Source organism: Ostrinia furnacalis, unplaced genomic scaffold (genome assembly GCF_004193835.3).
Source record: "Ostrinia furnacalis isolate ACB-3 unplaced genomic scaffold, ASM419383v2 OfSCF7353, whole genome shotgun sequence".
Lineage (NCBI taxonomy): Eukaryota > Metazoa > Arthropoda > Insecta > Lepidoptera > Crambidae > Ostrinia > Ostrinia furnacalis.
The window spans coordinates 159588-300171 of record NW_021137592.1 but is presented as its reverse complement, the minus strand read 5'-3'; the positions used below and the strand labels follow the sequence as shown (position 1 = coordinate 300171).

General features: G+C 37.1%; 18 protein-coding genes and 1 long non-coding RNA gene across 28 annotated transcripts; 11 read left to right on the top strand and 8 right to left on the bottom strand.

The window, feature by feature from the left end:
* Positions 1-24370: 24370 nt before the first annotated feature.
* LOC114364158 (kelch-like protein 5) lies at positions 24371-32387 on the top strand. 4 transcript variants are annotated; one of them, XM_028320172.1, is made up of 12 exons: positions 24371-24747; positions 26279-26439; positions 26753-26955; positions 27386-27583; positions 27772-27954; positions 28079-28231; positions 28307-28467; positions 28722-28929; positions 29802-29991; positions 30641-30750; positions 30935-31018; positions 31538-32363. In XM_028320172.1, exons 1-11 carry the CDS (start codon positions 24518-24520, stop codon positions 30965-30967), a joined length of 1830 nt encoding a protein of 609 aa, XP_028175973.1. In that variant the 5' UTR covers positions 24371-24517; the 3' UTR covers positions 30968-31018; positions 31538-32363. The 4 variants fall into 4 exon arrangements, with proteins under 4 accessions (XP_028175973.1, XP_028175972.1, XP_028175971.1 ...); XM_028320171.1 differs by having other exon boundaries at positions 30935-31022; positions 31539-32363; XM_028320170.1 differs by lacking the exon at positions 30935-31018 and having other exon boundaries at positions 24372-24747; positions 30641-30836; positions 31539-32387.
* Positions 32388-35055: 2668 nt separating this feature from the next.
* Positions 35056-37536, top strand: CCT8 (chaperonin containing TCP1 subunit 8). Its single transcript, XM_028320162.1, has 6 exons — positions 35056-35215; positions 35468-36025; positions 36104-36478; positions 36561-36787; positions 36912-37107; positions 37297-37536. Exons 1-6 carry the CDS (start codon positions 35156-35158, stop codon positions 37516-37518), a joined length of 1638 nt encoding a protein of 545 aa, XP_028175963.1. The 5' UTR covers positions 35056-35155; the 3' UTR covers positions 37519-37536.
* A 676-nt stretch (positions 37537-38212) lies between these two features.
* Positions 38213-39176, top strand: LOC114364153 (c-Myc-binding protein). Its single transcript, XM_028320164.1, has 2 exons — positions 38213-38423; positions 38708-39176. The coding sequence occupies exons 1-2, from the start codon at positions 38409-38411 to the stop codon at positions 38954-38956; spliced, it is 264 nt and encodes an 87-aa protein (XP_028175965.1). The 5' UTR covers positions 38213-38408; the 3' UTR covers positions 38957-39176.
* Positions 39177-39512: 336 nt separating this feature from the next.
* On the bottom strand, positions 39513-40950 carry ATPsynO (ATP synthase subunit O, mitochondrial). Its single transcript, XM_028320157.1, has 4 exons — positions 40807-40950; positions 40475-40729; positions 40192-40383; positions 39513-39737 (listed from the first exon to the last, which is right to left on the bottom strand). The coding sequence occupies exons 1-4, from the start codon at positions 40831-40833 to the stop codon at positions 39582-39584; spliced, it is 630 nt and encodes a 209-aa protein (XP_028175958.1). The 5' UTR covers positions 40834-40950; the 3' UTR covers positions 39513-39581.
* A 183-nt stretch (positions 40951-41133) lies between these two features.
* LOC114364144 (8-oxo-dGDP phosphatase NUDT18) lies at positions 41134-42655 on the top strand. Its single transcript, XM_028320156.1, has one exon. The coding sequence runs from the start codon at positions 41325-41327 to the stop codon at positions 42324-42326; it is 1002 nt and encodes a 333-aa protein (XP_028175957.1). The 5' UTR covers positions 41134-41324; the 3' UTR covers positions 42327-42655.
* Positions 42656-44750: 2095 nt separating this feature from the next.
* Positions 44751-48274, bottom strand: LOC114364143 (spermine oxidase). Its single transcript, XM_028320155.1, has 3 exons — positions 46833-48274; positions 46629-46749; positions 44751-45866 (listed from the first exon to the last, which is right to left on the bottom strand). Exons 1-3 carry the CDS (start codon positions 48197-48199, stop codon positions 45678-45680), a joined length of 1677 nt encoding a protein of 558 aa, XP_028175956.1. The 5' UTR covers positions 48200-48274; the 3' UTR covers positions 44751-45677.
* Positions 48275-51307: 3033 nt separating this feature from the next.
* On the top strand, positions 51308-54651 carry REPTOR (repressed by TOR). The gene is made up of 6 exons (XM_028320161.1): positions 51308-52507; positions 52641-52827; positions 52915-53119; positions 53204-53454; positions 53545-53661; positions 54542-54651. The coding sequence occupies exons 1-6, from the start codon at positions 51773-51775 to the stop codon at positions 54634-54636; spliced, it is 1590 nt and encodes a 529-aa protein (XP_028175962.1). The 5' UTR covers positions 51308-51772; the 3' UTR covers positions 54637-54651.
* A 4494-nt stretch (positions 54652-59145) lies between these two features.
* LOC114364151 (uncharacterized) lies at positions 59146-61399 on the top strand. The gene is made up of 2 exons (XR_003656832.1): positions 59146-59883; positions 61282-61399. It is a non-coding gene; the product is annotated as an uncharacterized LOC114364151 (long non-coding RNA).
* Positions 61400-73164: 11765 nt separating this feature from the next.
* On the bottom strand, positions 73165-75168 carry PSMG1 (Proteasome assembly chaperone 1). Of its 6 annotated transcripts, none has more exons than XM_028320185.1 (5): positions 74518-74536; positions 74233-74258; positions 73934-74042; positions 73417-73838; positions 73165-73340 (listed from the first exon to the last, which is right to left on the bottom strand). In XM_028320185.1, the coding sequence occupies exons 3-5, from the start codon at positions 74014-74016 to the stop codon at positions 73171-73173; spliced, it is 675 nt and encodes a 224-aa protein (XP_028175986.1). In that variant the 5' UTR covers positions 74017-74042; positions 74233-74258; positions 74518-74536; the 3' UTR covers positions 73165-73170. The 6 variants fall into 6 exon arrangements, with proteins under 6 accessions (XP_028175986.1, XP_028175985.1, XP_028175987.1 ...); XM_028320184.1 differs by lacking the exon at positions 74518-74536 and adding an exon at positions 74469-74502; XM_028320186.1 differs by lacking the exon at positions 74518-74536 and adding an exon at positions 74348-74365.
* Positions 75169-77007: 1839 nt separating this feature from the next.
* Positions 77008-80611, top strand: LOC114364166 (uncharacterized). The gene is made up of 3 exons (XM_028320190.1): positions 77008-77428; positions 79279-79468; positions 79982-80611. Exons 1-3 carry the CDS (start codon positions 77183-77185, stop codon positions 80281-80283), a joined length of 738 nt encoding a protein of 245 aa, XP_028175991.1. The 5' UTR covers positions 77008-77182; the 3' UTR covers positions 80284-80611.
* A 2504-nt stretch (positions 80612-83115) lies between these two features.
* LOC114364157 (uncharacterized) lies at positions 83116-85016 on the top strand. The gene is made up of 3 exons (XM_028320168.1): positions 83116-83395; positions 83892-84159; positions 84519-85016. The coding sequence occupies exons 1-3, from the start codon at positions 83165-83167 to the stop codon at positions 84824-84826; spliced, it is 807 nt and encodes a 268-aa protein (XP_028175969.1). The 5' UTR covers positions 83116-83164; the 3' UTR covers positions 84827-85016.
* Positions 85017-88399: 3383 nt separating this feature from the next.
* Positions 88400-97273, top strand: LOC114364160 (uncharacterized). The gene is made up of 3 exons (XM_028320173.1): positions 88400-88972; positions 95344-95512; positions 96430-97273. Exons 1-3 carry the CDS (start codon positions 88463-88465, stop codon positions 96753-96755), a joined length of 1005 nt encoding a protein of 334 aa, XP_028175974.1. The 5' UTR covers positions 88400-88462; the 3' UTR covers positions 96756-97273.
* Positions 97274-99117: 1844 nt separating this feature from the next.
* Positions 99118-100635, bottom strand: LOC114364155 (ommochrome-binding protein-like). The gene has a single exon (XM_028320166.1). The coding sequence runs from the start codon at positions 100200-100202 to the stop codon at positions 99315-99317; it is 888 nt and encodes a 295-aa protein (XP_028175967.1). The 5' UTR covers positions 100203-100635; the 3' UTR covers positions 99118-99314.
* A 100-nt stretch (positions 100636-100735) lies between these two features.
* On the bottom strand, positions 100736-102277 carry LOC114364141 (ommochrome-binding protein-like). Its single transcript, XM_028320152.1, has 2 exons — positions 101844-102277; positions 100736-101582 (listed from the first exon to the last, which is right to left on the bottom strand). Exons 1-2 carry the CDS (start codon positions 102268-102270, stop codon positions 101062-101064), a joined length of 948 nt encoding a protein of 315 aa, XP_028175953.1. The 5' UTR covers positions 102271-102277; the 3' UTR covers positions 100736-101061.
* Positions 102278-104598: 2321 nt separating this feature from the next.
* LOC114364156 (ommochrome-binding protein-like) lies at positions 104599-105579 on the bottom strand. The gene has a single exon (XM_028320167.1). It carries the CDS (start codon positions 105562-105564, stop codon positions 104659-104661), a length of 906 nt encoding a protein of 301 aa, XP_028175968.1. The 5' UTR covers positions 105565-105579; the 3' UTR covers positions 104599-104658.
* Positions 105580-107253: 1674 nt separating this feature from the next.
* Positions 107254-119173, bottom strand: LOC114364146 (MFS-type transporter SLC18B1). Its single transcript, XM_028320158.1, has 12 exons — positions 118525-119173; positions 115927-116167; positions 115079-115152; positions 114501-114717; positions 112445-112535; positions 111954-112188; positions 111469-111567; positions 111291-111386; positions 109721-109892; positions 109189-109381; positions 107542-108056; positions 107254-107455 (listed from the first exon to the last, which is right to left on the bottom strand). Exons 1-12 carry the CDS (start codon positions 118803-118805, stop codon positions 107375-107377), a joined length of 2295 nt encoding a protein of 764 aa, XP_028175959.1. The 5' UTR covers positions 118806-119173; the 3' UTR covers positions 107254-107374.
* A 376-nt stretch (positions 119174-119549) lies between these two features.
* Positions 119550-129086, bottom strand: eIF2A (eukaryotic translation initiation factor 2A). 2 transcript variants are annotated; one of them, XR_003656831.1, is made up of 14 exons: positions 128942-129086; positions 128723-128864; positions 128457-128592; positions 128296-128375; positions 127928-128106; positions 127291-127445; positions 127115-127199; positions 126608-126781; positions 123570-123747; positions 122731-122860; positions 122110-122233; positions 121588-121671; positions 121141-121411; positions 119550-120575 (listed from the first exon to the last, which is right to left on the bottom strand). XR_003656831.1 is itself a non-coding variant. In XM_028320159.1 (13 exons), the coding sequence occupies exons 1-13, from the start codon at positions 128964-128966 to the stop codon at positions 120450-120452; spliced, it is 1713 nt and encodes a 570-aa protein (XP_028175960.1). In that variant the 5' UTR covers positions 128967-129086; the 3' UTR covers positions 119550-120449. The 2 variants fall into 2 exon arrangements, 1 of the variants encoding a protein (XP_028175960.1); XM_028320159.1 differs by lacking the exon at positions 121141-121411 and having other exon boundaries at positions 121493-121671.
* Positions 129087-129453: 367 nt separating this feature from the next.
* LOC114364162 (armadillo repeat-containing protein 7) lies at positions 129454-132623 on the top strand. The gene is made up of 3 exons (XM_028320176.1): positions 129454-129675; positions 129929-130099; positions 130301-132623. Exons 1-3 carry the CDS (start codon positions 129567-129569, stop codon positions 130552-130554), a joined length of 534 nt encoding a protein of 177 aa, XP_028175977.1. The 5' UTR covers positions 129454-129566; the 3' UTR covers positions 130555-132623.
* A 925-nt stretch (positions 132624-133548) lies between these two features.
* On the top strand, positions 133549-136791 carry Fcp3C (Follicle cell protein 3C). Its single transcript, XM_028320174.1, has 4 exons — positions 133549-133798; positions 134561-134774; positions 135109-135288; positions 136190-136791. The coding sequence occupies exons 2-4, from the start codon at positions 134622-134624 to the stop codon at positions 136361-136363; spliced, it is 507 nt and encodes a 168-aa protein (XP_028175975.1). The 5' UTR covers positions 133549-133798; positions 134561-134621; the 3' UTR covers positions 136364-136791.
* The last annotated feature ends 3793 nt before the right edge of the window (positions 136792-140584 follow it).

Sequence of the window (140584 nt, the reverse complement as noted above, 5' to 3'; positions counted from 1 at the left end):
TTATTTTTCCTAAGATGCCGAAGGTTACATTAATAACACGTCGCTTATTATTTATCTTATTAACTAAGATTCGGGGCTTATTTGTTATCTTATCAATAGGAATCCTAGTTGACAACAATAAGAATTCTAACGCCCGTTTACACAAACATTACTATGAGGTCTCACAGTGCGCGTGGACGCACATGGTGATACACGAACCAATCACAGAGCTCTATTATACGCTGTGCGTTCGATTTGTTGCTTCACTGTGAGTATCGTTTGTGAATACGGATTTAAGAAACAACTTCCTTACTAAAAACTTGAACAGACACTTCAATTGAGCTTTAAAAGTCGTTACTTTGACTGTGTAAAGTACTACGTACCCAATTCTTACAAGTAATTAGGTTTTATAATCAGAAATAATCTGATATCTTGACAAAAATCATCATGACTCAGAAGTAAAAGGAGAAATGCAGCGAATTATGAATGAGTAACGTTTTATCATCAATGACCTGCTTGTGACTCACCAACTTTCCTTTCGCCACTGTTTAATAATAATGATGATGATGATGATGCTAGTTATTTGAAGTTCCTGTATTGGCTTACAGGCTTAACAAATGCATCGCTTGCACTTTAATATGATTGACGGACAAATTGCACTCGATGATGGATGATGAAAGTTAGGTATATTGCACGTTTAAATCTAAATATAGCATAACTCAAAGGTGACTGACTAACTGACTGACATAGTGATTTATCAACGCACAGCCCAAACCACTGAACGGATCGGGCTGAAATTTGGCATGCAGGTAGATGTTATGACGTAGGTATCCGCTAAGAAAAGATTTTACGAAACTCCACCCCTAAGGGGGTAAAACGGGATCCACGCGTACGAAGTCGCGGGCGGTCGCTAGTTTAGGTATATTGCTCTTGAAATAAGTATGATTTTGCGCAGTTTGTGTCAGAGGTTAAACTGACTGTGTTGGAATCTTCAAATCTTTTACGATAATAATGAGATAGATAGGTACGATAACTTTATTAGATCATTGATGCTTTCTATACGAAAGATGTTGGTAAATTTTTATGATTTAAGATCTTTCAATTTATAAAAACTAAAGAATTGTTATTTTGTTTCAGGTATGTTCTCAATTATTTTGATTGTCTGCAATAAACTACTGCTTACACATCTGTTTGGTAAGTAGTTTAACTGTGGTTTAACTTTAAAGATTTGATGTTTGAGTCATGGACTTATTTTTAGTGAACTAAAAGTGCTGGAGGCCAATATAATATGTAAGAAAGAATAAGAATAAGAAAAACTTTATTTGACACAAAAAAGGAAAAAAAATAAAAAACAGAACAAAGGGACTTAAAACTATACACGCATATTTTTGTGCCAAAAAGGCGCCCGCTCAGCATTAATCGAGCCACGCGTGCATGCACGCGTGCCCCGACGCTGGTTTTCAGCGTATGTGTTATATTAAGTTTTTTAACTTCAAAGTTTAGATGGATGAACTAGGTAACAATCAGCGTCAAGTAGTTCGTGACATAACAAAGTAGCCAAAAACGCAACACGTCTTTGTTATAATTTGAAATAAGGTTGGGTTGTTAATTTTTTGATAACTTTGGGTGTCACGAACTACATATTTGAGAAAGTTCGGATTTCAGTTAAAATCTATAAACATTAACACGCCCAACAACACAACAACACGCCCAAGGATTATTTTTATAAGTTTTCATCCAACGATTTTTATGACGCAAAACCTTCCTGATTTTTAGCATGAGTGAGTAGTCATTATCAAGCTGTGTCTTGTTACCAAAGGTACCATGATTAATAATGGGTGCCAGAACTCTGCCTTTATTAATAGCCTTTTGGTGTATCATCAAAATGAAGCGTTGCCTGAAATTCTATCTCCACCATTTAAAATTCAAAATTAAATAAAAACTGTTAATGAGTTATTAATTATTCCGATGAAAACTCGTAAAAAATCGAAAGGCCTTTAATGGTGAGAGTTGAATATTCATTAAATTGCGAAAGTTTTGTTTTGATGTTAAGGGGACGCTGATTGGTTAATAATTTTTAATTAACGCTCTGATTAATTATTTTGATGAAGAATTTTATTTAAATTTTGTCAAATTATCGTACAAAATAGCTGTTTGCAAAATATATCTATTAATGAAAATATTCATGGTGTCAAATTACATTTAACGACTATTAAAAGTTTAAGCTCATAAATATTTCAAGAATCAATCATGTAAATTCATCTGCACGTCTGATTATACGTTTTATTGTAAAATCTAGTATAGCTTTATATTATGATTTTAGATTATTTTCTTTTTAGATATTCTTTTTCATTGATTCTATTCACTATCTTCGTCATTTACATTCGTAAAATATGTGTCCATAAATTATCGTAATTCCGTAAAAACATATCATTAAGACACCCCCTAAACTATATAATTTTAGTCGGATGATAGTTGGATCGGGCTGTTAATCATTGTGAACATGTATGGAAGTGCGCACACTACACTAATTTGGTATCGGCCGATTCTTCATACAAATTGGAAACTGAGCCAACTATCGGCCAACTTAAAGACTAAATTCTGCAGGGTGTCTAAATTATACTACTATACTCGCAAATTGACTTTGTCAAAATTTGTAATAACAATACAGCACTAAAAAGAATTTTAATGCCACAACAATAGGTTACAGGGTCATTCGTACACTAAACAATTACAAAAACTATTTCGCAAAGTAACCACGTTATGTCATGTTACACAAGTGGTTGCCACACGACAGTGGACCTTATTCGGGTGTGATAGCTACTGGTTGTGATATGACAGTTGACATACATACGGAACCTTCGGGTTTTGGGCGCTTATTGGGTTGCAATGTTTCAATGCAGTGTGTTTTGTTTTAACTCACAAATAAGAACTGTGATAGATAAAGAGATTTTTGCATTTGCGTTGCCTATGCGTTTGCTATTTATTGTTCACTATTGGCAGAATGATTATTTTAAATAAATCATTGTGTATTTTAAAATTATTCAAGAGCTCATGCGATTTACAATGTCAACCTGTACTTAGGGTCTAAACAGGTGACATAGTGCGTCTCATATCTGATTCACAAGTTTACTCTAGTATTTTTATGAACCAGTGCCTTATAAAAAGTTTAACGCTCGATTACCATTGAGTTTTTTTTTTCATTTCCATACTAAAAGTCAATTTAAACTAGTGATCACAGCGAGTTTAACTTTTTGTATTAAGGGGGAGTGTGTCGCCATTTCAGAAACACTGTTTTCTCCATCCAAAGCACAGACTACGAAGATTTTCCATCACCACACTCACCTAATGGATTTTCCGCAGCAATTGTTTTAAACGCCACCAATTTTGCCCATAACATCGCTCAAGTGCCAACATAATTTTGAATTCCTTCAGTTTTCATTAGGGGCATTCTCGCTAGAGTTGGCACTCTGCCAGCTCGCCACTTCATGAGTTGTCTCATTATTATGATGACGTTTATTTTAATGACGCAACTGCCCTAGCACGTAACCCGGCTAGTGATGTAAAGAACTTATAATATCGTCACCTTTCTTTTTTAGCTTTTTATGGAGGGAATATACTTTTCGCGTAGCATTAAAGAGCTATTTAGGTAATTTTGATAGCGAATCTTACTAAAATGAAATGTATGGACAAAATGTCAAGCACTTAATATAGTTTTCCTTAGTGCGATTTGGAATTATACCTCAAATCAAGAAGGGAGAAGTAAAAAGTTGGTATCTTTACGACAGTGTTTTCCTCTAAAAACCGGTGCGTTTATTTTTATACGGTTATTGACATTGGTGTTAAACATTGGTGAATCTTTAAAATATGGTATTTAAAAAACGTATTTTTACAAACTAATTAACGACAAAACGTGCTGCCTCTACTCATTTCAGGGGTAGACAGTCTAACATTTAAGTATTTAACAATCAACAATAGCTTCAATTTTGTAAGTAAGTATAATGCTTCGTTACGTCCTTAAACTTCTAAAACAGCTGATTTACTCGACTACATTCTAAACGATAACGAATGTTACTTTGTCTACAAGCCTATAATAGAGCTAGGCTACCATTTAAAGAGTGCTACAATCGGTAGCTCACTCGCATACCTATCGCCTCTACAAATAAAGCCGTCCGTCCATTGCGCCACTGGCGGACATTGCGACCGGTAAACACTGGCTTGCGCCGTGTATGCATTAGGCAACTATTGCAATGGTTTACTGAAACGATACTTCAAAATCGGAGACCTTATTTGTAATTAATAAGAGTTATAATGGCTTGTTATAAAGCCGGCATGGATCTGACCGTCGTGCAAAGTTTTCCATGCAGTAGATGTGATTTTATTGCAATAGCAGCAAGAGTTAGTCTTGAATAACTGTGTGCATAAGTAGGCGTAATAGATACACATTTTGACGGACCGGTTAGTTATCTAATAGCCGTAATGAAGGATTAGACAAACATGGTATTGGCGAGCTATTATTAGCTAATTGATTTGTTGCAACAGGGTGAAACGAGTATGGCTCCAACCTTCGCGTTTGTTTGTTCATTGTAAAGCACACAAGGCGTTAGACATATCAATGTTTTTATTAAGTTTCTCTTTATACTCTGTTGTAATAATAATAAAGTGTGATGGTAATAAAGGCTTTAAAAATCTGCACATTTAAAAATTACTTTTATCGTGACGGTATTTTGTTTCTAGTTTAGCAAAAACATTGTAGGCTTGATCAACTTAATTAAAGTAATAATGTTCCATGCTTTGGAAAGGCATCGGTCAGATAGGGTATAATGTCAAACACTAGGTGGTTCTTAAAGTCAGACACCAGTAAGCCTAGGATGCGCGCCGCGATAAGCGCTTATCACGCCATTTTATGGATTTTACGCGATAAGCCCATAGATTTATCGTCTAAAATGATTGATAAGATTTTATCACGGCGCGCATTCTAGCCCGGCAGGATTGTGATCTTAGTTACAGACTCGACTGAAGAAGGAGAAGGTTTTGGTAAAGATTTTGGGCGTTTAGACACTTCCTAGTATCCCTAGTAACAAAAACAACAAGTTCAGCCGGTCAAAGTCAACATAATGTTCATAACGCACACAATATACCTCGACCAAAATAGCTAGACCCAAAATCCTGAATGTCTGCATTCCAGCCGAAAACCGGCCTTTTGGTAGAATGCACCAAACCGTGTTAGTTGTAACCGTTTTTTGCCTGAGTCTGGCCAATTGACACTAATTACTAAAAGAAATGCTGGCCCAGTTTGAACGGGCTTTCTCTTAGGCTTAGGATACACAACTGAGCCTATGTGACTAGTGACATTAGTAGCTAATAAGCGTAAAAATAATAACGTAGAGATACTTCAGTAGGGTACTAAGAAACAGACCAAGATTGTTAATGTGGTGGTAACACTACCGCAAGCTCTGGTGTACCGCCATAATGCGTCTGCAAACCTACAATATATCTATCTATTTACCCTTCATACACATGGAAAACTTTGTTGCTATATTTGTATGATAGACAGAGGTTAAATATGTAGGACAGCCATCTCGCGATTGAGTGCCATAACATTGTTGTATTACCCTAAAAATATTCCTTATAGGATTTGATACTCCTCTCATTATGCATGTTACTGCTTTGGGGCAAAAAGTTTTCGAGTGGCGACCACGGGCCGGAAGACGAAGCGTTTGCAGGACCCCCACTAGGTGGACCGACGATTTGGTGAAGGTCGCGGGACCAACCTGGAGGTGGGCAGTGCAAGACCGTTATGGAAATCCTTGGGACAGGTCTTTGTCTGGCAGTGGACGTCATTTGGCTGAAACAAACAAATAAATGAACTACTAGGTCAGATAGCTATAGGTCCTTTAATTCCAAAATAATAGTGTGATCTTACGCTTACATCTAGTTCAGAAGCGATTCAGTGTGCGGTGCACCTTTTTACTTATTTTGTTAGAACATTGCCATTTAACTGACTACGATGTGCTACGTTAAAAGAATTCTAGAGTTCTTTTAGCGTTTCTACTAAGTACATATGTAAGTGAATTGAAAATAGTACTTTAAGCTTGTACGCTCAAAGCTAGATTTAATCTTATACCTATGACCTGTATTCGAAGCTATTACTCAAAATGATTGGTTTTTATTGAAATTCAACCAATCCAAGAAACCTTGACTTGAATGTGAATATGACTGTCATTTTACTTTATGGCAATGTATCGAAAATAATATTTAAATAGGTAGTAGTAGTCTTACTTGAAATACATTATACGTCTCTACGTAAGTCTCATAGAATCTTGAATGATTGGAGATGATATTTTTACGGAAACAAACCATAACATTAATCGATTCATCCGACCGATTTCGGCCATGGCGACCACTTCGGCCATACAAAGCATAACAACCATGTCGTCAATGATGACTGATACTTGATCATCTACGAAAAGGTCAACATTAAAAATATTCTGCCTGTTCTTGAAAGGCTTCGATGAAAAGCAACAAAACACCTACTAATTTACTTAATTATGAACTTAAGTGACTTCAGTTTTAGATAAATTCTCGGGTTACAAAGCTTTGACACCCGATCGCGCCGTCATTACTGAGAAAGTTATTAATTAGCGAAAAGACCAGTGCAATTACAATTCGTATAATTAGCCTTCTGACGTTGGTAGAGGCGACAGTGCTTCAGTATGATTATTCAATTTAAGCAACTTTAGTTTTGGATGGGTGACCGTTCCAAACATGTCGTTACTGAGTACCTTTTTACCCAACTGCGCCAGAAGGAGGATTATTGATCATGGATGGAGTAGCTAAATAACATCCATCATAGCAAAACGCATTGCGGCGCGATACGGTGAAGAAATCTTTGTGGTGTGGCGCTGCAAGCTACGCAAATTATTGTGCTTTGGCTCTCAGATGGTTGGTTAAAATACATTTTGGGATACTTCTATTCCAATTCTTTAGATAACCCTTGGTTTAGGAAATTATCTTATTATATCAATTTTCTATCGTAAACATAAATCTTGAAAAATATCATTAAAAAAATTGTTCAAATAGACGTATCGTAGAGTTAGGTATAGGTAGGTATCCTTAGAAATCAAAGAAATAAATATAGTTTAATCTATTTCCAATTAAACTTCTCTCAAAGCATCCAACACTTTTTACCGTCGTAAAGTCATCAACAAAAAGGTCAATCGATTCCAAAGTCCCGGATTCCAGGACGCATTCCCGACACAGAGCAAAAAGGGTAGAGGTTCGACTCCTCTCAGTTCGTCGACCCGACCTCTCTGAACTTTACAATGGCCCGTTATGCTTGACATTTTGTGAAGATTATTTTTGGGACCGGGAACATGTTATGGTGAGTGAGATTTACACGGAACGATTTGTCGAGAGTAACTAAAATGTTGTAGAATAAAATTTAGAACTTTGAAGGCTAGATTTTTTCCTATATCTAAAAGTTATTTTGAAAATAACAAGTATTGTAAATGTCGCTCGTAGCTTTTTGATCCTATAAAATGAAGTAGGTACTCGTAGTTAAGTGATTAATAATTTGAACGCTAAATTGCTGAATAATCATGAAGTTCTCGTTCAAATCGACGTCTGATTTAAAAACCTTATTTCCAACGTAATAATAAGGAGAAATATCGTACAATCTAAACGCACTCTATCATTTGCATGCATGTAAAGTGACGACCGAAGTCAATATCCTCCTAAATAAAACAGAATATCGTAACGGTTTAGGGATCCCAACTTGGTAACTCATTTGTAAAGGCTCTCTGGAACATTCTCTATGCTATTGGTGAAGGCTTACTTACTGTGGCATCCTCATAAGTAATGGTGGTTAGGTGGTTGGTGAGGAGGTGGATGAGGGCTGAGCGTAATGCTTTAACCACACCAACGCGTGCAGCCCCCTTAGACAAAGCGCACTTTTTGATCGAATTGAAAATCGAATCCGTCAAAACTCCATACAAAAAAGGGCCTTTTCGACCACTTTTCGACTGGTTTGCGATTATAATTTGCACTTTGTCTAGACCCACAGGTCGCCATCGCCGGCGCGATCACGGCGCGATCATAGGGAAATGACAGGTGCGTTAACTGTCAAGCTTTGACAAGAGTGACACGGTCATGTATCGAAGTCCCAGCCATTTCCCATTATTTGGGGTCGGCTCTCCTCGTTCTGCGACGCCAGGACAGTCTCCTATTGACGAAATATTTGTTTGGGCAAGCTCCAAATTCTTGCCCAATTTGGAGCATCAGGTACCTACTCAAGTCAATATTCTCGTCACTGAAAACCTAATCGTACATTGTAAACGTGCTTCTATCAACAAAGTATGGGTACAAGACGCTTTAGGTACGCCCACTTGTAACTTATTTGTACTCTTTGGGACATTCATGTGCATTGGTGCACAATAATGACCAAATGCTCTTTCGAGAATACGATACTGATACAATTTTTAACTAGTGAAAGTCGCGGGAGGTGCCTAGATGCAGGCGGCGCAGGACCGGTCGTTATGAAAAGCCTTTTGTCCAGCAGTGGACTTTATTTGGCTGAAACGAACGAACGAACAATTTTAATGTCTTCATCTGGGTAGAAGAATATCGCACGGTGTAAAAGTCTTCCTATCCTCTAAGTACAGTCACTTGGGATGGCTGCAGGTTCGCCCACTTGGCCGCTCATTTGTGAGGGCTTACTGGAGCATCCTCGTACCTCGACTACGTCACTGGTGCATGACGGATGACCGGCTGAGCGTGAGACGAGAGTGACACACTCATAGATCGGCTTTATGAGTAATCTTAATTTATAAGGAAGCTAAATTCATAAGGAATAATAATTCATAAAAAAAGAAAGCTGATAAAGATAGTTCTCAAACCACAAAAACCATGTTAAGCCATTCGTACTTGTAACAACTCATAAGATAGAAAATAAAATGATTTGTGAAATGACTTTCTTTGTAAACACAAATTATTGACAGTTCCCGCTTATGATTGGGTAGAAACGTAATTTTAGGCTCTAAAGAAGCTATTTACACTTGCTTTTAATTGTTTTTTAACTTCGAAGTTCCTGAAATAAAAAAAAAATATGCGGAAACTAGTATCCGACATCGATTGCAAGTTTTGAATGATGACTTCCATTTCTAAAGCGATATGCAAACGTAGTGATTTTGTTTGATCTCAGAGTTTGAATTGCTACAGCTTCTTAAAACTTGAAGTCTATTTGATAAGCTGAAGCAATTCTACATGTACTTGGGATTTGGATATTTTTAAAAGTTTTTTGTCTGCATGACTTATTAAACTAATGAAATCCTGTATAGATAAAAACACTGCTCTATAATTATTTATGTTTTTGTAAAATAATATTTGTTAACACTACTTAAGATGCCACAGTCTTCAGCTTGCTGTCCCAACGTCTATAATACTGTACTCTTCAATCTCATGTTTTGTTTTCATCGTGTTAAAAGTCATAACCAAACAAATCTTTTTCTTTGCAACTAAAAAAATGCGGAAAAATGACTTATTACGCAGGTTGCTACGTGTACGTTCTGCTTAAAATAATAAAAATTCCTTGCATTTCCGAGTTCCGAGGTGAGTGGCTCCACAACCGTGAAGATATCGAACAACTTCCATTACAATCTATTGTTTTAACTACATCAAACAAAAAATACTAACATCTTTATTTCTTACACAATAAGATCCACTTTCTAAGATAGCCATCCTTCATGATACATTGTAGGTAAGAATGCAGTTGAGAGAATTGTAACATTTTCGATAAAAAAATCAACTAGGTTTTTTCAATCTTAGAGCCAAAGCACACGGTGCGTTGCTTCGGGTGGTGCGACGCCCGGAGCGGTGTCGCTGCGTCGTCTTACATAGAAATATCTGTGGCGGGCACACTAGCAGTGCGCCGCGGGCTGCCCTCGATGTTCATTATCATCAACATCATCATCTCAGCTATAGGACGTCTCCTGCTGAACATAGGCGTCCCTTAATGCTTTCCATGTTGCCCGGTTGGTAGCGGCCTGCGTCCAGCGCCTTCCTGCTACCTTTATGATGTCGATGTTAAAGGGCGCTAAGTTTAACACAAAGTCAATACGGAGATAAAAAAGTTTCAAATAATTTGAAATAATGTCCAGCTGTCCTTGAGTGACTCACTCATCCAAAAAAAATTCGATGCGCCTTTTCGACTATCGGAGGGCAGAACGTATCGTGTGCTTTGGCTTTAAATCTAATCAATTATTTTCTGTAGGTACTTTATAAGCTCTTATTAGTAACTCGTAGTTGATTTCGCGTTGTTTACTCATAAAGTTGCAATCTGACTACAGTTTTACTGGCTTTTATATTTTATTTCAAATACAATAGGATTGACTTTTGGTTGCCAAGTGCAGTCGAATTTATTTATTCATTAGCGATTTTAATACAAAACGAAAACAGCTGTGTTAGATTCAAATCCGTGACCTTAGTTAATGGAATTCTTATTGTTCGAGTGAATGGGAGTTTAATACTTATGCGTTTTTGTTAATAGACCGGTTAATTGTTTTAATAATTGGATAATTATTACATAACGCGTATTATGTTTTTTGTGAATATTTTAAATCAGGTCTTTAATTAGTCTAGCGAACTTTAATTGTTTGCAAATTTATCATTAATTATTTATGACTACTAACTACTAATGAATATAATCAGATATTCGTTGTAAATACATTACAAATAAAGAGATTTGATTCTAATGGTGAAAGATTTTTTCAAATCGGTGCAGCAGTTTCGGAACCTATCAATAAAAACAAACTAACAAACAAATCTTTCCTCTTTTAAGTAGATAAACGAAGATTTTGCTACACACTATAGAATTTATGAGGTAAAATATCGCTAAATATGCGCTGCTGTCTATAATTAAACAGAATGTGATAAAAGATATTGGTTCTTGTGAACCAAATAACTAACTAAACGTTTCAAATTACACACAAAACCATTATCATGCCAAAATCGTTTATCTCCGCCAAATAGTTGATCAAATCGGGTTGACACATTGGTCAACAGTTGACCAACATCACCCATCGAAGTGCTGCCGCAACCGTCTCGTGTTTCTTTAATGCACTTTCGAAACTTCAGTCCGGAGGTGTACACAAAGGGTGTATAAGACTCCCCGCGGACTACAAAATTTTATGCCCGTTTTCATCATCAATCCCTAATTTTTAAGTGACCCCTATGAAAACAAAATTCTTAGGTGTTGCCATAGGGGTCACTAAAAATTAGGGATTGATGGTGAAAACGGTCATTAGTCGGCCTATAGGCCCGATTGTAATTTGTGTGAAGAATCGGCTGATACCAATGTGCGCACTTTCATACATATCCATACTGCAGCCTGAACCAACTATCTGCTATAGTCTGGACTATTAGTCGGCCGATAGTTGGGTCCGATTTTAATTTGTATGAAAAATCGACCGACAAAAGTCTGAAGTCTGCGACTAGGCTAAGTTGACTGCAAAAGTAAACCCACCAAACTACGAAAGTAACTAAAACCTGTTTACTAATTTGGGTCATAGATGGCGCTGTGCTTCGTTGGTTCGCGCTAACATTTTTTTTGCTTCTAGCATAGCTTTCTTTTTACAATGCCACCTCGCTATCGTTGTACAAAGGATAGGAAGCGGTGTTGGTGTATCGGTAACAATAGATGTTATAGGAAAAGCCTGTGAACTGCGTCGAGATTATTTCTCTTTTTGTGAAGATACTGCGGAGATTGAACATGAAATCGTTTCGTTTTGATAGAAAATGACTACTACGGAAGGTTAGTATAGGTTTTTGTCCTGGTTTGTTCAGTAATTATTTGATGCTTTTTGAAGACGATGTAGATTTGTTGTCTGATTAGCAATTTGGTTTTAACTAATGTACAAAATCCACTTTTTCATCTGATATTAAGTATGATCGAAGCTACACATCGTAGGTATGTACCTACGATAGAATATGTTGGAAACTTCTCTTTTTATAACCATTTGTAACCGTATTCAGTCAAATAAATGATTTATTATTATTTATTTATTACAAAATTTATTCGTTGTCAACAACCTTATAAATGTCATCAAGAGCAGTTTGTTAATTTAGTTGTTATTGGTTATTTTCCATTAAAAATGCCAAATAATATATTTGGAACATGTTTTATTTACGTTTCGCTTAGCTCTAGATTTAAATTCTATCCAAAATTAAGTCAGTGCAATATTTGAATAATGATGCCGTTGATTTTATACAAAACTTTGTAGACATGGCCCGCCGAATTGCCAAAATTAAGCCGCAGTAGGCCGGGCGCATAGCTCGTAGAACTGATGGCCGTTGGGGCAGAAAAGTTCTCGAGTGGCGACCACGGGCCGGAAGACGTAGTGTGGGCAGACCTCCCACTAGATGGACCAATGATCTGGTAAAGGTCGCGGGAACCGCCTGGATTCGGGCAGTGTAGGATCGTTGAAATCCTTGGGGAAGACCTTTGTTCAGCAGATATCATGTGGTGGAAACGAACAAACAGAACATTCTAATTAATCATTCAATTCGAGTTTCAAGATCATTTAATTAAAATACATAAAGACACGTTTGACCGGTCTATCTTCAAATTAGGTTACGCATCTCATCGTGACCAAAATTGCATAAGTGGATTTTAGTTTCTAGAATGTTTTAAATGTCAGGAATGAATCACTAGATTAATAGACTTGTATCTGTTAGATGCCAAAGATTTTAAAGAATATTTCGAAGAATATTTTGCAAAATGCGAACAGCTAAGGGTCTGGAATTCACTGTCTGCTGTATTTCCCGAGCAATAAAATCCGGGCCTCTTCAAGGAGAGAGTGAATAGTCACTTACAGGGCAGGTATGTACCATCCTAGACTGCATCTCACTTATCATCAGGTGTTTGCAGTCCTGCTTTGTGCCGTAAAAAAAGAGTACTATTTTCTTGTTATAATCAGTTTTTCACATTTAGTAAATATTTAATTATGTATGGAATGTACGATAAAGATACCCTTTCGTCCCGAATAGCGGTTTAAGTCCCTGAGGGAATTCGTGGATAGTTTTAATGGGTCTAATTAATTTTAAACTTTCATTCGTTCAATGTAGCGGGTAAATTTATTTACTTGGCTTCTGAAATCTCACACAAGGGAATTCTGTTAAACTGATGTCTACTTTACTTACCTACGTCATTATTTAAGTATTGTGTTGTGTCTGTAGTTAGAAATACGTTATTTCAATGTCTCGAATTTATATTTTGCTTGTGAGCTTAGAGCTGGTTGATATTAAATACCTATGGGATTCGATAAAGCTTACTTAATTATTATCATTATTTCAGCCACAGGACGTTCACTGTCTGAACATAGGCCTCCCTCAATAGCTTACTTACATACTGTCTATTTAGTCAAGCTTTCACCGAATGATGAATTTACACGGGATTTTATTTATTTTTTTGATCTGTAGTGAGACTACCTCATGAATTTTCAGATACATCTCTGGCATAATATTTGCTATGTTAAGAATTTTATCTGGCATAATTATTTTTGAATAGGCTATCAGGTACTGCCTATCTATAAATCATGAAACTAGCCCTTAATGTCCTTAATAATTAGAGTTATTATATTTTAAATACAATTAACTATGCGGAAATAAATCAGGATGTAAGCGTAGGTGTCGTTTCTGATGTCTGAAAGACTGGTTTCGATTTGAGGTCAAACTAGTCGCTAAACAAGCTCTCAGTGTCTGTTTTAGGACACGATAACTAGATCTTGTTTTATGCAAATGTCTTCCTTAGAAACAAACCACGTACCTACTTGTTTTCTTTTTATTCATAGCGAGAATAGCCAATGGTGTCAGAGTGTCGAACTGACAGTAGTTCTAACCCGCTAAAAATGCTGTAATTATGGTGAACGTACTCCTAACATAGATAAACATAGCTGGGAATTTAATGGGAAAAATAATCATCACTATAAAACACAAAGACCCCAACGACTCCCTTCAGGAATCAGTTGGCTAAACGCGACTTAAAATGATAACAAATGACTCCTACTTACCACCACTTTTTGTACACGACGACGACAACACTCAATTGGTCCAAAACCTGAAGTTATCTACCTACTAGTATAATAATATAAAAACTAACCTTTACCTACGGCCTCATTCACCTTGGAAGAACTGTGTCCATTGTAAAAAAGTCTAGATAAATTTATACTTAATTCATCGATTAAAACAAGCATTACCAACAACTGCAAGTACCTACTTAAAGTGAAATATGTAATTAGTACTAATGTTTCTAAGGACCAAAAAGGTAATTCTTGCAAACAAACACTTGGTCCTAAAATAGAAATGATGTGTGAAACTGGTTTATCTTTTTTGGAAACCAGATTTTGTCTCAAAAAGTCTCGTCCTCTGGACCACTTTGTTTGGCTATTTGAGGCCAAGATTTCGATACCTGAATACCTGAGGAAAAAGTCATTCGAGAAAAGGATGGTACGGCCGTGCCGCTTTTTTGCTCGACTTGGTGGAGATTAAAAGCAGCAGTTTGATTGCACGGAATAAAAAATAAATATATGAGTTTTGTTGAAAATTCAGGGTTACCAAGGGTAAGTTCCTTAGTGTCCCTGAGGAAAAAGTGTTTAATAACTAAAAAAAATTTCCTTATGGTGAGGGAGTCATCATTCAATTATTATCAAACTCATTTTACATCTTTGGGATCAGAAAAAAGTGCATTTTAATATCATAAGCGGTATTACTAACTGAAACAGGGGTATTTAAGCTTCATGATCTTTTTTGCTGTCTTTTTACACAAGCAGCTTATAAAATAATTTCTTGACTTACTAAACCAATCAAACTAAACTTAAGTTTCTGTACGTAAGCGCAAATATCAATCCCTCTTAGTTTCGTTAAGAAATCTTCGATATTTGTTAAGATGGACTGGTTCTCGACCGGTCCGCCGACCAGTTGACATTTGGCTTGCTTTGGCTTTTGCGTCACTGCTACAGATGTAGGTTTTATTTAATTTTAACAGCTTATTAAGTAATTTGGACTAGAACAGCGTCAGTTATACCTATGTAAAACGTAAATTGCACGCAATACAATGTAGCTTCATCGATTCGCTTTAGACACTTACGCGTTCTATCCTTTAATCAGTGTAACGCTACATTCATTTAAATACAATAACTTTACAATCGCACTGCAAAAGTCGGACTAATTTCACCACCATTTCAGCCACAGGACGTCCACTGCTGAACATAGGCCTTCCCCAAAGATTTCCACTCTAATTTCATGCATAATAAAAGGAAAATGATTATTTTTTAACACCTGAACCCTTATCGCAAAAAAAAAACTCAAAAGAAAAAATAAAAGTTAATAGTAGAAAATGAAACTTGAATGGCGAATCGTAATTTCTCATAATATCCATCATCAATATCTAAACCATAGCATGTCATTGGAAATCAGAAAACACTAAAATAAAGATAATTACATATTGATTACTTAACCACTAATGACTTACAGTTTACAAAAGTCACATTCGTGAGGTGCAGACACGTAACTTAACGAAATAATTACATATTATACGAGTATACTCGTACTATGCGTGATGCGGTATTATTAATTCGGTATTCACAAATTAGTTACATCGCGATTGCGTGAAAATCATTTTGTTAAATGGATTCCGCGTTTAATGAAATTGAAGATCATTCTTTCATCGACGAAATAATTCATCCAAAGCGCATAGGCAAAGAAGGTTACTCAAACGCTTTTTTAAAGTGCGAGGATAATCAAATCTGGAACTATAAAAAATTGCAGAATATGCTCGAGGAAGAAAATACTCTATAAATCAGTTTACAGATTCTATGATCCAATTCTGGAATGTAAATCACATGCTACAAAATAAAAAAGAGTTATTATAACTATACACTATGTTTGTGGTGTAGTAATATTATTCATCTGCATACTTCTAGACGAAATAAAGTACACACGATGGATTGGATAGGGTCTGAATGTGTGTATTTTACCTATTTCGTCTAGAGTTTTTTGTCAACAAGCTGTCGCCTGTAAACGGTCCTTGGTCTGACGATTAACTGTCAAAATGCCTTCGTTTGCCTCACCATTTAACAAGAACCTCTACAAATTCTGAAGCATCAGTCCCCCAAATAACGTGATACACGTGCTACAAAGAAAGTACTCAATCTGTATCAAGCATTGTCCAAAGCTGTCAATCAACCGACAATACCCGACAAGTGTTGCGCAAGTACGTACCACTTTTACTTTCGCGGCAAAAACGGCGCGGGCACAAGTTGGATAACTGTAATTGTGGCTGTGCTAGATTGGAGCCAACTGGTTGGGCCAATATGGTCCCGGAGCGGTGACAATCTTGTCTTGCATCTAGTTGGAAATACTGTAAATTTCTTGCTGTACTTATATTGAGTTAAATTCCGACGTGGGACACAATTTAGAAAAGTTTTCAGTTTGGTAAGGATTGATAACTGTAATAGCTTTGCTAGATTGGAGCCAACTGGTTACCTGTTTATTGCGAAAATCTTGGGTTCTATTCCAAGGTAGGATACATAATAAAAAGATAGTTATTGTGACAAAGATCCAACAATCAAAAATCTGACAAAGATCTAACAACCAAAATAATGTTTTAACCTTTCACTAAAAAATAATTACGAGTATGATGTACAGCATTCACGCACTAACCTTCACAAAATAGTAAAACGTTACTGTTTTTAGTAAAATTACCCTTTGTGTGATATCCAATTCACATTTTTTAAAGTTTATCCATAAAGCAGATGGCAGGTAGAGATGTTCAAAACCAGTCGTTTACCTGATTTTATAAAAGATAAAAAAAACATACCTACGTGTTGTGACAAAAATTAAGAGAGACCTTGGGATAACCTTAAACATTGGTGCTTCAAAAATGCAAGTTATTTTTGTCTTTCAAAATAAATTAGATGATAAGGAGATAATTTTAGTGGCGCCATCAAACAGGTGGCTTTTTATATTTTATTCTATGAGAAGATTTAAGGACAATCACTAGCCAATTGCCTATGCGTTGTCTACTTTAAACTAAAGTTTTTCATAAAAAAAACCCATTTTTTTTCTTAAAAGCTCTTTGTTGTAACATGCCTAAGGCCCGGTTTTTTGATTCGTAGTTAAAATAACCAATAGTCAAATTTGACAGATGTCAAATGACAAGTGGTTAAATATCAGAAAAAAATGTTTTTCGAACAATGGTTAGCTTGACTTTTAGTACATTTTTTAACTATCAGTTAACAGTTTGTTAATATTTAACCATTAGTAGCAAAATTTAACAATTTGTTATTTTAACCATAAATCAAAAAACTGGGCCTTAGAGTCACGTAAGGTTACGCAGTGCGTTACTAAGGTCGGCTGTCAAATTTTTTAAATAAAATATGCGATCTAGGTAGTCAGTACTCAGCAAGTAATCACTAAAGTTATTGGAAGTGTACTAATAAATAAGTAAAAGGTGAAGGAAAATTTTAATATGCAGACATTTGATTGATATATTTCCCATCAAGTTCGTAATAAATATATCAAGAGTCTAGTAATTATCTTCTGTAATAAAACTTCCTTCATCTAAAGTTCAGGGGCTCACTTTAATGCAAATCTATAAAAACCCGTTGCACTATAAATAAGATACAGATGGTGAATAAAAGTTTTTTATGTCTTTATGGTGTATGAAAAAGTTTATAATGATAACGTTTATATTTGAATATAAAGCAAAATATACTAATTATTGTTTCTTATTGTTTCAGGTATGTTGTTCTTGCTTCATTTACCTAAAGAGTGGTCATATTGGTAAGAAAATCATTCAAAAAAGAGGCAAAAAGATAGATCAGTAAGGTATTTAGGTACTTACGGTAGTTTCAGGAAATAATCATTTCTGAAAAAAATAATACCGGTTAAAAAAAACTATTTGGTTTTATGTAGAATTTGACTATATTTTATCATCAATTTCTAGGACTTACCGTTCACAGCCAATATTCGTAACTTTAAAGTGACGGTCCGCAGATTTATTTGGCGAACGTGGTTCCAACGGTAAGAAAACCAATTGAAACGCTCGCAAATAGGTGCAAGCACCTGAATTATGCATGAACTGCACCTCAGAGGGTATTTACAAACGTTCCGGGTGCAATCCTGCTTCGTTACATTTGTTTGTTGCAGTATTTTTTGGAGAAAAAGTGTGTGTGAAATAACAATGTATACACTTGCAGAGCTTTCGTGAATAAAGGATTATTTCGCAATAAAACGTTGAGGATTTGACTTTTCACTTGAAATTAACGGTTTTGTAACTCAAAGCTTTCGGTTGCCGGGCGATAACTCTGATGAGTCAAGATATTCGAGTGAATTTTTCAATGAGAACAAAAGAAATCATTAATAATTGGTTTGTTTGGCTTATTGAGTAAACACATCGACTTTTGGATCTATTTACAAGACAGCATTATTTTTAGTCCAAAGTCAAAAATATCTTTAAGTTTTTTAGTCCAAAGTCAAACTAACAAGTTTTGTTTTTTTTTCATACAAGCACTTTGTTTTCTTTAACATTTAATAAATATATTATTCTTACACGTATAATAAAACAGCGAAAACTTGCAAAAAATTCCCGTCCCGTAAAAATTAAAGCTCTACCAAGCTCGTAACAAACACACTTAGCCTAAAATTTCTCAAAGCGCGTTAAGCTCGTACGTGAAAGAGTAAAACAAAAGTAACTGTGCCCCAGTAATGTGATTGCACTGGCAACAGTTTAGGGAGAAAGGAACAGTTTAGAGGGAACAGTTTCGGCGCTAAGGGATGGGACGACACGTTTGTGTGCCAAATCGTAAAGTGTAATCGTGGTTGAGTTTCGCGTTAGGGGCGGCTCATTCGACACTTCTTAGATGTAAAGGCGCAACCTTACTGTTTTAAAAAGCAATTAATTAAATTTATACTGAGATAATTTAGGTTAATGCAGCAAGGTATAAATATTGCAAAAAATACTGCACTTTAAATAATCAATGCTTGTAAACAAATAAAAAAACTGTTCAGGAATGCAATAGATTTTCTTCCAAAAAAAAAACGATACAAATAGGTATGTGAATAGATCGAACAAATCGTATTTCAATTACAATGATTTCAATCGTGTAGTAGAGTGTTCAAGTAAACGCCTTCTGTCTGAGTTATTAATGTTTGCTAACAGAGCGAGCCACTTGTACCCATTAATCAATTTGTGCGTAAAATATTATCTGAATAATGAACAAGTTGTAATCTTCTGAGATTAAGATCGCAGCTATCGTCCAAGTGCGAAACAGCCAAAAAGCGGTGCATTTATATGTACAAAAACTCACCTCGAGAAGTAGGTACTACACGAAATGAATGTTAATTAATGAAAAAACTCATACAAGTAATTAATTTACATAACAATTTGCTGATTTCGTAACAGTTACGTCATTCGTATATTTTGGTGGCGAATTTAATGTCAGTAACGGATGTAACGTTCCTGTTAAAGTTTTCCTGGAGTTTCTGTTTCGTGTCACATTAGCGGGAAATAAGCTGTTTTTTCTGGGAATTAAATTAAGTTACTGTGATTGATGACACTTTTTCTTTTGATGTTACTTTTTAAGGTACTAGTCTCTTAAATAAAATATTTTTCTTGGACTAAAGCAGACTCTCCGAGCTATGTGCCCCGCCCACTGCCACTTGATTTTAGCGATTCTGCGGGCTATGTCAGTCACTCTGGTTCTCCTACGGATCTCCTCCGTGGGCAGGCCTCCCACTAGGTGGACCGACGATCTGGTGAAGGTCGCGGGAGGTGCCTGGATGCGAGCGGCACAGGACCGTTCTTTGTGGAAATCTTTGGGGGAGGCCTTTGTTTAGCAGTGGACGTCTTTCGGCTGAAACGAACGAACGAAAGCAGACTCTCAAACGGTATCTACGTCTTGTAATGTAGTAATGTGTCCTCTCTTTAAGTACATTTAAAACTATACTGTCTTTTTGTGATGATGATATCCATCTTTAATTATTCATTAAATTAAGTAATTACTCATGATAGAGTCGGCTATCAACATTATACGATGCGCATGTGAGCTTGCATAATGTGAGCCATAATTATATTTCTGATAATAGCATATAGTTATTAGATATTCAATTTATTCAAGCAATTATGGACCTAATATGGTAAATGGTAGTACCTAAAGAGCAAAACGTCATTTGATTAATATCCGGCTCATATTAAAACAGTTTTGATAGAGCTGTTCATGAACTAAAAGGGAATTATAAAGGGTATTAATTACACTCATTAGACCCATCTTTGTGTAGGTTATTCTTGATGGTAATGAGAAAAACTTCTATTATTGTAATTTTTAAAATTAAATATGAGTAACATAATAAAAAATCTTAAAACATTTTTTACAATAACATCTTGCGTCAAAGAGAAAGACCTGAAAAGTTTTCTGTGCTCGTTATCGCAGAAACGGTATCTCGGACATCAGTAATAACATTTTAATGACACCGTAACGAGCGGCGTATAATCAGGCGGCGTTAACGAGAGCACAAATATCGCGGAAAAGTGGAAAAGAAAATGGCGGAGATGGAAATGATCGTTCTCTTGCATACGGGCAAATTGATGGCGCGTTTGACAGATAATGTGTGGTGTAAGTTATGGCTTAGCGATGTTTATGGGTGTCGATGCTCGCTTAATTTTATGGTGGATTGGAGACAAGGTTATGTTTCATCTGTGCCTCTACCATGAGTTTACCTACCGAGCATCTCGCTATCGAGGGCGTAAAAAAATGTATGGCAAATTGTACAGCGCCTCTAGCGGTTAGTAGCTGAACCACAGCAAAACTAAAAACACTACCATGAGTTCATCTCAAATCGTTAGGTAAAAAACCTATCTAAATGAATACGATAGTGACAAAAGTTTTTATTAAGTTTCATACAAATAACTTACCATGAGTTGCAATTTTCAAAGATGTCATCGAAAAATACCTTAGCTGTCACAGTAACGTAACTCACTGGCTTATTGACGTGTGAAAAGCAAAATAAAATTGTGGTTTTAGGTCATTTTAGGTGTTTTCTTTATTAAATTATGTCGGAAAGAAGTTTATTACGATGGAACATGTTATCAGCATGTGGGCAGACCTCCCACTAGGTGGACCGACGATCTGGTGAAGGTCGCGGGAAGAACCTGGATGCGGGCACATTGTGGAGATCCTTGGGGGAGGGAGAGGATGCTGCGTTTCCCAGAGATATGCGAGGGAATTGTGTCGTGCGAAGATGTCTAGCTGTGCTGTGAAAATGTGTGCGGGTTTCCACCAAAGCTGTGCGAGGAAAATGTATCGTACGAGGATGTGTAGCAGAGATTTGAAAATGCTCATTAGTGTTGTACAGCCTGAGCCTTTTCTACCAGAGATGTGCTGACCGAGGCGAGGTAAATGAAGCGATTCTATTGGTTCTTTACAAACACATCCTTCGCTACGCATCCTCGCACATCTCTGGTGGAAACGCAGCCTTACGAGATCATGATAGAAAGCTAATCCGACAATGAATATGTATTTTCATAAGTTGAAATTTACTTTTGTTTTTAATCAGTCTGTGTATTATGTACCTATTAGGTTTTGTGAAATAAATAGTCAATAAAAATTAATCATTTTATTTTCAACTAGCTTTTGCCCGCGGCTTCGTCCGCGTGAAATTTAGTTTGTCACAGATCGTCATAATTATAGCCTATATGTTAATCTGGGTTATAAACAATAATACTGTAAAGTTTCATCAAAATCCGTTCAGTAGTTTTTGCGTGAAAGAGTAACAAACATCCAGACATCCAAACTTTCGCATTTTTAATATTAAGTAGGATATTAGTAGGATATGTATTTACTTAATTATTATTACTGACGAGATTGCTACCATGTATGTTTAGTGACCATGAAAGATTAAAACAATATAATGTATTTAATTAATTATAATATCTTAAGTTTTACAATAATAAGGTAGGTATATCCATCCAGTTACCCTAGGTCTTTATTATGGATTTAATTTACAAGTAGTTATTTACAAGCACTCTGCTCTAAATCCTTTGGCTTCAGGGAAGAACCTGGACCGCCACCAGTCCAGTGTTCCCTTGGCAGCTCTGTGTATGCGAGTTGCCTTCTTCTTGCTGTTTAAAGTCACTCCACACCTTAACAAATAAACATTACAAATAATAATGACGAAATAAGATAAAAGCAATCAAAATGAATAAAGTAGTAGGTATTTATACACACTTTTCTCAATTTCTCAGTAGTTTTCGTGTCGCCGGTGGCATCAGCATTTCACGTTCGCGTGTCCGTTAGTTCCACCCACCGTTGACTATTGTTGGCTCTTTCTTGGGGCCCTTCAGTGGGCATACTCAGATCGCCATATCTATAGAAAAACAACTTTATTGTATCTAGAAAATATAAATCTAGCACTCATATTACTGAATTTTAGCTAGGCACGTGGAAGTTATGCTGGAAAGGTTGTATTTCTCCAAAAAAACCAGCTCAAAATTATTCGTTTAATATCGAAATTCCTCCACCACATAGTATGTTTATTTTTACTTAACTTACCTTTCCATAAATTCTACAATCGGTTTAAACGGATAGGCGCAGGTTCTCATTTTCCTATCGTGGTTAAAATCCAATTTTTTGTGGAAAATTATTCATCAATAATCCTTCAACAAAACATGTTTTGTTATCTGTTGTCATGACAACAGCTGCGTCAAAGTCGCAATGACAAGAAATAAACAATACAAATTTAAAATCATCATGTTAATTCAGCTTTAAGCACTGTTCTAGGACACTTAAATTTTGCAGTGTTATTTTTGACATTTTTGTTTTTTCCTACTCTATCTTTTCTATATAGTTAGAAAGGAACGGCATTCGTTCTTTCATTCATCCATTCATAGAGTGTGAAGTTGGATACGTTAACATGTTCACCAACATGACATCACAAAACCATCGAATTATCGCTGGCGAGTAAAGTATATATGATAGAACACTATATTACATCAGTGCCTCTACCATGAGTTGCCATCGAAAACTTGTATTCGTATACTACAGTCGATAGAGTTTAAACGTGGATCGATGAAGTTTGCATTAAAATCATACCATGAGTTCAATTAACGTATACTTTCCTCGCCAGCGATAATTCGATGGTTTTGTGATGTCATGTTGGTAAACATGTAAACGTATCCAACTTCACACTCTATGAATGGATGAATGAAAGAACGAATGCCGGTCCTTTCTAACTATATAGAAAAGATAGAGTAGGAAATAACAAAAATGTCAAAAATAACACTGCAAAATTTGAGTGTCCTAGAACAGTGCTTAAAGCTGAATTAACATGATGATTTTAAATTTGTATTGTTTATTTCTTGTCATTGCGACTTTGACGCAGCTGTTGTCANATTAATGTAAACAAAACTTTAAATGAAATCACTACAAAACTAATAACTTCTCACGAAAATAACTGAACTTGATATTACACAGTGATTTAGTCAAAATATCTGACGTATTTTCGTTTGTACTTACATATTTGACACTTACAATATTATTACAAACTATGTCTTTCACGAAATGAAATTTAATGTCTATGTGCTTCGAATGTCGAGTGTTTTCACTGTTCATCACCATTTTAATCGCACTTTGATTGTCCACATATAACACTGCATCACTTTTGTCTTGAAAATCGATTGCAAGTCCCCTCACAAATAATAGCTCGCTCACAGTCATAGCGGCGGCGACATACTCNTCCGCTTTTTCCCGAATAATCTACAATTAAAACTTTCCCTAACTCTAACTAACGGGCGTCTGGGCCCATAACCTATCAGAACTTGTGTTTCTTTAATGAAAAGACCGATAGTTAGCGAGATAAGCATTTATTATTCGGGTTCTTACACAGACACATCTTATTCGTACATAGCCGGAAGAGGGAAGAACGTTCTACCGGAAACAGTTAACTTTTTAATATTTAATACACTTCCAAAGATAATATAATCCTAACAGTCTAAACGCAATGTCCGCAAAACTTATGGCAAAACTGAACGCAAAAATCAAGAACCCTGTCGTGGCTAAACGCAATCCGCGAGAGCCATAAAGAAAAAAAAAAAAGTATTGGAATTTATCGACTGAAGTCGCTGTTTGGAAGCAAGTTTGATCGTAGTATGGAAGTTTCCGTACCCTGCTTTTGACACTTTTGACAGATAACAGATTACTCACTAGTGATGTCACTGATGTACTTCATGAGTGATGTGTAAAATGCAAAGCGACATACACACAAAAGTGTGTCCTTACTCTTCTTCTTATAACATCTTTGGCAGATTTTTATTTTCTTTTTTTCTTTTTGACAGTTGACTTGACAGTTTTGTGTTGTGTTTCGCGTTTGTTTGTTGCTGTGCCGCACAAAGAGACTATTTTGAAAATATTTGTTTGCTGTCGCTTTGTTCTGCGTAGTTCAATTTGAACTGATTAAAAAGTGATTCTATATTAATAAAATTTTAAAAATGTCAGGTTGTGATTCTCAAAAAGCAGAAAGCTCTAAAGATAACATTTCTACCAATTCGATCGACGAGGGTTTGCCGAGAGAACTGAGCCAGTTGAGCCTTTCAAGTGCATCGAGTCAAGATGAGTTTTATTGTGATAAAGGCCATTCTGAAATAACACTTAAAAACTTGTTCCAATATTTTCAATCTCAAAAATTATGTGACGTCGCACTAATTGCTGGAGGATGCAGGTAGGGTAAACCGTATAGCTATTGCCCACTTAAAGATTTCAAACACATTGAGATGAAAAATTAAAGAAAGTATTTTAATTATCGACCATTTATGACTTTTTTCTTATAACTCAATAAACTGTTAAACAGAATATTAACAGTTTTTAGTTAAAACTTACGTAACTTAGAAAATATTGATATAAATTTAAAATCCTCCAAAAAGTACAGTCATTGCCCATTACTTACACTAATTGCCCACATCAAAGCACAGTAATTGCCCAGTATCTTAAAACAAAATAATCAATTTTAAAATGACAAAATAGGCTTTAAAAAAACAAAACAAAACATTAAACTTAAATTCTAGTAATACAGTCTTCAAAATTTCAAAATAAATTGCGTTTGGCTTTACTAACATACTATCAAATATTTCTTGAGCTGATGTTGATGAGGCAGAATCGGTAGAGACAGAATCATCTACTTCAAAACATAGATGACGCAAAAATTTGAATTTTATATGTAATTTTTTTTCTTCTTCGATATAATCAGTTCAAGTGGTTGCTCAGATTGTTCAATTAGCTGTTGGTTATTCTTCCCTAAAGTTGTATCTATTTCCTTACAATTAACATTTTCACTAGTAGATTAAACGTAGGATTTTCATTTTTTGTATTTGCGTTTGAATTTTTATCAATTTTTTCAAGCCAAACCATATTTTTCAGCAATTTATCTTGTAGATAAATTGTTGGATATATCTCGTACAGCTTCGATCGCTTTTTGCAAATTTTCTATGCTATATTGAACTTTTGGAGTCTTTGGCATACTGAAAATGAAACATTAAAAGCCATTTTAATATTTATGCCTGTAAATTGCAAAACAAGTCTAGCAATGAGCAACTTAAACAGTGCTACTGCATGGTGGCAACACTCTAATAATAATTGCCCTGGGCAATAACTATACATTAACATATGGCAATAACTGAAATGATGGTGGGCAATAACTAAAAATATACAGATTTACGTGCAGTGATTACCCACCGTTAAAATGACCGTTAGAAATCAAATTTTATCAGTTATTTTCATTGATAATGGAGAAAACACTTATAATTTCATCATGACTATACACCATTAGTTGAATATTAAATAACTTGCAAAAAAAATTTAACCTCTAAGCAAGTAATTCCTTAGTAAAATTGTTAAAGTCTTTACCTGTTTGAGTAACATTTTCACCCGTCTTGAGAAAATCCGCCATAACTGTTTTTTTTTTAGTGTTTCCTATTCTAGATTTTAAATCAACTGTACATTGATCTCGGAGCCATCTACTTAGTAAATTCAAATCTAACTGGAGTAATTCAAAGTCAGCACCTGACAATATTATTCTTAAAGTGGGCAATTACTACCAGTGGGCAATCACTCTCTGGTTTACCCTATATGTTTATATCATCTAAACAAAGCATTTCTTTATCATTTCCTGTTACTTTTAAGGTATAAAAATATTAAATAATTAGTCAAAAATGTTATTCTGGATTGGCGTCACATTCTCCTTTGTTTTTTTGCAGGATTCCAGCCCACAAAGTAATGTTAGCATCATGCAGTGAGTACTTTGCTGCTATGTTCACTGGATCATTACGAGAATCACAGTTAACAGAAATAACTCTGGAGCGGGTTGATTCACAGGCTCTCCAGGCTCTTGTGCGGTACTGCTATACTGGAACTATAGGTATGACTCATGCTATGTTTTTCATTGTACTTAACATGACTTTGATTCTCTAAGACAAACATGAAGTTTCAGAGATCTATAAATAAACAACAGTATAAATTCATTAAACCTCACATGTCAACTGATACTGAAACCAGATATTTATCAATTTATATTTAGATTTTTTTAAAGAATGAGCTGACTGATGCTTTCTAAAATTTTCTTTTCAATGGATTTAACTCTTTATCTTTCTGCTCTCTTTCTTTATTATCAGTATAGAAGAGAGTGAGTGAGATATAGAACTTGGCATAAATATGTTTATATTAATTTGCAGAACTAAGGGAAGAGACAGTAGAAGTACTTTTGTCTACAGCAAGCTTGCTGCAGCTAAATACAGTCACAGATGCTTGTTGTGCTTTCCTAAAGAAGCAGCTTGATCCATGTAACTGTTTAGGGATAGCTTTGTTCGCTGAGCAGCAGTCTTGTATGACTTTACACAAGAGTGCTTTGGAGTATACTTATCAGCATTTCATGCAGGTGAATAAACTATATTACCTACAGTAGAAACCTGATTATCTAGATCAATTAGAACCAGGGGTATTCCGGATAATCGATTTCAAAGTAAAATCAAACAGTAATTAACTTTTTACAATAGAAAGGGTTTTCAATACATCATTAGACCATTAGATGAATCCTCTTTTCACAATGATTGGGTGTAACGGTGGCACGCCGTACCGTTTTGATGGCTCTAGGACCCTAAATCGGTAATTAGAACCGGGAAGAATGAGTCCGGATAATCGAGATTCTACTGTATTATAATAAATAATTTATTTCATAATATTATAAAACGATTGTATAGATATTATGAAAAGATTACTTATTTGTTTTGTAAAATATATCATCAGTTTACTTTTGTTTAGTTTGTATTTTACCAACATTATGTTAAACAGCAAAGCTTTATTAATAGGTGGTGAAGCATCAAGAGTTCTTATCTCTGCAAATGGATCAGCTTGCAAGTTTGCTCAAGTCCGATGACCTCAACGTGATAACAGAGGAGAATGTTTTTGAAAGTCTGATGACATGGGTGCAACATGACAGTGCCAACAGAGAACAATATTTGCCAACTTTACTGAAGCTTATTAAGTTACCATTACTTTCTTCTGAGGTATTGTCTATTGTCACATAACACCTTTATTTTAGTGTAACAGTATTATGTATTGTTTGTTCGTTCATTTCAGCCAAATGATATCCACTTCTGGACAGAAGTCTTCCCTAGGATTGTCACAATTTACATATTGATTACAAGGATTATGTATTAATATTAATAATATTATGTGAATCTTCTAATTTCAGTACTTAATCGATAAAGTGGAACTAGCATGTGGTAATGTCCCAGAGTGCCAACCCTTGATAATGGAAGCTGTCAAGTGGCATCTTCTCCCCGAAAGACGCTCATTGCTTTTCTCGCACAGAACCAGGCCAAGGACATCAACAATTGGACGATTGTTAGCTATCGGAGGCATGGATGGTTATAAGGTACTTTTGGGAGATTTTTGCAACTTTGTGACATCAAGCCAGTTAGATAAAACTGTACTGTAACATTCTTCAATTGCACTACTGCTTACTTTGGTAATAATATGTATCATTATTTTTAAAACAGGGTGCAAGCAATATGGAAATGTATGACCCCAGAACCAACACATGGACTCCATTTATGAGGATGGGCGCAAGGAGGCTACAATTTGGCGTAGCAGTGCTGCAAAATAAACTTATTGTTGTTGGAGGCAGAGACGGTTTAAAGACTTTAAATACGGTAAATTATTACTTTATCAACTCAACTTCCAAATTATGTAACACACCAGACTATACATTGAAATTATATTTACAGGTGGAATGTTTTGATATGACGTCATTAAGTTGGAGTACACTGGCGCCGATGAATACACACCGACATGGATTAGGAGTTGCAGTTTTAGGAGATGGGCCTAATTCGCCTATTTACGCAGTCGGCGGGCACGATGGCTGGATATATTTAAATTCAGTGGAAAGGTAATTAAAATTATCAGGTTCAACTTTAGCATACAATTTTATTTAATTCTTCTATGTACAATTTTTCTTCTTTTTATAGAATAAGGATTTTTCCTGGGTAAAAAAGCAAGTTTTAATTGGCGCGATTACACTAGCGCTCGGAACGTGCTATGGACTTCAGCCGCGTCCCGTTGCTTCGTTCTCATTCTTTTTTTTCTAGGATTATGTGGTTTTCATAATGTCTAACAATATTCATAAAGGCTATATTACCGCAGATGGGACGCATGTTCTCGCACGTGGACCATAGTTTCGCCGATGACGGGTGCGCGGAGCACTTGCGGCGTGGCGGCACTTCGCGGACGACTGTACGCGGTGGGCGGCCGCGACGGCGGAGCTTGCCTGCGCTCCGTCGAGTGCTACGATCCCACCACCAACCACTGGACCAACTGCGCTGCTATGACGCGTCGCCGTGGGGGAGTCAGCGTGAGTAGTAACACCTAAAGTGTCCATTCAACATGTTTTTTTTTTTTTTTTTTTTATTTATGTTTTGTATATTTATTATGTTCTTTGAGTCATTTCACAGTCACAGCTAGGGCGGGAATTCGCTGCCTGCTGCTGTATTTCCTGAACACTATAATCCAGGCCTTTTCAAGGCGAGAGTGAATAGACACTTACAGGGCAGATATATACCATCCGGGACTGCATCTCACTTAACACCAAGTGCGATTGCGGTCAAATACCTGCCTTGTCTTGCATAAAAAAAAAAACATTTTTCAGGGGGCCCTGAAATGCATCATAGCTTGAACGAGCGAGTACTATCATCTTGAATGGCTAGCCCAACATCTAGGCCATTCTTTTCTTTTTGGGGTGCAAGTAAATAAATAACTAGCGGCCGCCCGCGACTTCGTACGCGTGGATCCCGTTTTACCCCCTTAGGGGTAGAGTTCTTAATCCTTCTTTAGCGGATGACTTACTTGACTTATGGTCCTATGTCCCCTAGATGGGACAGAGGGCGTCCACAACAGTCCTCCATCGCGTTCGGTCTTGAGCTATGTGTTTGATCTCGCTCCAAGTCTTGCCAATCTTCTTCGCCTCGTCTGCCACAGTGCGCCGCCAAGTTTGCTTGGGGCGACCACGTTTGCGTTTTCCTTGGGGGTTCCAATCCAGAGCCTGCTTGGGGATGTGATCGGGATCCCTTCGTCTTTAGCGGATGCCTACGTCATAAAATCTACCTGCATGCCAAAATCAGCGTCTAGTGGTTTGGGATGTGCGTTGATAGATCACTATGTCAGTCAGTCAGTCAGTCACCTTTGAGTTAATGTTTAGATTAAGAGAAATACGGGCGATTTCCATAGGTGTGCGCGGCGGGCAGCTACTTGTACGCGCTGGGCGGGCACGAGGCGCCGGCGAACACGGTGGGCGGGCGGCTGGCGTGCGTGGAGCGCTACGACCCCGCCGCCGACTCGTGGCTGCTGCTGGCGCGCCTGTCCTACGGCCGCGACGCCATCGGCTCCTGCCTGCTCGGCGACCGCATCGTCGCCGTCGGTGAGCACCCGCTTGTTTAATATGTACACATAAAAGGCGTCCACCCACAAGGTGGACCAAGAACCTCATAAAGCCCAGGGTTCGAAATTATCAAGATAATTACGCTTCATGATAATTATCGGATAATTATCAACAGCATAAGATACATTTGTCATATTGTTTCATAAGAAAATCTGATGTTACATTGTTTCAAGTCGAGTTATTCGTTGCGAATAACTCGACATCGCATAAAGCGTTGTGGAAAATAGAAAAAAAAATACGGTAGATAACGAGTGATCGTTGTGGAGGCAAATAGATGGGATTTATTCATCTGTTTAAATCTGGTGTTTCATCACCAGTAGACTCAAATGCGGAAAAACACGTTCAAAAACTTCGATTACATATCACTTTCACGAGCGAATTTTTTTGTCATTATCAACCGATAATTATCAAGCTGTTATTATCACGATAATTATCATTGATAATTATCCTTTCAAACCCCGATAAAGCCGCTGCCTCGAATTTTGCGTGCAGCGGCAGCAAGAAAAATCAAAATCAGCATAAAACAGCCCGCGCGTCTGCGAATTTTAATTCAATATCTTTCTACGGTCTACGCTTCATTACAGATTCTGACTCAAAATCTTTTAACTGTGACATTTTTTTTGCGTAGGTGGCTATGATGGAGTGCAGTACCTGTGCGTCGTCGAAGTGTACGACTCAGAGTCGAACTGCTGGCGCAAGCTCGCGCCTCTGAGCACGGGGCGCGCGGGCGCCGCCGTGGTGGCCGTGCCGCCGCCGCGCAACCTGTTCTGATACCGCGGCCACTCGCTGCTCACCTACGTCATCGCCTGAGGCGGCGACGCCGGGTGAGTGACGTCACAGGAGTCATTGGACTGTACGCTCAGAGTCGGACTGCTGGCGCAAGCTCGCGCCTCTGAGCACGGGGCGCGCGGGCGCCGCCGTGGTGGCCGTGCCGCCGCCGCGCAACCTGTTCTGATACCGCGGCCACTCGCTGCTCACCTACGTCATCGCCTGAGGCGGCGCGACGCCGGGTGAGTGACGTCACAGGAGTCATTGGACTGTACGCTCAGTCGGACTGCTGGCGCAAGCTCGCGCCTCTGAGCACGGGCCGCGCGGGCGCCGGGTGAGTGACGTCACAGTGAGTCAGCAAACCCTATCCGTAGGTACCTCAAAAGGAAAAATTGTGTGTAGGTTCCCCTTTTACATTGAACCCAATGTAAAAGGGGAAGCTACACACAATGTCGAATGTGTATTTTTTTTAAAGTGTTGTACAGTTTTGGATTAGTGTAACTCATCATTATCTACTTACTAGCTTTCCGCCCGCGGCTTCGCCCGCGTGGAATTTTGTCTGTCACAGAAAAACTTTATCGCGCGCGTCCCTGTTTCAAAAACCGGGATAAAAACTATCCTATGTTCTTTCCCGGGACTCAAACTATCTCTATGCCAAATTTCATCAAAATCGGTTGCGAGGTTTAAGCGGGAAAGCGTAAAAGACAGACAGACAGAGTTACTTTCGCATTTATAATATTAGTTGGGATTTGTTTCAGTTCAGACGAGCGGTACAAATTCGGTTGGATGCAGCATTCAACTACATTCTCGGTAATTGATCTCAATGTATTTGAAAATGTCCTAAAATACCTGTGGTAGAAATAATACTATAGATTTTTAGTTCGTAAATTTGTATTGTAGAGACTGTTAGTTATTTTGTGTATTTACATATTGACACTCCTAGCTATTATGATAACATTGAAGGTGTGAATTCAAAAAGCAAATTTTTGCCCCAAATCAATGAAATAAGTAATTATTTGATCTAAAATATATTTTTATAAGATAATGGCTATTGGACTTTAAAAAACTATAATTAATTAATACCATCCATATTTATTATCGTTTTTACATTATACAAACTATTATGTTTTTGTGTAAATTATTACATAGTAACCATTGATATTTTAGCTTAATATCTTTTACTTTAAGTTTTGTACTTGTAGTTGACGACACAAAGTATTACTTTCTTTTATCAATGTAACCAGTATTAACTTACATCCGATTCCACTATTACATTCGTATAAACTTTTTCGAATACTTAGATTTATGTTTTATACTTAACTTTCCTATCAGCAATCATTCTTGAATGAACTATGTATTTTCAGAACTAAAACGTGTTTTAATATTCTAGTAACACGTTGTTTTAATATTTTTACTTCAATACAGTTCAATATTAAGTTAGCGACATAAGATTCTCAATCTGTACTGTCATTTTATTGTCTCACCTACACGTAATAAATGTTATATTACCCGTTCGCGCTAAGTTTGCCGGTCCGTGGAATGCGCGTCCCCTCCCCCAACCGCGATTAAACGCAATTAGTTAGTGATTAAACGCAAATAAGTGTTTTATTTTACGCAAATACACAATTTTTATCAATATTAACAAATAAAAAATATGTTCAATATAGTTTGCTATAGTTATAGACGCTTTCCTTCGAGTGACGTCATATCGCCAGCGGCAAACTTATCGCGAACGGATAGTATCTATTATTACGTGTACTGTGATTCTATCTAATGAATAGACATAAACCTACAAAGCTATATTGTATTTTCAATGTTTTACAAAGTCTTCAAATCACTGAATCTCACATAATTAAGGCAAGTGAGTCTTTTTCATTCAAATTCGTGCACAGGCTTTTAAACGTATTTTAGATCACCCGCTTGTGATACTTTTGTATGTGTTGTGTAGGTATATATTTATTTAGGCCCGATTCGAACAAACTTTTATCCGAGAATAACTCCTATACCAGGAGTAACTAACTAGCACATTGACAGTTTCAGTATGGGAAATATGTCAAAACTGACTATTTATTCTGAGATTAATATTTACTCTTGTTTGGTCGAATCCACCCTTAAAGATCAATCCGGTAAGCAGAAGGTTTAGGGTACTTTCTAAATCGGATTTTAGACTAATGGTAAAACTGACTTGGCGATTGCAGCGCCCTATTGCAAGGGTGTTGATGTAAAAAAAAATGCTGACATGAACTGTACAGCACAGCCGAGGTTTGAACTCGACGACATGCATCAGTGGTCTACGGACATGGTTTACTTACTGATCATGATGCTGATGGATCTCAAATATGTATTTTTAATTAAAATTCTAATCTTACTACTATTAAATGTATGTATATAGGTATATTTTTATAATACTTCAGGATTATTCATCAAACGCTGTTCAGTGGCAGGGCCATTCTAAACTAATTCTGAAATAATTTCTACGCTCTGTACTGAAATATTACTATATTACTGTGTCTATCGAATACATACTTAGACTAAGTGAAAGGCCCTGACAACACTAGCGCAAATGATAATATTCGTGATATTGTGTATGTGTATATCAATAGTAAATAGTAGTGACGTTTGTTAGTGATGTAGATGTAGTAAATATTGTATTTGTATTTTCACAGACTTTTTGGTTTAAACGGAATTATTTCATTCAATCAACATGTCTCACGAAACTCTGTTTGCGAATACTTTTATAAAAACAAAAAACACGTTCTTTATTGATTGCTTTATTGTACTTTTAGTTTGTTCAACAGCAACTTTCTCGCAATCTTCTTGTAGGTAGTTAGTTCACATTTGAATATAATATGCGAATTTTCATAGCTCCCAACAAATCGACCCTGAAAATCGTTGAAAATGTGTAGTCGTTTTTCAAAACTAGTATTACTACCACCACTAAATCCGATTGCGTAAAGGCGCGCGCGCACTTTTGTCACCGTAACAATATGTCTCTCTTTAAAAAGATGTACTGTCACGGTGACAAAAATGTGCAAAAAGTCACCCGTGCGCGCATAGCTTTAGAAGTTGGAAGTTAGGCAGCTTTTGTGCATACGAACTATTACGAACTGTCAATTAATTACATGACCTCTGATCTTTTTTGTATGAATTTAAAATATGTAGGTACCTATGTTAATAATTAAAGTCCTGTGCTGTGATGATGATTGCAATGTAACATCCACAGGACATTTGATTTTATGTCCATAAAAAGGAAATTGTAATCTTACAGATTTAGGTAATTTTAAAACGTGTAAAATCTATTTTTTAATAAATAAATATACACATTATAAGCAATGTCTTCGTTGTTTGCATTTCTCCATTCACATTAGGTTTGTTGGGCAGTCAGAGACCTGCAATAATACAGCGTTACGTTAGCCCCTATCTGAGGAAAGAAACCACTTCTGTCTGTGATCTAGTGGTAAGCCCTCCCCTGTTTCCTGTCCCGTAATCCCGTCTCATCTGTGATCCCGTCTCAATCCCAGAAATGTTTTATACTCGATTTGGTCAATGGTAGGACTAATAAACAAAGTATAAATTAACTACACTGAACCGTCCCACCCCCACCCGTGACATTGACAGGGGCGCCACAGTCAATACCGGATCGCTGGTTCCATTGTATCGTTGGAATGTTATCGATTTATTGATAATGAACGATGGTGGCGCCCTCGCCGCCCTGTCAATGTGATAGGTAAAACCACAGATATGGATTAAAACGGTTTCCTGATGGGACCCTTCATGACCCCTCCATAACCCAGTATTTATAGTAGCGCCCTCTTATAGCTGGGACGGTTCAGTGTTGGACAAATGTAATAAAAGCAAATTGATTCGTTTTCCTAGCTATGGGTAAATGGTAGAGAATCCCTACCATAGCTTTTACCTAATCCAACCCTGTCGTGGCACTCGTGGCTAAACGCAATCCGCGAGAGCAAAAGAAGAAAAAAGCATGTTTCGACTTCTGAAGGTAAGATGGCCAATACCTTGTGTGTGAGTTTATGATTCTGGGAGAAGCTAACTTTCCACCCTTCATCATAGCTCTTCATGGCCTGATAGCTTTCCTGTTAGCCTGATAGACACATCTCTGTTCAGAGAAAGGCATTTTTTTCTATTAGTTTTTTTTTTGTAAATTAGTGTCTATCTTTAAATCGTTGTCAACCAAAAAAAAGTAGATCCCTTTGCCACAAGTTTGTAAAAAAAACAAATGTCACTCAGTTCTTTTATAAGTAATCTGTGGTTCTTTTTCAGTCATCTTTGAAATCACGAGGCTATAATTCTTGAATTTCAGATTGAAGAAATTTGCCTGTATCGTTGAAAATATATTTCGTATTATCCTCTAACAATGGCTTTACACATCCCCAAAGCACCAGGAGTGCCCCAGATGTTGAAAGAGGGAGCACGGGTAAGTTCTTACTGTATAACCAAAGATGATTAAATCCGGTGGTTTGTCATGTGCCGTGTGGTTAACAGTATGATTCTATTTTTGCGAAAAACTCTAAAATTTAACAATAATGCTGTTCGGTAACTATTAAATTAGTATTAAAATAACAAAAAAAATAGGTTTTATCTCATAAATATTTCAAAAGTCTAAAACATCAAGATATTTTTTGTTGAAATTTTGTCTGATGCTTTATCTAAAATTTATTTATTTCAGATGTTCTCTGGTTTGGAGGAAGCAGTATATCGTAATATAACTGCTTGTAAACAGTTTGCCCAAAGTGTTCGATCTGCTTACGGTCCAAATGGGATGAACAAAATGATTATCAACCACATTGACAAACAGTTTGTTACTAGCGATGCTGGTACAATTATTAGAGAACTCGATGTGGAGCACCCAGCAGCCAAATTGATGGTTCTCGGCAGTCAAATGCAAGATGCAGAAGTGGGTGACGGTACCAACTTTGTGATTGTGTTGTCTGGTGCTCTATTGGAAGCCGCTGAAGAATTGCTCCGACTGGGCGTAACAACCAGTGAGATAGCTGAGGGCTATGAGAGGGCACTTGATAAGTGTCTAGAAATCCTTCCCGAGCTGGTCTGTCAAAAAATAACTGACTTCAAAGATATTCCAGGAATCACACAGGCCATTCAGTCTTCTATTATGTCTAAACAGTATGGTTATGAAGATTTCATTGCTGGACTCGTGGTTAAAGCCTGTGTGGGTTTGTTGCCTGAGAAAACTACTTTCAATGTGGACAATGTTAGGATTTGTAAGGTATGCATTACTCAATTATTGAATCAAAGTGTGTTTTTGTTATGTTTAAACATTTCTCAAGCATCTTCATACTTTCAGGTCCTTGGAGCTGGTCTCCTCCAATCAGAAGTATTATCTGGAATGGTATTCAAACGTGAAGTAGAAGGGGATGTCGGTTCTGCCACTCAAGCCAAAGTAGCTGTGTACTCTTGCCCTGTAGATATCACACAAACTGAAACCAAAGGCACCGTTCTGATCAAAACAGCTGATGAACTTCTGAACTTCAGTCGTGGTGAGGAGTCACTCCTCGAAAAGCAAATAAAGGACATTGCTGATGCAGGTGTGAAGGTAGTCGTTGCTGGAGCTAAGTTTGGTGATATGGCTCTACATTACCTGAACAAACATGGACTAATGGCAGTACGTCTCAATTCTAAATTTGACCTCAGACGTCTGGCAAAAACTGTCAATGCTACTGTAAGTAATTCTAATGTTAGTAGTATACAAATGTATTTTAATAGATTGGAGTATTGCATTCAAACCAATGAATGAATTTAAGGTGCTGCCCAGACTAACTACTCCTACTGCAGAGGAACTCGGCTACTGTGATGTTGTGAAGGTGGAGGAAGTAGGAGACACCAGAGTGGTTGTGTTCCGTATGGAGAGCACGGAGTCGCGCATCACCACCGTCGTCATCAGGGGGTCCACTGACAACTTCATGGATGACGTTGAGAGAGCTATTGATGATGGTGTCAACACTTTCAAGGGCATCACCCGTGATGGGCAGTAAGTACAACATAAACTGAGCAAGAATGTTGTTTATTATCATTACAATAATTCCATAAGTTTCATGATATGATAAATATGTAAACATATAAAATGTATACTGAGTTTATAAATCCTTTTCCAGATTCGTCCCTGGTGCTGGAGCAACAGAAATTGAATTGGCTCAAAGGCTTCTTCAGTATGCCGACACCCTTCCTGGACTTGAACAATATGCTGTAAGGAAGTTTGCAGTCGCCTTAGAGAGCATTCCACGAGCCCTGGCAGACAACTCTGGTGCCAATGCTACAGAGGTTGTCAATAACATCTACAAAGCACACAAGGTATGTATAGTAATCAACTGGGTAGTTGACCAAAATATTCCAAGATAACTTACTATAAATAGTCAAACGATTCCCTTTGCTATGCCTATACATGTATCTATGGGAATATCGGTATGCTAACTTTTGTGATAACTTGACCAAGATTTTTCTTAAATTGCATTATATTTTATATGATTTTTCTTTTTTCAGGAGGGTAACAAAAATGCAGGATATGACATTGACTCTGAAAACAATGGTGTCACAGATGCCAAAGAAAAAGGTATTCTTGATGCTTACATTCTTAAACAGTGGGGATTGAAATATGCAGTAGGAGCAGCCACAACAATCCTAAAGGTTGACCAAATTATCATGGCCAAGCGAGCAGGAGGTCCTAAACCGAAGCAACCAGCAGGAAGTGATGATGAATCTTAAGTCAGCTTACATACTAATTAGTTTTAAAGAAGTAAAAAGTATTTTCATTTATTCATTTGTAATTTGGTAACATTGAGTTAATAAGTTATTTTTATGTACTCAATAATATTATTTTCAGGCTTATTCGATGTGCCTTTGCTATTTTTAACTTTCGATTGTCACAAACTTGTGGCTGTACACAAATAAAAAACTAATTCACTACATTTTGTTTGTTTATTCCCATCCAAATTTGAATTAACTCAGCTCCAGCTTTGGCTCCTCTCAGATACCACTCGCCGTTTACAAAATATTTTCATGGCACCTTCATCTTTGTGGCGCGAACTGCACTGAACAGTGTTATTTGGTTATTAATTCTAGGAAGGGTTCAAGTTCATTAATGAAGTTTTAAATGCTTACTACATTTTTTGTGTCTACCACATAGAAGAAGATACTCTTTGTCCTTGCCCTTACCAGCGGGCTGTGGTGGCACGGCTTACAACTCTTACAAGTGGCACTTTTTGATCGAGTTTATTGAGTCTAGGGCTGGCTGGTCTGGTAGAACTTAGAACTATCCTCAATGACCTCAATCCTAAAATCTATCTGTAGACCACCTCTATCCATATCTGTGAGACCACCCATGGCCACCCATAGTTCCGATTCCGATTATTTTTAAAATCGGAAGTGTCGGTTTTTATTTGGCCAAATAATTAGGAACCACAACCTTTTTTATGTACAGAAAAAAAAATTAAATGTCAAATGTCATTTTCCGTCGCGATTTTACGGAGCGAAGAAAACAAATTGTTCTTTTTATTTTGTTGAAAATTGGAATTGATCGATAAAATATACATAAAAATAACTAATTGTTATCAAATAAGCAATTAAGCGATCTCATACAACTTCAACTAAATAAAATGTCGTCGTACAAAGTGAGTAACTACGATTTTTCCAAACAAAACATTTTTCATGGCCGGTATTCTTGGCTATTCCAGAAATATGTGAACCAAATCAGTGATTACAACCAGTTTCCTTGTTGGTTTGGTAGTGTAAAATTGGATTACATGTTAATAAAAAAAATCTGAATTTAGGTTTGGGTCTAAAAAGTGTTCAGAAGGAATACCATACCTATGTATCTATCAAAACTAGGTACTAGGTCAGTATATAATAATTTTATTTACCTGATACCATACGAAATCATCCCTTTTATTTTTAGCCTATAGATTCCAAGAGAGAAGAGTTCAGACGCTATTTAGAAAGAGCTGGGGTCATGGATGCTCTTACAAAAGTTCTTGTAAGTTTATATGAAGAACCAGATAAACCAGAAGATGCATTAGAGTATGTCCGCAAACACTTGGGCACAGATGGTGGTGACGATGAGCTGGAAGCAGCTAGGGCCCGCATTGCAGAACTGGAAGCTGAAAATGCTTTGCTAAAAGGGGAAGCAGCCCCAACGGAAGGATAATAGTAGAATATTGTTTATTGTTACAAGATACAGTTCAATTATAATGATCTCAATATTAGCTGTATATTGATCTCAAAAGTATTCATGTTGAATCTGAAGATAATTTAACAAAGTGTTATTATCTGAAAGTATTATTTTTTGTTATGGATAAGTTTTTTTTAAGTTGTGCAAGGAGCACCATTAAATTTTATGTTTGAATGATTACATTACTTGTTTTATTGATACACCTACTACTGTCTTTAATTTCATACTTGTAGTCCTTTACAGTTGAACATTCATTATTCATGAAATATCAAACTATCATAATATAAATAAAACTTTTAGTTACATAAAGTTAGGCAATTTGGATTTATTGGATCAAATGATACTGCATCAATTATGATGATAAGTTGCTTACAGGTACCATTTTTATAAAGTGGTAGACATTAGACATTGTGAATAAACATAATACATAAACTTTATTCTAATAATTTATTGTTTTGTAATAAATTGTAATGCACTCTTTAGAGAGCTATGGTAGGGAAACAAATTTTAGTTTTGTAGAATGAAATACATATTTTAGAGGTTTAAACATAGTATATTATCCTTGTCTAATCATGCCACAGCTACAACATATCTTGTTTATTTAAACAGCAGCACTGATGAGTTCAGTGTATTTTTTGACTTTGCTGGCAACACTCATATCTACATACTTGTCGCCGATAGAGACAACCATGCCTCCAATCAAGCTAGGATCAACCTTTGCTGTGAGTTGTAAGGTTTCATTGGCCTTCAGGAATTTCTGAAACAAAATATTTATGTTTGTATTACTAGGAAAGTGGTCAACAAACAATATTTGAGGGTAAGGTATCCTCCCATGTATGCCGACTGGCAGTCATATTACTACACCTATTACAGTACAATAGTGCTCAGTTGAAAACAAAGAAAGCTGAGCATAAGTATTTGTATATCATGACTTAACTTTTTCACATTATGTAGTTAAATAGTCAATTACTAAATACTGGTAAGAGCAGGATTTGAATATTTATAAATTGCAATGCATTGTTGTAGTTTCATGATATTTTTATTTAAAATATTGATTGCCAAGTAAATACAATCAGTTTATTTATTCTTGTTAGAAACAGATTTATACATTCCATTTAGAATTACTCTACTACCTTCTAACTTCTAAAAATATCATTAACATCCAACTATTATTGTAATATTGGCACTAAGTATTAATTTATAGTACTTACCTTTAGTGCAGCTTCTAGGTTCTGTTTCTGGGCCTGGTCCAGAGGTTTGGCAGTGATTACTTCACAAGTAACCTCGCCACGGTGAGCAGCCATCATAATTTTGAAAGCATTGATAACTGTGTCCAGTTTGCCAAGACGGCCATTTTCCGCCATAAGTCCTAGCAAGTTACCAGTGGTGGCAGATAAATTGGTCTGGAAATAAATCATTAACATTTATTTTGTTTGAATCATAACCTCACTTTAGCAGTGATGGTATACAGACATAAACCACTATCCAACTAACCTTGGTAGAAAGATGTTTCAGAGCATCGACTTTGAGGGACCTCTTGAGGGTAGGATTAATCAGAAATTCCTTAAGTTTGGCGTCGGTTTTAATAGACTTCTGGAAGCTTACAAGTTCCTTTTCGACAGCGTCAAGGGACTTGCTTTTGGATGCTGCAGAATAAAGAGCCGATGCATAGCGGCCTTCCATGCCGAATACTTGAACCGGCGGCTTTACCATCTGAGCTGCAGCTGACGAGGTGCTCAAGGATCGCACCTGCAAAAGCACATTACGTAATTTAAGCATTTTAATATATCGAACTATAGCACTTAAGTAATTGGTCAGACTTTTACCAGCATATTCGTCTTCAGGACTGACATGATAGTGAGTTTATTGGACCGGTGATTAATGTGAATAATAAAATTATGCAGGGGCTGGAAAAATTGTCCTGCCCTTTTCGTTCAGAAATCACAGACAGGTGAAGAGCTGTCAAGTGTCAAATCAACACAATCTCAATGTCAAAACTGTCATAAAATTTGTGTTCCTTTTAGTTCAATAGTTGTTAAGATTGTAGCTAGTGTAAAAAAAGTCAAGGTTTACCGTATTCAATTGATAATTCAATTATAATACTACGGACCTTTTTCTGTAAAAGGAACATACAACCGGATCTACCGGTTTCGAAGGCTGACGTAAACAACATACATTTTTTGATTGAACTTGTGTCGAAATCTTGTGTTTTTAATTTTATTTACTTACCATGATCAAACTTGAGTTAATTACACAGTACTGTTAGACTATTTCATGTTGAATAATCAGTGTTCACATTGTTCATACATTCCATATAAAATTTACTGTTACAAAGTAGGTAACCATGTCGCGCCAAGTAGATTCTAACATCTCTAAACTATTGGAAGGTCTTGGTTTGGAAGGAGATGAAAACGATTTTTGTGATTTTACTATCGCTGATCAAAATAGTGTTGCTGAATCTCAGGGTATAACTCCTACAACACCGTCTAATTTCAAACCTGTACTTGGGGAGAATGTCACATACGTCGTCGCTTGTGTGATAATTAATGAAAGTAATGAAGTTTTAATGATGCAGGAAGCTAAAGAAAGCTGTGCAGGCAAGTGGTACTTACCTGCCGGTCGAATGGAGAAAGGAGAAACTATCGTTCAAGCTGCTATAAGAGAAGTTTTAGAGGAAACTGGTATGCATTGTGACCCCAAGACTTTACTGGCCGTTGAAACAGCAGGCGGCATGTGGTACAGATTTGTATTAATTGGTGATGTCGTTGGGGGTCAACTCAAAACTCCTGCTAATGCAGACAAGGAATCTTTACAAGCAAAATGGATATCAAACTTACAAGAGATAACACTGCGATCTAATGACATATTGCATTTAATTGAGAAAGCTAAATTATATAAACAAAATCATTCCAGTGGGTCCTGGCACAAAAATTTAATGCCAGCACCAATTTTACACACAAAGGATTTGTTGAGGTTGATTGTAGTGATAAAAAAAAGAAGTACAAACAAATTGCATGTGTTATTGAGTGAGAAAACATCAATACATTTTCCAACGTGTGAAATAAATCCTGCTAAAAGTGTCCATTCAACATTGAGGAGATTTATGGTAGAAATGTTTGGAGCAGATGTTGGCCAACACAGGCCTCTGGGATTACTGAATGTAGAAGCTGATCCAGGAGCTGATGGACTATGCCTGACCTTGCTTGTTGCCTTTCGCCCTCCTCTCGAAGAAGTACCCCTGATTGGCAAATGTGCCTGGCAAGAGGTCGGTCGAGACAATGAAAATAGACTGCTCTCTTTAATCACAACTAAGAATTCAACTGTTGAATTGCATGTCGTCCGTTAGTTTATGGATTTTATTTTAAATGCCATGAACATCAAAGAATACTCAATGACATAGTTATAATACTTGACATTATTTTATATTTGACTGGTGGTCATAAGGCCAATGCAATTTATTACATTCTGTTTGGATTCAAAATAATACATAGGTGTACTTACCTTAGCCTTAAAGTTTGACTCACCAGCTTATAATGTATTGCCTAAATTTTTTACTTTGCTTTAAATCATGGTTCTTGATCATTTATATTTAGATTGGTTAGCCAATCTATACATTTATAATGTAGGTAACTTAGAATGTAAATTGAAGTACAATAACTTGGGACATTATAAACATTACATACTAACATAGATTTTAAGAATTTATTAATGGAAAATATTAATGTATCAGCTCATAATCTGTTTGTAAAAAGTTGTAAAATTCTCTTTATAGCTAAGTTATAGAAATATATTATTACATGACAATACTGGAGTATGGTCTAAACATAAATTATGGCGCGTCATGCATTTCGCCTTTCGCACTCTTGCTTTATCGCATACTGTAGATAGTGACATGGTTTTGACCATGTATTAGAAACTGTACTTTTTTTAATGTAAAAAAAAATACATCATATCAATAAAAAATGTGTTATGTAATAATGTAATTTATTATAAGAATCTCATTATAACTTGTATACTTATTTTTTGTATTTCTGGGCTTTAAACTGTAACCAATGGTATTAAAGGTATTTATTTATTTAGCTCATAGTCTAACATTATTGTTATTGTATTGTTGTTACTTAGAGATCAATATTTTCTTTTTATACAATAAATTATAGGAATACTTATTTAAGCGTTTTTCGTTTAAATCTCCAATACAACCCAGAAAAAGGTTCTAAAACGTGAAAAATAATATTAGGTTTAATGGGGCTATCTAGCCTTACGTTGTAGCACACACACGCGTTTTAAAAACGCGCGACTGCATGTTACCTAAGTGGACAGAATATTGGTATGAAGTTGAACTTGTTATCCTACTAATATTATAAAGGTGAAAGTTTGTGTGGATGTATGTTACTCTTTCACGCAAAAACTACTGAACGGATTTGGTTGAAACTTTACAGTATTATTATTTGTAACCCAGATTAACAAGGTTATAATTTATGGCAGTCTGTTGCACTAAATTTCATGCGGGTGAAGCCGCGGGCAAAAGCTAGTATCTACATAAATATATATTAATGAACCATCTGGATCAGCTCTCCTTAAACGGGGATTAGTGAAGTTTTTGTTCAATTGGAGCTTATAATGGAGATTAATGAACTAAAAAGTTCATTAATCCCCGTTATATTAGTATTTTATTTTTAACGTAATAAAAGCCATAGGAAATCTCGGCCTATTAATATAATTTTAAGAGGGCATCCTTTAGTGCGCTTTAAAAATAAAACATGTCTTATATAATTATTTTCTAAGCTCCACAGTGTCATTCATTGCCACCGTACATTTTTCATGAATGGCTTTTTTTTTTAAGGGACGCGCGCTTGTAGCTTGAAGAGCTTTTCCAGCTTCACCGGGCAGAGTGGCGAGTACAGAAGGTACTCTAGCCTTTTGGCGATCGTCGGTCCCAGACCCGATCAGTGGCGAACCCAACTAGAGGGTTACGGCGGGCTCACTAGTGGGCCCGATCGAGGGGACTACGGACGCGGCCTGAGGGCGCCACGGTAGGCTCGGACCTCGGCTCAGGCCGTGTCCGGGGGACGGATTGGGAATGGCTTTTATATTCCCAATGGTTATTTATAAAGCTACCCTAGCGCCTCTAGCGGCAATTTCATACACGATTTATCCTCCTTGTATAGTTTAGAAAAGATCATTTATAGTTTCCAGTCCACCCTGTACAGCACAGCTCTGGTGGAAATGGCTTAGCACAAACGCAGCAAGATACAGATTTCGTGAACTAGACATTTTATTCAGCTTTTAAAAGGTAGCATGTGCGTAGTGCGTACATTCGGCAAAATGTTACCTTTGACTTTGCGCTGCGACAACGTGGAGACCACACTTGATCAAGTCACCATGCTTAGAAATAATAACGCATTGTTTTATTTTGTATGATTTATTAAAGCGATACAAAACCTTGCACTGACTAGACAAATCGAATACATCCTAGCTATCCGATAAAAAATTCAATTGAATCGGGAAATGCATTGCGTAATAATAAAATAATTTATACATAATTTGTATGTTTTTATGAGATATAATAAGCCTTCCTTTCAAATAAATATTTTCTAATTTTTAATAAGTAGTAAGTGTAAATCTACAAGCAAACTTTTGCTGTCTTGATTTATAGGCCACAAAAATTTATGTTAATGCACATAGGAGTTTCTGTGAAAATCTCTGAAATTAAAAATCAGTAGTATGTTTCTGTGAGTATTACCTAGTTCTCGATTTGGCATAAATTAACTAAAACGCACAATAAATTGTGTAGCTGGGTCTTTCCGAAACTATACTGTCTTTTAGTTTTAGAGATAAAAGAAACCTCACAGATGAATCAAATCTTTCGCAGGGTATTTTATTTGAATGATGTGCAAATAGGAGGTGTGATTCTCAAAGTATTACGACGAATAAAAGTGTATGACTGAAATACGTATGCAAGGGTTTACATTTATCAGCTAACAAATGATGACATACCATAGAGCCCATTAAAGGGCAAGGCTAAAACATCTGTAGGCGTGATTTCAATAACAAGCAATATCTTTTGGTATTATTTATGTTCTACTGAATTTAATTTAGGTATTGAATAGGTATGTAATGTAATAAAATAATTAACTACTTACTGTATGATGATCCTGACGGATTTTATCAATTACATAATTTAAATTCCTCTTAAATACTTTGATAATCACTCCTGATAAAAATACAGGTAACAAATTTTAATAACAATAATGTGTTTTGTAAATAAATTTTAAAGAGTTGCCATCTTAAGTCCTTAAACAATACATTTCATGTATCAATTACAAAAACAAAATACAAAAACAATCATTTCATTACAACTTCATTAACTTTAAAATTTCATAGCATTCATAAATGAAACAAAATAAAAATTATACACATACTCCCGTAAACTATACATTGTCTTTGACTCTATACTTATTAATAAACTAATTTCTATTTTAATGATGATCAATTTTCGAGTAATGATTAGCCAGTATCAGTGTTCATTTTATGTGTACTTAAAAAGCAACTACATAATCCATATAACTATTATAAATTAAACTGGTAATCAAAAGGCTCTTTTGCCATTGTCATGTGAGAATTGTATAAATAGGTATCTACTAACAAATAAATTAGGAATAAATTCATAGCCGAGATTGGCATGAATTGTGTAATACTAGCCCTCTAGATGTATGCCTTGGATCCAGGAAGAGAGGTCGGAGGACGTCGGGCACTCGAGGATGTTTTCGGCCGGATCGTCGGGAGCGAGCAAGCGCCGAGCCGCGGCCTGTCCCGAGAGGTAGGCGCCGTGTGCAGTGGAGTAAAAGTTGCTGTGTGTATGCTCTCCAGCAAAGAGCAGCACAGGCTGAAATGTTATTTATATGCATCAGTAAAATTTCTTTATTATTATAATGTCTTGTTCACAAGGTTTTAGGATTATGTAAAGATATCATAAATCTGCTGAAAGTATTGAATTAGCCTATATGGCAACTACATTTATCTCACTTCAATCAGTAGATAACTTCAAAATGTATACAAACTATGTACATACTAGCTTTTGCCCGCGGCTTCACCCGCGTGTAATTTATTTTGTCACAGATCGTCATAAATTATAGCCTATATGTTATTCTGGGTTATAAACAATAATACTGTAAAGTTTCATCAAAATCCGTTCAGTAGTTTTTGCGTGAAAGAATAACAAACATCCAGACATCCAAACTTTCACATTTATAATATTATAGGATAGGATAGGATAGTAGGATTTTCTTACAATCTGTATTACATGTGTATCTCTGCCTACTTTGTCTACTCTTTCTTTAAATACATTTCAGCTAGCTTAGTGTATCTAATATTGTTTAGTCATTTATATCCAATTTATTATCATATTTTATTACATTGATAGCAAGTTATCAGATGAATACCAGAGTTATGATAAGAACTTAAGTAACTTTAGACCATAGCTTTGGCTGCATTTATTGTTTTATTATGAAGAAAATAACTTAATACGACTTCAATAAAAATTTACATAATTTTTAAGCCATAGCAGTTACTAAAGGGGGAAGTTCATTTGAGGGAATAGTATCTAAAATCATAACATTGGAAGAGATAATATGTAAAGGCTTCATACCTTTTTGTCATGAATATTTCGAAATAAAGGCTGGGCCAAACTTTCAATATCACTTTGACTAGCTCCAACAGCCAGTGCTGTATATGATCCTCTGGTATAAGGTTGCTTCTTCCAGCTTGTACTGAAATCATAAAATCCACATTTGTAATGATAGTTAAACATTTTAATATAAATTGCAATACTTTGATGTAACATTTAACATACCATACACATCTCTGTGGCTCGGGGACAAATGGGTCATTTAAAAATTTACGCAATATTTTTGTGCAAGTTGAACCTACTTCCTCCATGGACAAAGTCTCCATATACTCTGCCTCTTTACCTGACACCCACCCCAAAAGGAGGGTTTCTGTCACTTTACTAAATGAGTAAATCTTCTTGAACCAAGTCTCTGCCATGTCTCCTGGATTTGGTGAAGACTCCCAAAGCAACATTATTTCTGTTACTTCAGGATTTAGAAAAGGTCTATCATATTCTAAGAAAATTTTATCTACAGCACTGAACAATAGTCTTTCAATAGATTCAATTTTGTACTGAGGCAAGGAAGGCTCAAACAAACTGGCAGCTTGTTCTTTTAGAACACCTAATGGAATTGTACATATCACATGATTAGCATAATAACTTTCCCCATTTTCACACACTACTTCTACAGAAAAGGGATTTTTCTTCTTTGGTTTTTGTGCATTGTCTTTAACTGAGGGTCCTTCTCCCGGGTTCACAGTTTTATCTGCAGCAGAGGCAGAAGTCCTAGAAATATCTTCTATCACAGTCTGATCAGAATCTTCTGATTCCTCTCCAATATCTTCATAACAATTTCCCGATGAATGATGATTTGAATCCCATGTTATCTTTTTTACAGGTTTTTGAGACAGTATTTTGTCTAGTGAAATATTTTTCTTCATAGGTTCTAAGATAGAACTGAAACCTGAAGGGATCATAATGTTCCCACCTTGCAATTCAGTATAACTGCCTAATTCTAGAAGATCTATTTCATCCATTGTATTGCATCCAGATATACAAGTCTCTCTTTTTAACAAACAGTCAAATATAAGACGCCTTAACTTTTTTTCTTCGGATGAAGGCAAACGCTCCAAATAAATAGTTGCTTCTAAATTTATGTGCTCTCCTACACTATGAATATCGGGTGGAGGCAAATACTGACAAAGAAAGTACTCTTCGCATCTTCTTAAAAAGCAGACATAGGCCTCATGTATCTCATGCAAGACTCCAAACGGTACCTGTTTCCCATCTTCAGTGGCGGCTATAACCTTGTGCGGTTTGGGTATATTTATAATATTTACAAGTCCGTTGGCCATTGCCAACTCAAATATTGGATTACCAAGTACTCCATGTATCCAATTAGCTCCTAGTTCAACGTTGTGATTTTTCAGAGGAATGGATATAATACGACCACCCAAACGTTTTCTTGCTTCTAAAATTATAAAGTCCTCCATACCATTTTTTACAAAATAATTGGCGGCGGCCAGTCCGGCCATACCACCGCCAATAATTATAACATTATGTTTATTATTATCACATTTTTTACTAGAATTTATGTTTTCGTCACCCATAATATTGAAAAATATTTATGATCACAAAATTTATGTCACCACACTTTTTGACGTCCAGCTGTTACGACATCCGCCATGTATATATGTCATTTTAGTGTTGCCATTAAAAGTTTTCTATTCTTTTCACGTAATATTTTATCTAACAAGTATTAATACTTGTTTTAGTAACAGTGCCTACGCTGATATTTAAGTAGTCTAATAAGGTAGTTGACTGGAAGAGAATACCATAAGCTCATTGAGCTCACCTATTTGGCCTTAGTATATTGCAATAAATAAATTTAACTCGTAACCAAGCGAATAAAAAAACTAAAACAAAAATGATTCAATAACTGGAAACATTTTAAAATAAGGGTATTTCGCCAAAACAGTAAATTTTCTGTGTCCAGGCAGGCGAACACATGTTTTTTTATATCTATATGTATAAAACTATTTTTATGGGAAAGTTCATCAAAAGTTTTATTTGTTTTTGCTATTACAATAGCAGAAACTACAAATAATACCGTAGAAAAACTTAATCAAAAGTCGATTTTCTAATTTCCTTGTTATGTCCATTACTGTTGTTTGCCAAAATGAAGGCACATTATAACAAATTGAAGCGTAATTTCATTCTAATAGCACTCTCTTTATATTTGAGAAACGTTTGGCTATCGGAAAATAAAAACTTTAAATGTCAAATATTTAAAGGAAGGAAATAAAGTGAAGTTAAGTTCTTGTCCGAGTCCAAAGTATAATTTCCCTGGGTCTTCTTTTCGACCATTGTAGTAACGAAACGAAAGAACTTAGAATGTAATGCACTGCACCGTTACACTCGGCCATTTCATCCCAAGAGGTCATCGAGGCAGGACAGTACTTCGTTGAACAGTTTCGCGTCAAATCGCATAAGTAGGTCCCTCCTTGGGTTTTTGTTTACTAAAAAGTCAATTTCTTTGGACGGTTTTTTGCAGCTAAACAATGGATTAATTTTATTGTTTATTTACACATATGTAGTGTTTGTAGGGGTAAACCCATGATTTAAATAGTAAATGCATAGGGTAAATAGGTTTTTGTCTGGGTTGTCTTTTAGGCATAAATCTAATTTCTTTGGTCCTAATTTCCTTGTTTTCCATGGCATAAAATGGCCTAGGAAATTATAACAGACCATTTTTAATTCGGCGTAAAGTCAAATTTTGAGTATTTCTTTATTAGAATAAGTTTAAAATTTTCATTTTAAGAAACGGGTATCAGAATAGATATAAAACAACTTGTTTTTAACTCTTAACTCAATCTACTGCATTTATCTCCCTTAGTTGTGTAAAAAGGTCGTAATGATACAATATTCATTGGAATGTTTGCTTGCGAAGGTACACAAAAATGGGTCGAACAAAAAAAAGCAAACCACAGAAGAAAACTTACGAGAAACAATTGTTTAAAATAATTTCCTTGGCTACCAAAAATTCATGACCTTATAACTTTGTTTCTAAAACGAATTATGACACCCCTTTTAGATATATTAGCTTAGTTTTTGCTACTTAATGCAATGGGAAACTAAAAATAGTTAAAAACAAAAATTTTTTTCATACCAAGGAAATTAGGCAAAATTGACCATTTTTGGCGAAATACCCATAATGTTGAATCATATTATTATTTTATATGCATGTGTACAACCCGGTCGAGTTAACTGCGCGCCTAGCAGTCGTGACATCACATCGAAGCTCTGGGCCCCAATTGCTCTAAAAATTTTCAACTGCAACGTGACTGGACAACGAACGAAAATCAGCTGTTTTGACAAATCCGTTTAATAGTGGTGTCGTTTTGACAGCTAGTTCAAACAATGCTGTAAAACGTAAAGGGAATGCAATTGCGCCTTTGAGTAAAAGCTGACAGAAAGCTACCTAACTTCAAACGCAAGTCAAACGCTTCACGAACATTTATTTTGCTGTTTAGTACATAATTTTAGTTTCAAAAATAAGGTGTCCGGACTTTTAATGAAAATTGCATAAATCTATTGTTTGCGCGTGAATTTGCGATACCAAATTGCACATCAGCTAGAACGAAATTGGAGCGTAACAGGAGCGTGGACTAGAGATGAAACGCAAATGAATTGGAGACATTACAAATTAGCGCAATCCGAGCCCAGAGCCCCGATTACGGTAATTTTTAACGTCTCCAGCGCGCTCTACACTCGCGCGCGATTCTTGCTGTGAATTCACGCCGCGATTCGCGCCGTGCACTTCGCGTTTAAGCGCGCTCTACACTCGCTNGAGGCCGCAAACGAGACTGCGAGGCTTCGCGAGTGTGGAGAGACACATATAAACGCGAAGTGCACGGCGCGAATCGCGGCGTGAATTCACAGCAAGAATCGCGCGCGAGTGTAGAGCGCGCTTAAAAATTTTCATCTTCAACCCGCCCGGACGACGAACGAACATCAGCTGTTTTGACAAATCCGTTTCGCGATGTCGTTTTGATAGCTAGTTGAAACGAAGCATAGACGTAAACAGGAAGCAGCTGCGCCATCAAGTAAAGTTAGAAAATTCTTCAAAACAAAGTAAATGTCAGTCAAAAGTACTAAGTAGTGCAATAAATTGATCTTCGACGTCGTCCATAATTTGATGTGCGTTTTACGCCCAGCGTAGTTCGACTCTGTTTAGCGCATAAACTTTACCGTGATACCAAATTTGTACCTCAGATGGAATGAAAAACGGAGTGCAACTGCAGAAGAAGGGCCAATGAATTGTAGACGTTAAAGTTATCGCAATCGGGGCACTTTCTGCCTAAATATTTGACATGTAATAACTTTATACGTTATCTCCTTAGAGAATCTAACCAAGTTCTCTCATATTTATGTCGCTTTTTTTTATGAATTTAAGGTTTTTTTGTGAGGAATATTATAAACCATATTTCAATACCATTTCTCAATTAATACCAAATATTTTTATTTTCACTTGAAATCAAGTAATGTAGTAGCAGGAGCTAGTATTTTTCTCTATTTTTGATTGCCCTGCATAGCCCCTTTCCTCTTCCGTCATCGTGCGAATTATATGTTTCTCTTTCGAACACAGCGAAACTCGGTATTTTGCTATCCCTTTTCAATGACCTTTGATTTCGCTGAATAATAATACTAAAATCTTTGTTTACTTCTCAACTTGTATCTTCAGGGAAGTGTTTTTGTTATTGTGTTTTGAAGATATTTTCGTTCTAGTGGATTTCAAGTTTATAATGGAATACACAGGTGTTATTAAGCAAGTTTAGGCAACTGTGAAACATTTTTGATAAACGTGCTTGTGAAATCCTAGACATTCAGTTTAAATTCGATATCGAAAGTCATTGTGAATAATCAAGTACATAGAATTTTATTTGGTGTTGGTGGTTTATTAGTTATGTAATCCAATATTTTATCAGTTTCATATCAAAACTTAAAGATTTAGATGAGTGAAGTGTGACTTATTTAGTGATAACAAGTAAATAAACATTGTGTAGCTTATGTACGACACGTGGGTCTCGCGCTGAATTAATCGATAGAGACGTAAGACGCGTGCGCCAGCCTCTATCAACGAGACTATTATACGCCAAGGTCACTCTGCACAAACACGTGCAATGTCGGATTCTATTTACACACATGACTTTCTTCTAGAGCCAGGTTTGGAGATCAAACAAGAGTCTCCGTTTGAGCTGGGCCCCATGTCGGCCTCCGTGCCTATCCCGCAGAGGCGTAATGACCTCGGGGACTTCAACACAGACTTAGACCTGTGTCTGCAGGACAATCTCACTGGTTCCTTCCACAATGTCCCTAACATGCAATACACTAAATTAGCATATGATAATGATGCCTCAACAAAAACAGAAACATTCAAAATGGATGATGATGACATATTCCAAGTAGACAAAGCTGATTTAATACTAGGTCCTACACTTGCTGAATTAAATGCAAATCCCGATACGCTATTGGAAGACCTTAATTTTGATGACTTGTTGCTGCCAGAAGAGAGTGGTTACTGCATTCAAATTGGTGGAGCCATGAGTGGATCGCGCCGAGCACAAAACTCGATGCAGCTCACCAATCCAATAGCTGTGGAAAGTCCGTGCAGTCCGTACAGTAGGGCCCAGCTAGCGTTTTCTCCTTCCAGCCAACATAGTTCTGCATCATCAAGTTTTGCACAACCAATGAATCAACTGCCAGAACTGTTGCACCGTCTAGATGGGTACAGTGGTGAGATAGCACTAGGCCAGTCTGTGCCAGCATCCACAGTGCTGCCCCCGTTTCCTTCCAGTTCGAAGCAACAACACTCACAGCTGTCTTCTTCAGCTCCAACACATCTCACCATGGAACAGGTTATTTTGTGTTAATTTATTAGTACTTACAACTGTGCATGTTCACAAGAAGATAAGATAATTATCTTAATGGCAAATACACTAAATCAAGTCAGTTTTTAGTGAAGTATTTATTTGTAGCTTTTGTGTACAGATTTGGCAACGCCGTGAGCCTCGCAAGCATCTGTTGTCCACTAGTTCTCTAGCTGAGGCAGGTTCCATTTCCTCATTGTCTGGAGGTGTACTGAGTCCGGGCACAGGAGAATTCTCCCAAGATGAAGATGACAGAGATATTGAGTCAGATGAGGATAGTGATAGATATGAGGATCTATCATCAGATGGTATGACAAATCTGACACGAATTATTATTGTTGAAAACAATAATGTGCTTGTGTTTTATTTATTTTAATTAATTTTATTTATTTCAGAATCAAATGATGAATGCCCAGAAAGCAAACAGGCCCGGCAGAATGCAAAAAAGGAGAAATACTTCTGGCAGTACAATGTGCAAGCTAAGGGTCCTAAAGGTCAAAGACTTATCTTAAAGAAGAAATCTGAGGACCCACATGTGCTAAACATTGTTACAGATCCTGTCTTCAGTCCTAGTTGTAGTGTCAGGGGTATTAAACACAGGTATTCAAATATAATCTTATGTTCTCAACTATTTCATTACTTTTTCTTTTTGGTTCTATAAAAATCTCCTTCTAATTCTTGCAGTGGTAAAGCCCGAAAAGGCGATGGCAACGATCTTACGCCGAACCCAAGAAAACTGTACCTTATTGGAAAAGAATTGGACAATTTGGGAAAGGTTATCAATGACATGATTCCTGTCAGTGAATTGCCCTTCAACATAAGGCCTAAAACTAGAAAAGAGAAAAACAAACTTGCCTCTAGAGCCTGCAGATTAAAAAAAAAGGCCCAGCATGAGGCCAATAAATTAAAACTTTACGGTCTACAACAAGAACACAGTAAGTATTATCTCAAAATAAGATAATAGTTAATCCAATAAAAATATAAAATACATAAGGCTTATGCAATACTATTCCTTATCTTTTCAGAACGTCTTCTTAATGGAATAAACCAAATGAAACAAATAATAAGCAACAGAGTAACAAATCCTCAAAGTAATGTTGATTGGTCTTCTCATATAACAAGCGTAGTCAACTCAGCTACAGGTATGTAGACATTGAGTGAGAGTAATACTACACATACTTTTAGCATCGGCGATTTAGTCGCTTTTTATAAGCTGAATGCAGCAACCACACCGCACACTTAAAAACGCCAAACGCGGCGATTAAATCGCTTAGTATTCAGTGTGACTGCGAATAATGACGAGGCTATAATGTAATGAGCTCGCCAGTTGGCGCCACAGTCGTTTATTATTACGTCACTCGCCCGTATTCACAACCAAAGCTTGCTTAAATTAAGTGAAGCATCAAATCGAACGAACAGCGTTGAATAGTGATTGGTTCGTGTGTCACCCTGTGCGTCCACGCGCACTGTGAGACCTCATATTAATTTTTGTGAATACGGGCGTGACAGTGGCGTGAGCAAAAATACCGAAGCCCATATTGGTTAATTGACATTACTGATGAATAATTCCAAGGTACATCTTCCTCCAAACAATTCATTATAGCCCTGAATTGAGTTACTTTTCCATTGACTATAATTATATTTTTAGCAGATTTGAAAGCAATAAATTGAGGCAATTGAGTTCGTGAAATAGACGTCATCATAGTCCCCATTAACATACAAAATTTTAGGTAGGAAGAGTCTCGACAGCTCATAAAAGTTAAATCAATTGACTAGGGTGTCCACAACAAGTAACAACCCTATTTAACATTACCTTATAGTAAACCTATCAAAATTCTTCTTGAAGTTAAAATAATAAATTGATGTAGATAGAGTAAGAGGTATTGGCGCCCACCAGTTGATGTCACTGATGATTATGATCCTGACACTCGTCAGTGCAGCAGTGGCGCTAACTGGTGACCGTAAATTAGCCTAAAAAAAGGTTTTATGCTATGAATAAAAATATTTTATATTCTTTTACAGAGGTGAAAATTGCTGGGAAGACATCGGAGTTCGTGAATAAAATTCTGGATAACGTGAAATCTGGTCACAACAATGGGGGACTGACTGATTTATAAACGCTGATGTCTGCAGATGTAAATATTAAAACGAAAGGCTGTTCTATGTACCTCCAAAGTTATTTAGAAAGAGAATTTTATGTCTATCATATAAATGCTTAATTGTCCAAGACAATTTTATTTTTGTATATGGTAATGACAATGGAATTAGTCATTAGAAAGCTTTATAAGGCAACTAAGAGGATTGTTACATAAGATATCATTTATTCTTATTAATTACTATTATGCCATAATTAAACTTTAGTCTCTATGATACTTATTATTTAAGGTTTAATATTTGTTATAATTATTATGTATACACTTGAATTCATCGTTATTTCTAGTGGTAGTAACATATCTTTATAATTAGTGATCCCTTGAACGCTAATTGCTTTCAGTGTTTTAATTCATATCTAGCTTTGCCACCAAGGGCGCGGTTTAGTGATGAATGCCACGCGACATAGCGCTACATAATGCTAATCAACACGTGATGTCGCGTCTGTTTGTAAACTGGTTGACTGTAGACCGCATAACGTAGCGTTTGTCGCTGACGGTGGACTACTCTTGAGCGCATGTAAACTTGGCTTTCCATATCTATGGCCATGTCCAGAACAATTTTGTCTACTAAAAATATAACTGTATAACTCCGAACTTACATGTCATTTTAAATTTTTAATGAAGTAAATATTTAAAAATTAGGCTTTGATAATATCTGTAGGCATCGCCATAGGGTACTTTAAGCTATCGTTGCTGTTGTAGAATACTGGAAAGGCTTACTTTATCATAAAGTACCTACTGAAAATTTCAGACAAAATATGGAATGGTATCTTTTGAAAGGTGATTAATGATTATAATCTATTTATTAGAGTAGTGCTAAACAACTTTTATTGCTTTGATGCCTGTTTAAAATTGTGTACTTTGTAATCATTTAAATACTTTTAAGACTAATTATTAATTTATCCATAAAATGAGATAATTATTAAACGCAATATATATATTTTTAAATTTAAAACTCGTATATTTATTGAAGATTGTTGGCTATTAGTTATTTAATATATTGGTGAAGTACAAAATTACACAGATTTCACTTTGTTGTAATTTAATATTTTTGAATATTATTATAACTTGGCTCAACTTGCCTTTTATAATGATTGTTTTTAAAGGATATAAATGCATTAACTATTTATTTTTCTTGTTAACTACACTGTGATATTGAATATTGATGATGTATTTTTATATAATGACAAACATTAACATGTTATATTGATTTATTTTTGCGTGAATAGACAAAAATACGCCATAAATTGGACCTATAAATTATCTATGTACTACGCGCACAAATAAATGAATACTTATTTCAAACGATATAATACCGAATTTTGATTTGTATACAAATTGATTCGAAATCATCAAATATAAATCTGATAGAATACATATTTTCTAGTAATATTTAAATATCTAGGTTAAGAAAATATTTTTGGGAGTCAAATGTGTAGAAGTTGTCAACATACACAAGTTACATAGTAATATTGTCAAAAATATAACAATAGCCTAAGATATTACATTTTTTGGGTAGCAGTCGCAGATGTTATTTTATCTGAAATAATAACAACTACACTTTTACTTTCTATTTGTAATCATAGCTACGTCTACTACACATGATTACTGAGAAATCCGTCCTATGACTTAAAAGTTAATATTATTATTTTTATGAGGTTGGTTATTCCTATTAAGGTTTTATGAGGTTGGTTATTCCTATTAAGGTTTGATTTGAAACGGAAGGTTTATGTTTTTCGGCTTTCATGAAAATTTTAAAAGGATTATTACTTTATAGTCCACTTCAGTAAAGTCACATTCAGACTTTCTGACATAAACAACAAATATTAAATTATGTACTAAAGAAAAGAACTCGAAAGTATTAAAATATAGTTCAATATTGAAAAAAAATATATTTTGATGTGAAATCTAGTAGCTGCCTAGGTATCATAAAAGATCTACTACTACATCTAATAATCCAGCTGGGAACTTATCAATTTAAAAAACTCGTTTCGAAGTTCGAAATGCAGCTTGTGTATGTAGACAACTAAATTGTGTAGTTTAGAAAAGCATAATAACCTAATTAGGTATAATCTTACAGTTATAATACTGATTGTAACATTAGATTAGATCTGCAACTGTATGTAAGACAACTGACATACAGGGTGGAATTTTGTAATGCCACCTGGAAGGAAAGTACTCTTAATATTGTAGATAGATTTTTTTTTTCAAAGAAAACATTCCTTTATTTTTTAAAGAAATAGAACTGCATTCAAAGATTTCCAATAATTTGCTTGCCACACCCGGGAATCGAACCAACTAAAATCTGTAAAAAAATACACTCTGTATTTTTATTACATCGATCTTTAGGGTTAAGTATAAGGATGAAATCTCACTAACAGACTTGATAAATCAAATGAAAGGAAAACCATGAAATCTTAAATTATTTTAATTAGTTATGTACAGAAAATTATAAGGTATGGTATTAAATTCGAAAAATTGTCGAAACACTTTGAATGCAGTTCTCTTTCTTTTCAAAAATAAAGGAATGTTTTCTTTCAGTTCAATTTTCTATCTACAGCAGTGGTTCCCAAAGTTGTCTGGGCTACGACTCATCTAATACAAGTTCCCAAACTCGGGATCCACCTATAGGAAATTTCGTCCGCTGCCCAGAGGTTGGATCGGTAGGGTGGTGTGTCGTTCTACAGACAGGGCCCACTCAATGTTCGCTCGCGACCCACCAGTGGGTCGCGACCCACAGTTTGGGAAACACTGATCTACAATATTAAGAGTACTTTCCCTCCAGGTGGCATTACAAAATTCCACCTTGTTTATATAGTTAATATTTTTAATAACGTCATTCTAAGAAATAAATAGTTATCATTTCGTTTCTCCATTATATTAAAATAAGCTATAATTACATTAATTAAACATTTGTTTAGTTAGGGTCACTCTCTAGTTTGAAATGAGGTAGTTATCCTAATAGATATAAGATTTTTTTGTTATTATATTTGTTTCATTTTCGTTTGTTTCAATTGATTTTATACAGGGTGTTAGGTAAATAGGTATATGAGCCGACACTAGCCCATGTTAACATAGGCATATAAATGGTATGGTGAAGTCAGAAATTTGATATCAAAATTATTATTTTTTTAATTTTAATACAAAATAAATTTTATAAAATCCGATTTGTATGAAAATTAAAATAATTAAAATGAAGATATCAATTTTCTGACTTCACCATACCATTTATATGACCATGTTAACATGGGCTAGTGTCGGCTCATATACCCATTTACCTAACACCCTGTATATGTTACGGTCAAAGTGATAAATGTGAAAATTATGAATAATCGCCGGTTATTATGAATAATTACCGCATGATTTGGTAAATGTGATTAATATGAGATCATTTATGTGTGTATAAAACTAAATAGGCGGCTTAGGGGTGGCCCAAGGGCCACCCCCGCCGCACCTTGACCTATTTTTCAAGTTAAATCAAAACAATATGTTATGGGCTTTATGGCAAAGTAATGTTACGCAAGAAACAGTCCAAACTCATTATGCCAAATTATATTAATATATGATATCAAAACATTCAAAATGTGTGGCTGTACACAAGCACTATACATGAGCCATTGTTAATTTATGATATTTCATAGTACTAAGGTTACATTATTAAATAATCACTGATAAATGTAATTCATTTATTACTTTTACCTCAATTGTCGGTAATTATTCATAATAACCGGCGACTATTCATAATTTTCAATTTATCACATTTACCGTAACATATATAAAAGAATAAGTTAGCTTAGTGGTACTCCTTTACACTGCGTATAGGTAAAAAATAATGTGATAAGTTACAAGTATGCATTTCGCCATATTTTTTACGCTTTTCTATTTTTTTCAAGTTTATTAAGACACCAATCAATTCTTTTTGCCAGGGGTAACAATGACAATATTTCAGGCTCAGTCTAAGGACTCAGATGTAACATTTGATATAAAGTAATTCTTTATCGTCAATGGCAATAATAAATATTTTTTTGTTAAAATTAAAAGTGCACTCAACACAACACAACAGTACCATTGAGAATGTTGTCACCAAACTGAATATTACTGGTCTGCGATTCAATAGGCTGTGCTAATTTGTGTGAATTAATTTTCATATTATGTTGATTTTTTAAATTTGTAAATAAAATAAGATGTAGTATTTTTAATATAATAATAAATAAATAAAATATTATACACACAAAAGTATTTTTTTAGAAATAATCAAACATGTATAAACAAATTAGAGTTCATTAGTAGTTTCATCCCATAATGTACGTATTATTTCTGTTACAAAATGTTAATAATTTTCAATGGCTAATTTCCAGCAAATATTTGTTATCATTGCTCCCAATAAAGTGAAATTTGTTTACTACTTGTTTGGTTGTTTTTAAATTAATACAGTTTATTCACATTTTGATTTGTATGATGGAATATCGCCAATTGCAGTAATATCTATACTCTATAAATATAATCATTAATTCACGATGGTTTGGTAATTAGTATTTATGTTACGGTAAATGTGAAAATTATGAATAGTTACCGGTTATTATGAATAATTACCTTGTAATTTGGTAAATGTGATTAATATGAGTCACTTTTAAAAACTGAATAGTCGGCCAAATTATATTCAATTATGATATCAAAACGTTCAAAATGTGTGGCTGTACATGAGCGCTGTACACGAACCAGTGTTCTCTTTATGATATTTATTGTTAGTACTACTAAGGTGACATTATTAAATAATCACTGGTAAATGTGATTAATTTATTACTCTTACTGTCGGTAATTATTAATAATTTTCAATTTATCACATTTACCGTAACATTTATATGACCTTATCGAAAGTTTTCTTACTATTTGACAAACGTGCTTGCCCATTGCCCATGTTTGAAATTCTGTAACATAAGTTGGAGTCATTTGAGATTGTGTTTCTAATTTACTTTAAAAAAAAAGTGATTAACCACGCGGAATTTTAGCGCGGAGACAACACAGAACCATGTTAGTTACATCGACATGGATTTCTTTGTACTTTGTGTGGACTGTGGTGGAACGAGAGACGTACCACCTACCACTCAAATCCTTTTTCAAATCAAGTTTAAGTTGTAGAATTAGCGTTTAGCGGCCACCCGCGACTTCGTACACGTGGATCCCGCTTTATCCCCTTAGGGGTGGAGTTGCGTAAAATCCTCAGATCATAGAAGGGAATAGATGTGAAACGGGGGCGTGGCGCGTGTCTCCGCGATATGCCCAGAAACGAACATCGCCCGCGACGCCAGGTTAGTCGCGATTCAGTCGTACTGAGGAAATGTTCTCCGATATTGTTGGATAATGCGTCGTAACGTGCAATAACATAAGTGAAACGAAGAACTACAGGAACAATGAAGTCATTTACCACATGTAAGTATTGCAAATCCATTGGTATTTTGCTTATAAATAAAAAAAACTAAACATTTTTACGAACGAATTCAGTGCCGTGACATTTACTGCGATATCGAAATTAGTGGTGATAAAAATTCAAACACGTTGTACATTGACGATTTAGTTAGCAACCACTTTATGTCATGCGTAACTACTGCGCAATGTATTTTATTTCTTCCGATATCCACTGACGCGTGAAAATACACAGTACGGCCGCATGTGCCGGTCGTAACATAGTGCAGGGCTCGTGTTCTAATACGGTTTCCTATTATCGATAAATAGAAGTAAATTATTATTTTCTATTTTCTAATTTTGAATGAAAAAATCATGAGTTGCTTGCGATTTTTAAGTTTTTACAAAAACAATAACAATAGTAGAAGGGATTAGTAACTGTCAACTATGTAATTACTATAAGAGCTAGTTGAAAGCCTAATATAGGCATTATTTTTGATAAACATAGGCGGTACGAATTTCGCCATAATTAAAAAGTTAATGCGCGATAGTAGTTAATAATAATTACAGTGATCCTGTTATTATTATTAAAGTAAATAATAATATATTACCAATATTGTAAATACTGGTAAAAATCGCAAGTACCTACTTAACCCATGACTTTTCATACAAACTTTGTCAGTCTATAACTTCTATACTCCATCGATAACGACATTGAGCTTTGGTTGGGGTAAATTAATATAAGGTAACTTCATTTAGTCCCAATAATTGATTCTGAGTTTTTCGTCCATACAAAATGGAACTGACTCCTATATGCAAAAATCGTTAAAGAACATAATAATAACGTATAATAATAAAAAGGTTTTCATACAAGCATTTTTTAAACCAATTTCGAGCCTTGCCCCCAGGATTTAAAGTATCGATATCTTATCGACTCCATTTTATCTTTCTTCTCTCTAATTGCTTTTTTCAAAGTGTGCGTCACGTCATGCGGCCATTGATTGGCCATTGATTGGCCATAAGGCACGCCTTCTGGCCAATCACAGCACTTTTAAGCCGGTTGCACATGTTGTCGTAGACTCTCAGTCGCTTTGTTTTTACACAGTTGAATGTGTGTGTGGGAGCTGTGGTGGGGGAAATGTGGGGACACTGGTTCTCGTTGTAGTTACGCGCGACTTCATATCTATTCTCTTTCTATGATCTGAGGTAAAATCCTTTCTTAGGCGAACTGAAACTGTAAGGACAGCAATGACAGCATGCCAAGAGTCTGGTTTATCCCTTGAACCTATATTATAAAGATTATTATGTCAGTCCAGAAGCTATTTACATATTTATAAATTACTAGCTGACCCGGCGAACTTCGTACCGCCTTAGCGTAGAGATTTTCTATATATTGTTTTCCGTAAAAACCTTGTACAGAGTATTAGAAAACTACAAAAAAAAAATCAGCCAAATCGGTCAAGCCGTTTTCATGTTATGTCGTGACTAGAGATGTGCCGCTGAGAAAGTTCTCGTTCCCGGCAATATTCCCAGTGAGAATATTCTCGAGAACCGAGAACGCTCCCGGGAATATTCTCAGTGTTCTCGACAGAATACATTTAGTTTTAATTTTAATTTTGTTGTTTATATGTGAATTTATTGTAATGTTTCGATGTTTTATTAACTGGGCGTTAAGACTAGTCGTTATAAACAAGGCATAAAACTTGTGAGTGAGATATTGCAGTCTTGCTCACTCTTTTCGTGGCGAACGCGTGCCGCGGCTTTAGGACTCGGCTACGGTATTTGAACATCAGTGTGCCTCTGAGTTTTAAGGCCCTTGCCACCCTGGCGGATTGCAAGCGGATTCAAAGCGGATTTAAAGCGGAGCGGCAACGCGACGGAGAAGCCGCGTGAAAATATCGTGAAGCTTCCCGAAGGCTGCCCAGCCGAGCTAAATCTTGTCCATGTTCATTTTGAGACCCCCTTGTTATACTCTATTGAGACCATCGAGCATTGTGCCTAGATCTTCCACGATCTCAGCCATGACTACGATATCGTCTGCTGTCTGGGTTATGTACTCGCCGTTGATATTTATGCTGAATCCGCTCCAGCCCAGAAGCTTGAAAACATCTTCCAGGGCGGTGGTGATGACCTCTCCCTGTCTCACCCCTCTCTGCAACTGGATAGGTTTTGGGTCCTGATCTTAAAACGGACTGTTACTGTGGCTTGTTTGTACAAGCCTTTTAACACTTTAATATATCAATAGTCAATTTGGCACAGTTGAAGAGACTGAAGCACTGCCCATGTCTCAATCGAATCGAAGGCTTTCTCATAGTTCACAAACGCAAAGTGGCTAATTATACTCCTTGATCTTCCGTATAATCTGCCGTAGCGTATATTATTATGGTATATGGTACTAAAGCCTTTTCAAAAACCGGCTTGTTCGGGGGGCTGAAAGTCGTCGAGCCTGCTAGCGTGACAATTCGTAATGGCTATCGAAAACAGCTTGTAGACATGGCTCAGAAGCGAAATGGGTCTATAATTCTTCAACAAGGTTTTGTCACCATTTTTGAAGAGGAGTATCACCATTCTTCTTTGTCATGTCATGACGTTATTCCCTCGAGGATGACGGAATCAAATAGTTTCTGAAAAGCCTTTAGTAGCGGCGTTCCACCTGCTTTCAGAAGCTCAGACGTGATTACGTTTTCAGCTGTTTGAGAACCATTCTAATCTCGTACAGACTAATGTACGTGATATATTCGTTAAGCGTCGGATCAATCTAGCTAGCACGTATTTTCTATAAAAATGTGTCAAATGATCCGTCAGACAGGCTATCCACAACTTATCCAGAAGTGGCGAAACAGGCCCTTACTAAGCGATTGTGATATATGTCCATAATGTCAAATAAGAATAGTTTAAAAAAATTAAAAACACGCTTTTAATTACTAACAGCATTAAAAAGCCAAAAATCATCAGGACCTTGGACATCATCTAGCATTAAAGTGCTCGAAAAGACAAATCCAACGAACCCAAACTCATTAAGTTTCCGCCGTTTCGTTTAGGAGTTCCTATGGCTACCTCCTGACTCCATCATTAGGATCCTGGACATTATCTAGCACTTAAAGATCTCGAAAAGACATACAATGAACCCAAACTCTATGTCATTCCGCCGTTTCGTTTAGGAGTTCTTTTGGGCACCTTCCAGTCCCATCATCAGACCAGCTGGTACCACAATATTGTATTGTCATTTTTAATCTACATATAATTGCCAAGTTTCATGATGATACAAAACTTAGAAGTGCGTGTAATTCAGATTCTAAGGTTCCATTACATAGTTAGTTACATACACGACGACCTAATAAGAGCGTGTTAAAAACGAAAAAAATTACAGTTACATTATTTAATTACGTGTAAAAAGAAATTTCTGGCATCTTACATATCATTAAAACGACATTTCACGACGAAAAAAAATATATAAAAAAGGTGCAGTTGCCAGGAATATTGCCGAGAAAGTTCCCGAGAATATTCTCGGGAACACTGAGAATATAGCCTTTCACTGCAAATAGAGTGTATTGTTTAATATACACTTATGTGTTGACTTCATTTAATACTATTTTACTTAAGAAAGTTTGTTTATTTCCATTTTATAAACATGATTCTCAACCTTTCTCACTTAGGAGAACGCTCCCGGGAACGCTCCCGAGAATATTCTCAGCTGAGAGAGCGTTCTCGGGAACGGCACATCAATAGTCGTGACAACGGAAAACGGGTTTCATTTTTATATATATAGAAAATCATGCCTTTTATCTAAGCCTTTTATAAAATACAATGGGCTCTGGGATAAGACTTCAAATTTTGAAGTCTCATTAACTTTATTAATTTACTATTCATAACTTGTGATATGGCGCCACCATCCACATTATTATGTTTTGATGTGTGTTGATGTTTTAATAAATCTTTAAGACAGTCGAATTAGTATTTATTTTACCTTAACATTAAACAGTTTAGGCCTTAGGCCCTTTACGTCCCGAATCACCACCTACCTACCTAATTACAAATCTAAATACAACAGGCTTTTAAAGTTCTAATAATTTAGGCACCGCCAGAGTCATGCCGGGTCGGGGTGCCTACGTCTACAGTAGCTCACGTAGGTACTTTGTTGTCTACAACCGACTACCTACTACAAGTTGGATCATACCCTCCCTTCTGAGATTTGGAGTTTGGAGCTCTCGCACATGGGGATAATATTCCTCCGGATGGCCACACATATTTTTCTCTCAATTTTTAAATGGAACAACATTATCACCTGCTAGGGTAAAGTAGTACTTAATATTATAAAAGATCAAAAAAATACCTTTGTAATGGCGGATTTACATTTATAATTTATAACCATTAAAACGATAGCTCGTTCGCACGCGTCGAGGCGATGGGCGCGACTGGACAATAAGGTCGAGTTTCGCGGACCACCAAGCGCAGCGGCCGTTGAAAAGAGCGCGCCGGTTGAGCGCGCGAACCCGCGAAACTCAAGCCCGCCAAATGCGAATCCGAGCGTCAGAGCACAGATTATACAATACTAGTGTTTGGAGGGCCGTTACATACTCCCCCTCTAGTTCGAACACAGCGTCCTCGCGTTCGGACTAGGACTATACCTGCGTGGGCGTCCGCGCCTACGCTTCTCCCTAACAGGGGCCTCTACGTCACCGATGAATGGGCTTAGGTTGGATGCGTGATAGCGACCTATGAGTTCGCTGTTCCTAATCCCCTCCAGCAGATAAGTCGTAGGACTAACAACCTCGCGAATGCGATAGGGTCCATCCCTACGGGGTATGAACTTGGCGGTCTGGCCAGGTGCGGCGTCGTTGGGCCCTTGGGTCTTTAACAAAACAAGGTCACTCACCTTATAATCCGGGGGTGCGCGCCTACCTTCGTCTGCGCACGCCTTCTGGGTGGCCTGCGCGCGCTCGTGCACGTCGCGGGCCTCCAGCAGCGCGGTGGACAGCTTCCGCAGGTAGGGTGTGATGCTCGCCACGAAGTTGTCGCTCTCCGCGATGGCCTTCATATCAGCCACCGCGTCAGACGGGGCTCGCAGCTCTCTCCCGAAGGTGAGGTAAGCTGGTGAATGTCCAGTACTCGCCGTTACAGCGGAATTCATCGCGAACCTGATGGCAGCAAGGTGGGCATCCCACGATGTGTGGTCCTTCCCTACGAGTATCGCCAGTTGGGGCTTCAGGTCGCGGTTCTTGCGTTCAACGGGGTTCGCTTCCGGGTGGTACAGCGGCGTCAGCGACTGTTTGATACCCATCACGTGACAAGCCTGCTGCATTACTTCACCAACGAACTGCACTCCGTTGTCGCTGATCATCCGTCGGGGAACTCCGTACCTCAGGAACACTTCTGCGACGAGGACCTCAGCGCACTCGGCGCTAGTGGCGCTCTCCAGGGCAAAGAGCTCAACCCAACGGCTGCAAACGTCTTCAATAATCAAAATCCAGCGGTTTCCCTTCGCGGTCTTCGGTAAGGGTCCGAATAAGTCCACAGAGACGACTTCAAATCTCCGGGTTGAAGCAGGGGTCTGGAGTAGTCCGGCCGGCTTCCTGTTGTCTGCCTTGTAACGCTGACATGCAACGCACCGTTTGATGTACTCGGTAACAAAGGCTCTCATGCCTGGCCAGAAGTAACGGCTCCGGATGCGTTGCAGAGTGCGATCGACGCCGAAGTGTCCTGCGGTTGGAGCGTCGTGTAACTCGGCGAGTATCTGCTCTCTCTCGTGCTGTGGAACTACGAGACACGTGCAATCTTCATCGTCAGACTCAGGTAAGCATCTATACAGTATACCGTCGGATATCAGGTATCCTCGGTTCGACCAGTTCCTCCCCCTGAATGGATCGTCGGTCTCTTCCAGGTCTTCAATTATCTTCTTCAGCTCGGGGTCCTTCAGCTGGTTTTCACGCACGTCAGCTGGTGTCCTGTGCGGTACGTCGACGGTCACCAAGCATACTTCGCATCCACCTGGGTTTTCTTCGCAACAGGCGGGGCGGCTCAGTGCGTCGGCTATGACGTTAACCTTCCCGGGCGTATACTGGATCTGCAAGTTATACGCCTGGAGCGTCAGCGCCCACCTCGCCAGGCGGCCGCTGGGTGATTTTAAGCTCATCAACCAGCGCAGGGGTTGATGGTCGGTCTTCACGACGACTTCCGATCCCTCGATGTAGCCTCTAAATTTGGTCACCGCCCAGACGACGGCAAGGGCTTCTCGCTCGGTGGTCGTGTAGTTTCGTTCTGCAGGTCCTAGGAGACGGCTGGCGTATTCTACGGGCCTCTCGTCGGGGCCCTCCCCCTGCATCAGAGCGGCTCCGAGGCAGTACCCGCTGCTATCCGTCCTCAGGGTAAAAGGCTTCGTCTCGTCCGCCTGGCGCAGTATCGGCGCGGTGACGAGGAGCTCCTTGATCTTGTTGAATGCAGCTTGCTGTTCTTCGTTCCACACCCAGGTGCTGTTCTTCTTGAGGAGGTCAGTCAGCGGCTTAGCAACAGCAGCGTAGCCTGGTATAAACCGCCGGAACCAGCTGGATGTGGCCAGGAAACCCTTCAGCTGTCTTTCATTCTTCGGGGCAGGCATGTCTGCGATCGCTGATGTCTTCTCCGGGTCGGCCCGTAGGCCTCCAGGCACGATGATATGGCCCAGGAACTTGACAGAGTCTCGGGCGAAGCAGCTTTTCTTCCTGTTTACGCGCAAGTTGAACTTCTCTAACCTGTCGAGTACTGCTTCAAGGTCTTCTAGGTGTCCAAGGAACGATTCTGATAATATAATTATATCGTCGAGATATGCTAGGACGTTTACAGGCCTCCTTTTCTGCAGAGCAGCGGTGCCTCCTCCTCTGTCCTTTGGCTCAGCATTATCTCCGTTAACGAACAGGTTCGTTTTGAATCTGTCGATCAGTCGCTGGAACGTGGCGCCAGAGTTGCGAAGTCCCATCGGCATCCTCTTGAAACGGTAGGTACCGGACGGCGTAACGAAGGCGGTGACGTCACGGCTCTCATCAGCGACGGCCACTTGAAAATAGCCAGATTGAAGATCTAGCGTTGTCATGAAGCTGGTGGTCTTGGCTGCATGAAGAACGTCCTCAATCCTGGGCAGCGGGTACCGGTCGGGTTCTGTCACGGCGTTCAGCTTGCGGTAATCTACGCACAAGCGTACTCCACCATCTTTCTTGTTGACAAGAACCACGTTCGAAGCCCAGGGGGACTCACACTCTTCAATAATATCAGCCTGCAGCATCTTCTGAAGCTCTTCTTCCAGGATCTCCTTCTTGCCTTGTGACAAGCGGTAGGGCGGTGAGGCGATAGGTTCTTGCCTCTCATCGACCCGGATCCGGTGCGTAGCGTAGCTGGTAGGTGGGCCAACCTCGGCGAAGCGGTCGGCGCGGCGCGCTAGCAGCTCGTTCAATTGTCTTCGCTGAACAGGTGACAGCTTACAACCCTCGTCATCTCTCAGCGTCAGGGCCGCGGCATCGAGGCGCATCAGCTCTGCGGCGTCGGCGGTCGGCGGGGGCGCTGGTGTCAGCAGGTCGTAAGTATCTACAAAAGAAAACTTCTGTTCAGGTAAATCGGAAAAACTCCAGCTACGTTGTGGTATATCTAACATGACGTCAGCGCGCACTATAAAATCATGACCGAGGAGGGTACGATTCTCAGCCCCAAGTATCACGTAGAAAGTGGTAGGTATGCTGCGTCCAGCCAGCACAACGGCGGTATTACAAATCAAAACATCTCGTACCTGCGAGGTTCCATCGGCGAGTCCTACTGTGTGACGTGCGGCGTGAAACTTAACACCATTCTCCAGAAGGATCGCGTACAGTCCAGGGCTAGCCACGGAGTGAGTAGCACCGGTATCCAGCATCGCGACACCCGCGCGGCCGGCCACCGTGATGTTAACCAGTGGGCGCGCGGCGCGCGTGTTGTCAACAATAACATTCTGAAAGTCAACTTTGTTACTTTCCCTACTCACACTCGCACTTTTATTCGCACAAGTGGTACATTTAGAGCGCACTGTACCTTCCTGACCGCATCCATAACAATACAACTTACCTGCCGGTCGGTTATTAGGAACAGGTGGTGAAACATTCGCTTTAGCAGGTGTAGGTTTCGATCTACATTCATCGGTGACGTGCCCAAAACGCTTACAGACATTACAACGTGGACGATTACGTATAGATTTCGCTGTGTTCGTACTAGAAGAGGCCGTGCTATTATGATTGTTGTCAACATAATTAGACTGAGCACGGGATGGGTTAACATGTATCGTGATATTGGATTCACGCGAAATATCTTCAACACACCTCGCCTGCGCGAGTAAACAATCAAGGTTAACAATATTGTTACGCGGCACTAATTTCTTAATGTCATTATTAAGTAGGCCGTACACGATGTCAACTTGCACTTCGTCATCCAGTTTGTATGGTAATCTCGAGAGATTAGCGCGCACTCGCGATATAAACGAATCGGCGTTTTCTTCGCCTTGTTCCGAGGCGAAAATGTCCCGGAACACGCGGTAGGCGGGACGAGGGGCGCCGTACATGAAGCGTAGCCGGCGTATCGCGTCGTCCCAGGTCGTCACGGTGGTCCGTACGCCCTGCCACCACACGGCGGCGTCTCCGGTCAGCAACATGGCGAGGCCGCGCAGCGCGTGTTCGTCACTCACTGCGGCGCATTCTTTGTACACGACGATGTTCTCGATGAACGCCTCCAGTACCTCGGCGCTCCGGGTGGCACCGTCGAAGCGTGCGGTGCACCGTGTGAAGTTGCCGCCTTGCGGCGCGGTCGCGGTCGCTGCCGCGGGGTCGGTGACTCGGGTCGGAGTCGCCGGCGGCGTCCCGTGTAGGTCGCCGGCCGGGGTCGGAGTCGGTAAACCTCTGATGACATTGGTGATCAGTCTCGCCAACTGGTCCTCTGTGATGCCGATGACGTCGTTGCGGCTGGTAGTAGTCGGCGTCGTCGCCGAAGCTTCGCGGGCGGGTATGGCGGCGCCGGGCCCCGCGTTCACAGTCGCGTCGTCGTTTTCGTCATCGCTGGAATAATATCTCTCCTCTTCTTGACTATCTTTAGCCGTGCCTCGGCGTGTCTTCGGTGGCATTTTCTCACTTCAACACAATTTTCAATCAACACGACTCACTGGGGTCGCGGTACTTGTGGTTTCTCTCGAACGTTCTCGAAGTTAGAACGCGAGGCCACTCGTTGGGCGCAATTGTAATGGCGGATTTACATTTATAATTTATAACCATTAAAACGATAGCTCGTTCGCACGCGTCGAGGCGATGGGCGCGACTGGACAATAAGGTCGAGTTTCGCGGACCACCAAGCGCAGCGGCCGTTGAAAAGAGCGCGCCGGTTGAGCGCGCGAACCCGCGAAACTCAAGCCCGCCAAATGCGAATCCGAGCGTCAGAGCACAGATTATACAATACTAGTGTTTGGAGGGCCGTTACACCTTTACCTTACCTACGCTACGTTATACAACAGTCGACTCGACAGCACATAAATCTAAACACTGGCATCTTATAACCGTCTCTGTGATCTAAATGGTATGGTAAGACCACCTGCTTCCGATCCAAAGGTCCCGGACTCCTGGTGATTCCCAGTGGGGGTTGGAAAAGTCGCGCGAATTTTTCTGCGATTCGATTTGGTTGGTTGGATGGGCTCATGGGCTTAATCTAAGTCCACCTCTAGCTACCACCATCTTACTTATGTGTCCAATGTAACAGTTCCCTTATGATTGAGGTTTTCGGGTGAAGTTCGCTTCAACCTTGGGTCTTTATAACGCTCATTTATCTGCTGTGGGCCATATGGCATCATTTCATTAGCTGAGGGGTGCAGGCTAAGAGTTTTCTCGTTGTAGATATGAAAAATTGTAGGTATCGTCTTTAAGTAGTGACTTTTAAAGCAGGCGTACAATATATCACGCGTGGACTACCTAGATTTTCAAAAAGACGGTACCTACTACCCGTTCGCGCCAAGTTTGTCGGTTCGTGGAATGAGCGTCCCCTCCCCCAACCGCGATTAATGTGTCTTGTCACCCACAAGGTGGACCGACGACCTGATAAAGGTAGCAGGAAGGCGCTGGATGCAGGCCGCTACCAACCGTGCGATGTGGAAGTCATTGGGGGAGGCCTATGTTCAGCAGTGGACGTCCTGTGGCTGAAATGATGATGAATGTGTCTTATTTTACGCAAATACACAATTTTTATCAATAATAATAAATAAATAATATTTTAAATATAATTTGTTAAAGTTATAGACGCTTCCCTTCGAGTGACGTCATATCGACAGCGGCAAACATAAAGCGAACATAGTAGGTGGTATATTTAACTTACATTCACCGTCCTTGTTTCGTGTAAATAATTACCTATGTAGTAAGTTTGTATACCTTACATCAGCGGTCAATGAAGTTCCTGCTATGCCAAGTTCAGTCACTTTAGCTCACAGATATGGACTTTAGCTAGTCATCGTTTGTCTGTACGAATTTATTAGACCGCGGAAGCGTTCAATTACTTAATAATGCTATCAAATTTTGACAGCGGTAAATGCGCGCTACATTGTGTAGTGCTCAACTACACATTTAGGAGAACAAATCATCTCAAATTTTAAATTATATTTTGGAATACCTATTTTCTTTCTGCAACTAAGGGCGCGTCCAGCTAGCTAAAAGTTCCGGTCGCCGAGTAGATATAATTTCGTACAATGACCATACTCTCTAATCTGTGCAATGACCCCAAGCTACCCATATCGCTCGCGCGTGCTGCTGTCACTGCGGCGCGGCGGCCGCGGCCCCTGCGGGCCGTCCGTCGCACAGTCGCGATGAATGAATGAATGATGGGTAGCATGGTGTCATTGTACGAAATTCTATCTGCTCGACGACCGGACTTTAGCTAGCCAACCCAAAACTTGCCCTAAGGCCTAAGGGCAAATCAGTAAGGTTTGAGTTCATCCATCAAGGGAATTAAAATAAAAGTTGAGTTTGATTTTAGTATTATGTAGTGTATTAGTTATCTCAAAATCAGTCCTAAGCATCAGGTATTTCGGTTGTTAAAACTAATACTTTATAATTTTTATTATATTGAAATAATTGTTACCACTAAATAACCAGGAACATTTGTGTTGTTAGTTTCTGGTTTACCCTTAAATCTTAATAAGTTGATTAGTGATTAATTAACCATCTAAATTTAAATGTAATGAACACAATTTATATCTAAATAACTATATTAATAAAATTAACTATTGATTACTTATAATTTTCTGACACAAAATTAATTCAGGTACCATTTAAGGACAATGACCAAAAGTGGTCCAAATGTCCACCACTAATGAGACCTATATTGGCTTATAGTCCATTAAATAGGTATTAACTTTCAGTATGGGTCGAAAAAAAGCTGTCAGTAAAAAGTTATGACTGTATGAAAAAATGTAGTAGTTTACGCGCTAATCTCAGGAACTACTGATCAGATTTGAAAAATTCTTTTTCTTATGAATAGCCCAATTATCAAGGATGGTTTTAGGTTATACAGTGTGTCCGGGCATGTAGTGATCAAACTTTAAGGGCGAAATCTAGGGACAATTTTATCGATAAAAATACTTCAAATTTGGGGCTTGACCCATTTATCGCAAAATTACAAGGATTTTAGTTTTTAATTTTTAGTTTTCACCTCTTCCTTCAAAAACAAGTGAAAGCGTGGGTAGCTTAACATTAATAAGCAAATATTTTATATCATGCGATAGCCAATAAAATTATCCTTTAGCAAAAGTAGAAAACAGATACAAGTTTCATACATTTTAAGGGAGTAAGAATGGATTTAATTAGAAAAAAACATGACTTTTTTCACTTCTTTTTCAGTTATTTTCCAACACAAGAAAAACCAGGTCGTTAAGGTATGTTTTATTTGCATTGTATTATTAGTATTTGAGCTATTCTACAAAATGAATGTAAATTTATTAGTCTACGTCTATTAGTTTCGACGTAATTGTTGAACAAAGATACCCCTTCCCAGCGGTTTCCATAGTAATCGGAATAGGTTGTGTGATTCTTTCAGGCAGTGCATTTTCGCATGTCGCGTGCGCTATGGAAACCGCTGGGAAGGGGTATCTTTGTTCAACAATTACGTCGAAACTAATAAACGTACACTAATAAATTTACATTCGTTTTGTAGAATAGCTCAAATACTAATAATACAATGCAAATAAAACATACCTTAACGACCTGGTTTTTCTTGTGTTGGAAAATAACTGAAAAAGAAGTGAAAAAAGTCATGTTTTTTTCTAATTAAATCCATTCTTACTCCCTTAAAATGTATGAAACTTGTATCTGTTTTCTACTTCTGCTAATAGATAATTTTATTGGCTATCGCATGATATAAAATGTTTGCTTATTAGTGTTAAACTAAATACGCTTTCACTTGTTTTTGAAGGAAGAGGTGAAAACTAAAAATTAAAAACTTAAATCCTCGTAATTTTGCGAGAAATGGGTCATGCCCCAAATTTGAAATATTTTCATCGATAAAATTGTCCATAGATTACGCCCATAAAGATTGATCACTACAAGCCCGGACACACTGTATAACATCACCCTAAAACCAATAGGGGCGGAGCAGTAAAGAAAAATGTTGTAAAATTGGGAAATATTATTCAAACTATTTTCACGCATACAAAGTCGTAGGCACAGCTAGTATAATGTGTAATATAATTCATCTATAACCCCGCGCCAGTTGGAAATAAGACTATTTTTACCCCTTTCGCATTATTGCAAGTATTCCAATATTGTTGTCTTTTTTCTGAGCTTATTTTTTTTTCTTTTAGCGAGAACTTAACACGGCACACTACGCGACATGCATAGATTAGTCCAAAATGTGCGATGGATTGAATGATATCAAGAACATTTTTTGGCTGAAAAGGTTTAAAAAACATGACTTTTAATTCAGTCATAAGTTTTTACTGACAGCATATTTTTGATTGCAGTTTGGTTATAATGAATCAGTATTTAGTAGACTATTTTACTACAAAGGTCTCGTTAGTGGTGGACATTTAGACCACGCTCCATACATTTTTGGTCACTGTCCAAAACACCATTCATTTTATGTGTATAGATTTGTATCCATATCAATACTGCTTGGTGAGCTGGGTGGGCCAATAGCAAGTTTTTCAAGCATTATCTGCACATCATTCTCAAGACACCTTCTAGGATTTGAGACATAGCATACAATAGTTTTACCAGCAAGACCCAGGTGTTCTCTCAGGCTTATTACTGAAAACAAAAATAATTATTGACAAATAATTTAAAACAGAAATAAAAGAATTCTTACTACTATGAGTGACAATACCTCCAGCTGAGATTCCAGTTAACATATTTGGCTGTTCCAATGCTGGGTACAGTAGATCATTAGATTTTACGTTGGTAGTAGACACTGTTCTTATAACACTTTGACAAACTGGATTTGGCGACTGATACTCAGTCAAGGGTCTAGTTTGCAGAGTGAGCACTTCCTTTGACTCATTCAGAAAATAACGTATTAATTCGACAACTTCGCCAGTTCTGGGCATATCATAGTCTCGAACTACAAACACATAATTATTGGTTAGTATAATCTTATACAGGCTCAAACCAATTTCTTCAACGGTGTTTTTCAACTTCAAGTTGTTTTTTGTTTGAGCAAAGATGCAATGAAACAAATATTCTCCTTCAAATATGAGTACTGCATCAACAATTTTTGGACGAACAAATGAATTTGTTTTCCATTGCAACCTGAAATTAATAATAAGCATATAAGGGAACTTGAATTTATCTGTGTAATTAATTATTAACAGCAGAGTACTTAATGTTAAAATATGAGACTGTACTTTGGTTTATCAGATGGAGGTCCATCCCAATCTTCAAAATCAGCACGAGAAGAAGGCTCACCAATCTCCCCAAACAAAGACATGATTCTTCTGAGATTCAATCAACAGTCTGGAACAAAGAGTAAAGTAATTTTAACAAAAGGAATAACTGAGAGGTTCAGTTAGAATAAATTAAACCCCCTATCTGTCCTCCTAACAACCTACCTACCTGTGCTGAAATTAGGCTTGAATGACTTAAATTTGGTATTGTTCTGTACCCTAACTAATTACTTACCTACCTACTTAAAATGCATTATTACCTTTGGTCAGCAGGAGAGTAAAAATGCTAAAACACCAAGGTTTAGATAGACAATCGACAAAGTCACGAATCACGACACAAAACAAGATGAATGCATTAAACTTTTAAGTAGGTACAGTGTGGGTGCGACGACTACGGCAAGATAAAAATATTGATTTAATTTAAATTATTGTCACAACGAGCCAATAATGCAGCCTAATAATCCACAATAAAATTTATGGCTTTGTACACACTAACATTTATGATGACGATGAGTGAAGTGTGGAAAGAAAGAAAGAGTACTTACTACAAGACGACCAACTCTATTTCCACACCACACTACCTACATAACTTAACACAAACAACAAAGTAGGTAAAGTCACCAGTGTTGCCAGTCGGGTCTTGTCAGAAATTACCAGAAATATAAAAAAATGTAACCTTTTTGAATAAAAAGTAACCTTCATACGGGGGGGGGGTGCGGAGCGATTGTGTAAGGTTGTTTCATGGATGGAAAATGAATACAATTGATCATCAATCGTTTACCTAAATTCGAAATTTTGACCATTCCATGAAGACCGAAAAGTGACCGGTCGTATAAAAACGTTTCATGGATTTGCGTTTCACTATCGAAAAACATTCGCTAAAAAATCATTTTTTTTAACAAATAATACATCAAATTTATGTCTAAATGCAGTTTATAATTTTTAAATTGTCACTATTAATATTTTTTACTGAATGACCCGTAAAAGTTAATTCTACAATTTCTGAAAAATCACCTAAAAGTAACCTTTTCATTAGTGTAACCTAAAAGGTTACAAAAGTAACCTTCTGGCAACACTGAAAGTCACTGACCTAAATTTAAAAACACGGCTCTCCGTGCTCACGGATTTTTTGGATAAAATTTACGACCAATAAAAGATTTTCAAACTGATCAAAAGACCAATGGCGTCACAGAAAATAATAAGATTCAAAATATTCCGTATGCATTTTTACCACAGAGCACGTAATTAAGTCACTCTAATGTACTCATTCCATTCATTCATGTTGTAGGGTATAGATGACCCACGCTGAATGANTGAGGACACTAATCGCCTTAAGCAAGCATCGTTTGTGAATACGGGCGTAAGCCGCTAGCTGTTGACTAAAGACACAAGATCTGTCTAAAGAATTATTTGCGATTGTGATAAACGCAGTATGCCGCACGCGGCGGGTCTTTTATTTATCGACAATTACAGCTTATTATTATTATTTCATTTTTTAATGTCAATGTGTATCATTATTTTAGTACCAAATAAATATTTTTTCTTTCTTTCTTTCAAACATGGTCTTCCGTTTATAATCACTATTCGTAAAAGTTTAATCGTAACATTTTAAATTTCTTTCAAAGAATTATTCCATATCGAAATAGCCGCGCGTCTTCATTCATTACCTAAACCTATTATAGTAACTTATAAAAACTGTGTAAGTATGAACAACAGTTTGGTAAAATCAATATTGAACCGAACTTCACACATCACAACTAATCGCGTGGCGGTCGATCGATGCTACCCCTCGTGACGTCATTGCCCAGTATTGATTTTTAGCACCCTACTTTTTAAAGCTTATGCGCTCCTGGTATCTAAGTATGCCGAGGAAAGCGTTTGCCAGGGGAAACTTGAGAAGGCATTCGGGAAATCTTGAGAAAAATGCCCGCCTTAACTTTATTTTCCCAGGGAAAAAGAAAGAGACAAACGATGCCCGAAGAAAAATGAAAAGTTTGCCTGCGTTTATTCGCATGGGCGTTATATTTTTTTCAATCAGCGAGCTGCAAGTGTTCAATTCGAGTGCAGGGGGCTGTCAACATGATTATGTTTATTAAGGAAGTATTCCCGCATAACGAGTAAATTACCACGGTCGTGTCGTCCGCGAGTAGGGTTTCTGATTTCTCGACTTATTTTTTTTCTCGAGTTTCGGGAATTCTCGAGACCAAAGTCTCGAGTTTTCTCGGGTCTCGAGTCTTTTAATTAAAACTGTTGAAATCGGTTGAAAATTAATAAAAACACGGGTTTTTATTAATGTTATAATGTGTCTGGGTTATAATCAATAAAACTGTAAAGTTTCAACAAAATCCGTTCAGTAGTTTTTGCGTGAAAGAGTAACAAACATCCAGACATCCACACAAACTTTCGCATTTAGAATATTAGTAGGATAATTTATTATAACTTAGTAATTAACTCAAGGAAAAAAAGTCATTAGTCGCGTGTTCTTAAAGGATTAATAACCATAAATATCTGGAGCTCCAATTGAATCACTTGTTTTCCAAAGAACACAAGTCCAAATTAATTGAAAAATTACGATAATAAACCTACATTTACAAACAAAAAAAACTTTTAAGTAAATTTTTAAACTTAAAGATAACGACTTGAATAAACGTATTTACGAGTACCTAAAGGACCTAAACTAACAGATAGTTAACAAAAAATTTTCAGTCTTTAAATCAGTCAGTTATACAAACATAATAAAATATAGCATACTCATAGGTGAACATTATTAGTTTCGGTTAAGATCATTACTTGCAAATCAAATTAGTTAAAAAAAGGAAAGACTAGGCCAGTCTAAACGCAACGTTAACCTATTAAATTATTAAAAACTTACTTTTGTCTAAGAAAATAGGCTTTCAAGAATATTAAAGCTTCAAAATCGAAACTCGAGAATTCTCGAGCTCCGGTAATTTTTTTCTCGTCTCGAATGAAGCCAAATTTCTCGAGTTTTCTCGAGTTCGAGAAAGCTCGAGCAGAAACCCTATCCGCGAGACATCAGTTGAGTGTTCATTTGGCGGCCGCCTACTCGTCCGAGAGAGTTCGCTTCCACTCTATCCGCCGGTTAATCTGCCCGTTACCTCCTCGCGGGTATAGTCGCCTGGTACTCCCGGTTCAGTTTATCCGAAACGTTTATCCGTTTATATCCGGGTTATCTCGGACGGTTTAACCAAAATGGAATACCATCTGTTGCTATTACCTCTGATTGTGGGACTCGCCTCGGGCTACAGTGAAAACGGCTATTATTTCGAAAATCACAAGTATTGTGACGACTTGTCCCCATATTACGGTGATATTAACTTAGATTCAATAACTGGAGTTTGGTACGGCGTAGAAAAAATACCTCACCTGAAAGGTGAATACAAGATAGAGCATACGAGGGAGTGTTTCTATATCGACATAAAGGAACTTTACATTGAGGTAAATTGAATTTTTCTGGTACTAATACATGTTATTGGCTACTTTCCAATGCAAATGGTTTATTTAAATAATTCAGACACGAAAGAAAGTTTATCAGTTTCTCCTAGGATAGGCGTAGAAGCATTTTTAGGGTTCCGTAGCCAAAATGGCAAAAACGGAACCCTTATAGTTTCGTCATGTCCGTCTGTCCGTCTGTCCGTCTGTCCGTCTGTCACAGCCGATTTACTCGGAAACTATAAGTACTACAGTGATGAAATTTGATGGGAATATGTGTTGTATGAACCGCTACAAAATTATGACACTAAATAGTAAAAAAAAGAATTGGGGGTGGGGCCCCCCATACATGTAACTGAGGGATGAAAATTTTTTTTCGATGTACATACCCGTGTGGGGTATCAATGGAAAGGTCTTTTAAAATGATATAAAGTTTTCTAAAAAACATTTTTCTTAAAGTGAACGGTTTTTGAGATATCAGCTCTCAAAGTCGTAAAAAGTATGTCCCCCCCCCTCTATTTTTATAACTACGGGGTATAAAATTCTAAAAAAAATAGAGGTGATGCATGCTAATTAACTCTTTCAACGATTTTTGGTTTGATCAAAGTATCTCTTATAGTTTTTGAGATAGGTTGATTTAACTGTTGCTGCTACGGAACCCTTTGTGCGCGAGCCCGACTCGCACTTGGCCGGTTTTTTATACTTGAATTTACAAAATTAAAATTACCAGTGTACCTATACTTAAATATTTTGTTTACGTCATAAGTATTTATTTATACGTTAAATATATGGAAAGTGGGTACATGTATGTTATGTGTGTGCTACTAGCACAGTTTAAATAAATCTTAAAAAAGAAGGAAATGCTTGTAAGATCAGAAATGCCTGCCTGATCGGTGCTTGCCGTATGGCCTTGATTGTAGGCATAATTATGTATAACACGTCTAAGCCAACAAAATTAATTATTTATTTATTGTTATTTCCTTCCCTTTGTCTAAGCTAGATTAACATTCCAAGCTGATAAATCTACAATTATTTATTGTTATAAACTAAAAAAAAATTGCATCACTTTACCGTTAAGTACTATTTACATTCTTTAAAATGTGTGTGACTTGAGTAGCTGTTCTATTTTCGTTGATACCGATGCTGGTTGTATAGATAAACGTTACAGACATTTTGTTAAATCTGTTAGTTCTATTGTCTGTTATCCCTAATAAAATTACTAAAGGTTATTGCAAGAGTAAAATATACGGGGTGAAATGAGTTATTATTTGAAATACATGCCTAAAGTTGCTGTTAATACAGCGTCGAATATTAGCATAATCCATCTTTCCCATACGCGGGGAACCTACCTACAGGACGTAGAGTTCACCGCGTCAATTAACGGGTTAATGGTGTCATCGGCGATACCTAGCAGCCACCACGAGACACTCTAATTAACCGCCTGCCTTCGGACGCTCAACACAAATTTAATTAAGCACAATTCAAAACTTTCATTAATCATGACCCTAACACTTCTAGTGTTACTCATCGCATTAGCCTACGCCACCAAAGTGGATTTTTGTCCGAATTTCAACCCAATACACGATTTCGACGAAGAAGCCGTATTGGGCATGTGGTACATACACGAATACATATTTCATAGGGAGAATAGAACAATAACTGAATACAACCCGTACTGTCCTGTGATACAGATTCGGAAGTTCGAGGATTATGTACATGGTGGTTTGATAAACAGAGACTTAGTGAGTTCTTTGGTGCTGTTTAGTTAGAACTTCAATTGTTTTTTTTCGAGATCAACAAAGAGGTTTGTTGTTCAAATGTTTTTTTTGTTTTCTTATATTTACAATTTGTTTCAGCCGACTCCGCCGACTCCATACCCTCCGTTGACGAACTCTCCGTACGTGAACCGTCAGTTCGGTCTCCCGGAGCCCTACCGCGTGCGCCACTTTGTGCTGGAGTGGCACGAGGGGCTGTGGAGAGACGACTACCACATCAAGGTCAATACTTCGCACAAGGGCTTCTGGCCCACGGACGTGCCGGATAGGTGTAAGTTTGCATATCATTATTTTTTGTTTGATTAACTTACTTTTACCAAATAATAATGATAGGTCCTCTTTTACAAAATATTGGCAACAGTTTACAGTTCTTTCGTAGCAATGAATGCTAAGTATTCTACTGATATAATGTTTCACTCAAAACAAACTTATGATTTTTATAAAATTTGAAAATAATTTATAATGTGCCAGTAAATAAGAAAATTACACCAATTGTCGCCCGTCTCTACAAACCATTGATGAATTTATTGCTTCTTGAACGTCGCGAAAATCTGCTAGTCTAACTTATGATTTTTACATCATGTCGAAACATCGTCTCTATCGTAGTAAATTCATATTATGTTTTTATGTATCGTTAGGTAAACATGAATATATTAAGTCAGGAAAGTCATCATCGTAAAAGTAGAGACAGGCGAAATATTGTATGTGGCGTTTCAATTATCATAAATTTCGCTCACACTCATGCATTGTACTGTTTTTAATGCTTTTCATTTATTTTTTTCAGCCGTAGAAGACATGTACCGCTTCTTCGGCGGAGTCATCCAAGTGCTGAAAGTGGCCAACAACCACCTAGTTCTCAACTTCTGTATGAGGCTCCCCCATTCCCAGCTATACAGCGTGGTGCTGTCCCGGAATGAGAACCAGCTGACTGCTGAAGACCTGGCCAGCATACACAACGTGTTCACTATGAAACACCTGTCTACTTCAGCTCTGAAGAGAGTGTGTGAGAACTCCGCAACCAGCATCAGTGGGCCTTACTTCGTTCTTGTATCACTTTGTTTGATGCTGTGGAGATCTAGAGGGTAGATATGAAATGAGATTACGTTTTTCTTATTGTAATTTGACTGGGAATAAAAAAGTTTCATGATTGTTTGTAGTCTTCCATATCAGTGCTTAGACGTAGTTCCTTGTAAGTTGGATTTTAAATTATTTTAGACACGTATTTAATTGATATCATTAAGAAAGAATGATAGGGCGCAAAGTTTTGACCTGGTAAATAGAGTTGTAAATTTTTTTTTAATTGACGATTATTATTGTCTGCAAGCACTTTTAGTTAACAAGAAAGGAAAAAATAATCCATAGGTAAAGTAATTAAGTTAAGGACTATTTATTTCTGTGCCATGTGTGTGTTAAATGTTATAAGACCAAAATTTTTATAATGATATTATAACTTTTGATGTTTTGTATACCTATCTATATTTTTGTATGGAATGTTTTACAATATCGATATGTATGAATCTCTAATTATACTATACATTTTTATATTTGATATTTTATTTGGCCCTTACTGTTTCCTACCTATCACCGTATTATTTTTTGCAAAGGATTTTTCAATAAACCAATAAATTAAAAACACAGTATGTATGTTGTTTATGAAGTAATTTTGTGAGAACATTATTTGAATGTGACCTTTGGACCTGAGAAGCAAGGATAGGCTGCATAACGCTGGAGTATGTCAAAGTTCACGAGCATGTAGGGCAAGTAACAGTTGTTAGAGCAAAGGTCAATTGTAGAGTCGAAAGTACATCGTGCTATATATTTTTCAGTTCCTGAAGTATCTATACTAATATTAGAAACTTGAAGAGTTTGTTGGTTTTATCCCAGAAACTACTGGTCCGATTTTAATAAATATTTTTGTGTTGGATAGCCCATTAATCGAGGAAGGCTTTAGGCTAATAACATCACCCTACAGCCGATAGGGGCGGAGCAGTAAAGAAAAATGTTGCAAATTAAACGGGTAATATTATTCAAACTACGAGTATTTTCACGCGTACGAAGTTGCGGGCACACTACGTCGCTTGCCTCTCTAACTGACGTAACTGACATTTTGGAAAAATTTCAGGCGATTAGACAGATCGATTCGTCTTGCGAAATTGATTAAGATGGTGTAGATAACTCAGTTTCGAAAAAAATGTCAGATACGTCAGTTAGAGAGGCAAGCGACGACTAGTTCAAGATATGTTTAAATCTTTACTAGTACGTATGTACTCGTATGTCTTACTAAAGTACCTACGTATCTTTGTAAATAAGGCGAGTTTGACTGCAAAACACTTCTAATAAATATGACCTGATCCTTATGTATTATGTGCGTAACCCTAAACAATTTGTCAGTTTTGGTAGCACAAATACATAAACAGTAGATAGCCTTTATTTTGCACCGATGACCTATAAATTCAAGTAAACATACGTGTTCCGAAGAAAATAAACAAAGTGATTGGTTTCACGCATATTATGATAATCATAATTACTGGGAATTTTATATTAGTGGGATGACATAAATAATGATAAGTTACAAAGTGCATAAGGGTTTTCCAGTTGCGTAATTGTTTATCTAGAGAGTAACTATACTCATAGTTTGCATCGTGCGGTCCACACAGCTTATGACCGCAGTCTGTGGAGGAACATTAGATATCCGTGGTCGCGATCCTCATCAGTGAGGGACCGAGGAAGAAGAATATACTGAAGTCCATGATTATAGATTTTACCAGCAAATACAGCCCACTATCCAATTTTCATTGTGCACTTAAACCTTTTTTCGATTGCAATGCATAACTATAACGATATCACAGTGAGAGTACAGCATCTTACTAATATTATAAATGCAAATCTTACTATATTATAAAATGCAAAATCTTGTATGGAGGGCTGGATGTCTGGATGTCAACATGTTTGTTACTCTTTCACGCAAAAACTGCTGAACGGATTTTGATGAACAGTGTTATTGTTTATAACCCAGAATAATAATAATTTTCTTCTGTACCACATTTATAGCAAATAAATGATGATTCTGACTCTGATTCTGATAACATATTTTATAGGCTATAATTTATGACGATCTGTGACAAACTAAATTTCACGCGGGTGAAGCCGCGGGCAAAAGCTAGCGATTCAATAGATTTTGATATACCTACTTTTTTTATTGCTTAAGATTACCTACCTTATTTACAAGTTTGTTGACGATGTATGGCGCTTTCGTATACCTATCTACACTCGACATCAAATAAATCGCACCTCCCGCGACAAGCATTTTCAAACGTATGCATCCCCACTTCCCACCAATATTGGCACCATTTAAAAGCCTAGTTCTAACCTTTATTTCATTAAAGGAAAGGTTTTTACCCCAAAAATGTGTCTTTAGAAGGATCCAGAGTCACTTCTTCAAAAAATAGGTAGTTACGCTAAAGCCAACTTTATGGCTATAAAACTGTTAAGTTGGGATTAATCGCTATCCATCTGTTAAAGAGGACACGTGAGATCAATATTTGGCTTTATAACCATAAAAATTGGTCTAATTGATCCCATAGGTGGGCCCAAAGTGAGGTATTTTTTCAAGTAACATTTATGGTATATTTTAATCATTTATTAAGAAATTAAATGTGTTTTTGTTTAAGGATATTTATTGGGCTTTCAAACAACACCAATATTGTTGGGGCATCATGATTGTGTCAGAAGAAAATCGTTAAAGTTCGCGTCGCGGAAGGTGCGGTTTATTTGATGTTATGCGGTTTATAGTATATATTATGAATGATCACAGGATACGTCATGTGGATGTCACCTTGTTAGTCACAGAGGTAAAGTGCAATTGCGCCATACATTAGTCCACAACAATCTGTAACAATTCTTTAATTGGCCCAGGCGGTAGAGACCGTGCCTGATCCATATCGTGGCCAATAGTTCACGTGGCACCATGTTCCCACTGGTATTAAGTTTGGTGGTGGCGGGGGTCAGTGGTTTCTGTGGGGACAGCATCCGGTGGTCCCACCGGGTGACTATGGACGATGTTTATGGAGTGTGGTATGGAGTGGGATACGCCCAGCACACCCCGGATATGACAAATAAGCCTAATGAAGTCGGCTGTGTGACTCTGTACATAAGCGATGCGACGACTGAAGGTCGAGATGATTGGCTCGATTGGTCCGTGAGTACTTTTATTGATTACGTGTTGATTTGTAGGTGTAGCCTGTCGATTGTAAATCAATCGAATCGGTTATTAGGCAAATGGAAATCTTTCTTACAAGCCAATTTAGATTATGCCTCTATGTTTATTTCCATTGCAATTTTCTTTTTCTCTTGACACAGAAGGGATGCCGAACCAAACGTTTTGCACGCAACTTTTTTTGGAGATCCTGAATCTCCGTGATTTTAATCATTTAATGATTGATAACAATTAAAATTTATTAATGATAAGAGGATGTGTTACTTGTATCTATTTTTATTTTTTCAATAACTTGCTTCTGTGCCTATTAGTTGACTGTGATACTTAAATGCTTAAGCTGAGATGCACCACCTTACTTTTACCGTAACTATAACGATAACAGGTGCTTTTTGTATGCAGTTTGACAGATTTTTGACGTTTCTCAAAGTTAAAGTAAGATGGTGCAACCCAGCCTTAATGTTCTACTTTATTGTTACAGTTACTTCGAAGAAATTACTCAAATGAAGATTGGAAGTCGTACAAAAGCAACCCCTGGTCTGATACGCCTATGTCAGGCTCCTGGCTTGACATTCGGGTCCGAAGGAGAGCAAAAAGGGACATGTATAGCGAGAGGAGGCTGAGGATCATTTGGGACGAAGATGGGCAGACCATGGAGCAAATATACAACTATACCCCGGATGCCCCTGGCCTGTGGGTGGCGGAGAAGCGCCGGCCAGGGGAGCAAGAGATGATAGCCAGAGGAATTGGTTAGAAAATAACGCATTTAATTGACAACAGCCTAAATAGGCTGAGTTGCACCACCTGAGGTTAACCGTAAAAATAACGATAACCGGTGTTTTTTGTATTTGTTTGACAGACTTTGACGTTTGTTAAGTTAAAGTAAGATGGTGCAACCCAAGCCTTAGTAATCAAAGTTTAGCAACACACATCTCCAATCATCCCGAACGGAATTGATGACGTAGCATTCGCTAAGGGTTTTCCAAAATTCACCCTCTCCAAGGGCATAAAGTTTAATAAGAGAAAATCTGCGGGCAAAAGCTAGAAGATAATACAATAATTTGTGTCGCTTCACCTTTAGCCTCATATCGTGTTTTTCTTTTTCCAGACGTCTGGTATCCCGACGACCCACCGAAACACCCCGAGGTCATCCGCGTGCTGAAAGTGAACCAGCACATGATGATCATCAACCACTGCTCCGACATAGGGCCAGGAGGGATCTTCTCTCTCATCCTCAGGCGGTCTCCCTCCCGCATGGACCGTACAGAATGGTACAGCTTGCAGCGCCAATTCTACAGCTTCGATCTCCCGACCATGTATCGACATTCAACTATCTGTGCCGGCTGTGTAGCACACAGTTCGATAGTACGTGTTTTGTTGTGTATTGCTATTTTGAAGCTTTTGTACAGATGTTAAATTAATTGTGAATGAAACCTACGTAGGTAAAATCATCTAGGTAACTCTCGAATTAATAGGGTTGTGATGAAAAGTTTCTGTTAACAATGATTAAAATTAAATAAAGTACCTACCACTAATTATGAACAATTTGAGTCTACCAATACCTTTATTTTATTTATATCCTATTTAGGTTATACTATTTATACAGACTAAATTAATTAAATGAGGCATACAAAGGGGCCGTCCATATATTACGTCATTCTAAATTAGGGGGGGGGGGGGGGGATTTTTGGGGTTTCCTACCGATTGAAAGACAATCGCACCCCCCACCCCCCCGTATCATGACATAGACCGCAGATTTGCCATGCAGATGTGCCAGGGAGTACTAATCTGCGCGACTTGTGTCACCCCCTGATGCTTGGCACCCGGGGCGGACCGCCCCCACCGCCCCCCCTTCCGCCGCTACTGATTACATATAATACTAGCTGCCCGCCCCGGCTTCGCCCGTGGTACTTATGTGTATTATACATATAAACCTTCCTTAAGAATCACTCTATCTATTAAAAAAAAATAAAAAGTGATTCTACAAGTGTTTTAATTTTGTCAAACTGGTAATGACGTCAATTTTGGGAGAAGGGGGGGGGGTCATTAAGAAATGACGCTAGGATGATTGTAGGGGGGGGGGTCTAAAATCTGAAAAAATCGATGACGTAATTTATGGACGGCCCCAAAGTGCAAAATGAGGTTAATTTCAATTCACTTTCTATTCCTGTTGGTTTAAAGTCGTGCTAAATAACAGTCTAGTGAAGACACCTTACCCATTTGTAAATTTCATTTCATACTTGTAAGATGCATGAAGTTTTAGGCGATAAGGCATACCTATTTGAATGGCAGAACGCAATTATTTGTGTCACAGTACGACGTTTCAGAATTAGGTTTCTGTTTTCATGTAAAGTTGTGACTCAAGTGTTACATGTCTGAGTAGGTACATGTCTGAAACGTAGCAATACATTCTGAAATTATGAGAAAATGTGTTTTATTTTCGACAAATACTAACTACATTATTACTATGCCTTTATTAAATATTAAATAATTAGCTCTGGTTGCTTCAGTAATTGCTTCAACAAATTGATACAAACACGGTTTGTTTTTGCAAAAAAAAAATTGCCCGTAAGAGTACCTTTGCGATTCTAAACTTTTCATTTTGTAACAGAACATTCGCAGAACAATCTTCTTCTACGAGTTCTTTGTCTACTACGAAATTAGCAAATCGAATTGTTTAAGCTTAAAGTATTGTTTTTGGAGTAGAATAGGACTGAAATATGAAGCTATTTCATAAGTTTCAAAATCAAATCATAGCTGTATCGATTCAGGCTAAATGCGCTTTACTTTATGATTGCGGTAACGCCCGTATTTACAAACATTACTGTGACGTGTGCGTTAACGCACAGGGTGACACACGATACGAACCAATCACCGAGCTCTATTCAACGCTGTGCGTTGGATTTGCTGTTTCACTTAAGCAAGCATCGTTTGTGAATACGGGCGTACCTAAGTCTGTTCGAGTCAGTAAGAAGTCTATGGCGGCTTATAAACTAAACATTCCTACTATAACATGAATAGGTTGCGTAGCCTAGGTACCTATATTTTTAGAAGAACCTTTTTTTAAAACAATTAGCCTAGCTCAATTAAGTCTAAACCTTGACTAATCTTCATAAAATCGTTTTTTAATTACGAAAAGCGGTAGATTGATGTAATTTTCTACAAGCTTACATAATTGCTTATTTTGTCCTAAATAACTAAGGTTATTCTGACTAAGATAGGTGTCAGTGGACTATTAGTGAATTAACTTCTGAGGCACCCACGTCAACTGTTGTTTACGACGGACGTACCACTGACTCCTGACATGACCCTCGAGGCGGGTCGTGTCTCTAGTGAGATGGACAGGAACACCAGTTTAAGTACAAATTACATCAATTACACGTATTAAACTTCTTAACAGGACGATTCTAATGAGGATATCTGGACCTACACGTTTACAATATGACTAGGTACATACTACAAATTAGATTGTTTAAAGTGCACGAGCACATAAAATAAATATCATACAATCTACCTAAATTAGAGATGGGCCAGTAATTAGGTATAGTAGATTTATTTATAACCGTTGTAGTGCAGGAAAACTTTCTCACGAAAATTCCTTTAGTCATTTTATAAAAGGTAATCTAATAACACTCAATTTACATTGCATTTCAATAAAACACTGTGACAGTCATCGGTCCGTAAGAAAATGGAAGAAATGTGGTAACAAGTAGGGTATGAATTAATTAAATGAAGGACAAAACCGAAGACATGTATCTATCTATACGTATCCTATTCAAAAATAAAAATATCCGTTATGCTGACGTATATAATATTAGGCAGTGCGAATCCCAAACAAACGCCTACATCTAATTCCGTCGAAACAAAGACGCTCGAATACAACGAATTTATGCCTTTAAATTAAAATTTATTCTCGCAAAGAATATGCGAATCTTTAGGTCTCGGGCTTTTGCTTTACTCTGAAAGGAAATAAAGTGGGATTTCGAAGTAAAATTGAGCTGAGGGAAGAATATTTTCCTTTTAATATCCGACGGCGTGGGCGGTTTCTGTTTTAACCAGCGTATTTATTTTTAGGTATAAAGAAGCCATCATTGTTTTTAAAAATAAATCGAGTTGCGCGAAAAAGTATACCTAGTTAAATAAAAGGTTAGTTAAGAATTAAACAACCTGAAAGAAACTAGGATAAAAAAGTTGTCTGTATAAAGGCAGGTTAGTAAGTTGAGACTTATTAAAGAGCGAGCCATTTGGCGATCTAACGTTAAAAATAAACGCTAACTCAATATAGCGAACTTGAGAAGGAAACAAATTGAAATAAGTATTACATATACATATACTTAGGGAGTATAAAAGCTGTAATGAAAAAAAATATAATACATTCTTAAAAATATCAGATTGTATTAATATTTTTTTATTGTTGTTTCCAAATGTTTTTAAATATACAAACACCTATGTAATAAGAGGTAATAAACGCACACCTCCATGTAACTTAATACTGGTCCACTTTATTTCCCGTCCTTAGAGAGGAAACGCATAGGCGCAAAACTACCTAAGTAAAAATGTGTTTTTACATTTTTGTTTCCCTTAATGAAATAATTTATGTTTAAATTATTAATGGAATGTTTTCGATTAATACACTAATGTTTATTGTTTTACCTGTATCAGACTTGAAACACCTCTACGTCCTGGGCTCTATATGTATGTAGGTATAATATAATGTCTGTCTTATCAATTTAAATAATTTTGATAAATAGTCGAAGCCAGGACAGGGAACTGATATTAAGAATCATAATTGCTTCCATGGTGTAACATTTTTACCGTTCAATATGCAAAATTACAATAAAAATATACTAACCTAATTAACATACTTAATAAATAAGCATGATTATATCATTCCTTTAAAACGTAAAATCAGCACTTACGCTGGTTCGAGCCCCGGCCCTGTATTAAAATTGAGCTTAATTAATTTACTTCCCAGTCTCATAGTGATCTCGGAGCAGTCACACATCGCATCTACTCTGTCACGCGACGCATCGAAAGCGAAAACAAAAAAAAATGTATCGAATACTCGCGATCGTCATTTTTTCTACCGTCGAATGCGCGAACTATCAGCGATACGGCGAAACGACAGGGAAGTACCCAGCGTATTCCACTATATCCAATTTATACGAACAGTTCCCGTACAAGGCTAACTACGGGAGTGAGTCAAACTTCCCCGAGGTGACCAGGTACCCTAACTATAGTCCTGGATATTCGACGCCTAGCTACAACACTTATAATACAGGAAACAATGGGAATACAAACAGTTATTATAATAAGCCAGGGTACGGAGTTAGCACGCCAGGGTACGGTCAAGAGTATGGAGGATACAGTTCATATGAGATGCCGTTTATGAAGGACATAAGAGACTACTGCGTGAACAGGTCTCCCCAGACCGGGATCCTGGTGGACAATCTGATGGGGATTTGGTATGGAGTGGAGTTCGTGCAGCATCTAGCAGGGGACTCTAGGGTGGATTACACGAAGACCTGCATCGTGATACACATTTCAGAGCCTATGGAACACGTGAGTACATTATTTACTTTCATGAAACGGAATAATTAAAATCAGCATAACTCTATGTGCCTAGTGAAAGAATTTTGATTTGAATGTATGCGGACATAGAGTTAATACATTAATATTCAACTAGAGTTCCTATTTGTAAAATAGTGAAAGAGAAAGGAGAACACTTTACTTTATAGCTCTTTTTTTGGATACCTAGAGCTGATTTTATAGTAAGTAAGTAGTAACATAATTAAAGCACACTGGAACATACTATACATATTTATTTATACCTAATTGGATAGGTATTAGTAGATAGTATTCTTATTGCACACTTTTACACTCGTACACAGTGATTTGGTAAACAGTATCCATTTATTTTATAAGTTCTATCGAACAATTGAATAGAACAATCGTAGTATTTTTCTAATTCGCTACCTTTATGTCTGTGAATATGGCAAGGATGCAAAGTAACGTGAATATAGTTCCAAAATACTGGACTGTCCTGTCGATGACATTGACAGTGGGGCGCCACCGTCAATACCGGATCGCTGGTTCAGATTTTTGCCATGTTGGAAACCATATAGTTGAACGATGGTAGCGCCCCCCTGTCATTGAGTTTGGCGGGACAGTTCAGCGTGGGTCATCTATAACAAGTAATGTTTTGACCATAGATAAGAGTGTAAGATGTTCTGTATTCTGAGGACTAACACAAGAAATATAAAAGTTACCTGTTTACTGACAAAAAATACTTTATGACATTAAATTCACCCTATGTACATATTTAATGATTCAATTCGAAAGGTGGGTAAGCAATCTCTACCAATATAGTTACCTAGTCCTACATATTAAATGATTCATTAAGTGATTCGAACGGTGGGTAAGTTGAAAACCGTAGTATTGGAAGATTTGTACCTAAACCTACATCATCTCATCATCATCTCTCTGTCTCATCACCTGAAACCGGTTTTTCCTTTTTAAACACCTACTTCGTAGTTATTTTCTCTGTCCTCATAAAATTCCGTTTAACCTCCACTCTATTAAATTGGCCCAGATCTCTACTAAGCCTCGGAGTTCAGTTAACAATCACAATTAGCCGTCTTCATTCACATCTTGATCAATGTGACTTGCACCGGCTCTATTTGTCCATAGACTTTAGAATAAAAAGTATTGACAGGACTTTACAATAAATAGGAAGAATTTATTTTTATTCCAATGTGAATTTTTGAGATTCTAGGTAATTTCATCATTTCAGCCACAGGACGTCCACTGCTGAACATAGGCTTCACCCAATGACTTCCACATCGCTAGGTACTTATCTACTGGAAATTTAAAAAACAGTAGGTACACAGATTTATTAGTTCTGGGAGGAAGTCTCTTTAAATTGTATTACTACACAGTGCTCTACCCACGCATATTATTAGGTTACCTTGTAAGAAAAACTTTCTACAATTTTATTTCGATGTAACGCTAATGATGCTTCAAGATGTCATGTAAATGAAAATCTTTAGTTAAGTTAGCTACCATATTATTTTAAAAAAAGTTACTGGATGATATTTTCAAACAGACTCTTCCAATCATCTGGGTTTTTTCTGGCAGCCCAGGTTGATGGAAGATCTGCGAGCACTTAAGTGTGGGGTCAAATGCGATAGCATCAGGCAGTGAGTCAGGCGCGCGCGCCGCCGCGGCTGTCCAGTCAGATCACTTAAGCGCAATATTTAGACGCACGCACGCGCGACTTTTGAATAAAAAAGAACAAGTATTTTACACGCGAACTGAAATGTGATATTTTTGAAAATGGAGCGTCTAGCTTCTTTATTAGTCCTGTGGATCCCTTTTGCATCGGGAATACAAGTGTTCAATTCAACAGAAGGGAACGTTACCATATCGTGTGCCCAAGAGCATGAGTACGACCACCTGGATATAAGAGAAGTTATGGGGAAGTGGAAGGTGGTGCAACTGTACATGCACTTAGGGATGGAAGGAGTGACCATGTACAATAGTTGTCCCGTTACGACCATATGGGAGGCCGACGAGTTTCCAAGGTCTACTTATGGGGTATGTAATTAAAAGTGGTTTATTGTTCACCAATTACAAACATGAGACAGAAATGGTGCATTTTATGCTCTGCCGTCTATGAAAGAAGATGAGTAAATAGCAATAAAACATAGGTACTTTATCTTGGTGTTTACAAATGTTTGTTGTATTCATTGCATACTTTTTCAGCTTGGTAAATAGAACCGGGAGTATAAAATGAACGTTATTTTTGTAATATACCTAATATGGATTATTTACTTTTACTAAAATATAGCGGCGTCTGACAAAATTTACACTAACCTTATGTAGTAAGGTTATATTTATACAGATGTTAGAATGGTAAGGTACTTATCTACCTCTTGGTAGAATTGTAGGTTTACTTATTACGAGTAATCAGTGCGACACTTACATATAGAAATTGGTACATAAGTGAATGTATGTATACGTAAGGAAGATTTTAATGTGGAAGGATATTTTAACACTACCTGCCTGTAATTGTTATGATTTAGATTCGAAACATCTCTCGTAGCGAATTACTTTAAATGTCTAGTACCTACTTTTACTAGACATTACCACAGATACTGATGCCAGATTGTATAAACACCACGATTTGGCGAGAAACTGAAATAATAATATATTAGCAACGCTCCTTTTCCGGGTTTACTGAAAGAAAGAGCTTCCAATAATCATCATTTAAAATGAGTATAGTTACCAACGGAAATATATGTTTTGTAATAACTACAGTTTATTGATGCAAAATGCAATAATGTTTATGAAATGGTAGAGTTTGATAAGTGAGTACCTAGGATGGAAATCTGGGGGCACGGCAGTGCCCCCACCAAGTCGAGCAAAAAAGCGGCACGGCCGTACCATCCTTTTCTCGAAGCAATTCAGGCCATTTTCGACCGCCTGTAACTTCGTTGTGGATAAAACTAGAAGGCTGAATTTTCATTAGCTATGCAGGCATTGTAAAGACACGGTATATTTAAAATTTCATTCAATTTGAACCAGTAGTTTAAGAATTATAACGGGTCAAAGTTACTTAATTTTGTCACTCACTGACTCACTGACTCACTGACTCACCGATCATCAAAACTCTAAGGCACTTCTAGCAGACCTAGAAGCTTCAAATTTGGAATATAAGTAGTGTTTGGTGTATGAATCAAGGAAAAACTAAAATATTTGGGGGCACGGTAGTGCAACCGCCAAGTCGAGTAAAATTTTTCAATTTCGGTCCAGTTTTCTAGATACATAACTGCTGTCTACAAAATACAAAAAGAAATGAGATCCCATCAAAAACAATACTTGTCAAAAAAACCAAGTCTCGCAACTCAGTTGTTCTACGGTAAAAAGTTGTGAGATCCATGTAATACCAAGTCCAGGCCAGGAAATCTTCAACGTTTTACATAAATATATTGACTTGGCCATCGCATGAAAACACGTGTAAATTAAATTATTTAGTGCGATGGCCAAGTCAATTGTATTTATGTAAAACGTTAAAGATTTCCTGGCCTGGACTTGGTATTACATGGATCTCACAACTTTTTACCGTAGAACAACTGAGTTGCGAGACTTGGTTTTTTTGACAAGTATTGTTTTTGATGGGATCCCGATTTCTCGAGGCTGGCTGGGTCATGTATGATACTTGCTTTTCTTACTTAAGAATTCTAGATTATGAGTAAATAATAAACAAACTCGCCTGTCTGGGTGTCAGTCTAAAAGCGTCAGTGGTTAATTAATGTGTGGGCGATGATGACCCAGTAAGACGTGATGTTAATTTTTATATTTCTCCGATTTCATTTTTCATATACCTAAATATAGAGCTAAGTAAAGCACCACATATTTTGGGTACTTATAGCGACTACGATGCGCTGTAATCTGGTGCAATTTATCTTGAAAAAGAAAACTTACTTACAGGTAGTTCCGCACAGATCCAAAATCGGTAATGATTAGCAGAAATTGATCTAACGTAGAAGACAATCGTGCTCTCTAACGGTCATAGTTATTGATAATACCTGTGCAGAATTCTGGCAGTTGACAATGTTTACTTTACAGTTGTCGACACTTTACATTTGCGCAGGAGTCTATTTACATTTATACCTGCTAAAGTAGTTATTGTTTCTTCGGAGAATCAAAATAACAGTGCCGAATGATACAACACGTTGCTTTATGCGAATTTTAACTGCACTTAGCCGTTTATGAAGTAATTGTCGTATTGACGGGGAAGTCCCCTCACCCATCCTTTGACATATCGACCCTAATGCACCATCCTGTTGGTTTCCTTTCACACTGGCATCAAGTTCCGCACACCCAAAATCCATAACTATTTCCATACTATCCGTATCCAATATTTCCATTCTGACTGTTACCTTTTCACGCTGGAACCGTATATTGGATCGATTTGATTAATTTTGGTTGGTATAGAAAAAAAGTAGGATAGTTTTTATCCCATTTTTGAGAGAAGGACAACCGCACCAGAAAGTCTTTTTGAAACAGATGTGTAATAATTGATGATAAGCATTTAGTATTTATTTACTTCCTATTTAAGATTACTATGATACTTATGAAATTTGAATTATCATCATTCATTTTTCACTTTAACTCTAACTGCATTAATTTATAACTCAAAGTTTTAAACGCGGATATATAGGAAATTATTTTTTTAATAACTTAAAATTCGTGAAAAATATGCGTTTGTCGCTACTATTTACATTAATGTTTTTTGTGTGCATTTTATCACAATAAGCTCTACATTGCAAGGACCGACAAAGAAGCATTATCATGTCGTAGCTCCCAAGGTGAGGTAGATACTTCCTTATCGAAGTATATAGTTTATAAGACTAGGTAGGTATATGTGCCTACTGAAAGTATTATGTAGGTATTTTAACTTTTCAGAAATCTACTTACCATTTTTTGTATTGTCTAAGATACTTTTAAAAATATCAAATATCAATAACTTGGTTTAAGAACCTGTAGAAATTGCTACGGTATAGTTAGTGAATATGTACAGAATGCTCTCTAGGATGTTAAGCACTTGGCCGTTTTTCAAGAAACACCTTGGTGCCTGTTTGTTTTTTGTGATCACTGATCCTTGAATTATAAAGTGCTAACACAAACGTAGTATGAAACCTGAGATGTCAATTAACACTTCAATTTCAAGATAACAGCAAAATTATCAGTGCGCGTTTAGTAATTCTGCTCATTTTTTCACAATTAGGTATTTTTTTAAACAATTATCAGCTTTTATGCCTGCAGTTTCGCTCACGTGGATTTGCTATTTTGATTTTCGCGAAGGGGTAACTAACCTAATCTATGCTTCCTCACATTATAAGGATTAAGTATACCTATGTGAAAAATACTCTCAAACGACATTCCAATTAAGCAATACAACTAATCAACTCAACCCATTGCTTAATGACCTATAACGACAAAGAAAACTTCACACTCCACGGAACACAAAAACAATGCATCGATATTCAGTACGTTAGTCCTTATAGATCCCTCGGATGAGTTGCCCTCAGCACTTTTGTTAATTAACATTTGTCCAATAAGTACTTAATTGGTGGACCTCTGGTTCAGAACCTCCTACGTGAGTCACCCACGAGCATCTAAAGGTCAAACTGTCTGACCTATTTAATCCACTACGATTGTCTCTACATTTTAGAAGATAACTGTGAGGTGAATAAAGATGACTCTTGTTTGAATGATGGCTGTTTTTCAACTTGAATTCAATTCTTTGATCATTGATTTCAATTTAACTGCAATAATGCAAATAATACCTATACCCTTCAAAGTTTAAACGCGGATGTAGGAAATGATTTGTTGAATAAGTAGGCATACAATGTAAAAAATATGTTTACATTATTGATTTTTGTATGCATCTTATCGCAATATGTATATAAAACCTTGCAATTGTTGCAAGGACAGGCATGGTCACTTATTGTGGTGATATAAATACAGACATTATCAGGTCGCAGCTTCCTTATTGAAAAAAACCCTCAATAGTTGTCTATTTCTATATCGATTAGAGCTAAGTATTTTGTAGCAAGTGTAGCTAGTTAGTATTCATTGTGTCTTTCTTGCGTGAGATGGGTGTCATTTAGGTATTGGTGGCATTGGTTGGTAAACTTGAAATATGTAACTAATTAAGTAAAAAAAAGTAGTCAAGAATCTAAACTCTAGTTAAATAATATTGTGTACATCAACAGTGCTTATTTATTAGTTAAACTATTTTTCCTTTGGTAAGTAAGTAGGCTTTGTAGTAGAGTCACGGTAGAGTAGTTATAGGACAGATATAGTTTAATAAAACACAATGTCTTATCAAACTTTTTTTTAAATAAATACCCTGTCTTTTCCAGCCTTCAACTGAGAACCAGTTGTTCCACGTCCAGCACATAAACGCCAGGTTCCGCCAGCAGTTCAGGCACCTCCGACTTCTGTGGGACGAGGCGGGACAGACCATCGAATACGCGCTGTATTTCAAGAATGACTCTGCTGGGTACTGGCAAGTCTACGATGGACAGAACGGTAAGCTAATGACATCACTCTACTACACTCTACAGTAGGAACACGACCATAACATTTGTTAAGTATACATTAGTGAACATTTAGCCTACGCTCTCCACGCTAATTTGTCAGACTGGTTGGAAAGACTATAATTCCTTCTGTGCCTCTTACGATATCCACAGGAAGAGAGAGGAAAATTCACTTAACTGCGTGCTCTATGTTGTCACAGTCACTGGACATGTAGATTAAATATGGGCCGGGTCGTGGACATATCAAATATATGTCGACGCAATGAGGTGCTTGTAGTCGATCTATGTATATGTACTTACTGTCCATAGTTTTTACCACCATAACTTCTGTCACCTAACTCACTTAGCCTAGTGGAAAAGTTTCCATCTTACGAATTCGGGCATCTCCTATAATAGCAACTCAAGCTATTAATCGTTGAATGTCCGATGTCCAGCATTCATGTCGTAAATTGCTTAATTTGAATACAACTGCTTGTTGATTGCTTGCATACGTGACGATCCAGAACTTTAGTGCAGTGCTCTAAGGTTATAACTTCATAAGGTAACAATAAGCACAATTTATTGTATTTCGTTACTACTTAAGTCTTTCCATTTTGTCATATACTCGTATTATGTGGATACGACAGGAGACATTTTGCAACAAAAAGATAATAATTTGATGCCAACTGTTGAACCTGAAACTGTTTATTAACATAATTTGTAAATGAGCTAATCAACTGCTTGTTTTAGAACAAACAAGATCGTATGCTCACACTTGAATGAACTTCTTTTAAGTAATGGAGAATCAACGAACCGTCTTTGTTTCATAATATTATAACGAAACAATAATTAGTTAGGGTGAAAACTTGTTTCTCTACGACAATGTTTACATATTTAAAGCTCAATTAAGAAATTGTTGTTTAATTTCAGGAACTTTAACCAGCAGATCGAACTACCAGCAGTTCAGCGGTACTATCCAAGTCCTGAAGGCTGTGCATGGCCACTTGGTCCTCAGCTTCTGCCAAGAGGCCAGCAACGGGCGACCAGCCCAGCTGTACTCCGTACTCTTCTCCCGAGACCCTGTTACCTTGGCCAGGTGGGAAATCGAATCTATCCACACCATACTTCAAAACAAAAAACTGTCGGTGGCTTCTAGAAGAATGGTGTGTGGAAACAGCGCAGACAAACCCATACAAAGCATTATGGTCATCTCAGTCCTATCTTGCCTCCTCGCTTATGTTATCGGTTCGTCATAATATTCTAAGAATCACCAATTAAAACGACGATCTCCAAATTGCGAAACGTCTATTTTTAGAATTAAGTACCTACATTAAAAACTGAAAGCGACTTATCGTAATGTATTATTTTATTGTCTGTTATTTTGTAAATGTTGATTTTATATTGAGTGACTCATCTGGGCGAATGTTTGTGTGAACTGATATTGTTATTATTATTAAATTACTGATTTTAACGTTTTATTATGTCGATGTGAATAGGTATTTTGCTCTTAAAGTGTCCTTACTTCTAATAACTGTAGGTAGAGTCAGTAATTTGGATTTGATTGTACGAAAATAAGCAGGTATGAGTATATTTCATTGTAATACACAATATCCAAGTAAAATAGAGTTCTTTGACTCGGTTTGCGACCAACGTCTTGTTTGCAGAAATAATTCGTATGTACTAACAAAGAACTATGACGGATGATGAAAGACCACATTATGGGCTTGTTGTGTAAATGTGACGAAAAAGAAACGAGTCAAACTAAACATGGAAACTATGTAATAAATAAGTTACCTTTCTTAGTTAAAGTAATTTTATTTGCCAAAGATGATTTACGTAGTACCCCACCTACCTAAGAGGTTTATTTATTGTAACTAGCTATAATATTGACAATGTAGTAAATTTAATATACTTACATATTTATTTTATATTAAATATAAAACTTGAAATGTTTATCAATCTAGCTAGTATTTTATTTAGTGTTGACCTCTTGGACGAATAAAGTTGACCTACATACAATAATAAGATTCAGTGAATTAGCACTTATTTGACAGACATGTATCTACCTCGGGGCCCTAACAGCATTTAGAACACCCCGCAACCTATTGGCTTTTAGTCGGCCGATTCTTAGTTTGGTCGGGCCAAACACCACGATATTCTAGCCAATATTAAGCTATTTTGCGAATTTTATATCTCTAAGGCACGCACGCAAAATACTACCAATTTGTTCTTCAAATCAAATTATCTATAACGAAATAAGAAAAACCTTGTGTGCCAAATAGCAAATCCTATTGCTCCGTTGAAATATGGCTTCGTCCGGTTTCACCTGTACAATCGGATTATAGCCGAATCTTATTCAAAAACAATTTATTGGTTTAAAGCGGTGACGCGACACGTCCTTGTCTCACCCACCTTGAACAAACGATAAATTGTTTCCCATATAATAATATGTATGTTTCTAAATGACATAGTCAGTGCAATTGTAATCGCCAGTGCAATTGTATTGGTTCAACACATCTTGCAAAACTAACTATATATTACAGTTTTTAAGATGTTAACAACCTTCATGTATTTTTAAATACCTTAGGTACATTTCAAGTTAGTTACTTTTTATTTAGATAATAATTTAGCTTAACTTAGCTGGATGAATTGCAACTGAACCTCTTTTACTAGGCTGTAGGAGTGTAGCTGTAAAATCCCCTAAAACAATTTAGAAAGCCTTGAACACAGTTTATCCAATTAAACCGCATAACTATGGTGGGTTACATTTAATTTTTAGCATTTTTGCCGTGTCATAAAGTTCATAGCACAAGTCAAACACTATGTCAAGTAGGTACTTTCATAAAGCATGCTCATAGCAAAATGTCCGTTCAGTGGCCTAGTGACGTCATAAGCGAGTGGAAAGAGGATGATTGAAGGGGTGGATGGGATGCATGTGTGGGTACACGTAGTGAGCTGGTCCATTGTAATTGTATCTAGGGGATACATGTGTGCACTGTGCATCGCTATGACGCCTAACATGACGTCAAACTCGCCAAAATAATGATACAATGCAGCGTTTTCGATATAAACAGTTTATTGATTACTTGTACATTTTAATTGGATATATTATATAATATTAATGCTATTCTATTGTAATTACAAGCTTTTTATTACTTTCACATGTCTGGTGTCTGTCGTCAAATCTTGCAACTTAAAATTGACCCACTTCCCGGTTTCCTATTGAGCTGAAATTTTGCATACATGTGTAAGTCCGATGACAATGCAATATTATGGTACCATTGAGCTGGTCTGATGATGGAGTCGGGAGGTGGCCATAGGAACTCCTAAACAAAACGGCGGAAACTCATCGAGTTTGGGTTCGTTGGATTTGTCTTTTCGAGCACTTTAGTGTTAGATAACGTCCAGGGTCCTGAGATTAAGATATAACTAAAAAGTGTAAAATAAAATTATAATAAAAATAAACTTTTTTAAAAACAAGCTTTTATTCTGAATTTCGAAAGCTTGTAGCGCAAACAGAGAAAAAGAGGAATAAATTCCATGCGCGATACAAACTTTCGAAATTCAGAATAAAAGCTTGTTTTTAAAAAAGTTTATTTTTATTATAATTTTATTTTTATTTCGGTGTTCCATTCATTTAGGATTTACAATCTTAAGATTGGTACATCCACATAGGATTGCGAATTTAATAAGGAACACACAACAGGTGACAATCAAGGGATACAATCTTAGATAAAATAAATAAAATAATGATTATATGCCAATCACATAAACGTTGTGTTACAGATGAAAGTAAAAGAGTACCTAAGCTGCGCCTACACAGGTAACAATTTCGCAATCCTATGTGGATCAGAAAAGTACATGTTATTGTCGTAATCGAAGGTCAATCCAGTAATATTTTTTATAGAAGCAATTTTGACAAGTGATTCCTTTTCTTTATCGGCGACATAAATCTTGTTCTTTCCACAGAAATAAGCCACACCCTTCCTACTCACCTTGAAGGCGCGGAAAGCTTTTGCTCCTTTAATGTGGATACGATTGTTTGTGTCTTTCCTTATCATGAATAACCCTGACTTATTACTTAAGAAGGTATCTCCATCACCGTCGATCACAAATTGGTATAACTTCTCATGAATATGTGACTGTACCGATTCGGTTTTATTATTAACTTGTACAACCTTGTACAACCTTCTCGATGGAAACTCTATGAAATACAGGTTGTCTTTGAAGAAGAGGTCCCAGATATTTCTATTCGGAATAAACAAATGAGGTTCAGATAGACCACCCAGCATGAGATTTTGTTCGTATATTCCTTCACTTCCTCCTAAATAAATGACATTGTTTGCATAATCGATTGCTGTGGCGAAGCCGTTTTTTACTGAAGATATTTTATGTATTCTTGCAGTTGGGTTTCCAGGTCGTGGAACCTGGAAACCAATGTAACCAATCGTGGAGGTGCTTTCATTTTGCTGCTCAACGTTGTAGCTGAAGTACACTTCTTGAAATAATTTCGCAGCTCGTCGCTTGTAATAAGACAGTTGGTGTGGTCGATTTACTCCGTCTATTACCGTTAACTCCATGTGAGGTTTCCCATGAACGTTGATTATTCCTTCACGCAAAGCATTTTTCTCGGTGTCCTCAGTTGTATTGATGTGTTCAGCAAATGTTACAGACAAAACTATCATTAATATGAAATATTTCATGTTTATAATATGAAACAACACGTCTGAATAATTCGGAACAAAAATGCTTTATGATTATGCAGTGAAAAGATTGATTAATAAATGTAGACGTATCAAAACGTTAATAGGTACTTAACATAACATCACCATATGGCTTTATTTGTTTCGTTTCAGATTTCATTTAAATGTGTCAATACAAAGTATATCTAATAGTTACGTTTAGGTGGAATTTGTGTTTATAATTGTTACAACTTTATCCAGTCAATATCGATACAATTAAAGGCTAACATGGCAAACGAATGTACGATTTTTTTATTATTTTGCTAGGTTGCTTTGCTATGGAAGCGGCATGCGGCACGGGAGGGGTGGCATCGACGTAATATGATGAGCATACAAATCTGCCCCCCTAGACAAAACGCACTTTTTGATCGAATCGAAAATCGAATCCGTCAAAACTCCATACAAAAAAGGGGCTTTTCGACCACTTTTCGACTGGTTTGCGATTATAATTTGCACTTTGTCTAGACCCACTGAAGCATATTATTATCGCTGACGTTTGACGTCTCACAAACAACCTCCTGTGCCGCTCTCATATTTGAGGCACCGACCGAGTTACACGCTAGACGTTTAATAAAAATTTTTTAGAAGAAAACATTCATAATGACTAAGATGAAGTAAACGGGCAACTACGGAATCCTACATTGCGCGTGGCACGACACGCACTTGGCCGATTTTTGATTACTTAACTATGTTGTGTAGAACACATAGGGTAGTTTCAACTCAAATTTTTAAAATTAAAAGACTTGCTCGTTGCCAAAATAATGCCTCGTTTTAATAAAAACTGTTTATTAATTACTTGTACATTTTTCTATTGAAATTTCTATTTCGATGTTCCATTCGGTGTCTTGTGCTCAACACTAGACGTATAATTATTAGGTAACAATTTCGCAATCCTATGTGGATCAGAAAAGTACATGTTATTGTCGTAATCAAACGTCAATCCAGTAATATTTTTTATAGAAGCAATTTTGACAAGTGATTCCTTTTCTTTATCGGCGACATAAATCTTGTTCTTTCCACAGAAGTAAGCCACACCTTTCCTACTCACCTTGAAGGCGCGGAAAACTTTTGCTCCTTTGATGTGGATACGATTGTTTGTGTCTTTCCTTATCATGAATAACCCTGACTTATTACTTAAGAAGGTATCTCCATCACCGTCGATCACAAATTGGTATAACTTCTCATGAATTTGTGACTGTAATTCAACTTGATTACTATTAGAACTGACCTTGTACAAGCTTCTAGATGGAAACTCTATGAAATACAGGTTATCCTTGAAGAAGAGGTCCCAGATATTTCTATTCGGAATAAACAAATAAGGTTCAGATAGACCACCCAGTATCAGTGGGCTAATTCAAATGCATTTGTCGAGAGTAGAAATCGTCTGTCAAATAATTTTCTAGTAATCAATTTTGAACTGATTGTCAAGGTAATACAGTTGAAAATTGAATATCAAAGCCAGACTACGCCTAATGTCAGATCAGCCGATGGTAGATGCCAAATTTCCAATATCGCGTACGAAGACGGAGAACTTTGTCAATATAGTGGTACATAAGGGTCATAATTAGTGGATGCCGACGATTTTCGCGCTGTCATCTCAACGACTGCCCACCCTTGTCGTTAGAGCACAGATTTTGTTCGTATATATTCCTTCACTTCCTCCTAAATAAATTATGTCGTTTGCATAATCGATTGCTGTGGCGAAGCCGTTTTTTACGGTCGATATTTTATGTATCTTTGCAGTTGGGTTTCCAGGTTCCACGGTGTAACCAATCGTGGGGGTGCTTTCATTTTGCTGCCCAACGTTGTAGCTGAAGTACACTACTTGAAATAAGGACACAATTCGTGGCTTGTAGTAAGACAGATGGTGTGGTCGATTTACTCCGTCTATTACCGTTAACTCCATATGAGGTTTCCCATGAACGTTGATTATTCCTTCACGCAAAGCCTTTTTCTCGGTGTCCTCAGTTGTATTGATGTGTTCAGCAAATGTTACAGACAAAACTATAATTAATATGAAATATTTCATGTTTAGGTATAATATGAAACAACACGTCTGAATAATTCGGAACAAAAATGCATTATGATTATGCAGTGAAAAGATAGATTAATAAATGCAGACGTATCAAAACGTTAATAGGTACTTAACATAACACCACCATATGGCTTTGTTAGTTTCGTTTTGTGTTACAGATTTCATTTAAATGTGTCAATACAAAGCATATTATACAGGGTGGAATTTTGTAAAGCCATCTGGAGGGAAAGTACTCTTAATACTGTAGATAGAAAATTTTACTGAAAGAAAACATTCCTTTATTTTTGAAAAGCAAAATTAAAGGAATGTTTCCTTTGAGAAAAAATGTCTATCTACAATATTAAGAGTACTTTCCCTCCAGGTGGCATTACAAAATTCCCCCCTGTATATATTTAAGTACGTTTCAGGTGGAATTTTTGTTTATAATTTGTTACAACTTGGTCCAGTCAATATCGAATTATCGACACAATTAAAGGCGAACATCGTAAATGTACCATTTTTAGGGTTCCGTAGTCCTGACAAGGAATCCTTATAGTTTCGATATTTCTGTCTGCCTGTCCGAGGTTTTGCTTGGAAACTATTGGCACTAGAAAGCTGTAATTTTTTGAAGGTATGTATATTAATCACGCCGACAAAACGGTAAAGTAAAATTTTGAATTTAATAACAAAATTTTTTTAGGGTAGCTAAAGCCCTACCATGTAAAGTGGGGATGAATTTTTTTTTCATCTTCTACCCCATCGTGTGGCCTTTTAAAATGGCTTAGGGGTTTCTAAGACTATTTGTCTATTTAGGGATCTGCTTTTCATGAACTTTCAAAGAAAACTATAGCGGTTAAGATACATCAGTTAGTTTATGAGTAATAGCAATAAGAGTAGGCGCACACCGTTGATTTTTAGTTGGCCGATAGTTGTGCCCGATTTTAATTTATATGAAGAATCGGCCAAATCGAATCGGCGTAGTGTGCGCACTCCCATACATGCCCATACTGATCAACTGCCCGACTAAACTATCGGCCGACGAAAAACGGTGTGCGCCTACTGTAATAGTCATTTAGTTAACTCATGTATTATACAATTTCTTAACTAGTGAAAATTACTTAGAAGAAAATATTAAAAGTGACTTTAGATGAAGTAATTGCTTGCTTCTGAAATATATCGTATTAACGACGGACAACTACGGAACCCTACACTGCGCGTGGCACGACACGCACTTGGCTATGTACACGCAATTACTGGTATACAACTCTGTTATTTTGTGCTTCTCCCATGGTGCTCGAAAGCAGGAAAAATGCTATTACGGTTAAGATAGATCAGTTAATTAATAACATTAATAGGTAGTCGTATGTGGGATGTTGACTCGACGATCATTGTCCCGATAGTTGTCTCGGCAAACGGGCTAATAGCGAAGAGCTTCGACCAACATCTAAAGAAGCTCTCGCTGGATGGTTGGCTCAAGGGTCAGATGCAAAAGGCGGTGTGAGGATCACCGGCACGGCACGCATTGTTCGAAGGTTCCTCAGCCTGTGACCCTATCTATCACCGGTAGCTTGGGCCTTGCTCCGCTGCCGGCGGATAAACTAGTTTTAAGTGATTTTTTTTATAATGTATTTTTATAACTTTTTCTTTTGTAATTTACATTGTAAAAAATATATTTAAAATTAAGACAAAAATATAAAAAAAAAATCCTTACCTATACCTACATAGGTCTATCGCTTTTAACCCAGTCAATGCCAGAGGTACAGTGGAAGCGGCACGGGAGGGGTGGCATCGACATAATATGATGTGACAGAGCATACAAATCTGTACTTCTAGCATGAACAACTTTCGTCTTCGAATCGTTTGCGTACTCGATAAAATTCGATACGCAATCTTCGAATTAAACGATAACGTGACAATTTTGATTCTCAAAATAAGTTTCGTGCAACCACATCTCATATTAAGTTCACTTTACGACACGTTCACAAGGGCGCTGTTGTAGTTTTCTTACTAAATCTTTTGATGGCGATTCGAGTACGCAAACGATTTGAACTCGAAAGTTTTTCGTGCTAGCCGTACCTACTGAAGCATATTATCTGAAGTCTCGCTGATGTTTGACGAACGCCGAACCTTTATACGCTAGACGTATAATAAATTTTTTTTAGAAGAAAACATTCATAATGACTAAGATGAAGTAAATGGGCAACTACGGAACCCTACATTGCGCGTGGCACGACACGCATTTGGCCGAAAAGAACACATAGGGTAGTTTGAACTCAAATTTTCAAAATTAAAAGACGTGCTCGTTGCTAAAATAATGATACAATGCATCGTTTAATAAAAACTGTTTATTAATTACTTGTACATTTTAATTGGATATGTTAGAATGCTTTTCTATTGTAATTTCTATTTCGGTGTCTTATTGTGCTCAACACTAGAGGTACAATTATTAGGTAACAATTTCACAATCCTATGTGGATCAGAAAAGTACATGTTATCGTCGTAATCAAACGTCAATCCAAAAATATTCTTTATAGAAGCAATTTCTACGAGTGAATGCTTTTCTTTATCGGCGACATAAATCTTGTTCTTTCCACAGAAATAAGCCACACCTTTCCTATTCACCTCGAAGGCGCGGAAAACTTTTGCTCCTGTTATATGAACGCGATGGTGTGTGTCTTTCCTTATCATGTATAACCCTGACTTATTACTTAAGAAAGTATCTCCATCGCCGTCGATCACAAAATGGTATAATTTCTCATGAATGTGTGACTGTACCGATTCTGTTTTATTATGAGCATAGACCTTGTACAACCTTCTTGATGGAAACTCTATGAAATACAGGTGATCCTTGAAGAAGAGGTCCCAAATATCTCTTTTCGGAATGAGCAAATGAGGTTCAGATTGTCCACGGAGCTTGAGATCTTGAACGTAGATTCCCTCACTTCCTCCTAAATAAATGACGTGGTCTGCATAATTGATTGCTGTTGCGAAGCCGTCTTTTACGGCCGATACCGGTGTTGGTACATACCCATTTTCTAGTACGTAACCAATCTTGAAGGAGCTTTCATTTTGCCGTCCAACGTTGTAGCTGAAGTAGACTAAGTCGCCGTGTGCTTGTGTCTTGTAATAAGACAGTTGGTATGGTCGATTTACCCCATTTATTACCGTTAACTCCACGTGAGGCTTCCCATGAACATCGATTCTTTCACACAAAGGCTTTTTTTCGATGTCCTTCTTTTTATTGATTTGTTCGGCAAATGTTGCAGTCAAAATTAACATTAACACGAAAGATTTCATGATTAACAGCATGATTAACGTCTGAATAATTTGGAACCAAAATGTATTATGATTATTAATGCATGTAGATACGTTTAGCTATAATAACGAAAATATAACACCACCATATGGCTTTGTTTCGTTTCAGATTTCGTTAAATGTGTCAATACAAAGTATCATATTACATTTTACGTTTTAGGTTTTACTTACTTACCTACGTGGAAAATAATTACTAATAATTAGCAATTTGTTTATTGTTTGTTACAACTAAGTTTTCTTTAGAAATCCCTCTGGAATTCAAGCCCGCGTTTGCAATTCAAGAGGAAAATTACCCTCGTCAGTTTGTATCTGAATTGTTACTTTAATCATAAACAACTGGTACCAGGCTGACAGAAAAGCGAGGACATGGCCTTTCGTTGCTTCCACGCTAGACAAAGAGGTTACCTCCGTCTCTCTCCAACGCAGAGGGTGCCACCCTCTGTGATTTTCCCCCATCCCTCAGTCACCCGCCGCCCAATCCTAACTTGGTTGAAGACCTTCATTCATAGGAGCGAAATCAATATTTTAGTGAAACAAAACTTTTCGAAACTGATTTTCACATTTCTGTTATGTTTGTCACATACTTATGTGACAGTGTACTGTAGCGTCATTTCGTTATTAGGCTAAAATATGTTAGAGGTTTTGAACATTTAGATTCCGTGATGGTTTTGACTACTTAGGCAAAGGTCTAACAAAGTGTCCCAAATTACCTCCTTTTGCTTTATGTTTTTTTGGTAACGGCGACGCTGCGTCCATTCAGTCGGCAACGCGTTTTAATATGCTCCCGTTCCAAGTGAAAGAATGGTTTACCACATATTAACAAAGTGAAAACTCAACATCGAGTGACAGTAGAACGACACTCTTAGCAAAAGTTTTGAACAAAATTATTTTTTGTTTGTATTAAGTAGGTGTTAGTTTATTTGCTTTCTGTACATTTTCTTTTCTATTGTCTACACTACTATTACACTATTATTAAATTTCCAGTTCGAATTCATTTACTTATTGAATTAACTATTGCTATCGTGTACAAATATCTTAATTATTATGAAAAAACTTTTCAACAAATAAACTCTCTTCAAAACTAGGATTTTCATCAACATGGAAAAGCCTACTACGGCGCGTTCAATAAAAACTCCCTCGTGATTGTGAGCTCCTGGTATTAGCGTATTCGCGATCGCTCGTAGAAAACTGCGCCCGACGATTTTTCCTGCTACGACGAGCGCTACGCGAGCGTTCCCAATAAATAAAACCATCATCTGAAAAGCTGAAAATTTTGTAGGCAGCTTTTCCGACTTTCCGACTGGACAGTGGTCAGTGGTTGCAATGACAACGTCGCAAAATCGTCAGCAGAGGTCGAATCGACTAGGGACACAGAATGTAGCAGGAGTAAAACGTTCCACAGCGTTGCCATGGTTACAGGGGTTGGGGCAGAAAGAGGGAGTGTTCTACATCAATGTGTGTGTGTGTAATTCCTCTGAAGGGGTATTTCACCTTCAATGTGTGCGTGTGTAGCTCACACTGATGGAAAAGCACCCCCTCAGAGGAATGCGGGTGGGGAAAATTTTTGACCTCCTCGCTTTCATAGTCTCCTAGTACTCCGCGCTGTTTGGGAAATATTTTTGCTATTCGAAAACGGCAGGGGAAAACGATGTTCGTAGGACTATTTGGAAACAACGTTTTAAATACGTTGAAATAAGTTGAATTGTTTTATTTTTGAAGTGAGTATATTAAAACTTAATGAAATAAACTTAAAACAATTGAGAATATTAAAATTGCAAATATTTACAGTTAGAATGGAATTTTGCTAGACTTCACAGGCGCCCGCTGAAGAAACAGTCACTGTGCCTCGTACAAAAGTGACGCCAACTCTACACTCACAACCATCCTGTAAGAAAACAGTTGAGCGTATTAATAACATGCCTAAAAGTAACATACCTACGCAGAATTGAAGAATTTAGAAAAAAACCTTACAAAAATGTTTTCCATAGCAGAGGTACAGGTTTGGTTCTGCTCAAAGAATTGAACCTTCTGAAGATTGTGCCTGATGATCTCGCCTGACGTTTTCTTTTTCTCCTCATCGCAAGCGAGAAGCACCGGGATCAGACCTTTGTTGTTCCTTTTCACCATCAAATGTTCCGTTTCCAAATTTTCCATAACGACCGGACTTCCAAATATGGCATTGTCTAAATACGCGCAGTAATTGTCTTCGGAACTGCGGTATTTGGTTGTATTATTGTTGATGTTGACTATCTCACTGGATTCGTTTTTCTTCTGATCGTTTTCGAGATAGTTCTGATATAGAGTGTTGTTAGTGCAGTTGGTGTGTTTTTGTTTCTTTTTGGATTTTCGTATTCTGATGTAGAAGTCGGTGAGGTATTGGAACTTGAGGAAATAGGAGAGTGCCTCGGCGATACTTGCCGATCCGCTCTTGCTGCGTTTTTTGTGGAGGCACAGGCGACGCGATGGTGAAGTGCCGTATGAATATCCTGAAATGATAAGCTAATGTTAAGTTGCTATCAAATTAACTATACCTACATTAAACTTTACATAAATTGCATGTTCACATACTACAAACACATCACAGAAAATTTGAGAATTTCAGAAAGCTAAACTACTTAATAATTTAACTTCGCGCTTTTGAATTGAGCACACATAAATAAAATTCTTATTGGAAAAAGACTTAGACGAACAGGCATGCGAAGTCGCGGGCTAAAAGGCACACAGGGCTATCTTAGACGGGACTATTCCCACCTCTCGTTCCCACAGTTGCAACTCCTCTGAACCGCCAATAAAAACCCCAAGCAGTGAAGGCCAACTTTGTTCCGAGGGAAAATTCACAACATAGCGCTAGTCTAATGGACAAAGGGGAATGCCCACAATTCATTCACGTTTCCTTTTTGAGTTGTTGTCTATATAACTTTAAAAAAAAAAACCGACTTCAATGCGTGAACCCAAAAAAAAACTAAAAATTAAAAAATCATCCCCAATTTTAAACCCTTGGGGGTGAAATATTTTCTTCAAATTCGCATGAAACCACCCTTTTGATAATACCTATTCAACAAAAAATTAATCGTTCAAATTGATTTATAAGCGGCGGAGATATTGCGTATAAAAAAGTTTTTCCCCAATTTTCCACCCTTGGGGGTTGTTTTTTTTATTATTAAATTTAAATGGGACCACCCTTGAGGTATTACCTATACGCCGAAAAAAGATTTGTTCAAATCGGTTCATAATTGGCCGAGTTATCGCGTAACAAACATAGAAAAACAAAAAAAACATACGGGTCGAATTGAGAACCTCCTCCTTTTTTGAAGTCGGTTGAAAATTTATAAAACCACCTCACTTAACACCAGGTGCGATTGCAATCAAATGCCTGCCTTGTCATGCATTAAAAAAAATTAAAACCAAATAACAAGCGACCGCTTTGTTGCAGCCGCCATAGCAGCAATCAGACTCACCGTTCTTCATATTGCAAGAGCAAGGAGTCAGTAGCGGGGAGTTCTCGATCCTGCTCTCGCATGCGGCAGAAGTTGGCACTGTTCTAGGTGGTGTCTGTGTAGGGGATGGAATGGGACACGTCTGATAGCTGCTCCCATACACATAGTAAACTAAACTCACCGTTCTTCATATTGCAAGAGCAAGGGGTCAGTAGCGGGGAGTTCTCGATCCTGCTCTCTGGAGCGCTGCGCACGCGGCAGAAGTTGGCACTGTTCCAGGTGGTGTCTGTGTAGGGGATGGAGTGGGACACGTCTGATAGCTGCTCCCACTTGGACGACTCGCGCAGGGAGAAGAAAGTGAGCGTTACGACGGCCTGCGGTCATTATTAATATTATGTTAGTAAAATCTAAAATCACAATAAGATAGCTACTAGCTAAAAATATATTTCAATAAATATTTAAAAAAAAGGATAAACAGACGCAAATGATGATTCATATTCCAAATTTTTTTTAACTGAAGAGAGAATTAAGGTCTGTCAATATGTATAATCGTGCGTGTGGATCCGAGCTCTTTTAAAAACTAGGATAAAACTATCCAACCTTAGTACTCTCTGCGTCAATGTCCCTTTCCCATTAAATACACAGTAACATGAATAATTTAAAATTTGCCTTTAGTCTAACTCGATGATTAATTAGCCATAAATATTAGTTACCATAGTGAAACAAGCAGCGGCGCACAGCGTAGCGCACAGCGGGAACCCGTAGCGCTGCGTTAATGCGCCGCCCAGCGCCGGCCCTAGTACCTCGCCCAGCGAGTAGCAGCATGACCACAGACCGGCTACGGCGCTGTATGTAGCGAGCGCTTCGGGGCAGCCTCCTTCGTAGCTGTAGGAACATTTATATTGAGTCAGGCGTTAAAATATCTCAAAGGTCTACAGGCTACGACTGCGTTAGTGTGCCGCCCAGTTATTAGCAGCACGACCACAAACAAGCCAGCGATAGCGCTGTAAGTGGCGAGCGCTTCGGGGCAGCCTCCTTCGTAGCTGTAGGAACATAACGTTTTAACACCTGACTCAATTTAACATTTGTATTCTACTCAATTTAATATTTTAACGCCTGACTCAATACAAATGTTCCTACAGCTACGAAGGAGGCTGCCCCGAAGCGCTCGCCACTGTGCGCCGCCCAGTGATTAGCAGCACGACCACAAGCCAGCGATAGCGCTGTAAGTGGCGAGCGCTTCGGGGCAGCCTCCTTCGTAGCTGTAGGAACATTTATATTGAGTCAGGAGTTAAAATATCTCAAGAGTCGGGCACAAGGTTAATCCATAGCGCTACGGGCTACGGGCTACGACTGCGTTAGTGCGCCGCCCAGTGATTAGCAGCACGACCACAAGCCAGCGATAGCGCTGTAAGTGGCGAGCGCTACGGGGCAGCCTCCTTCGTAGCTGTATTAACATTTATATTGAGTCAGGCGTTAAAATAACTCAAGAGTCGGGCACAGGGTTAATCCATAGCGCTACGGGCTACGACTGCGTTAGTGCGCCGCCCAGTGATTAGCAGCACGACCACAAGCCAGCGATAGCGCTGTAAGTGGCGAGCGCTTCGGGGCAGCCTCCTTCGTAGCTGTAGGAACATTTATATTGAGTCAGGAGTTAAAATATCTCAAGGGTCGGGCACAGGGTTAATCCATAGCGCTACGGGCTACGGGCTACGACTGCGTTAGTGCGCCGCCCAGTGATTAGCAGCACGACCACAAGCCAGCGACAGCTCTGTAAGTAGCGACCGCTTCGGGACAGCCTCTTTCGTCTGAATATTAACATTTCTATCGTAATAGATGGAAAATATTTCAAAACATTCGTAGATCATTCAGTCAGGAATATGGAAGTCATGATTGAGATGTTTGTGTTTCAGACAAAACCAAACAATTACAACATTTATATACCTACCTACCTATACCTACCTTGTTTAGTACACACGTGCTACGAGGCCTACGAGTTTGTGCTACGAGAAAAATCGTAGCGCATTTTTATTTACAAAGCGGTTAAATGTTCAATTAGGAAGTTTGATTAAGGAGCGTTGGCACTAGGCATCGTTATAACCTTCAGTTTACTACATAATATATTTTTGAAAATACGTTAGATTTTTTTACGTGTCGTAGCAGTTGCAACGGCTCTACGGCTGGTTATTGCTGAAGGGATGGTTACATAGTTTCCTATTTTACATAAACGAAACACACCATATGTATTACCAAAGTTTTACTAATAGGTACAAAACAACTTACATAGAGCTGGTCAAGACACCTTGAAAGGTCGGCAGTAGAGTTAAAGCCACCGAAATTCCTAAAATTGATAGCGCCACCAAATCCAACCAGAGGTCACTGAAACAATAATTTTCTTTGACGAATGATTTAATGCTTTTATTAATGCAGATGATAATCAAATAAATATATTTAGACTTACCGTGGAAGCCCGGGAATGAAAGGGCAAGGGCCTAGAAGCAACAGTCCAGCTGTTGATAAGAATAGGCCCCAGACCATCATACACCAATGGTTGTGCACTCTGAAACACATAAGATTTATAACATTGATCACAGAAATACTTCTATGTATATACTTTTAACTACTAATGTCTATTGCTACAAAGCCGTTGAAAAAGAAACCACCGCCAGTCAATTATTACTTAATTATTTTGTTTTATTTTTTCTACTTCAAGCTTGTGCAGATTTCTTTTGTCATTATTTGACGATCGGATATTGTTTTATTTTTCTTAAAAGTACCTATTTGAATTCATAGCGGTTTCATTTCAATTATTTTTATTTTGAAATTATTCAGGGTGTTAATGTTTTGATGTTATGCACACAATATAATATTTTGAATTTTTTTCTAAATTAAATACAGAACAGAATGACGACGGCAGCATTACGAAATAGTGCGAAGGTTTTTTACCTGTCCGCAACCCATCCCCAAATGGGGCTGAAGATTCCGTACAAACTGGAGAAGAGTAGGAAGATCAGGCCGATCTGTTCCGTGGACAGGCCGAACTGCCGTAGATGGGGCTCCAGGGTGGGGTCCAGGAAGGCCCACGTATTGGACACGATCACTATTACCAGCCCAGTTATGATGATGGACGGGATCCTAAAGAGCTTCATTATGGAAGCTGATTTCGAACCGACTGAGAATTCTGTAAATTAACAATAATACGTGTTGAAAGATAATTTTTAAATCAAATCAAATAATTTTTATTTGCGAACATGGGTTTACATACGTGTTACTTGTTTATGGACCTTTACATTAAAGTAGTAATGTAGGTACAGACAGCACAATAAGCTAAATACTGTGGCATCTTGTATTATGTATCTTGAAAAATGTATTAGTCTAATGTGTTTTTAACAGCTAAATATTTAAACGAAATATTTGGATGATATTGGTGTATTTACCTTGACAATCAGTGAGCAGAAAGAAGTTGATTGGCACAGTCAGCACCATAACGATTCCTAGAGTGTAGAATGGTAGGCCAAATCCCCCGATCTACCTGGAACATTCATGTTTACATAGAAACTTTTACAAATCTTTCGTACACTTCTTTTAAAATCTATACAATATTTGTTGGTAAAAGAACCGTTTCGACTTTTCAAACATGTTTATGGCAACTGGCTATTTCTCATCGCCACGGTTCTCATCGTCACCTTCGTGGCGAATTTTATTTCTAACTTATTTCAACTTTTTGTAAACAAAAATTGTAGCGCTTGATGTGAAGATTGTATTCTCAGTAAATCAGGCAAATAGTGAGTCTCGTTTGGAAGCTTTAACGTTTTGAATTTTTTGATGCCACGAAAGTGATTCTGTACATCACAGCAATATTTTTTTCAAACTTTACTACTGTAAATGACTCTTAAGTGTTTATAAAACATATATTTTGTCTTATTTTCATAGATAAATAGTAATAACATAATATAAATAGGTACCTACTTAAATACGAGATAAAATTTTACCGATTACGCCACCTACTAAGTTACAAGATTCTACGCAATTGGTTTTAAGGGTGACACTGGTAGCATTCTGAAATGCTAAAGAAGCAAAAAACGGATTATCAGTACCTCAATAAAAAAGAACTCTAACTGATTATCAGTCCCTCAACAAAAATATATTTTTTATTTAGGCCAGAGGGCCTCGTATTTTTGTTATACAACTTTTAAGTCAAACTTCAGATTAAATTTATCTTACAAACAGATACACACACAGTCACATATACAGACATCCATACAGTCACACAGACAAACAGACAACAAAAACGAGGCCCTTATTTATTTATTGATGTACTGATCTCTACTTACCACGTATAATTTATTAGTTATTAAAATATTGTAAAAACATAAACACCAGTCACTATATTTTAAAATAAACCAAAGCAAGAAATCACTTTCGTGGCCTAAAATCACCTTCGTGTATAAAACACCACGAAGGTGATGCCACGAACGTGACGAAAATTTTAGTTTTTTATGAATTATCCTTAAATTTGAATTTAACGGTTCAAGTTGAATACTATATAAATAAGTCTAACATGTTAAGTTTTCAATGGCAAAGTTTCAATTAAATTGTTTAAATTTTAGAGGTACAAAATATTGTTCAAGCAAGCGACGGTATGTCTATGGATAATCACAAAAAGTTACGTATTTTTTTCGCGGAGCGACGATCGACCTATCTCACCTCCCCAATGGTCGAAGCGCGACTTACGTTAACCGAATAGAACGCTGTGATTGGTTGCTGGTGTTCGGTTTAACGGCAATCTTGTATTATAACTCAAAATTTTAGGTACCTAAAATCGTGTGACCAACGTATTTCGCTTTCCCAATTCAAAATAATTATAAGAAGATATTTTTTTGACTATTGTGTGGAAAGCATATTTAATTACGATGATTTTAGTATATGCTGCACACAAATTGAATGAAAATTGTGAATGCAGTAACCAAATGTTTCATTGCAACCGAAGGTGTGACACGATGAGAACGCGAAAAATGACCCCGTTTTTTATCGTTTCATGTGATTTTTTCGTATTATTTTTGCTTCTATTACGATAAAATTTATTTTGTATGTAGCTAAATAGATATTTTATCATCTGATTTCAAAGTTATTGTTCTAACTTATACCGTTTATGAACTATTATTGTGTGACCATCAAATTTGAGTGTAAATGAGAAGTACCCAACTACGGTTAATAACATCAACGCCATTGTAACAAATCAAATTATTTATTTGCACTAGATTTGTCTAATAACTCGAAGAATCGCCGTGTCGTACCTTACTATTCATTTAACCCCAAGATTTCCCCCTTTACATGTATAGTAAATTAATTAATTTTTAAGCAATACTTAAAGTTAAAATTAGGGTGGAGAAACTCAATTTCTAACTTGAAAAAATTGTATTGCCTAAAGTGGGAATCGAACCCACGACACTTCCTTCATTCTAATTTATGGCGTACTAGAATAATACCGACCGAGTACAGCAAGCCTCCGATAGCAGGCCCGACTGACATGCCGAGCCCGACGAATGTCTCCAAAATGCCAAGCACCGACCCAATGCTGTCAGGGAAGGCGTTGACCACGAACACGTAGCTGGCGGTGGAGTAGGCACTCGCTCCGAGCGCCTCCAGCCCTCGGACAAGGAAACACAGCCAGGTGAAGGTTGTGGAGTTTTCTATTAGTGATAGAGTACTGAAAGAGAGAAAGATTTGGCATTTAAACAGTTAGAACACAAACGCACAATCTGTACTTAAGTATTTTTAAAAATGCCACGAGAAAATTTAACGTTATTTTTATGAAATGTACTTAGGTAACTTTGGAAATTCTTGAAAACAGCAGAAAAAGACATGAAATAACAGACAGACTTTGAGGAACCTTTATGGGTTTCTTGTCAGGACTACGGAACCCTAAAACAGGTATGAAAGTTGTAAAATTACTAATGTAAAATACTATAGGTATTTTCTGCTTTATCGCCTTATATCGTTTGCTACTTGACTTTACCAATTTTCTTCTAAATAACTTTTAACCGACTTAAAAAGGAGGTTTTTCTTACCCGAACAACACATTACAAGTTCCGGCTATGAACATGCCGGAAATAAACATGAACTTCGCTCCCATTAGTGGTAACTGAAAACATAAAAAGTTTTCTCTAAAATCTAATTCAACACGATTACTTACTTAATACCTACGTAAACCTAAAACAGTCTAAACAGAATCCAAAACATCTAACCAATAATAAAAAAAACGTTCCACGTGTTACAGTTCCCATGCACTCTTTCTTAATCGTGAACGGAAGTAACAAGAAAACACACACTAAAATTGCGATAAGTGTGATAATTTTCTATCGATGTGAAGTATCAATAATTACTTAGTCTAGAAGTTCTACCTGTTCTTGAAATACCTAGATACCTAAATAGTATTTACCTATACTCATAGTAAGTAAATGGTTATGTAAGTACCTTAAAGAGGTTGTTTAGTTCCAAAATAATTTGTATTTAAAAAGTTGAACGTCCAGTAGTACCTATGTAATCTACTTGATTTATTATTACTTCATTATAATAATATGTTTTATGTAGCGTAGGTTAAAAGATAACGTTAATTACTACTTATGTACCCATATTTAGCGCTATTGTATACCTATTTAGCTCATCGAACTTGATTTTAAATATCAATACATTGCAATAGCGTCGGTGGGTTATACCGTTTCTGTAAGTAGGTACCTACTAAGTAAGCGATTAAACAAAAAATGTATGTATAGGTAAGTATTAAGATATTATATTATTATAATGCCTACTACTTTATTAGTTAATATTTAAACTACTTTCCTATATCAGTTAGTTCTGTAATTTCAAATCTCTCTTTCTCATGTACCTAAACCAAATTGGCAATAAAAATACTCACGAATTTCCCAAAAATTGGTGACGTCAGAAACATGACGACTGCGTAAAAACTGAACACGATTCCGCACATGGTGTCTGACAGGCCTTTTGCTGTGGCCTCCCTCGGAAAGAAGGGTGCCATGACGCTCATGGAACAGAAGCTCATGAAGTCCACCAGAGCCAACGAAGCCAGGGTGAGCCTCTGTCGCCGGGAGAGATACCGCAGCGCGCCGGGCCGCGGCCTGCTTTGAGTCCTTACTAATCTGGAAGGCGACAGCGAAGGGTAGCTGTACTAATAAGATGCGAATAAGACATGATTTTCTAATATATTTTTTTTACATTGAAGCGACAATAGTAAAATGGGTGGTGGCCAAACGGCGGTGTCCGATTCGAGGAATGCGTCGGGTTCGAACCCCGCCGTTCGTTGAGGCGACCACATTCGTAAGAAAGCTTACCATGAGGGGTCATCGGGATAATTAGTACTTAGGTAATTTGAATTTATAAAATGCTATCAATATTCTTAAAAAAAAGTTAATTAAGTACTCTTCTATAAAAAACATAATTGTAATGAAGTATCTATAACAAACTTGATTGTTTTGATTGTACAAATAATTACATCATCCACTACTACACGTGAGAATCATACGTATGTAGGTACAGTACAAAGTAGATGATGATGAAAGTGATGAATTTAGGTTACCTACTTGTTTATTGTAGTGTTAGTAAGAATAAGGTAAATAAGAAGTACAAACGTAAATTAAATAAATTTATTTTAAAGGATGGATATCGAATTCGACAGGACCTTTTATGCAAGATTGAGTTGCATGTGAATGCAGTTACATTGACCCAACATTTGGCGTTTACGAGAGTAAGTAAATGTAACGTGTTATCTCATTGAAACCCAATCTATGACATGATTTTGTATAACATCTATAAGTAAACATTGATTTAGGTTCAGTCATAACATTGAAAGATTTTCTAGAAGAAATTATTATGACGATAAGTCACGATTTAATGTGAATTATGGTCTATTAAATGGATTACAATTTGGATAACCGAGACGTTTTATTGATTACTATTATTTTCACTTTCAAATTATACAAATGAAGCAAAGGTTTTTGATGACTTTATCAAACTCGATTAAAAAAGTTAACTTTAAATTATTTATTATTATTTACAGTGTGTTTTACATTAATTATGCCCATATTTTTAATTTTTTATATTTAAAATATGATGTGCACCAGCGGAAATTTTCTCGTTCAAACAATAGTTAGTACCAATAAAGGGAATCGAACGTTAACATTGCCAATGGCATTGTTATCGTGCACTTGATACTGAATTACAACACGTGTCAATATTGCAATAGTTAACGTTCAATTAGGGGAGAGTGGGGCAAGACGGGGTCCTTAAAGTTTGATGGTAAATAAAATTGACCGTAGAGAGTTTTATTAATTTGTTTTATTCTTATAATCTTCTTCGATAATCAGTCTTCATTGTTCACGTGTAATTTGGCAGTCTAATCAACATAATAAAATTTAAAAAAACAAAAAGTAGAAATACACCCTTATCCCCATCATGCCCCACCCCTAGGGTAAGATGGGGTACCCCCGTGGGTAAGATGGGGTACCAATAAGAAGGCAAGATGGGGTATGGCAGCAAACGACTATTTACTTTTCACAATGTTCACAAGTGAACACGGTATCTGCATCTTCGTCATCTAAACCTGCACAGCTGCAGTAAACCCATTTGCCGCATGCTGAACAAGCAACCCAGCCTTCATTTGAGTCCAAATATAGGCCTTTACAATACAAAAAAGGTGTATTTTCAGTATTGTTGTCACTATTCTCGTGTAATGATCTATTCTTAGCCCCTTTTTTCTTCTTTGTTACTCTTTTCTCCTTAGTTGGGGGTTTTTTTTTTGAGATTTTTAAGTTCCCTCAACTCTTTTTTTTCGCTGTATATCCTCTTCCGCTTCTTTCTTTTTCTTAATCGTTTTTTTTAATAATTTCTCACCATTCTAGAATAAAATAAATAGTAAAATTAGACATTTCTATGTCGCTTGCCTTCATACCCCATCTTGCCCCTTAACACCTACCCCATCATGCCCCCGTATGCCAAATAAAATTTAAAAAATAACTGAATAAAACCAGTACGCAGCAATGAGGAAAACAAGTTCTTACCTGTTAGTGTTGTTATTTTCACATTTGGTAACATTTAAATCAATTGCGAGGTGTTATTATTTACGGAAAATACACGCCTAGTGTAATATAGAAAAATCACTAGCTATTTAGCAAAAAACAGTTTTTTCCAGAAAACAAATCAAAGGCGTAGTGTCGTTGTCCGCTCACTTCGATAACTGATTGCCGTAATGGTGGTGCGGCGTCAGGTGCTTAAACGATCTTGATTGGCTAATTCGTTCGCACTCAGGATCGGTCGCCCCGTCTTGCCCCCCACCCCGTCTTACCCCACTCTCCCCTACAATGTTGTAGGAAAGTTCCTGGATTACTTTTATGAAACCACATTCATGTAAATTTCAAAAATCTGTTTTGCTTCTGGCACTGTTTATTTAGCCTATAAATATGGGATGTCGTTTTTAAATATCGTAATTCCAACGACCTACCGTTCTCGTAAAATCCTGATCTCGGAGCTGACATCGTCTGGTGGTATCCCCGACCAGGACTGGGCCCGTCTCAGCCTCCTGGAGTCAGGGATCGAGCCTCTCCCTCCCCACGTCGCAGCCAGCTCATCCACCTGAGTGGACGTCTTCACCATTCTACAGTCAAACACTATCGTCTCAAAGGACCTGCCACCCTCCACACTGTTCGATCGCGACCTACACGAGTCCCCTCGAGTCCTATTCCTCAACAACTTGCTGTACTCATCGCAATCGTCTTTGTCCATATCGGAAGGACTCAACCCGAGCACTGACCGGTAATTAAATGAATATCGTAAACAAACCCCGATACCGCGGCGTGTCACCCGTCTGGCGACCAGTCGAATGTAGGTACAGAATAAAACCGCGCATATCAATCACAATCGGTATCTTATCGCGTTTTAAATTCAAACGGGAAAGAGGGCACTTGTTAATTTGTAGCATTCGTAGGGCGGGTATGGCGAGCGTGATGGTGAATGTTTGTGTTCGAACGATAACACAAATGGGACGTTATCGCGCGAGTATCGGCGGTGTGAAAACATGCTGCCGTGTTATGATCCTGGCGCGCCTTTTCCGTTGCGATGCTCTTTGACTTATTTTTTTCTTTTCTAGAATAATCTGTGTCGTTGAAGTAAGACGGCTCCGTACAGTAAACAACTTAAGCCATTTATTACTGAAAAGTCGGACCTATTACAACTACATAGGATATCAAATTAATATTGTGCAAAACTATAATATGATTTACAAAATTAATTCTACCTTCCTTTAAGCAATAAATTAAAGACATATTATTTTGTTACTTTTATTTATTCAACGCATATTATATACTTTCTCGTAGACATTTTAACAATCACTGTAAAAAAGTATAATTGGAAATGATTTATTCGGAAAAACTTTGGCAAAAGAAAGTACATATTTAAAATATAACATATTTTAAGTTATTGTAAATGCACAATACCTACAGCTACTACTTTTCTAAATGTTTTTCCGAACAAATAATTTCCATATTTATTTTCCGCACACATGTTAGGCAGTCGCTTAGAAAAGAGTAAAACGAAAACAAATTGAGCTATTTTTATGTTCACACTAGATGCTTAAATAATTATATTATTATTAAAATAACAGTATAGAAAAAGAAATGGAAAATTAAGAAATATAAAATATAGAAATGCACTTTGCATTTTCGTAAGAATCTCAAGAAACTATGTACCTATATGGGAACTGTTTATTTTTGGGTAAATATTGTCACGTTTTATTATATAAATAGTATGTAGATTGAATAAATGAGGATATATTTGATTTTCTTAATAACTATGTTTGGATTTACTTAGTATAATTTCTAAAGATACCAAGGCCCCTTTTAAGCAAGCGTTTTGGAAATCAACAAAGTATTGCTCTGGGTTTAGAAATATAATATTATATACTATTATAAATCAAATACAAATTCTAGTATACGAACAAAAATGTACACTCGCTACACATTTCACATTTAGATTTAAAATTTTCGAATTCATATAAAATGTATAAATATTTAATGATCATGATACCAGCTAGCACAAATACAATATTGTTTAGCCAAGGCCGATTTTAACGAATCTACCGCTTTTTAATTAATCTCTTTGCTAATCATCTCTTAATGAACAGCCACCGTAGCTGATATGATTCAATTTGTACACATATTATTTGTCATATACACATTTTTAAATAGTTTCAGAGACTAACTAGTTGTACAGAAGTCTTATTTCACGCGCTCACAAAAAATGCGACAGGTTTATAAAAAAAGAGAACGCATAGCGACTTTTCTAACTAAACTAAAAAAAAAATGCAATGTCCAAGGGGATATATACCGTCTTACTGTTATATTACAGGTCAGTTTCGTTTGTTTGTTGAGATCATAACCGCAGTTGCGCCAACTCCTGGAGTAAAGCTGGCTCGTTCTTGATTTTCTCGAGCTGATTCAGTTCGAGCGTTTTTCCAGCGGCTTTTTGTTGCTTCAGCTTGTCGATGTCGCTCAGTTTCTGGAGACAAATATTTTCTTTGAATAACGAATTACGAGACGTAGCGTTTCAACTGATATGACTCACAATATTTTTGTCTAAAAATCTAATCATTTTCCGAGTAATAAAATCTTAAAACTATTTTTGACATATCCACCTTCGCGCGTTTTTCGGCCTTTCGCCCTTCTCTTTCCTATTCTACTTAATTTCTATCATCTTCTTCTTACCTTATTAATGTTCTTGTCTTTTTCAGGGTCCCCAGGAGAGACAAACGGTGCGTGGGGCGTGGTCGCTGGCGGCGGAGGGGACACATCTCCCTTCGCGCGTTGTTCGGCCTTTCGCGCTTTGTGGGCTTCGCGCTTATCTTTCCTATTCCTATCCTATCTAACATACTACCATCTACTTCTTACCTTATTAGTGTTCTTGACCTTCTTGTCTTTTTCCGGGTCCCCAGTGGAGACGAAAGGCGCGCGAGGCGTGGTCGCCGGCGGAGGAGGGGACGCATCTCCCTTCGCGCGTTCTTCGGCTTTTCCTCCTCTTTGCTACTCCTATACTACCTCCTTTGCTATCCAAAACTACAACTTACCTTATTAAGGTTCTTGATCTTCTTGTCTTTTTCCGGGTCCCCAGTGGAGACGAAAGGCGCGCGAGGCGTGGTCGCCGGCGGCGTAGGGGACGCATCTCCCTTCGCGCGTTTTTCGACCTTTCCTCCTTTTTGTTACTCTTATACTACCTCATTTACTATCCAAAACTACAACTTACCTTATTAAGGTTCTTGATCTTCTTGTCTTTTTCCGGGTCCCCAGTGGAGACGAAAGGCGCGCGGGGCGTGGTCGCCGGCGGCGGAGGGGACGCATCTCCCTTCGCGCGTTCTTCGGCCATTCCTTCTCTTTGCTACTCTTATGTTACCTCATTTACTATCTAAAACTACAACTTACCTTATTAAGGTTCTTGATCTTCTTGTCTTTTTCCGGGTCCCCAGTGGAGACGAAAGGCGCGCGGGGCGTGGTCGCCGGCGGCGGAGGGGACGCATCTCCCTTCGCGCGTTCTTCGGCTTTTCGCGCTTTACGGGCTTCGCGCTTTTCTTTTTGCTTGATAGCTTGCTTGGACGGAGCAGCTATGGGAAAGATTTGAACACTAGTAAAGTTTGTGTCTTCTAATTTAACTTTCGTTATCTAATTTTACTTTCGTTATCGTTCGAGTCTTAAATTTGCGTTTGCGTAGAAGACGTCTTCCGCCAAAAGAGCCTATTTAAATTTATTTAAGAACTAATCTCATTTTTAAATAAACTAGAAAACTGAGGCAAAATCGCATTTATGACAGTTTAGTATCTTTAAATTTAATCCAACAGTTTTGCAGAATATTGATTACTTAGCTAAAACTGACACCAAAAATTACTTTAGGGCTAGAAATAGGTTTATTCAGTGCTAATTCGGAATAGCAGACATTGTGATGATTTTTTCACTAGCGTAGATTTATGGATAGATATAATTATTTGTATAAAATTCTCGGTCATTCATAATGTTAACATTAAGATAATTATAATAATACTTACCGCTAGCATTTTCACCAGGCTTGTGTGGCTTCTCATGTTCGTGTAACGTGAACGTAGACGGCTTATTCCTAGCGCCGGGCGGTCTGTACGCCGCGGTTGGCTTTGGTGTCGAGTCTTCAATGGCCTATAAACAATTGACAATCAAATCTCGAACCAGCCATCACTGCATGGCTTGTAATATGACACAAGAACTAGGATAAGGCCAGGTTTCCACCATTAGTAGGCCCAAGATGCGCGCCACGATAAGTTCATACTTTTGTCGTCTAAATCGTCGATAAGATTTTATCACGGCGTGCATCCTAGCCCCACTGGAGAGATGTGTTTGAATAACCAATCAGAGGTGGAATTGTGTAAAGCAATCGTAATCATTTGACAGTTTATAACGTACGATAAAGTCGGTTAGACAAAGCGTTTGACAGAATAATCGTACGTTATGAACTGTCAAATGATAACGATTGCTTTACACAATCCCACCTCAGATTTCCGAACTGAACCGAAGCTGAAGCAGTAAAATATCAAAATCTGATTAGTTATTCAAACATAATCTTCTCGCCATCGCCTAAGATTAAAGCGCAATATTTTCTAGAGGTCAATAAGCATTAATATTTTAAAATAGCGTACCTTCGGTGGAGCCCTGGATAGTTCGCTCTTAGGGAAGTTTCCTGGTTGCCAAGTGATACTCAGTAGGTTTTCTTTCTCTTGGCATACACGCTTGTGCATGAGAGCTCCGGTGTAATGCCATATTTTGTACCTAAAATAATCAATAATGTTACACTGGTATTTTAACTTTCTAAAATATTCTGTATATTACCCAAAAAAGGCCCTTACTGCGTTTATTCGCGCATAAATATTATAGCGTACTAACAAAAGTACACATTTAAGTTTTGAGTAAGGAAAAAAAAGCAGGACTAAAATTTATTCGGGCTCTTGAATTCTAAAACATTGTTCTAATAACAAATATACGTTAGTTACCCATTCCCAACAGTGAGCCTGGGATAAGTAGTAGCGGTGAGAAAGGTCTCCCCTCGAGGGTCCCACTGCAGACTGGTGGTGTCGGGCGCTACTCAGGACCCGATCTTCTTGTCATATTCCTTCGACCTAATAATGTGCTATGTACTAATGGTAGGTTGAAACGTTACTTACCCATTCCCAACAGTGAGCCTGGGATAAGTAGTGGCGGTGATAAAGGTCTCCCCTTGGGTGTCCCACTGACTCGTGGTGTCGGGCGCTGCGCAGGACCCGATCTTCTTGTCCTATTCCTTTGTCGTAATAATATGTATTGTGTCAGTGGTGGGAAGATTACTTACCTATTCCCAACGGTAAGCCTGGGATAAGTAGTGGCGGTGAGAAAGGTCTCCCCTCGAGGGTCCCACTGCAGACTCGTGGTGTCGGGCTCTGCGCAGGACCCGATCTTCTTGGCTTTTGTCGTAATAATAATCAGTGGTGAGAAGATTACTTACCCATTTCCAACAGTGAGCCTGGGATAAGTAGTGGCGGTGATAAAGGTCTCTCCTCGAGGGTCCCACTGCAGACTCGTGGTGTCGGGCGCTGCGCAAGACCCGATCTTCTTGTAGCCACGCATGTCCCATACTTCTATGCTGCCTGTGGCTATGTTACCGAACCCGCCTAGTAGAACGCGTGTGAGGGAGTCAAGGAATTTTAGTTTTTTCTTGTTGAAATTTAAATTTAAAATGTATTTAAATCATTAAATAAGGCATTTAATATAGGCGAATGATGCTGTGTCCATGTATTGTACAAGATACACACCGGTCGCTATGTTACCAAAGCCGCCTAGTAGAACGCGTGTGAGGGAGTCAAGGAATTTTAGTTTTTTTCTTGTTGAAACTTAAATTTAAAATGTAATTAAATAATTATATAAGGCATTTAATATAGGCAAATGATGCTGTGTCCATGTATTGTACAAGATACACACCGGTCGCTATGTTACCAAAGCCGCCTAGTAGAACGCGTGTGAGGGAGTCAAGGAATTTTAGTTTTTTTCTTGTTGAAACTTAAATTTAAAATGTAATTAAATAATTATATAAGGCATTTAATATAGGCAAATGATGCTGTGTCCATGTATTGTACAAGATACACACCGGTCGCTATGTTACCAAAGCCGCCTAGTAGAACGCGTGTGAGGGAGTCAAGGAATTTTAGTTTTTTTCTTGTTGAAACTTAAATTTAAAATGTAATTAAATAATTATATAAGGCATTTAATATAGGCAAATGATGCTGTGTCCATGTATTGTACAAGATACACACCGGTCGCTATGTTACCAAAGCCGCCTAGTAGAACGCGTGTGAGGGAGTCAAGGAATTTTAGTTTTTTTCTTGTTGAAACTTAAATTTAAAATGTAATTAAATAATTATATAAGGCATTTAATATAGGCAAATGATGCTGTGTCCATGTATTGTACAAGATACACACCGGTCGCTATGTTACCAAAGCCGCCTAGTAGAACGCGTGTGAGGGAGTCAAGGAATTTTAGTTTTTTTCTTGTTGAAACTTAAATTTAAAATGTAATTAAGAGCGTTTACGTCTAGCGTGGCATGTCAAGTTTAGGTAATTTCGGTGCTATTTTTATTCACACTAAAATAATTATGACTGTGTGCGTGTTCTCACGCTCTATAGTCAAACCAAAATACTTTGATCCACCATCGTAAAAGTGTGCCAGGCTGTCAAGTGACAGCCCAAAGAAACTATAAAATCTTCAAATCTTCCAACACCGACTCCATAATTATAAATAATGGTATACATTAGTCCTAATCAATAATAAATACGTAAATTCTTTATCAAATAGTAAATTATCAAAGGTTTTTTACTATTTTGAGAATATTTTGTACAGCCTATGTTCAGCAGAAAAAAAATTGAATTTTAATGGTGAGAGATTTTTTCAAATCGGTTCTATTCAAAACAAACTTTTCCTGTTAAAAGTCCAGCTACCTGTCAAAGATCAACGTACGCGTGACACATGTCAGCAGAGCACCGAGCGACGTGACCTCACTCTGGAACGCCTCGAGGCGGACTGAATTTGAACGATTCGTGCGCGGCGTTTTATAGTACTTTTCAAATACTCATAGAAAAAAAATTACAATGAATTATTTTAAATTTCAAAGTAAATATTTTAGATAAGATATTCTTCTATTATATTAAGCTATTTTTGTGTTGAATAAAGGAAGAATATTGGTGAAAAAATCACTTTGATTTTTGGGTATTTCACGTTTTTTTAATTTGTGATTTCTTATTGTAAAATGCTTAAATCTAAAAATTTTCTCAGATAACTATTTGCCCAAGGATCTATGCTATAGGATATAAATGTTTGTTAAATCGTTTTCACAGTATTTTTATAAAAAATTCAGCTTGTAAACTGACGCTAAAGTGGAAATTTACAAAACCTGTGTGGACTTATCTTGATAGAATTCTTGAATACTAAACTAATCGCAATATTTTCTCAATTAACTATTTAGACGACGAAATTGCCTACCTATTTATGCCTATAACATATTTGTAGTGTTACTGGTTAATGATTGTAACGAGTTGAAAAAGTACTGTTTTTGCGCCAAACGGCGTAAACGCTCTTAAATAATTATATAAGGCATTTAATATAGGCAAATGATGCTGTGGCAAATGATGCTGTGTCCATGTATTGTACAAGATACACACCGGTCGCTATGTTACCAAAGCCGCCTAGTAGAACGCGTGTGAGGGAGTCAAGGAATTTTAGTTTTTTTCTTGTTGAAATTGAAATTTAAAATGGATTTAAATAATTAAATTAGGCATTTAATATAGGCAAATGATGCTGTGTCCATGTATTGTACAAGATACACACCGGTCGCTATGTTACCAAACCCGCCTAGTAGAACGCGTGTGAGGGAGTCAAGGAATTTTATTTTTTTCTTGTTAAAATTTAAATTTAAAATGGATTTAAATAATTAAATAAGGCATTTAACATAGACGAATGATGCTGTGTCCATGCATTGTATAAGATACACACTGATTTTATGAACATGTATTAGGTAATACTTCTGTTTGGTATAACGATTCAGAGTAAACCCACCGGCAATTTTAAAGCCTATTTGAAATCTTGTGACGTCACTTGACATATAATACTACAGCATGTGCCCCAGTACCACATGAGTAAACTTATTTCTGCCAGTTTGTATGGTTGTGTGTCATATGTGTATCATCACGCTTAGTTAATTCCATACATAAATGTTGCTTATTATGATGTGAAATGAAATATTCAAATGAATGACTATTTATTTATACTATTTAAACTTATATTATAAAGCTGAAGAGTTTGTTTGTTTACATGAACGCGCTAATCTCCGGAACTACTAGTCCGATTTGAAAAATTCTTTCAGTGTTAGATAGCCCATTTATCGAGGAACTATACAACATCACGCTACGATAAATAGGAGCAGAGCAATAATGAAAAATGTTGCGAAAACGGGTTTTCACGCGTACGAAGTCGCGGTCACAGTAAAAGGATATAATGCCCGTCTGGTGGGAAGTAGATGGCGTTCCACGATCCTGTTCCAAATTCAAACAGCGGGTCGCATTTCGCGTTGAACAGCGTCGCCTTGGCCGGCGCGTGGCCGTACACCGCCACCCATTCGTTCCAGTTGCCGGGGTTCCACGAGATCGCGTGGATTGGACCTTCCTTACCTGGAAATACAGTTCAAAATCAAATGCCTATACTGCGTCTATTTGGTGGGGATTTAACCAAGTGCAATGGAACCAAGTGTAGCAAAGATCGAGTGGATTAGACGGTTTGGTCCTTGCTTAGAAATACATATCAAAATCAAATGCCCATTCTGCACTCAGTTCCCGGGGTTGCAAGAGATTGCGTGGAATGGACCTTCTTTGATGGAAATACAGACAAAATGCATTCAGATGTACTTAACGCGACCTGTAGATATTTTCTTAGCATAGAACAGATTTGATTTTTCTGATTATTTATGAAGACATAAAATCTTAACGAAATTTGTTTCTACTTACTAAAACTCATATTTCCCGAGTTTCCTTTTACATCGCCATGTGACAACGACTGCTTTCCATAGTAAGATCCGCCAGTCTTGTCCACCTGAAAATACATTGATCATAATTATGATTGCTATGAATCATTTAATAATATTGACATTTATGTGTAACTTGAGAAAAAAAATGTTCCTTACATCAGTCTGGGTCATAACAAAGATGTTGGTGCCTCGTCTATTCCAGTGGAAGGTGGCCTTGTCAGCTTGGAACGAGGAGCGGCTCACAACTGCATTGCTGGTATCAAACTCTGGATACTTGAACACGCGCCAGAACGACGGCTGGTCCTGTTTGCCTAGAGAAAAGCCAGTTATGTTGTAAAAGGCTAATTTCCTAATTAAAAAATTTTCTTAGTCCGTCAATTAATCAAAAAATAATGGACGCATTTTTTTAATATGGCTATTAAACAAGTAATTACGAAGTTATGATGCGTTGAAGTTCCGCGTGACGTCACAAAGTGGTTACTCCATGACGTCACGAACCTTTAGTTCTGAAACTTTGGCGCCCTTTATCCCTTTCAATTTTCATTAGGTGAAAAATGTGTCGAGTATTTTTTGATAAGTTAACTGACAGACTAATTCAAACTCTTGCTTTTTTACCCAGCAAATATTTGAAGTAAATATGATTTAGACTAATTCTGCACAAAGAGAATACATTTTTTAGACAAATTAAGGCAGCACTTAGATTGAGTTCAAAAACACTGTAAAGATTGTTTTAGTGTATGTCTTGTTTATTGTCTTAATAAATAAATAAAATAAAATAAAATGAATGACTTACCCAAAGAGAACACAGCAAAATAGTAAGTGGGTGCAGGGCTAGGAGAGATGCTGAAAGACTTCAGCTTTTCTGCTTTGATCTGTTTTGTGTAGCGCTCCAGTTTTCCATCCTCATAGATGTATATAATATTGTTCATTTGAAGGGCAAAGAGTTTCTCATCCGATGACCATTGTGGTTCCCTGAATAGTATGAAAGTATAGAACGAAATACAGTTGATTTGGTATATAATTTAATTTTACGGCATACATCACTAGCTAACCTAACTTTTAGAAGTTAATGCTCTGCTTTTTATTATTTTTATTTAGCAATTTAAAAATATTGATTTGATTGTATTTTTATAATAGAAAGAAAGCTTTCAAATATCTTACCAGCCGGTCTGATTCTTTTGTTTAAATGATCCGATGTTTTCTCCAGTTGCTGATTTTACAACATGAAGGTTGCATTTGCCCTTTGGAACAAAAAAAACACCATTTACAAGTCACACATAAAAATTAACCATAACATTATTTACGTAATTATCTTTGTTTACCTCAGGGTTTTCTTTAGTCAGCAAAAACATTTCCCACACCATGAAATAGGTGTCCAGAGGGGAGAAGAACATATCTTTTACGTTGCCATCTATGGTAGCTGCCACTGACCAGTCTGCACATTTCACTATTTCTGCCCTGAAGAAAAGATACTTTTAATCGTAGGGAAATTCCATATAAGATTTGATTGGTGTTAATATAGTGTCAAATGGGTAGGATAGGTAATTTTTGCCTGTTTAATAAGTTAAAAAGTGAATTTTGTACTAACTTTTTATCAGTTCTGTATGCAAGGTATGTGCCTTTAGGGCTAAATATAATGCTTCGTATATTGAGAGTGGCCTCATCTCTGAGATTTTTCTCTGCGTATGGTTCTTTGAAATCCACCAAGAATATGTTTTTATTGGTCAAACCTGTAAAGAGATGATAAGATATACATAACCTATTCATTCAAATAATACTATGTTTATTTTGATGAAGCCTATATTACCAGCGATGCAAGGTGTAGCACTCATTGTGATAACTATTAAATTAATTGGGTATGTACTAAAACAAGATACTTTTCATTTTCAAAATAGAGGTCAACAAACAGGCAGCATGTACCAAATTTTTTGTCATACACGTCACTGTCAGTCAATTTGTCATTTGTCAATGCTGTCACTATTTTTTTTAAATGTTTTACAACCTTGGGTCAATCATTTTTAAGCCAAACTGGCTTTAAATTCTGTAAAGGTTTGGTGTAAAGCCGGGTCTCTTACGCGTGTTTTGCCCTACACATCAACAAAGACATGGAAAAATTAATATCACGATCACGAATGAAATGCAGTGCAGTTTTAGTTTAAAAATATTTTGTAAGATCCTAGTTTTGTTTAATGGTCATAAAAACACAAAAGAGAACAAAAACATTGCATCAACAACTTGGTCACGGATTGTCCGTCGGCAGAATGATGTACAATCGAACAAAAAAAAGTAATGTCATTCAACTGACTGTCAATCAAGTGTCAAATCTGTCAATTGCACAAAATGGCGATTGTCGTGTGAATGCAACAAAGAATTGATGAATTTGCAATGAAAATTCAAAGAATATTGCTGATGTTTGTTTATCTTTAACATCAATGTTTAGTAGCAGAGCCCAATTAGAAAAGCGTACTCCTGAAAATGGCACTGATCGGGAAAACTTCTTGTCTTTGTTAGTGGATGAGTATCTGAATTCCAGTTCTTACGGTATGTAAATAATGTTTATTTGTTAAATTAAACGCATAAAAATTGCAATAGCTTGTTCTTTGCTTCAATATGTGTTATTTTTATGCCCAGCTTTTAATATGTGGGACTTTAATCTATCTTTTATTCAAGGCCTAATTTTGAACTTGAACATCATTCTTTGTTTGTAAATGATCGTGTCAGTAATTAATTTATGAATGAAAAGTGGTACGTATACGTGTAATATTTGTAAAGAATCGCCTGCTTTCCATTTCAGATGCCAAATGTCAAGTACTAGCTAATTTGGCCAACTTTGCCTATGATCCAATAAACTATGGATACATCAGGGACGTGGGAGTCCTAGACATATTCCTGTATGTTCTAAAAAATGAGGCAGACAGTAAATTACTTCACTTTGCCAGTGCTGGAATATGTAATTTATGTTTAGGTGAGTAATATAGCTGAAATTCTAAATTCGTTACTTTTCTTAATATTTATTAAGATACTCAAAGCATCCTGGCTCTAAGAATTAAATAATAATGATGTAATCAGTAGAATATAATAGTATAATAAAGTATAATGATAATCATACTGTCTGTGTAATAAAGATTGTTTCCAAATCTTAATATTTTCCCATTACCTTTTCCAGATCCTGCCAATGCAGAATATATCTTGAATCATATGGGACTTCAGCCCATCATTGCTTTGTTGGAATCTGAAAATAATGAAACTGTTGCTAACTGTATAACAACTCTGATTTATCTATTCAATGAGCAGACACAGTCAGAAATAAATACATCTGATATAACTAAGAAAGTGCAGAGTCTAGCAGTATCGGATGATAAAATGTTAGCCAATTTGGCTACTATATTCTTACAGGACATCTGCCAAATCTCTGATTGATAATATAAACTGATATTTACAGAAACATTAACAATGAACAAAATGCTATCAAATAGATTTCCATACATTGTGGTGAACAATAAAAACTACCAAAAAATATGCAAAATACACACAACTACATTCAGCAGCACAGCTTTCAAAGCTGGTGACAAAATACGGATTCAAAAGACACTGACACAAAAAGATCTGGATGCTTTTTCTAACCTAACAAGTGACCATAATTACCTTCATCAAAACAATGGTAACAAACGACCCATAGTTCACGGTGCGCTGCTGAATGGGTTAGTGGCTGGACTTATAGGCACACATTTACCTGGGCCTGGTACGGTGCTGGTATCCCAAACTATGAAGTTCCCCAATAAATGTTTTGTTGGAGAAAAACTCACTATAAGTGTTGAACTTGTTGACGTGAGGAAAATCCTCAAAGTGAAGTTCTATTGCATCGTTGAGGAAGAAAAAAAGGTTGTGTTTGAAGGTGAGGCTAAACTGATGTTAGCCAAAGACTGTTAGCTTTTTGACATGTTTTATTGAATTAATAAGTTATTTCTTATTCATAAGGTTTATAACTCCAACTTTTGACTCTGCAATTTTTTCAACCAGTAGTTTATGAATAAAATAATAATTTATTAAATGTAATGATAATGTTTCAATTAGTATTTTGTCATAATGTGCCAATTAAGTAAGTGAAATTATTAAAAACAGAATCTATTAGTTATTATTACGAAGTACAATTTAGTTTTAACTATACATATTTATGATATTGATAATATAAAAATTAATAAACATTTTCATAATGTTACAAAATCGATTTCAATATAAATCTTGGAAAATCTGTCCATTATTGTACTATTAATAGTCAATAACTTTTTAAGACTGATAGTCTCTAGAACAATATTGGTTTGAATTATGATATTTGTGTCAATACAAGTATCAATTAACAGTCCATCACTTTAATTCATTAAATACCTCTAATATTTTTCAAGATTAATAATTCACATTATAAAGCACTTAATAAAACTTATCTGTTTTAATCCTTTTGTTACTTTAAACATTTTGTGGTTACATTGTGATCAACCAGCACTTATTTGATTACCCAAAAATATGTCAAAATAATTACTCCAAAATTAATAATCACCAACTATTTTCGACAAATAAAGTAATTAAAATACATGATTATGAAAAAGAAAATAGAAATAAATTTAAATACATGTTATGGGAAATTTTGTAAATATGTGTTATGAAGCATATTATTTTGCTAATGTACGTACTTGAACATAGCACCATAATGATAATATGGACAAAATTCAAATTTGTATAAAATATCTGTCTTTATTTTGTTATTTTACATAAATAATATTGTTGGTTTTATAATTTTATTGTTTCTGTTTATTATTTCTTATTGACGATTGACCTCCTTTATTAGCTTATGTATCACTTGCATTGTTATTATGGACAAGGTACCATAATGTGTCACATTTTTCTACCATTGAATGGAATTGTGAATAAAATACCTACTTAGTTTCTAATGTCACTGATTGATTTTAGATTTTTTAAATGATTGTGCTTGCGGTCTTTTTTTAAATAAATCATACGTCGTGTATAATTTCCTTGTTTACCCTTTGAACTTTTAGTAGTGCATTATTTGTTTTCATAATAAATTAGAAGTCCACAAATACAAAACGTAGCTAAGCATAGTAGACTATCAGAGTATTATGTAGAATTCAATTAAAATAAGTAAATGAATTAGATGTTAGAATATTCAAATTTTATTGAAATTCTGCTAGAATTAGATGCTTAAAATTATGTATAAATGATGAGAGATACATAAAGATTGTAATTGGATCGACCGGCTGGGCTGTGAAGTGTTTTGTGATTCATTTCTGTTACATTATTTTAAGAGAATGTCCATTTTTTTTAGTGGCTGATATTTTCTAATATCACGTCAAGTATATCGCTGGGATAATCGGCTCTATTAACAAAGTGTGCTTTATTCGTTTTTATGTAACTGTATGGTTTGTTTTATATTTTCGTAATATATTTAATTGGAAGATTTTTCGTAAGTTGACTAAAATTGAAAACAAAGTGCTTACAAAATGTACAAGGAGAATAAAAGTAAATAAGGAATACTGAGTACTTTTATTTAATTCTGATGTTGATGTCTAATAAACACAGTCTGGTAGATAACTCTTATGACTTTAAGTTCGCTTTATTGATCGATTTAGCATTAAAGACTTAATGAATATAGAAATTTAAATATTCTTACCTTATTTAAGTAAAGTGAGTAAAGCAAGATAAGTCGAACTTAATGCCATAAGTCTCCACCACTCAACATTCGGCCTTACGCTCATAGGAATATCTCAAAGCGAGGGAAGACGGCTTTCCTGGAGATGCTAAACCTCGCTATAAAACAATTATTTCACCATTTACGGAAGCATATATCACATAGAATGCATACAGACATGAAACATTCGTGCAAGTTAGGTTCGCACTTAGCCATCTTTTTTTGTCCCAGGAGCAATAGCGGCTTTTAGCACTTCAAGTTTTACCCACTAAAATCTACGGTGTACCTACCTACTTTCTGCGTTCTTTTGCTGATCCCACATATCCCTCCGGACTCCAACCACGCCGTACCATAGTTGGTACAGCGCGGGCCCAGCACAGGGCCCATAGCCTTTGCCACGTGTCCAGGCCACTTTCCCACTGGGCATTATAGGCACGTGTGCCCAGGGTTCGATCGAGGAGGCCCCCGTCTGTTCTTATAAAAGATCTTTCTCTAGATGAGAAGGGCCTCCTTTGATCCTTATGTTCCCAGGGTCCCTAGTAGGTTAAAAAGACGGCCCTGCAGGTGTCCCGCGCTATAAAAGGGGTCTACCGGGTCTACTGATTTCCTTGGCCCCCTGGTCCATTGAGATGAGCAAGTCTATCCTCCCGGCCATCTGCGCCTAAGCACGTGGGATGAGTGGCTTTATCTATCCTAAAAATTCAAAAAATGTATAAGACGATGCTTATCTCGAAATCAATGAATTTAATCAGTATTATTGTAAATAGAAATTGATCACGTATACGAAAGTGCCTAGTATTTTGGAAGCACGTTTCGCAAACGCGCTATGTCAGCATGTAGCCTCAGAAAAGTATTGTTTCAGATATTTATAAAGGACGGGTTTATTAACTCTGGGTCATTCTGTTTTGTGTAGTTGAGGGTGGTGTTTAGGAGAAGAAAGTTTTGGAACTGAATTGCTATTAGGTGAGTGTACTGACCTTTTATTATTTTTTGCGGTTTACTTATTAATATTACAGACAGATTTTTGCAGATTCGACATACTAGTGAGCAAAAATCTGTCAATAAGTAAACCGCAAAAAACAAGACTTATACGATTACAGTATCCCACTGTTGAGTAAAGGTGATTTTTCCCAAATTTTTCCGTTCACCCGGTTTGGTTTAAACCTACTTGTTTACTTGTTCTACCCTAAAGTTGAATAACTTGGTTACGTAAAACTCATTATTATCCCATTACGTACCTTTGTACTGACCCATATTACTCTATCTTTTAATCAGGAATTAAGTAGGTACCTAAGTATAAAGGTAAGGGTATTCAGAAACAGTTCTTTCCATTCATTTCCAATGGAGCACTGTTAATTGAATAGCACTCATTAGTGGGATGTGGTGACAAGTTTATTGTTGTAGTTAACACTTGCTCGACGTCGGCATGTTAACTGCTCTTACTTAATCACAACTAGTTAAATAACTGGGCTTAATGAAGTCGCAATGTCGTGTCATTGTGATTAAGAAGGCCTTCATAATAAATCGTTTGGATTTGAAGACTAACTTATTGCCCTTCATCACTAACTTTATTGCCCCTATACATGGTCTTTTCTACTAACTATCACACGTTTGCAGAGAAGGACCCTGTAATTTTCTTCCAACTGTTGCATTCCACTACTTATGTAATAATATCGCATTTAGGTAGGTAGGCGACAAATTAATTTCGTAAATTTTTTTCTTCAGGTACAATTTTCCTGTTTGTCCTGTGTGTCCTAAAAATCTTGGCCTAAAGTAAAACTGAATAATGCGAAGCTTTCAGTTCCTAGTTTTGGTCGCCGTTGCCTTGAGTTTGGTGATCGGTACGGAAGGCTTAAGAAGGAGGAAACACAAGAGAGATGAGTACGAAAGTCTAAAATCAGCAGAAGAAGATGAAGAGGTGAACGAAGATTTCGATGAGGTAAGCAAGACCTCATCAAGGTTGCAGGAAGGCGCTGTATATTGTTACATGTTTTACAAATAAATATTTTTATTTGAAAAAAAAAAAGAAAAAAAGTAATTGGGGGTGGCGGCCTATGTTCAGAAGTGAACATACTGTGTCTGAATGATGATGATGAACACTAAATATAACTTCATGAACATCGGGACTTCATGGAATAAAATTCTATCTGTGTGTAACTGATCGTCCTACCTAGTTTTCTCAAAGTATTTTCTGCGAACCGCTGGTAAAACAGCGTGTTTTTACTTCAAGATAAAAAGCAAAATAAAAAAACCTATTTATGACTAAATTACAGCTCGATCCGTGCCAATGCGGAGTCTTCATGTCGCAGCAGGTCGGCCTGAAGGAGGGTCGTAGAGGCCGGCCGAGAGGACCGCCCCAGGGCGAGCCGGTGGTCACTTATGACACGGAGGAGCCCAGCTTGCCCTGCGGCTTGGGAGGGTTCAAGAACTGCGTTACTAAATGCCTGGATGTGGTAAGTACCAAAATACTCTACTAAAGAATACATTGGGGGATCCTCACGTAAGGATCTCCTATATGTAACTTGAATTCGCCAAAGAAATATCACTTTTCAGGAATAAGTAAGACGTACTTTTTCAGGAACTAAAGGGATATGATGTTTTCGTAGCATGTAAGTCGATGGCTTAAACGTAAGCATAGAAATCGTGAAAATGTAGGTAGGTACGAGTATATTTCGACATTATTAATAATACATAATCGTTTATTTCTCACCAAAGTACAAGCATACAACTTACGAGTAGGTACAGTAAAGTACCCTAAACCTAGTCATTGTTATTTTAAGCGTATACGTCATCAATTTTGGCAGTGTTTATTTTAGTGCAGTCTTCGTGGGAGCAAATTATCAATGGCGTAATCCAAAATAGGCAAGCACGGTAGCGTGCGTAGCATTAGCTTTGTCGACAAAAAATGATTATCTCAGTCTTATTCCTTTTTTAGAATGTATCTTATCGAGTCTAGTTGATCTTTCGGACCGAAACCAAGCGTCGTTAACGAGCTATCGAATCGAAGGCGGCGTGAAGAAAGTATGCAAATTCAGTTTGTTTTAAAAAATAAATTACTGAGTAAAGTAACAGCGTAAGACATCCTGTTTGATAAGGGCAATAAAAAAGCCGGTACCTACTTAAATAATTGTCAGGAAATTTAAGGTGAATTTCTTCTTAGTAAGTAGGTAAAATAAATGAAAAAAAAAATTAGCCAAGTTTCAGTTTTTTGCATGGTAAAGTAGGCCTAATATTCTAGACTCGCCCTTATTTTCGACCTTAAAAATTTGATCAGCTCATGAACCTGTCCTTAATAATTCAATTTCAATAAGCTATTTTAATATCCAGAATTAATTCCAAATCTATTCCCACCAGATCCTGAAATACCTTCCTCGCGCTGGACCAGTCATTTGCGGCGCAGTGGAGCGCGACATTCATAGAGAGAAGGCGTTCCTTTTCATCAGGAACTGCGGGGGAGAGTGGACTCCAACTAGCTTCTCTGCAGGAAAGGAGTTCTGTTGCACTGATGGCCAGCACCATAAGTGCTGATTTTCACGCCATAAAAGAAAAAAAAAGTGACGCGGCCGATTTTAATTTGACATGAGGTTCTATTTTGAAAAAAATAATTAAAAAAGTTATCCACTAAATAGTTTGCGGTCATGTTTCATATTAATTTTAAAAATACCTAATAAGTTTGTGAAGTATCTTTGTTTAAGGTTCTTAGCAAGTAGGTACCTAGTATAATATTTAAACGAATAGTTTTAGTAAGTGTACGTGTAAGTTTTCATTTGCATTTTATAAGAATGTAGAGTAAGGTAGATCACACAGACATCACATTACCAAATATGTTTTATTTTCTTCAATCGTATGGTTTAGGTATCGTAGGAAAATCATGAATTAGTATGTAGGCATTGTAAAGTAGAATGAGTAAATAATTAATTGGTATTTAAGTTACTTTTATAGGTCAAACATTGTAAAGTAAGGTAGGAACTTTTGTATGCTTTTTTATTTAGAAATAAACGTTTACCTACTTATACCTAATTTGGTTTTTAATTCCTTTTATTCCCAAAATAAAATCAACCTACTTTTACGCACTTTTATTTGACTGTGACCTTTTTTGGCATCTTTTGCGGTCGGTGATTCTCATGTGTCGTAGCACCAAAATTATCTGACGATTAAATAGTTGATGGTAAGTACCTACATGTAGACAAATAGGTACGTCGAACGGAGAGCAGCAACAAGGAGCGCCTTATCCGTCGCACCAACCGGACAATTCGTGTCAATGGAGCTCCCATATCAAGGACTCGTCTACGGGTGGTATAGGGCTGCCCCAGTCGTGTGTTCTTGTACAGACCACTGATAATTTCTTGGGTAAACTACTGGGTACTTAGCAGGTTTGTGTCGATCACATCTTGGTAATTTTGCTGTACATAGTCTTCGTTTACGTATAGCTAACGCTTTCTTGATTCCGCTATGTTCTTAAAAGGTTCATTCAAGTATGGGCGCACATGGACCTTAAGACCCTTTGCAGTTGGTGTCTGGAAAGAATTTCAAATAGTATTAAAGGTATGGCACAACATCTTTTCTCGTTGTATGGGCGTATGAGGATTTAAGACCGGACGGTAATATAAAGCTAAACATTATTGTATCCAATGTACCTACTTGTGATAGGTGCGAATTTCCAACAAAAATGTAGAGTCAAATGTGTTGGCAACTGTACCTGCAATTATTAATTGTTATCAGCAGTGAAACTGACAATAAGAAGACGTGTGAGCTTTAGCTTCTGTAATTAAATGACTGTAATCAATTAGTTATTGATGTTTACGACTCAATAATATTAACAGCTCGTAGCACTGATGGCTGTTGGTGTAGAAAAGTTCTTGAGTGACGATCACGGACCGGATGACGTAGTGACGCAGACGTGACCAGGCGAAAGTCACGGGACGCGCCTGGATGCAGGCAGCGCAAGACTGGGTAGTTGTTTCCACAACTCTAACTTCCAAACTTTCGTCTGGTGTACTTTACCAGCATTGGCCGTCTTCTGTTTGAAATTAACAAATTAATCACATTTGAGAAAATTCATCACAAATTGCGACTCCAATCACGGTTAAGCCTAGGCGCAGACCATCGATTTTTCGTCGGCCGATAGTTTAGTCGGGCAGTTGATCAGTATGGGCATGTATCTGGGAGTGCGCACATTACGCCGATTTGAATTGGCCTACTTATTCTTCATACAATTCAAAATCGGGCACAACTAAAAATCGGTGGTCTGCGCCTAGTTTTAATCTTTACCCTGTTCTGTATCCTTCAAATCCCGTCAGTCTGGCAACCCTAGGGTGTCTAGGCGCGGGCGCGGGCGGCGGTGACCCCGTTCGCGCAGGGTGAACAACCCCGACACGTGCCGCTTTCTAAAAGAAACGAGTCGCCTGCGCATCCTTGCGTGGACAGCTGGATTCTCTATGGCACCTGACGAGAGATTAAAATTAGAGGTTTATTCTGGTCTAAGATGGGCTCGTCTGCTCGGGCTTGATTGATAGGTTAATTTTGTCCTTTGGATTTTTAATTTGGCTCCAAGTCAAGTCCAATAAAGCTCATAAAACTTAAACATTCTTAGTACTAAAATTCTGTAGTTAACAATTCAAAGAAACATTATTCTGCACAAAAAAATCTGAACAAAAAATAATTATCCTAATTAAAATTGTTAATGCATCGCGCACATCTCAGTTCTGACTTCAACAGCCAATATAAATTCCTCGATCCCATTTGATTATCATGCAAAGTGCGAAATTACTTTATTATAACTGCTCTCCTAAATAATTAATATTGTAGAACAATGGCGTTCTCGTGCGAAATGTTTGTTTGCGTCAATAATGTACGCCAGGTGTTTATTGTAAGCCTTCGCATTAACATAAACACCGCTAGGAATGGCAGGGATGGACTGCCGTGCCATTTTGATCGAAAGCCTCTGAGGTTTTAGGGTAGAGTTTGAGATTTGAGGCAAGAACTATGTATTTTCATTGAAAAGGTTTGTTACCCATTCTCAGTAATTGAGCTAGTTAAGAACTGATTGACCATGGGACTGATATCTTGATACCCCATTCTTCTTCTTTTTTCTTATGGCGTCTCTGGGATTTACGGCCACAGAGTGACCTCCCCAATGTATTTTGTGTTTATTGGTGAAATTCGTATGCAACAATTTTTATCGCCCCAATTTGATTTGGAATTTTAGATACGGTAGGTAACGGTGATATAGAAGAAAATACTGTTTTAGTTTTTAATCATTACCCAATAGCACAGAAAGATGAACTTTACATAAACGCATTTTCTTTCACGTCTGTCTTTAGGGCCCTTCAAATTTTGTAGAGCCCTTGATACTCCAGTCTCTGATACGGCCCTGAGTTTGGTAGGATTCGATCTGCGAACAGCTACCTACATTGCGAGTGCACCTTAAGCGTGGGAACTTCTATTTATAGAGACTCCAACGGTGTACTTTGACTCACTCAAAATGTTAGCGAAATAATAGATAATATTGATTCAAAATCACGTGTATAGTTCGTTTTTGCTTCCATTCATTAGTTCAGTTCGTTGCAAAAAGTATGTTGTGTTAATAATAAAAAAATCAATAACCAATCACAATATCTTTGTGATTCTAAGATTTTACTTTTTATTTTAATGAACTTGTTAGAGTTGTTAGCGCTTCTATTTGATTGCAATTTCAGATAGTGTACATTGGTACAATACATGAATATGAGATTATTCAATGTAATCAAAAATGTGCATTAAAATCTATTCAAAGTTATTTCTTATTTGTTGCTGAAAAAGAAAATTTTCAAAAGAAAACTTCACCTATGTAGTCAATACGTTTGAGACTAGATGGCGGTAGCGACTCTATCTGTAGAGCAAAACATACAACGTCCAGTAACTCTATCCGACAAGATTAGGTCATTTATATTATGCTACTTACTAGACACCTTGATTTGTTATGATTATTAAGACCAAACCAGACAGACATAGCATCGATATTTACTTAAAGAAGTCCGATTTTCAAATTGCAGATTTTAAGTTTTTTACCAGTTGGCAATAAGACTATATAAATTGTATTCACATTAGTAACTGGGTCATAGGATTGTTAAAGGTAGGAAAATGTGCCTAGCTTCAAAAATATGAGACACAATCTAATGTATGTAGGTAGCTGCGTAGTGCGTATACCACATGCAAATTGGTACATCTATTGAAATACAATAATGCAAATGGAGACGAATGCAGGGAAGCTCTTCACATGGCTACTTATTATAGGACCCCTTTGAGGAGGAATGTGAGGGGTGAGTGCACGTGTCCGGTACGCACTGAGGTTCCTTTGTTCTCCCTGAGGGACGTGATTCATACTGCCTTTTGCGTTTCAGAGCTGGACCTCAGCCCAAGAATAGGTGTTGCGTCACCGGCCCAGGTGCAGCATTCTCGAAATTTGGTTTGAGTTATCTACTTACCCTTGCTAGGTTAAATGGAACGATTAAGATTATGCTGAATACTGCCAATGCACAAAATGTTACCTATGTATCGAAGGCAATAAATACATCTTTTTTAGGTAGGTAGGATAATAAGTGCGACAGATTTGATTTAATTGAACAGATAATTTGAATTGCATCCTGAAAGACCATAAATACAGTGTGAGTCACGTTAAAGTGTACATATGAAAACAGATGAAACTAGACCTATTTTTATCGACAAAAAAGAGGTCAAAAAATTTTTGAGATTTTTTTTTATTTTTTA

Bases quoted from the DNA above. Each gene is read 5' to 3' on its own strand.
- LOC114364158 (XM_028320170.1), top strand. From the start codon at position 24,518: ATGTCAGGTTGTGATTCTCAAAAAGCAGAAAGCTCTAAAGATAACATT. The intron at 24,748-26,278 runs GTAGGGTAAACC...GTTTTTTTGCAG, and splicing joins CTAATTGCTGGAGGATGCAG to GATTCCAGCCCACAAAGTAA. The intron at 29,992-30,640 runs GTGAGCACCCGC...TTTTTTGCGTAG, and splicing joins CGACCGCATCGTCGCCGTCG to GTGGCTATGATGGAGTGCAG.
- CCT8 (XM_028320162.1), top strand. From the start codon at position 35,156: ATGGCTTTACACATCCCCAAAGCACCAGGAGTGCCCCAGATGTTGAAA. The intron at 35,216-35,467 runs GTAAGTTCTTAC...TATTTATTTCAG, and splicing joins TGTTGAAAGAGGGAGCACGG to ATGTTCTCTGGTTTGGAGGA. The intron at 37,108-37,296 runs GTATGTATAGTA...TTCTTTTTTCAG, and splicing joins ACATCTACAAAGCACACAAG to GAGGGTAACAAAAATGCAGG.
- ATPsynO (XM_028320157.1), bottom strand. From the start codon at position 40,833: ATGTCAGTCCTGAAGACGAATATGCTG. The intron at 40,730-40,806 runs GTAAAAGTCTGA...GTGCTTTTGCAG, and splicing joins TCCTGAAGACGAATATGCTG to GTGCGATCCTTGAGCACCTC. The intron at 40,384-40,474 runs GTTAGTTGGATA...ATTTATTTCCAG, and splicing joins TGAAACATCTTTCTACCAAG to ACCAATTTATCTGCCACCAC.
- LOC114364144 (XM_028320156.1), top strand. From the start codon at position 41,325: ATGTCGCGCCAAGTAGATTCTAACATCTCTAAACTATTGGAAGGTCTT.
- LOC114364143 (XM_028320155.1), bottom strand. From the start codon at position 48,199: ATGGGTGACGAAAACATAAATTCTAGTAAAAAATGTGATAATAATAAA. The intron at 46,750-46,832 runs GTATGTTAAATG...TTATGATTTCAG, and splicing joins GAGCCACAGAGATGTGTATG to TACAAGCTGGAAGAAGCAAC. The intron at 45,867-46,628 runs GTATGAAGCCTT...ATAACATTTCAG, and splicing joins GAAATATTCATGACAAAAAG to CCTGTGCTGCTCTTTGCTGG.
- REPTOR (XM_028320161.1), top strand. From the start codon at position 51,773: ATGTCGGATTCTATTTACACACATGACTTTCTTCTAGAGCCAGGTTTG. The intron at 53,455-53,544 runs GTAAGTATTATC...TTATCTTTTCAG, and splicing joins CGGTCTACAACAAGAACACA to AACGTCTTCTTAATGGAATA. The intron at 53,662-54,541 runs GTATGTAGACAT...ATTCTTTTACAG, and splicing joins CGTAGTCAACTCAGCTACAG to AGGTGAAAATTGCTGGGAAG.
- PSMG1 (XM_028320187.1), bottom strand. From the start codon at position 74,016: ATGTCTTTGTTTGGGGAGATTGGTGAGCCTTCTTCTCGTGCTGATTTT. The intron at 73,839-73,933 runs GTACAGTCTCAT...TATTAATTTCAG, and splicing joins CCTCCATCTGATAAACCAAA to GTTGCAATGGAAAACAAATT. The intron at 73,341-73,416 runs GTATTGTCACTC...TTTTGTTTTCAG, and splicing joins AACTGGAATCTCAGCTGGAG to TAATAAGCCTGAGAGAACAC.
- LOC114364166 (XM_028320190.1), top strand. From the start codon at position 77,183: ATGGAATACCATCTGTTGCTATTACCTCTGATTGTGGGACTCGCCTCG. The intron at 77,429-79,278 runs GTAAATTGAATT...AATTTGTTTCAG, and splicing joins TAAAGGAACTTTACATTGAG to CCGACTCCGCCGACTCCATA. The intron at 79,469-79,981 runs GTAAGTTTGCAT...TATTTTTTTCAG, and splicing joins CACGGACGTGCCGGATAGGT to CCGTAGAAGACATGTACCGC.
- LOC114364157 (XM_028320168.1), top strand. From the start codon at position 83,165: ATGTTCCCACTGGTATTAAGTTTGGTGGTGGCGGGGGTCAGTGGTTTC. The intron at 83,396-83,891 runs GTGAGTACTTTT...TTATTGTTACAG, and splicing joins ATGATTGGCTCGATTGGTCC to TTACTTCGAAGAAATTACTC. The intron at 84,160-84,518 runs GTTAGAAAATAA...TTCTTTTTCCAG, and splicing joins GATGATAGCCAGAGGAATTG to ACGTCTGGTATCCCGACGAC.
- LOC114364160 (XM_028320173.1), top strand. From the start codon at position 88,463: ATGTATCGAATACTCGCGATCGTCATTTTTTCTACCGTCGAATGCGCG. The intron at 88,973-95,343 runs GTGAGTACATTA...TGTCTTTTCCAG, and splicing joins TTTCAGAGCCTATGGAACAC to CCTTCAACTGAGAACCAGTT. The intron at 95,513-96,429 runs GTAAGCTAATGA...GTTTAATTTCAG, and splicing joins AGTCTACGATGGACAGAACG to GAACTTTAACCAGCAGATCG.
- LOC114364155 (XM_028320166.1), bottom strand. From the start codon at position 100,202: ATGAAATATTTCATATTAATGATAGTTTTGTCTGTAACATTTGCTGAA.
- LOC114364141 (XM_028320152.1), bottom strand. From the start codon at position 102,270: ATGAAATATTTCATATTAATTATAGTTTTGTCTGTAACATTTGCTGAA. The intron at 101,583-101,843 runs GTTGAGATGACA...TTAGCCCACTGA, and splicing joins AACGACAAGGGTGGGCAGTC to TACTGGGTGGTCTATCTGAA.
- LOC114364156 (XM_028320167.1), bottom strand. From the start codon at position 105,564: ATGCTGTTAATCATGAAATCTTTCGTGTTAATGTTAATTTTGACTGCA.
- LOC114364146 (XM_028320158.1), bottom strand. From the start codon at position 118,805: ATGGACAAAGACGATTGCGATGAGTACAGCAAGTTGTTGAGGAATAGG. The intron at 112,189-112,444 runs GTAAATACACCA...GTTAATTTACAG, and splicing joins TCTGCTCACTGATTGTCAAG to AATTCTCAGTCGGTTCGAAA. The intron at 109,893-111,290 runs GTAAGTTGTTTT...ATGTTCCTACAG, and splicing joins GGTGTCTTGACCAGCTCTAT to CTACGAAGGAGGCTGCCCCG.
- eIF2A (XM_028320159.1), bottom strand. From the start codon at position 128,966: ATGAGTGCTACACCTTGCATCGCTG. The intron at 128,107-128,295 runs GTAAGATATTTG...CATACTATTCAG, and splicing joins CAAAAGAATCAGACCGGCTG to GGAACCACAATGGTCATCGG. The intron at 127,446-127,927 runs GTAAGTCATTCA...GCTTTTCTCTAG, and splicing joins TTTTGCTGTGTTCTCTTTGG to GCAAACAGGACCAGCCGTCG.
- LOC114364162 (XM_028320176.1), top strand. From the start codon at position 129,567: ATGTTTAGTAGCAGAGCCCAATTAGAAAAGCGTACTCCTGAAAATGGC. The intron at 129,676-129,928 runs GTATGTAAATAA...TTTCCATTTCAG, and splicing joins TCTGAATTCCAGTTCTTACG to ATGCCAAATGTCAAGTACTA. The intron at 130,100-130,300 runs GTGAGTAATATA...TACCTTTTCCAG, and splicing joins AATATGTAATTTATGTTTAG to ATCCTGCCAATGCAGAATAT.
- Fcp3C (XM_028320174.1), top strand. From the start codon at position 134,622: ATGCGAAGCTTTCAGTTCCTAGTTTTGGTCGCCGTTGCCTTGAGTTTG. The intron at 134,775-135,108 runs GTAAGCAAGACC...ACTAAATTACAG, and splicing joins TGAACGAAGATTTCGATGAG to CTCGATCCGTGCCAATGCGG. The intron at 135,289-136,189 runs GTAAGTACCAAA...TATTCCCACCAG, and splicing joins TTACTAAATGCCTGGATGTG to ATCCTGAAATACCTTCCTCG.